Source organism: Hylobates moloch, unplaced genomic scaffold, assembly GCF_009828535.3.
Source record: "Hylobates moloch isolate HMO894 unplaced genomic scaffold, HMol_V3 SCAFFOLD_5, whole genome shotgun sequence".
Classification (NCBI taxonomy): Eukaryota; Metazoa; Chordata; class Mammalia; order Primates; family Hylobatidae; genus Hylobates; species Hylobates moloch.
In genome coordinates this window covers 100,180,683-100,303,197 of record NW_026652280.1, presented here as the reverse complement: position 1 = coordinate 100,303,197, position 122,515 = coordinate 100,180,683, and the positions used below count along the sequence as shown (strand labels likewise).

The 122,515-nt window shown below is 54.8% G+C and overlaps 6 protein-coding genes and 1 long non-coding RNA gene across 35 annotated transcripts; 5 read left to right on the top strand and 2 right to left on the bottom strand.

The window, feature by feature from the left end:
• The first annotated feature begins 2,967 nt into the window (after nucleotides 1–2,967).
• On the top strand, nucleotides 2,968–18,837 carry ZBTB7B (zinc finger and BTB domain containing 7B). Of its 9 annotated transcripts, none has more exons than XM_058439225.1 (5): nucleotides 2,968–2,999; nucleotides 3,171–3,271; nucleotides 10,579–10,718; nucleotides 14,969–16,128; nucleotides 16,533–18,837. In XM_058439225.1, the coding sequence occupies exons 4-5, from the start codon at nucleotides 14,975–14,977 to the stop codon at nucleotides 16,996–16,998; spliced, it is 1,620 nt and encodes a 539-aa protein (XP_058295208.1). In that variant the 5' UTR covers nucleotides 2,968–2,999; nucleotides 3,171–3,271; nucleotides 10,579–10,718; nucleotides 14,969–14,974; the 3' UTR covers nucleotides 16,999–18,837. The 9 variants fall into 9 exon arrangements, with proteins under 9 accessions (XP_058295208.1, XP_032010281.1, XP_032010277.1 ...); XM_058439224.1 differs by having other exon boundaries at nucleotides 2,979–3,016; XM_058439221.1 differs by lacking the exons at nucleotides 2,968–2,999; nucleotides 3,171–3,271 and adding exons at nucleotides 11,235–11,334; nucleotides 14,328–14,406 and having other exon boundaries at nucleotides 10,694–10,718.
• A 3-nt stretch (nucleotides 18,838–18,840) lies between these two features.
• DCST2 (DC-STAMP domain containing 2) lies at nucleotides 18,841–34,868 on the bottom strand. Of its 3 annotated transcripts, none has more exons than XM_032154384.2 (15): nucleotides 34,521–34,868; nucleotides 34,184–34,354; nucleotides 33,758–33,859; nucleotides 32,340–32,537; nucleotides 31,934–31,999; nucleotides 31,197–31,410; nucleotides 30,854–31,011; nucleotides 30,004–30,168; nucleotides 27,433–27,600; nucleotides 27,187–27,287; nucleotides 25,249–25,379; nucleotides 24,480–24,607; nucleotides 24,013–24,106; nucleotides 23,766–23,906; nucleotides 18,841–19,074 (listed from the first exon to the last, which is right to left on the bottom strand). In XM_032154384.2, the coding sequence occupies exons 1-15, from the start codon at nucleotides 34,786–34,788 to the stop codon at nucleotides 18,858–18,860; spliced, it is 2,322 nt and encodes a 773-aa protein (XP_032010275.1). In that variant the 5' UTR covers nucleotides 34,789–34,868; the 3' UTR covers nucleotides 18,841–18,857. The 3 variants fall into 3 exon arrangements, 2 of the variants coding, with proteins under 2 accessions (XP_032010275.1, XP_058295202.1); XR_009213615.1 differs by having other exon boundaries at nucleotides 18,927–19,074; nucleotides 24,013–24,032; nucleotides 34,521–34,788; XM_058439219.1 differs by lacking the exon at nucleotides 31,934–31,999 and having other exon boundaries at nucleotides 18,851–19,074; nucleotides 34,521–34,781.
• A 106-nt stretch (nucleotides 34,869–34,974) lies between these two features.
• DCST1 (DC-STAMP domain containing 1) lies at nucleotides 34,975–52,325 on the top strand. Its single transcript, XM_032154374.2, has 16 exons — nucleotides 34,975–35,184; nucleotides 35,522–35,647; nucleotides 35,740–35,814; nucleotides 40,471–40,599; nucleotides 41,545–41,684; nucleotides 42,451–42,667; nucleotides 42,768–42,911; nucleotides 44,136–44,257; nucleotides 44,752–44,909; nucleotides 47,291–47,390; nucleotides 47,523–47,618; nucleotides 47,758–47,884; nucleotides 48,598–48,714; nucleotides 49,189–49,331; nucleotides 49,461–49,574; nucleotides 52,012–52,325. Exons 1-16 carry the CDS (start codon nucleotides 35,124–35,126, stop codon nucleotides 52,261–52,263), a joined length of 2,121 nt encoding a protein of 706 aa, XP_032010265.1. The 5' UTR covers nucleotides 34,975–35,123; the 3' UTR covers nucleotides 52,264–52,325.
• Nucleotides 46,590–65,392, bottom strand: LOC116469339 (uncharacterized). The gene is made up of 4 exons (XR_004248249.1): nucleotides 65,158–65,392; nucleotides 50,680–50,773; nucleotides 47,358–47,553; nucleotides 46,590–47,251 (listed from the first exon to the last, which is right to left on the bottom strand). It is a non-coding gene; the product is annotated as an uncharacterized LOC116469339 (long non-coding RNA).
• ADAM15 (ADAM metallopeptidase domain 15) lies at nucleotides 52,674–64,174 on the top strand. 15 transcript variants are annotated; one of them, XR_004248245.2, is made up of 23 exons: nucleotides 52,674–52,863; nucleotides 54,070–54,176; nucleotides 54,813–54,889; nucleotides 55,306–55,384; nucleotides 55,545–55,621; nucleotides 55,713–55,905; nucleotides 57,183–57,248; nucleotides 57,328–57,396; nucleotides 57,476–57,645; nucleotides 57,782–57,866; nucleotides 58,349–58,497; nucleotides 58,584–58,758; nucleotides 59,036–59,128; nucleotides 59,250–59,554; nucleotides 59,645–59,840; nucleotides 60,109–60,186; nucleotides 61,298–61,370; nucleotides 61,602–61,740; nucleotides 62,160–62,229; nucleotides 62,804–62,878; nucleotides 62,965–63,035; nucleotides 63,293–63,758; nucleotides 63,849–63,881. XR_004248245.2 is itself a non-coding variant. In XM_032154359.2 (23 exons), the coding sequence occupies exons 1-23, from the start codon at nucleotides 52,785–52,787 to the stop codon at nucleotides 63,889–63,891; spliced, it is 2,592 nt and encodes an 863-aa protein (XP_032010250.1). In that variant the 5' UTR covers nucleotides 52,674–52,784; the 3' UTR covers nucleotides 63,892–64,174. The 15 variants fall into 15 exon arrangements, 12 of the variants coding, with proteins under 12 accessions (XP_032010250.1, XP_032010249.1, XP_032010252.1 ...); XR_009213614.1 differs by lacking the exon at nucleotides 63,849–63,881 and having other exon boundaries at nucleotides 63,293–63,506; nucleotides 63,634–63,758; XM_032154359.2 differs by lacking the exon at nucleotides 62,965–63,035 and having other exon boundaries at nucleotides 62,807–62,878; nucleotides 63,293–63,364; nucleotides 63,634–63,758; nucleotides 63,849–64,174.
• EFNA4 (ephrin A4) lies at nucleotides 65,141–71,304 on the top strand. Of its 4 annotated transcripts, XM_032154380.2 has the most exons (5): nucleotides 65,225–65,337; nucleotides 68,423–68,709; nucleotides 69,064–69,132; nucleotides 70,517–70,558; nucleotides 70,683–71,208. In XM_032154380.2, the coding sequence occupies exons 1-5, from the start codon at nucleotides 65,225–65,227 to the stop codon at nucleotides 70,835–70,837; spliced, it is 666 nt and encodes a 221-aa protein (XP_032010271.1). In that variant the 3' UTR covers nucleotides 70,838–71,208. The 4 variants fall into 4 exon arrangements, with proteins under 4 accessions (XP_032010272.1, XP_032010273.1, XP_032010271.1 ...); XM_032154381.2 differs by lacking the exon at nucleotides 70,517–70,558 and having other exon boundaries at nucleotides 65,141–65,337; nucleotides 70,683–71,304; XM_032154382.2 differs by having other exon boundaries at nucleotides 65,141–65,337; nucleotides 70,517–71,304.
• A 9,316-nt stretch (nucleotides 71,305–80,620) lies between these two features.
• On the top strand, nucleotides 80,621–89,645 carry EFNA3 (ephrin A3). Of its 2 annotated transcripts, XM_032154377.2 has the most exons (5): nucleotides 80,621–80,853; nucleotides 87,193–87,506; nucleotides 87,982–88,047; nucleotides 88,233–88,310; nucleotides 88,524–89,645. In XM_032154377.2, exons 1-5 carry the CDS (start codon nucleotides 80,726–80,728, stop codon nucleotides 88,652–88,654), a joined length of 717 nt encoding a protein of 238 aa, XP_032010268.1. In that variant the 5' UTR covers nucleotides 80,621–80,725; the 3' UTR covers nucleotides 88,655–89,645. The 2 variants fall into 2 exon arrangements, with proteins under 2 accessions (XP_032010268.1, XP_032010269.1); XM_032154378.2 differs by lacking the exon at nucleotides 88,233–88,310 and having other exon boundaries at nucleotides 80,629–80,853; nucleotides 88,524–89,630.
• Nucleotides 89,646–122,515: the final 32,870 nt, after the last annotated feature.

The following is a 122,515-nucleotide window of genomic DNA, read 5'->3' as shown; positions in this document are numbered from 1 at the left end:
GGGGGGGGGAGCAGCGGCGAAGAGGTGGGCGCCTGGCGCAGGCTGACGCTCCGCTTGCAGCTCAGCCCCGCACCTTCCGAAACTGGCCCCCAGACCCACTCACGCAGGACCCCGCCCAGGCAAAGCCTCGCCTTTCTTAACATCTGAAGGCCTCTTTCCCCCAGGTTCTGCAAGCATCTAACTTCTATGCTTGCACCCTTTGGCGCACGTGGCCCAGCCAGTCTGGGCACCTGGCCGTCATTCCGAGTCGCTGTCCCCAGCCCCAGGTATTCAGTCCTCCCACTCGGGGCTTTCATCCCTCTCTTAGGGTAAACACTTCCTTCTCTGGCTATTTGTCCAACTCGTGCTACTCTCCCCAAATTTAAGGTCTAGCTGGTCACTTAAAAATTTAAGTCTTAACATGCGGATCTGGGACGCTCACCTGTCCCCAGGCGGCCCCTGCAGGCCCCTCACTTGCCCTCCAGCTCCCAGTTCTAGTCTGGGCCTGGTGGCGGGGCGGGGGCGGCCGGCCCCTGGGGCCCAGCAGGGGTTTCATGGGAGGGGGCGGGGTCCCCAGTCAGCGTTTCTCTGCCGCCGCTGTTCCAGTCGTTTGGCGTGGTTAGGGGTTGGGGTAAGAGGGAATTTCAAGTAGGGGTTCCCCCCTACGATTTCTGAGTAAGGAGGAGAGCTATTTGCACCAGGAGAAAGAGAGACATGGGAGGGTGGGTGTCACTGAGGAACTAACTGCGGGTTCCAGGACCACTGGGAATGAGGTGGGGAATGGCAATCTAGCCGCAGAAAGATCAGTCATGTTCAGCCAGACGCAGAACGCGACCCTCAGACATGCGGGAAGTTGGGTGAGGCGAGCCTGAGGCACTGGGCACCTTTCGAGTTTCTGTACCCAAAGGCTGGTGCCAGAGAGCCCGCCCTTCTATTGCCTCTGGAAGCCCTGGCTCTGCCCTCCCCAGGCCACGTTCCCACCCCCCGCCCCGTGCCCCTTGCCCCCTGTCCCCTGCCCCCTTTCCTTGGCTATCCCCCTTCCTCCCCAAAGCAGCCCCCTCTCCATTTCACTTGTGGCACTGCCGCCTAGCCCCTAGCACAGCCCTTCGCCAGGCCTGCACGACCCGGACGGCTGGAGTAGGGAGGGGAAAACCCCGGCCTGGACCCCACCGGCTCCGGGCCCCTCCGGACCAGAATCTGTCCGGCGGGGCTGAGAAGAAAACCCGGAGCAGTGATCAGCCTCGGGACCCAAGGGGGCCAGGGACGATGGGAAAACCCGGAGCGGATTACTCGAGCCAGAGCGCCCCATGCCTGCCGCTACCTCCTCCTTCCTGTAGCCCCCCTAATTCTCCAGTGAGATAATGTCTGGGGTGGGGGGCTGTTTGGTTTGGCCTGAGCCTTCAGGGGCGCCTCACACTTTCCGCCCCTGGCTGGGGCGCAGGGCAGCAGCCCCGAGGCTGAGTCACGGCCCGGCGCGGAGAGGGAGAGAGGGAGAAAGAGGGAGGGAGGGACATGGACTCCGCCCCTCGTGCGCGGGGATCCCGGGTCAGCCCGGGTGAGGGCCAGGGCCCCCCTGGCGCCGCCCATTGTGGTCCAACAGGTTGAGCTGGTGTCCCGAGAAGCCACCTGCTGGAAAGGGAGGGAGGCCCCCTGCGGAGGGGGGTTGGGAGAGGAAAGCGAGTCCGACCCGGTTCGGCCTGGCTTGTCGCAGGGGAGCCAAACCTGGCCCTAGGTAGCCGGATTTGATTCCATTTGACACTAGTGGGAGGGGCCCTTTGGGGTACGCAGCTCCGCAGGCTCAGTCGGAAACATCCTTCACCCGCTACCTTTCTCAGTTGGGGGGCTCCTAAGTATTTATCCCGGTCCTCCCCATAACCTACACATACCACACATCCCAAAACATCCAGGCACCCCTCGCCACCTGGATCTCTCAGCGAATCCATGTCAAGATATCCCTCCTCGGTGGAGACTCAGTTTCTCCACTTGGGGAACCCGCGGGATGGAGGTGGGGAGCAAAAGCGTCAGCGCGCCCCCTCCCCCTTCGCAGACTGGGCCCCTCCCCTCCGACAATGCCAAGGCCGCAGCGGGCACTGGCGACAGCACAGAGGCTGCTTGCCTGGGGCGCCCTTCCCTCCCCGCGGGGCACCGTCACGCGTGGGGAGGGACGCAGGGCGCCCGCAGGCTCAACTCCTCGGCTCCCTCCGAGAGGGGGTGGGGCGTAGGGGCCGGAGCTGAAGGCCTGGTGGCTCCCCCTCCCGCTCCCTTCTAGGTCCCTGACCTGATTATAGACCCTCACGGGACCCCCTCCCTCAAGACCCTAAGTCCCCAGTTCGCCCCCACCCAGCCTATCCCTAACCTCTCATACCCTTCCCTCCTGACGTCCTGACCCTACAGAAGCCCCTCTTGAAGAAGAGGGAGCCCCTGTAGGGGGTGCTCGGTTCCCTGGCTGCTGCGGACACTGCCCCCTCCCCCCTCCTCTCCAGGTTCCAGGCCAGCCCCCTCGGCTCCGCCCCCTCCCTGGACGAACGCAAGGCGAGACCTACTGGAGATGAGCGGGTATTCAGGCCAATGAGCGGACAGGGCGGTGGCGTGCAGGGGGCGGGCAGAGCAGCAGCAAAGGGATGGATGGGGGCCGGGGGCGGAGTTTGAGTTAAGGTGGACTGGGAGAGATAGGGGCAGGAGAAGGGGGGGGAGAGAGGGACCGCGGCAGGTGAAGGGAGACAGAGAGAAGGAAAGAAGGAGAGAAAGGAGGAGGGTGGGAAAGGCTAGGAGAGCTAAGTAAGAGTTTGGAGAAGGGGGCAAGAAAGGAGGGAGGGACCCATCTGCGTTCCGCAGGCACTGGCTGGACGAAGGGGTTGAAGTTTATGTCCTTATTGGGCGGAGGGAGGGGGCCTGGGGGGGCGGGTGAAAAACCAGGAAGTGACAGAGGGTGTTGCTAAGTGTTGGGGGGGGGAGTTTGGGGGGTGGTAGGGGCGGGGGGAGGGAGGGGAGGGATGGGGGGAAAGCAAGCTGGAGGACAGGTGAGACAGCAGGACAGGTGAGGCGGGCCCTGGGGGGGGCGGGTGGGAGCCAGGTGAATGTACGGCTCTTGGCGGCCGAGGGGGGGCGGGCGGCAGGAGGAGGCCGAGGGCGGCGGAGGAGGAGCCCCCCAGCAGCGAGCGGCGAACAACTGACCGCGGCCTTCTGACCAGGACCGCAGCAGGGCCCCAAGCCCCCGGGCCTGGTGGGGGACGCGCTTCTTCCCACACCCTGAGCCTCAGCAGCTCCAGCCAGCGGACCCGACGGCTGAGAGGTGAGTGTACCCCACTTTTGTCTCCTGGCTCGGGGTTCACTAGGCTCGAGACTACTGCAGTGTCCTTCGTCCGTCCTGTAAGTGGGACCCCCACATACACACGCATGCAGATCACATTCCCACCACTCCCCTTCCCTGTGCTTTCCCAACACCCCCGGTCTCTGGAATCGGTTTTAACTGGGAGGAAAGACAGAGAAGGAACTGCAGATGCCCCCCAACCCTAGGCGGAGGGTCCCCAGAAAGTTTCTCTGCACTTCTCCTGGGATCAGACAGATAGGCGGCTTCGGGATGGAGAGGGGGTGAGGCGACGCTGAGCGTTCCCCCAGTCTCCTTCGTGACTTTAGGGGGAGACCCCAGACCGGACCGAGTTGAGGGAATGGAAACGCTGACGGACTCTAACTAGGACAACGCGCACCCCACCCCGCGCCCCCTGGCGCGGTGGGTTGGCCCCAGGCCAGTTGCATGGGGGTTGGGGGGGCGCAGGAGGAGCCGCGGCTTGGGGGAAAGTTACCGGCTGGACTATTCGGTTTCTTGCGCTTCCAGAGCCGCGCTCTCTCCAGCGGTAGTGGGGCTCAGCAACAACCTCTGAACCGACATAGAACGACCGCTCTCTTCCCTGCCCCTCAATCCCACTCCCTTCCTTCAGGCTCCAGTCCCGCCGCTACCTTTTCCATGCCAGCTCATGCCCCCAGAACCCGAGAGCGAGGGCGGGTGACTAGGAAGAATTCTCCTACCTACTACCCGTCCCCCCACCGGCGCTGGCGCACCTGCCCCAGCCCAGAGTGGGGGTCGCTACTGTGTTGTTGTAGAACCTACAGAGTGAGCCTGGCAGAAGGCTGCCATTCGAAGGGGTGGGGGTCGCTGCTTTCAATTTCCAGCTTTCTCTCCCTCCTCCCACCCCATCCCAAGTAAGAGAGCGACGTGTCCCGGCCAGAGCGAGGTGGGGGCGGGAGTGGGGGGGCGGCGTGGGCAGCGGGTTGTGCCCGGACACGTGCCTGCCCAAGCGCCCCGGCCCTGCTGGTGTTTAGAGAGAGGGCGGGTCCCCTGCCCCCCGCCCCGCACAACCCCCACGTATCAAAGGGCGGCTGAGACGTGGTGAGACCTCGGGGCGCCCTGGGGGGCAGGGGGGCGGGGAGCCTGGGTCCGGAGCAGGGGAGGGGCAGAGGCGCCGGTGCTAGCTGACCCACAGGAAACGAGCGCTGCTGACCTAGTTTGGGACACCGGAAGTGGGTGCTGGGGAGAGGGGGAGACCGGCAGGCTGTCCTGGCTTCCGGGCCAGGTGGAGGGTGTTCTTGAATTGACCCCCGCCCGAATGCCTTGGAGACCCCTAGCTGCAGCCGAGAATGGGTATGAGTCAGCGCAGCTATTCCCCCTTCCCCCAACTTATTCCTGGAGGAGGGAGACCGCTTATCAGGGGCGGGGGAACCAGATTGGGCTGTGAGGGGTTAAACCAGGATGGGAACTGTCTGTTCCCTAAGGGAGTATGTGTGAGTGTGGGGATGAGGCCTGGAGGATTATGGGGTTGCCTCCTGCTGCCCTACACACACCAACTGGTTTGGTCACCCCTGTACCCGCCTGGCACTGCTGGGAGAGCTGGCATGGAGTAGACATCAGGTTGGGGAGGAGAGAGTGGACATAAGGAGTGTTGTGCTGCGCTAAAGAGGGACATATTTGTGACTATGTCTGGGTGATAGTTAGTGTTCCTCCTTAGTGGTAACTGGGGAGAAGGGCAGGGGTCTCCCCCTGGAGCAGCTGATGAAACAAGGAGAAATCTCTGTCAGTGCCTCTGTCCCTGGCCCCCGGGACCCCAGCTCCCCCAGCGTGCCTCTGTTACATGGTTGCTGTGGGCACAACACAACCTGCTGGCACCCCCAGACACTGTCCCCTCCCTTGGGTACCACACACCCCCAGCCTTGGCACGGGGTCAAAAAGGGGTTAATACCACCAGAATGGGGCTCTGGGGAAGAAAGAAGGCAGTGCCCACTAGGCTCAGGTGTCAAGGAGACAGGCTTGCTCTAATGGGACTCTCATCACTACTCAGCTCTGGCTGATGTAGACCCCAGTGTCTGGAAGACAGGTGCTGTCCTCTTCCTCTTCCCCATGGTGCCCCCTGGCACCCAGGGCCCCCAGCTCCTCCTTGGCCTAGTGCCTGCCCAGGGAGGGTGCGGCGGGCAGCGGGGGCTGGGCTAACAATGCACCATCAGGCCCTTTGTGTGCCTGCACTTGGCACCCTGGGGAAGGGTGGGGGAGGGGGCCCAGCAGGCATGGGGGGGCGGAGCGCTCTGGGGTGGGGACAGTGAAGGCTGGGGGAGAGAAGCAAATGAAAGCAGGTGGGGAGGAAAGGGAAGTAGGTCAGATAGGGTACCAGCCCCCCATTCCAAGCCAAGACTGAGAGAACCAGCCCCTCATCCTATGGCTGCCTGGATGGCATCAGACTGAGGGACAGCCTAGGACTGGGCATTTGGGGTCAGAAGTCACTGCCCAGGGGACTGCTCAGATGGAGGAGGTTTGGCCTGGTACTGCCCCCTTCTTAATGGCTGAGAGACCCAATTCTTCTGGCCCAAGACCAAGGCCCCAAGATGAGTAGAGAATGGGCTCCAGGCAGGTCACTGCCCTCTGACAGAAGCCTCTGGGCCTGCTGTGGGGCTTCCTGCCTCTGCCCCGCTTGGCTCCCTGACCTTCCTGAGAGTTAAGACTGCCCTGACACCAAGCCTTAGGGCCTATGCCTGTTTTGGCCTAGGGCGGGAGAGAACAGTGGGGGAGGAAGGTGGGGACAGGCAGATGGATAGGACCCTGGCATGGGGTGTGCCTGCCCTGGCCTCTTCCCCCTCCTTGTGCTGAGTAAACTCGTGAGTAAACTTGACGTTTTGCCCGGACAGTTTGAAGTTGCCTCGCTGCCCCCTCCCCCCCACTCTTGCCAACACAGAAGCGGCCAGGCGCCAAGGCAGGCCCAGGGGACTGGGAGGAAGGGGATAGAGCTGCTGTTATCCACCATCAAGTGTTTGGTGGGGTGGGGACAAGAAAGACCCCCACACCCAGCCAGGCCTAGGTCTTGGCAAGAGTCTTGGCTGGGGCCTGCCAGCATCTGTCCCAGAGCCTTGGGGAGCCCAGGAAAAGTGGCTTCAAAGCAGGTCCTCTGCCCACTTCTGACCTCTACCTCTACTAGGGAAAGGCACCCAGCTACCACCTGGCCCCCTGAGTTGCCATCTTTAATATTCACTGGCACAGGGACAAAGCTACCTTTAACAAATTCCCCAGGGAGACCAGAGAGGGCTGCCCTCTTCATCCTGCCCCACAGTTTGGGATGGACATCTTAGCCCTCTCTTCCCTGAGGCCTCCAGATGCCATGGTTCTGCTCTGGAGGATAGCATTCTCATTTGCCAGCACTTGCCCTGACCACACCTGGGCCTAACCCCACATATACCTCTACCATATTCACCATCAGGCCTAGCCCTGATCTCCCCAAACCCCTTCCTTTGCCTGCTATCCTCCCCAGAACCAGGTCAGCCTTCAGAGCTTCCCAGTCAGCAAATACCTGTGCCAGATTCAGGGGTCGAAGGTGCCCCAGGCAAAAGAGGGCTGATGGCAGGCAAATGAAACAGTGATCCCCCATAAATATATCAATTTGCTATCTTTTGACATCACTGATTCCTCTTCTTCCTCCCAGGCTAACAGAATGACATGGGGAAATGCCATCCCAGTCCCTGACAGGCCTCAGAGTGGGGCTCCCCCAGGCCCTTACTTTCGACCTCATGTCTCTGGCTTCAGTTTCCTTCCTGTTTCCACCGTCCCCCCAACTCCTCCCCACCCATATGCCCCTTTCAACAGACATCCTCTCCTCCTTCCTTCCTCCTTTCCTCCCCCTTTGCCCGGGAGCAGGGGTCCTCTTTCCTCCACCACGGACATCCTAGCCTTTTACGTCTTGTTAAACCTAGCCCCCTTGGAGATTCACGACCAAGTCATCTGCCCTTCCCACCCATCAGCAAGGCTCTGGGGAAGAGGAGAACCCAGAGCTTCTCAAGGGGGACTACAACTCCCAAGGTACATACAAAGAAATTGTGGTGCACCCTGGGAGTTGTAGTCCTTGAGCTCTCAATTCAGCTGAGTCTGGAAGTGTTTCTGGATGAGGGTGAAAGCCAGAACTGGGATGGGTTGGAATGTGGGTACCCTTTGTATCCCCCCACTTTATTCTTGCTATCGCATTGCCATGGGATGCTGTGTACCTATGATTGACATCCATCTGCCTTGCTGAGACATGCTACCCGTCCTCACCTTAGGGCCCCACCCAAAAGATGCCCACACCCTGCCCTGCTGCCCCTGGCAGGGGTGAAACAGAGGGGCCCCATGAACTCCCTCCCTGCCCCCTGCCCTCTAGGCTGGTTCCCTCCCTTTATGGGGATCAAAGGGCAGAGAGCAGCCCCACCCCACTCCCTCGCAGGCTGCAGGCACTAGGGCTCTCAGGAATTGCAGGGACTTTGGTGCCCAAGCAAATGCTTGGGCAGGGGGAATGCCGGGAGGTTGGCACCTGGTGGTAGGGAGAGACACTGGCCCCCACCCTGGGGTGTGGAGCCTTCATTAACTGCTCACAGGGCTGCCCATTGCCTCCTAGGCTCTCTCTGTGTAGGCCCTGACCAGTGTGCTACCTCTTGAGGAGGTGGCTTGAGAACAGGGTCTTAGGCCTTATCTGTAGGGCCTAGGGGCCTGGGCCCGTCTGGCTGGCACCAAGGCACAGGGTGACCCTCCCCCACCTCAGGCCCACAGTTGGCATGGGGCGCTGGGAGCAGGGGGGTAGGAGGGAGAGGAGGGCAGGACTGCCAGCATCCTGGTGGGTAGGTGCCAACCGGGCCGGGAGCTGGTGAGGGGCAGCAGGCCAGCGGCATTGAGCCAGCAGCTGTTGGGGGAAAGGGGAGGGGATACTTTAGGGGGCATTTCTATGGTACCCCCAAGCCTAGCAGGACTTGGGATGACCTAGTGTCTGGGGGACACTAGGGTACCCCTCATTCCAGGAATACGGGACCCCAGGAGTTGTTTAAGTGAAACTTGGTGGCCCATCCATGTCTGGGCTCAGAGCTCTCCTGAGTTGCCCCTCAGGCCCAGGCGGGTCCCACCCAACCGGCCAGGGTGGCAGCAGCTTGCGCAAGGGGTGGGGCTAGGCGCTTCCCAGCAGATGCCCCCTCCCAGCTCCTTCCTCTTTCGGTGCTCACAGCTCCCCCAATCTGTCTATCCCCCTCAGGCCAGCTCTGTTCCCCCGATCCCCCTGGCTATTGGGGGCTGGCATGAGTGCTGCCCCCTGGCCTGGTTGGCAGGGGTTGGCACCCGGGCAAGGAACTGTGGTATGTGAGTGGGTTTGGGGTGAGGCTATGGGGAGGGCGGGGTGCCGCCTTGCCCAGCCCCTGAGGGCCCCAGCCCAGTACAGGGTAGGGAGAATTCGGCCAGCTCCCAGGGGGACTGAGGAGCCTGCTGGGGTCTGGAGGGCTTCCTTGTGGTCCCCATCCCACATACTCTGAGGGGCTAGGACCCAGGCACCTGTCACCCCTGGCACTGACTGTCCAGGGTTCCCCTCCTCCCTCTTCTGGCCACTGCCGCCTCCGTCCCCTCCCCTCCCTTCTTCCTTCTCCTGGTCCCACCTCCAGTAGCCTCTCCCATTGCTCCTCCTCATCTCTGTCCTCCTGGACTGTCCCAGCTCCTACCTTTCCTACCCCTCACCTTTTTCCTCTTTTAGGACTGAGTAAGGACAGGAGTAGGTGGGTTCTGCTGGGGCTTCAGGCACCACAGGCAGAGACTCTGGGCCCTCTCCCACGCCGCCAGCCCTCTGGTAACCCCTCCCTCCAAGCTGGGGGGAGGGGGGACAGCACCCAGAGGGTTAAGGCTGTAGGGGGGAGGGGCTGGGCCAGGTCGTGGGCGGCCCCTTTGAAGGAGGGAGCTGGAGCGGGGAACAGCCACCCTACCTCCCCCCAAGCCTGGCCCTCCCCCACCTGTCCCAACCTGCTGCCCCCAGGGGCCAGGAGGAGTTGCCGCCAGGCCCCTCAGCGTTCAGGTGAGTAGGCCCTGCTCTGGCTTGGGAGATCAGGCCCCAGGGGGGCTTGGAGGCCTAGAATTAGCCAAGGGTCAGAGGACTGAAAAACAGGCCAGGAAGAGGGTGCCCAGACTTCACAAGAGAGTTTAGGGAACTGAGGGCTTGAGAAGCAGGAATGTGGGGAGGCTTCAGTGTTTAAGGGGACCCGAGCAGATCGGGAGAGGCAGAAGAGGGGCCTATAGGAACTGAGTGATTGCTGGGCCAGGCCAGGAGGCTGGACAGGCTGGCAGAGAGCCGGGCTCCAGAGATCGGGCTGGGGTGTCCTCTGGGGCTGGGGGGCTCAGGTTTCTGCCGGCAGCTTGGCGGGTGTGGGGTTACCAGCCAGCTCGGTTACCCAGCGGGAGACACTAGGCTGGGGGGGAGGGGGTGGGCACAGGGCAGACCCTGGCACCTTGTGCAGTCTCCTCAGGCCCTAAGGGGAGCTGGCACTGTCCAGGCAGACCCTGCTGAGAACCCTGATGGCCAGAGTCTGTCCAAGTGGACAATTGCCTGGTCCAGGGTGGGCATCCTCCGGGGAAAGTCCAGCAGCTCCAGGGCTGGAAACTCTGACGGGCGGAGAGGCACCGGTTGTCCCCCCACCCCCACCCCACATCCGCTCTCGATGCAAACCCCCCTCCACCACTCATTCTCCCCAACTGGCTCCCAAATTGTGGTCCCCTGCTTCATCCAAAAATGGGGTGTGGGTGCCCTAAACTCAACCATCTTTTGGCAAGACCAGGCATTAGAAGGCAGGCCTGGTCCCTGATTTAATTCCTCTGCCGCTCTCCACCCTCACATGCCTGGGGAGAAGGGAAGGGATGCTTGGAGTAGGGGGCCAATGGAGAAAGTGGAGAAGTTTGAGCAAGAGAGAACCAAGGGGAAGAGAAAGGAGAGGCAGGGACAGTTCCTGGGAGGAGGCCTAGGGACACTGATGTGGTGGAGAGGGTTCGGAGTTCGGGGAGGGCTGAAGGAAGGAAAGCAAAGGGTGGACTTACGGAGGGAAGACAAGGGTGGGAGGAGGCAATGAGGGGACAGAACGAGGAGGCCAAGAGAGGGGCAAGAGTGAGGGCTGGATGATGGCAGGGAATACCCAAAGGTGGCAGCGCGAAGGCTGAGAGAGTTGCCCCCATTCCTTCCTCCGCCATATTTTATCTCCCTCATATTTCCCTTGATGGGGACTAAGGGGCTATGGGCAAGGGCTGGTGTCGTGGAAAGAAAATGTAGGGAAGCATTAAGGTCTCCCTCATTTCAGGAGCCCCAGAACCAGGACTGGGGGATTTGGAGCTGGGCAGAGACTTAACCCCCACAGCACCGGGAAGCAGCCAACTCCCCTCGCCTCCTTCCCCCTTCGTGGCTTGCGGTCTCTCTTCCCCGCCTCGGCCCCCAGGAAGTGTGAGTGCTGGGGGTGGTGAGGTTAGGAGGGGGAAGCGTCATATGGGGGATGGGGAAGGCATGCACAAGCTTGGAGGGGCTGGGGTGGGGAGAGAAGGGCTCCATAAATGTCAGAGCATCCCTGGGCAGAGAACCTCTTCTTTGAAGCCCTTCTAGTCCTCATGTGAGAAGAGGCTCAGCCCCTTTACCTTCCCTCCCCAACTGGGCAATCCAGATGGCTGCAGCTTCTGGGCCCCAGAGGCCCTGGGAAGTGGTGGGGGAAGCTGGGGAACAAGGATTCCTGGGTCCCTTAGGACTTTGGACTGGCTGTCCAATTTCCCCACCCCCCTGGTCCAGATGCAGGCCAAAGCCATGGCTTCGTGCAAACTTAGCTCCAAAAAACAGGAAGAGAACCTGAGGCTGGAGTTGGGGTGGGGGGTGGAGGGAGAAAGGAGACAGAAGTAAGGGGGAGGGGTGGCCAACCAAGGCACCAGGAGCGTTGGGAAGAGCCTCAGGTCTCTCCATCATCCCTGGCAGGAAGATGTTACAGCCTGGTCCTCATCCTCCCTCACCCCAAGCTGCTGCTCCTGGAGAAGCCTGGCCAGGCCCCTCTCAGGCTCCCTGGCAGAGCCTAGAGGTAGGGGCCTTGGAACCTGGGGAGGGGGGGCTCTGTGTGCCTGTGTCTCAGGCCCATATCTATTTTCTCCGCTGCTAATCCTGGTTCCGCCTGCTGCCCCCCACACTAAGCCTCACTCCCCTAATCCCCAGGGTGGGGGAAAGGGGGGCCAGCTTTACTCAGCTGGCCTGTTCAGGGCCTGCTATCCCTGCCCTTCGGCTGGCTCAAGCCAGCAGTGTTGGCCCTAGTGGCCCCCAGCCCTGCACTGGACCCTGCCTGAGGTCAGAACCTGGAAGGAGTTCCCATCTCCCTTTTCTTTCCAAGACCAGGCCAGTGGCCTCCACCTTTTGGTTTCTTGGTGCTGGACATACCCTGCCAGGTGCCCTTGAGCACTGAAGGGTAGGTGATAGGCACCCCCACCTTTACCCCCTCCCAACTTTCTCACCCTGAAGTCTTCCCCCAACCAAAGATAGGGCAGGCTTGACTCAGGGCCCAGTTTCAAGAGAGCTGCCCACCGGCTTGGCCGGTCTAGCAGGCCTGACAGTGAGGGGAGCCTGGGGGGGTGGCGGGAAAGAGGGGAGTGATGGGGTGGGGCCCCCAGTTCTTCCCCCTACCAGGCAAACAGACCAAACAGACCTTGCCCGGTTCCCTGGCACAGCTGCACCCCCAACCACCACACACGCCCATGCCCACAAGGTCTTAGCAAGAGGGGGCATGCCAGACTGGGTGGGGATGGGCCGCCTTCATGGGGCGTCAGGGGACTGGGCCCTCTGGGATGCAGAGGTGGGAAGGGTGCCCAAGGTGGGGTGGGCACCCTGGCACCAGTGCCCTACCCTGGCAGAAAGAAGGGGGAGGCCTTTGCCCCACCCATCCCTCCCAGATGATGGGTCTAGGAGGGCCCCTTGGCCTGGTTGGCACCACCATAGCTCCAGGTGGCATCTATATTGGCATGGGTGCTAGAGCCCTGGGTAAGGGTTAAGGGAGTTTCCCAGAAGCTAGAGAATCTTATGAACACCCTCTCCTTCCCACACATGTCCTCTGCCTCTCCCCCTCTTTCATTGCTACCTCTTGGCCATGGGCATTGGATTTGGGCCTAAGGAGTTAAACACCCACCCTTGCCCAATCCCTGTGTGAGTTGCGTGGTGAACGAGCCTGAGCCTGTGACCTGACAGTGAGGTCAGCCAATCAGCGCCCCCACCACACCAAGTTGCCACGGAGACTGGCCCTGGGGTGGGAGAAAGGAGGCGGGCTTAGCAGCGGGAATGGGTGGGGTGGGCAGGGAAGGAGGGAGAGGGATGGGTGAGCCACGTGCCTGCCAGTGCCCAGCTCCTAGCCAATGGACAGCGAGGACAGCCCCACCCATCCCCCTTAGGAGGGACAGGATCCACTTGGGCCCAGGAGGGTGCCTACTGCTGCTTAAGTGGCTGCAGCCACTGTTGCTGCTGCTCCTCCTGCTGCTGCTGCCCACCTGGTTTTTGTTTGTTCCCAAGTCTGGGGGCCATTTGCCACTTGTACCATTTGTTAAGTACAAGCAGGAGGATTAAAGGGAGCAGGGAGAGCTCCCAGATGGCTTGTTTCCTAGGGAGAGAAGTGGTTTGCGGACTTAAGGTGGGAACAGGTGAGCTATCTAAGGGTGCCTAGATGTGGCTTACAAGCAAAGAAGGACATGCGGGTGCTGCTCACCCAAGGTTTCTGTGCAGGAGCCCTGGCCTTGCAATGAAGAGGGCAGGCAGGGAGGCAGACACAGAGAATGCCGTTCTTGTGTCCTGAAGAGGAAATTTGTGGCTTGACTCCCCCATTCACCCCCCACCCAAAAAAAAAAAAAAACCTTTCCCCATCAATGGCCACGTCTGAACAACTGCTGGAGTGGCAGAGGGGACACTGACAAAATGTCAGTGGGACTTGCCCTAGGGATCATCTGGGCTAGTCTTTAATATTACATATGAGGAACAGGCCTCCTCAGGAAAGGAAGTGACTTGTCCAAAGTCATGTAGCTAGTAGTAGCCTGGTTCCCTCACGGTGATTTGAGGGAGGAAGGCAGACCTGTCCCCAAGTAGTTTTCTTAACAGGCCATCTGTATAGTGGAATCTGACCCCAGGCTAGGCCAAGGCCAGAACATTTATCGAATCCCCACTGCATATCAGGCATTGTGCCATATTTGGTCTCATTTAACCCTCATCACAACCCTAGGAGTCAGGTGGAATTATCCTATGTTACAGATGAGGAAGGCGACTCAGAGATTAAGTCACTTGTTTAAGGTCATGGAGCTAACTGGTGGCAGAGACAGGATTCAAACTCAAGCCTGGCTGACTCCAGAGCCCAGCTCTTTCCAGGCCCCAGCACTGTCTCCAGTTGCTCCAGACCCACAAAATGTCAGGGCTGAAGGGCTGAGCCACTGGGGCCACTACTTCCACCCCCTCCTTGCACAGCTGAGGAAATGGAAGCACAGAGAGAAATGACTTTCCCAAGGTCATTCAGCAAGACAGTAGCAGAGCCAGGATTTAAAGCAGGTCTCACCCACTTCCAGGCCCCAACCCCTGCCCACACCTCTGCCAGCCTTGGTGCTCTGCACCCACCTCCTGGCTGCTCTGCATCCACCTCCTGCGGCTGGGCCTTGGAGGGTAAAGGATAGAGAGCAGGACCAAGGCCCTCTGGAGACAGGGCTCTCCTGGAATAGGGAGGGAGGGGTGGCAGTAACTGAGGAGGAGGTGGGGGGTGGGACTGGAACTTGGCCCATTGGCAGTAGGGGAGGGGGCGGGGGCGATGCTTATCTGTGCGGGGCAGGAAGCACCCGCGCCAGCCAGTGACACCCCAGCAAAGGGTGGCTGCTCCTTGGCCCCATGGGGGAGGGGAGGATGTGGGGGGAGGGATGCTGGGAGCTGTGTTTCCCGTTTGGCCTGGAGAAGCGGGGGATCTAGAAGGGGAGATGAACTTTTGGTAGCCAGGGGAGGGGCACGAGGAAGAAGAGGATGATGCTTGGAAGCTGCCTTCTCTTGTTTGCATATGTTTTACAGTGTCCTAACCGCTTTGGAGAGCGATAACTTGAGTTAAAGCACCTGTCTGTGCCTGGCCTCCAGCAGATCTTGGTCCAGTGTGAGTCTGAACTCTCTCATTGGCCTCTCCCCAGGTTATGAGGGGGTTCCATTACAAAGAGTGTTACCTCACTTTTCAAATGACTGAGGCCAGCTGCCAGTACCACCCCCGGTCCTTCGGCCAATTCTTTATGAAGCCTGAACCAGGACCCAGGCAACCTATCTCCCAGTCCACTGCTCCTTCCAAAGAGATGGGGAATGGGGCAGGTGACATAGATGGACCTCTATGAAAGGGCCAAAAAGGCAGGGCTCCTGCTGCCACAGAGGCAGAGTAGGATAGAATAGTGGTTAGGAACAAGGACCGGGCCCACTGCCTGAGTTTGAACACTGTTCTGCACGTAACTTGGAAAATCACTTCACCTGTCTGAACCTCAGTTTCCTTGTCTGTGAAACAAATGATGATCGTACTTCAGAGCGTTCTGGAAGATGAAATGAGTGTAAAGTACTCAGAAGGGTGACTGGCATGCAGTCATCCCTCAATAAGTATTGGCTAAAGTTGGTCCTCTTTCCCCAGACCCTTATGGGCTGAGCGCTCTTAATCTCCCCTCTACTTGACTCTGCAGGAGAAGATGGGGAGCCCCGAGGATGACCTGATTGGGATTCCATTCCCGGACCACAGCAGTGAGCTCCTGAGCTGCCTCAATGAGCAGCGCCAGCTGGGCCACCTATGTGACCTCACCATCCGGACGCAGGGCCTTGAATACCGCACCCACAGGGCTGTGCTAGCTGCCTGTAGCCACTACTTCAAAAAGCTTTTCACTGAGGGCGGTGGCGGAGCTGTCATGGGGGCTGGGGGCAGCGGGACGGCCGCTGGGGGAGCAGGGGCTGGCGTGTGTGAGCTGGACTTTGTAGGGCCAGAGGCACTAGGCGCCCTCCTTGAATTTGCCTATACAGCCACACTGACCACCAGCAGCGCCAACATGCCAGCTGTGCTCCAGGCTGCCCGCCTGCTGGAGATCCCGTGTGTCATCGCTGCTTGCATGGAGATTCTGCAGGGCAGTGGGCTAGAAGCTCCCAGCCCAGACGAGGATGACTGTGAGCGAGCCCGCCAGTATCTGGAGGCCTTTGCCACAGCCACGGCCTCTGGAGTTCCCAATGGTGAAGACAGTCCTCCACAGGTGCCCCTCCCACCACCTCCGCCACCGCCACCTCGGCCTGTTGCCCGCCGCAGCCGCAAGCCCCGGAAAGCTTTCCTGCAAACCAAGGGGGCCAGAGCAAACCACCTAGTCCCTGAGGTGCCCACAGTGCCCACCCATCCCTTGACCTATGATGAGGAGGAGGTGGTGGGCAGAGTGGGCAGCAGTGGGGGCAGTGGGCTGGGGGACAGCTACAGCCCTCCCACAGGAACTGCCTCCCCTCCTGAGGGGCCCCAGAGCTACGAACCCTATGAGGGTGAGGAAGAAGAAGAGGAGCTGGTATATCCCCCAGCCTATGGGCTGGCACAGGGTGGCGGGCCCCCGCTGTCCCCAGAGGAGCTGGGCTCAGATGAGGATGCCATCGATCCTGACCTGATGGCCTACCTAAGCTCCCTGCACCAGGACAACCTGGCACCAGGCCTGGACAGCCAAGACAAGCTGGTGCGCAAACGCCGCTCTCAGATGCCTCAGGAGTGCCCTGTCTGCCACAAGATCATCCATGGGGCAGGCAAACTGCCTCGCCACATGAGGACCCACACAGGCGAGAAGCCCTTTGCCTGCGAGGTCTGCGGTGTTCGATTCACCCGGTGAGCAGCAAGTGGGGAAGGGCCCGGCAGGGGCCATGGGTAGGGGACAGGGTGGGAGGAGATGGGGAAGAAGTTAGGAGACCCGAGGTGGAGGTAGGTGGTCCTGGAGGGACTGGGGCATGGGTGGGTTACTGGAGTGAGGAAAGCAGAAGAAAACAAGCCAGCAGGGGGTGGGTCTGGAGCATGAAAGATTCGGTGCCCGGGAGGGCAGTGCTGGAAGCAGAGGAGTGGATAATGACAAGGCCTAGTTAAGCTAGAGGCGAGCCAGCAGGGTATCTCCTGGGGCAATAGAGGGGTAACAAATGGTGAGGGACAAGGATGGGACAAGGCCAGGGTGGTATGGCCAGGAGAGCCAGGGATCCCATCCTGAACACCTCCCTGCCCCTCACCCCTGCCTGTGCCAGGAACGACAAGCTGAAGATCCACATGCGGAAGCACACGGGAGAGCGCCCCTACTCGTGCCCACATTGCCCAGCCCGCTTCCTGCACAGCTACGACCTCAAGAACCACATGCACCTGCACACGGGGGACCGGCCCTATGAGTGCCACCTGTGCCACAAGGCTTTCGCCAAGGAGGACCACCTACAGCGCCACCTCAAAGGCCAGAACTGCCTGGAGGTGCGCACCCGACGGCGCCGCAAGGACGATGCACCACCCCACTACCCGCCACCCTCTACCGCTGCTGCATCCCCCGCTGGCCTCGACCTCTCCAATGGCCACCTGGACACCTTCCGCCTCTCTCTAGCTCGATTCTGGGAGCAGTCAGCCCCCACTGGGCCCCCAGTCTCTACCCCAGGGCCCCCTGATGACGATGAGGAGGAAGGGGCACCCACCACACCCCAGGCTGAAGGTGCCATGGAGTCCTCTTAAAGAGGGACGAGGGCCAGACTGAAGCAGCACAAGGCCGGGGACACCCATGCCAAGCAGTGGGAGCATGCAGGACAGACACAGCAGAGGTCTAGGGCACGGAGCCTTGCTGGCATCAGCATCAGCCCTTCCTCCCAGAGCCCTCATTCCAATTCCAAGCTAAGAAGGTATTGGGGCAGAGACTCCCCAAATTGGGGTGATGCCCCATGGAGTGATACATATATTGTGTATATATTTACAGCGTATTGTAAAAGTGGGGTCCCTGTCCCCAGCTGCTCCTGGGGAGTAGAAGCAATAATGTATTTCTGATTTGTGGGTCCCACTTCGGCTATGCGGGTTTCTAGGGGGTGGGGGCTTGGGACCAAAGCCTTGCCCCGCCCCTATGCCCCTTGGGGGTTTTGGCTGTGTAAGGGGGTGAAGGACTGCCCCTCCCTTCCGAGACCCCTCCTTCCTGGTTTCTGTTCCTTTTTCCTGGCAGTGAATTATGCAAAGGGGGCCGGCAAAGGAAGGGTAGGTGGGGGAAAGCCAGGTGGAAGCTTGAAAGACTGGGGGACTGGGCCTGTAAGGAAGGAGCCATCCCAGTCCCCCTCCGCCCTGCTCCCGGCGCTGAGTCATGGGGTCGTGGAGAAGGGGGCGGGGTGGCCTGATTGGCTCGCCCGCCCCTGGGGGCAGTGGAGGCTGCCCCGCCCAGCTAGGGGAGCCGCTCCGTTCCACTCCCCTCCCTGTCCCTCCCTCCCCGCGGCCCTGGGCAGGGAATGTCTTGTTCCCGCCGCTCCCTCCCCGGGGCCAGAGGGCAGGGCGGGCCGGGCGGCGTCCTACCCTCTTCTCCTCCTCCCCATCTCCTCCCCGCCCAGGTGCGAGCCGGAGCCGCCGCCACCGCTGCCGCCCCTGACTCACGCCGCCCCCGGGCTGGCGCAGCGAAGGGTGTGGGACAGGGTAAGGGGTTGGAAGAGCCTTGTGGAGAGCGGGCGAGCCGGCGCCATCTGGCGGCCATGCTCTGAGTGGGCGAGCGCCCCCCACGGCCACTGGAGCGAGCTGTCTTCACGCTCCTCATCCACCCCAGCTGGTGAGCGGCGCCCCCTTGCCAAGGCAGTGGACACAGAACTTCTCACTTGGCCGCAGGAAAAGGGGCTGCGGACCTGTGGGAAAGTGATCCCCTTCCCAGATCCTTGCCAGCCGGGCTTCCTGTCAGGCAGGGGAGAATAATCCCCTCACTCTTCTCTTAGGATTGAATCCACCCCCATTCTGTACATAGCCTCTTCTGTTGGTCTTGTTGAAATCTAGTTTCAGATTTTTAATTACCCAATTCTGCTGGGGGTGGGGGACACCCCCCCTTCCTCGCTGGGTGCTGGACCCCTTTTGCAGCCTGGGCTCTGCCTTGCACTATTTCCCCTTCCTGGCCTGACGGCTCCTCCCCCTCCTTAAAAGGGGCAGGTTCAGGGGCCCGGTGCTCTTCCTCCCTTCCATGCACCCCTATGCCCATTTGCACAGCTGCCCAGGTACCCCTAACAGTGGGGAGGGGTCACAGGGAGGGGGTAGCGGGACCAGTCCCTGTATCTATTTAAAAAGTGATGATGTAATATATTGGGGTGGCGGGGAGATCAGGTTGTCCTGGGCCTCATCTTAGCATTTCAGGTGATGGGGGGAGCCCAGGGCTGGGGAGACCTGGGGCCCAGCCCCAGAGAGTGGGGACAATGTGGCCTCCCTTCTCCCTACTTTCGGCTTTCCCAGTCAGTGCCTTAGGGGGAGAGGCACTCCCCCCCTCCTATTCCGTTCCCCCCATCCCAACTCCCCCACCTTGGGTGTAAGCGACAGGAAGAAATAATAATAATTTAAGATTCACACTTGTGTCCACTTTTGGTTTATTTGGGGGGTGGGTGGGAAGGATCATGAAGAGAGGGAGGTGAGAGAGGGACTGAGGGTTCTGAAGCTGGAGTGGGGGCTGCTTTGGGGGCGGGGGATGTCTCAGGTGGTCTGTGGGGCTCAGGGCTGGTGAGAATGCTGGCAGGCTGATGGGCTTCAGGTAAGGGATGCTGCCCGTGCTTCCTCTGCTGAGGCCCCTTCTCCTCATCCAGGTCACTAGTGAGGAGAGGAAGGGGGTGGCCAGATCACCCACCTTCTGTCTTCACAGGTGCATCCCTGCCCCCTGCCCTGCCCCATCTGTTCAGATCCGGCTCCTGTTCCTTCTGAGCAACTCCTGCTCTCTCAGGCCCATGAGGCGTACCAGCCCATGGCTGTAGATATTTTCTGATTTTAGGCTGATGCTGAGTGGGGGCAGTGACTTGCCTGAGGCCACATGGCTAGGAAGGGCAGAATCACTAGTGACCTCAGTGGTCACACCTGCTCAAGGCTCAAGCTGTCCCCTCTGCTGACCCAGCTTATCCTTTCATTGGGCCCTCTAGAACGTCTGAAAAGAAAGCTTTGCTTCCCCTTCAACCTCTTGACTCACCATGACCTCCACTGCCCCATTCATACTGGAATGTGCCCACTGGACAGTTTTCTTTGCAGTCCTCCCAAGAGGAGGCAGCTTAACCTTCTCAAACCCAGCTGGCCTGTAGTGTTTTTTTGCAAAGCCCCTGGCTGCCATGACAGCTGTACCACCAGCGCTGTGGCTGTCTCCTCAGGCCTGCCAGACACCTGCCACATCTGTTTAAGATGCCGGCTCTGGACTCCTGCTGTTTGTATGGTCCTGCAACCTCCTCGTTAGAGGACCCATCCAATTCTCTGGCCTCTCAATCCCTAACCTCCTTGGTCCTATTGACCGTCATCTCTGTTCCCACTCAGACGTCTTCCTCAGCCTTGGCCTTTCACTGGATTCACTCCAGAGTTCTTCCCTGGCCATGGCCCCCTCTCTGAGCCCCTCCTGTTCAGCCACCTCTCCCTCCTGGCCACTGCCCCTGCTCTAACACGTCATCAAGACAGAGACCCTGGGCTGCCCCCAGGGGCCTTAGCCCTTCCTCTTCCCCAGTCATCTTAGACACTCTTACCAAAGACACCTCAATTCTCACTCCATCTTGTCCTCCTGACCTGCCCAGAAAAAGCCCTCCACCCATGAATCCTATTCATGGCTACCACATTTGCCAGAGAAAATCACATAACCAAGCGCACTGGAGCAATCATTACAAGTGACGGCTTCCAGCATCATCTGGGCCTTTGACGCTACCTGGAAATCCCTTAACCTCCCTAGTCGGCTTCTTTGCACACTTGCCACAGCAGGTCTTTCAACCTCTACCACCCACTCCTTGAAACCTTTATTCCACTCCCAGCCGCCTGCTCTGCTCTCTCAGCAGGTGCTATTGCCTCCTACTCCCCAAAGACAAGCGAGGCCACCAGGCTGGAGTGGGCTCAGCTGCTCAGGGGAACCTATATGCTCCCCCTCTGCCTTTGCCAGCCTGCTGCTTTCTCAGGCAGGCCACCTGGTCCACCTGGCCCTGGAGCCCAAACCTCTCTCCCCAACACTCTTTTACACTGCCTAAATGCTCAAATCTTCCTGTCCTTAGATCTAGAAAACGCTTTTAGTGCTGAATCCCCTTCAAGCTACTTTCTTGTTCTATGAAGCTAACTCTCTTTCTCTTCACCATCAAGCTTACATTTTTTTTCAAACTACAGCACTCATTAGATTAAAAGCATTATCAAACTCCTGGCAACAGTGATGTGGGAGCCACATACCATATTTCTGAGTCAGTTATTTATTTATTTATTTATTTATTTGTTTATTTTGAGACGGAGTCTCGCTCTGTTGCACAGGCTGGAGTGCAATGGCACGATCTCGGCTCACTGCAACTTCCGCCCCCTGGGTTCAAGTGATTCTCCTGCCTCAGCCTCCCAAGTAGCTGGGATTACAGGCACCTGCCACCATGCCTAATTTTTTGTACTTTTAGTAGAGACAAGGTTTTACCATGTTGGCCAGGCCGGTCTCAAACTCCTGACCTCAAGTGATCCGCCTGCCTCAGCCTCCCAAAGTGCTAGGATTACAGGCGTGAGCCACCAGGCCCGGCCTTTCTGAGTCTTCTTTACCTGACACCCCTCAACCCATCATGACAGATCCAGTTTTGGTCTTCCCGATGCCATGAAAAATATTCTCACAAGCCACTCCAGTGATTTCTTAACTGCCTGTCACCTGTCTTCACATGATCCTACTTGATTTCTTTTTTTTTTTTTAATCTTCTAATTTTTTGAGACTGGGTCTCGTACTATTGCCCAGGCTGGAGTGCAGTGCTGCAATCTTGGCTCACTGCAGTCTCAGCCTCCCTGGGTCAAGTGATCCCTCCCACCTTAGCCTCCTGAGTAGCTGGGACTAAAGATGCATGCCACCATGCCCAACTAATTTTTGTACTATTATCTTTTTATTTATTGAGACCAATCCTCCCTCTGTCGCCCAGGCTAAAATTCAATGGCACAATCTTAGCTCCCTGCAACCTCTGCCTCCCAGGTTCAATCAATTCTCCTGCCTCAGCCTCCTGAGTAGCTGGGACTAACAGAGGCATGCCACCACTCCTGGCTAATTTTTGTATTTTTAGTAGAGACGGGGTTTCACTATGTTAGCCAGGCTGGTTTCGAACTCCTGACCTTAAGTGATCCTCCCACCTCAGCCTCCCAAAGTGCTGGAATTACAGGCGTGAGCCACCATGCCCTGGCAAGTTTTTGTATTTTTAGTAGAGACGGGGTTTTGCCATGTTGCCCAGGCTAGTCTCGAACTCCTGGACTCAAGTGATCAGCCCACCTCGGCCTCCCAAATTGCTGAAATTACAAGTGTTAGCCACTGTGCCCACCCCCCTACTTGATTTCATATGTTTGGCTCTCCTGCTGTCTTCAGCCTCTCCCCTCCCTGTCCCCTCCCACTCTCCTGCCATGCCCTCTGCCAGGATGATCTAGCTCATCCTCTCTCTTACAGTCTCTAACTTAACAACCCCCCAAAAATATACCTCCAGCCCGGAGCCCTGCCCTTTTCTAACTGCCCCCCGGGCATCTCCAGCTGGATGCCCTACAGACACCTCAAAGATCTCAAACTGGGCCAGTCGTCTTTCCCCAGAACCTGTCTATCTTCCTGCCCTAACACCTGCCCAGGCCCAAGCATAGAAATCCCAGTCACGCTCAGCACCTCAGTCCTGAGGCCATCACGAACTTCTCCCAGACTAAGACAAGCTCCTCTCTGACCTCCCTGCTCCTGCCCAACCTCCACTCTGCCTTCTTTGCTTATGGTCTTTTTTTTTTTTTTTTTTTCTTGGAGACCGAGTCTCGCTCTATCATCCAGGCTGGGCTGGAGTGCAGTGGTGTGATCTTGGCTCACTGCAATCTCTGCCTCCTGGGTTCAAGCAATTCTCCTGCCTCAGCCTCCCGAGTAGCTGGGACTACAGGCATGCACCACCAAACCCGGCTAATTTTTGTATTTTTAGTAGAGATGGGGTTTTGCCATGTTGGCCAGGCTGGTCTTGAACTCCTGACCTCAGGTGATCCACCTACCTCGGCCTCCCAAAGTTCTAGGATTACAGGCATGAGCCACCGTGCCCGGCCCGCTTATGGTCTTAAAAGACAAATATGAGCAGCCGGGCGCGGTGGCTCAAGCCTGTAATCCCAGCACTTTGGGAGGCTGAGGCGGGTGGATCACGAGGTCAGGAGATCGAGACCATCCTGGCTAACACGGTGAAACCCCGTCTCTACTAAAAACACAAAAAATTAGCCGGGCGTGTTGGCGGGCGCCTGTATTCCCAGCTACTCGGGAGGCTGAGGCAGGAGAATGGCGTGAACCCAGGAGGTGGAGGTTGCGGTGAGCCGAGATCGCGCCACTGCACTCCAGCCTGGGGGACAGAGAAAGACTCCGTCTCAAAAAAAAAAAAAAAAAAAAAAAAAGACAAATATGAGCATATTACTTTCCAACCTAAGCTTTTCAAATGACAAGGTTCTTGCCCATTTCTTCCCACCTTGACTTCCAACCTCATCATTCTCTGAGGTCTCGACCCAGCCACACCCATCCCTTGGGCTCTACCCTTCTGAATGCCTCACATTCTCCAAACCCACACAGGCCTCCCCTTGGAATACTTTCCTCTACTTCTCAGCCTAACAAACCACTAAGTTGCCCCCAAAATCCAGCCCATGGCCAGGCACCATGGCTTACACCTATAATCCCATAATCCCAGCACTTTGGAAGGCCAAGGCGAGAGGAAGGTTTGAGCTCAGGAGTTTGAGACCAGCCTGGGCAACATAGTGAGACCCCCGTCTCTACAAAATAATAATAATAATAAAATAATAATAATAAACAGGCATGGTGGTGTTCCTGACATCCCAGCTACCCAGGAGACTGAGGTGGGAGGATCACTCGAGCCCAGGAGGTCGAGGTTGCAGTGAACTGGGATTGCGCCACTGCATTCCAGCCTGGGTGACAGAGTGAGACCCTGTCTCAAACAAAACAAAACAGAACAAAACTCCAGCTCATTTATCACCTCTTGTATGAAGCCTTCATTAATATGCCCCTTTTCCCAAATTGGCTGTTGTGTCCTCTGTGCTGTCCAGAGTGTACTTCACTCCTTTGTCAGGGTACTGTCCACCCTGTTATCTATTTGATGTCACTCTCCCCAAGGGCATGGTGAGCTCCTCCAGGGCCACGGTGCTGACACAGAGCAGCTGCTTGGCAAACCTCAGTTACTTCCCCTCCCCTCGTGTCTGTCTCAAGCCCTGGCAAAGGTCCAGACACCCAGGAAGGCCTTTGTAAATGGAACAGAACATGCTTAGGCCTCACAAATTCCAGGTGCCAACTCCTGCTTCCTGCTCACCTGGACTCGGAAGTGGACTCCATCGAGAGGCTCCTGCCGAGCACTTCTTGGAGCTGTTGCTGCAGTAACCATGCCTGCTCAGGGTCCTTCCTTTGAGCTGCAGCCAGCCATAGCTGAGGGCCCTCCTCATCGCTGGAGTCCCTGGAGAAGACTCTCATCTCAGTGGCCTGCAGACATCCTGGGAGAAGGGTGGCTACTTCCACTGCCCCTACAGACTCCAGCCACCCCATGTCACTGAAAGACTCACAGCTCCAGGTCCAGATCCCCCTGGTAGGAGAGGGGAGATGCACACACGGAGCAGGTATTGTCCAGGAGGCGGAAGCAAGTGAGGCAATAGAGACCTGGTGGAGGCATGGGGAATGGAGGTGAACCCAAGCTCACCCACCCACCCTCTGTGCTTCCTGGTTGCCAGGCCCTGCCTCCCCTATCACAGCCCTGGAGGAACCATCCTTGTCAAGGGGTGCACACTAGGGAACTGCTGCAATGCCACTTGCATATAAATCCTATTCATAAATACCCGGGAGAATAAAGGCAAGCATGGAGAAAAGGAGCTACCTGAGGGCTCTGTGTAAATGAGAACGTGCATAGTAACGAAGGGAGGGGCACAAAAGATGAGGTACAAGAGAAGTCCATCAAGGAAGGACCACAGTGGATTGTCATATGCAAGTGGGGTAAGTCCGAGCAGGGAGAGGCACACGCCCCAGGGGGTCTCACCTTGGCAGCCCGGGGTACTGCAGGACACAATGTTCTCCATGTCTCCCTCATCCTGGGGCTGCCCACAGCCCAGGCAGTAGGCCTGATGCAGCCAAAAGTGGCTGACAAATGGACCCAGGCAGGGGCACCTGAGAAAACGGTCACTAAGCAGGCCAGCCTAGCCAGCTTAAGCCTCCTCACTCCAGCACCAACCTCCAAATGGCAGGGAGGACTTCCTGACTTCCTGCAGTACATCCTCCATCCCTCTGATTTCAGCAGCAACCTCTCCATGGCCCTGCCTTCCTTCCTCCCTTCACTCCTCACTCCTAAGAATTCCCACCTCTCACAGCGTTAAGGGCATGCAATGGGCATTCTTTTTTTTTTTCTTTGAGACAGAGTCTCGCTGTCACCCAGGCTGGAGTGCAGTGGCACGATCTCCGCTCACTGCAGGCTCCGCCCCCCGGGGTTCACGCCATTCTCCTGCCTCAGCCTCCCGAGTAGCTGGGACTACAGGCGCCCGCCACCTCGCCCGGCTAATTTTTTGTATTTTTAGTAGAGACGGGGTTTCACTGTGTTAGCCAGGATGGTCTCGATCTGACCTCGTGATCCGCCCGCCTCGGCCTCCCAAAGTGCTGGGATTACAGGCGTGAGCCACCGCGCCGGGCCTGCAATGGGCATTCTATTCAACCAAATCTCTTGACACTTAGAGAGGACAGAAATCCATTCTGACTCCTGGCTCTTTTTTCTATCCCCTCTTGCCCCACCCCTATAGAAAAGACAGTGGCCTCACCGACTGGCCAGCACTAGGAAGGCACTTCTGTGGCCCTGGTCAGCCGCCCGCCGCCTCACTGATCGGTGCAGGGCAGCCAACAGATTGGTTCGGCGGCTTAGAAGTATGTTGTACAGGTAGGAGATCCTCTCCTGGTGCAGGGAGATCAGGGATGGTGTCCCACTTGACCCTGTTTTGTCTGCCTGGAATGCCCTCTGCACCCATCTCCACTCCCTACCTTTTCCTTCTATCCAACTCCTATGAATCCCTCTAGGTTTGGCTCAAATGCCCCTTCCTCTGGGAAGTCTTCTGGACTTGCCCAGGTGGCGTTACCACTCTCTCCTCTGGGTTTCCATAACACTTTTATTCATTCCTAAATAAAAGTGCTTTTTGGCCGGGCGCGGTGGCTCACGCTTGTAATCCTAGCACTTTGGGAGGCCGAGGCGGGCGGATCACGAGGTCAGGAGATCGAGACCACGGTGAAACCCCGTCTCTACTAAAAATACAAAAAATTAGCCGGGCGTGGTGGCGGGTGCCTGTTGTCCCAGCTACTCGGAGAGGCTGAGGCAGGAGAATGGCGTGAACCCGGGAGGCGGAGCTTGCAGTGAGCCGAGATCGCGCCACTGCACTCCAGCCTGGGCGACAGGAAATCCCAGCTACTCAGGAGGCTGAGGCAGGAGAATCGTTTGAACCCGGGAGGCGGAGGTTGCGGTGAGCTGAGATCGCGCCATTGCACTCTAGCCTGGGCAACAAGAGCAAAACTCTGTCTCAAAAAAAAAAAAAAAAAAAAACAGAAAAGAAAAAGAAAAGAAAAGAAAAGAAAGCTTGTCTGGCCTGTCTCGAGTCTGTGAGCTCCAGACTGTGTCCGGTTCATCTTGGCATCCTTGGAGACCAGCAAAGAGATAGGGGAATACAGTATATGCTCAGTAAATGATTAGTAAATGAGTAAACCGATGGTGAGGGTTTTTTGTTTGTTTTGTTTTGTTTTGTTTTTTTGAGATGGAGTCTGGCTCTATCGCCAGGCTGGAGTGCAGTTGTGCAATCTCGGCTCACTGCAACCTCCACCTTCCGGTTCAAGAGATTCTCCTGCCTCAGCCTCCCAAGTAGCTGGGACTACAGGCACGCACCACCACGCTCAGCTAATTTTTGTATTTTTAGTAGAGATGGAGTTTTACCATGTTGGCCAGGATGGGCTCAATCTCTTGACCTCGTGATCTGCCTGCCTCGGCCTCCTAAAGTGCTGGGATTACAGGCGTGAGCCACCACACCCAGCCCCAATGGTGAGTTTTTAATTACACCTCAACATGCCAACACTGCCCCCACCCCACCACCATGTTTTTTTGTCTTGTTTTGTTTTGTTTTGTTTTGTTTTTTTGAGACAGGGTCTCACTCCTTTGCCAGGCTGGAGTGCAGTGGTGCAATCATAGCTCACTACAGCCTTGAATTCCTCGGCTCAAGCGATCCCCCCTAGTAGCTGGGACTACAGGCACACACCACCATGCCTAGCATTTTGTTTTGTTTTCCTTTTTTTTTCTTTCTTTCTTTCTTTTATTTTTAATAGAGACAGAGGCTCACTTTGTTGCCGAAACGGTCTATAACTCCTTGCCTCAAGCAGTCCACCTGCCTCAGCCTTCCAAAGTGCTGGGATTACAGGTGTGAGCCATGCTGCCTGCTCCACTCTCCCCCATTCCTCATCCCCCACTCCCAAACCTCTGTGATTTTAACAAAACTTTGGATGTAAATACTGTCTCAGGAAGCCCCACCCCAGAGGCAGCATTTCTCCCAGCCCCCGCTTGGGTCCAGAGGCTTGCAGTCCGGGTCATTTGCTTTGGAGTTCAACCAGAGGAGAGAAGGCTGGGGCTGCTGAAGGATGTCAGCTCCCAAAGCCAAAACAGCCAGCCACTAGCTAAGCCCCCTGGCGAGGGGGCAGGGACTAGCTCCCAGCCCTGGACCCCTCACCTGCTCCCGGGATGGGTAGTAGGAGGCACAGATGACTCGCCGCAGCCGGCTGACATAGCTGCCAAACAGGGTGATGAAGAAGCATAGGCCATACATGACACCTGGGAGCACAGCAGCCACAGTCAGCCTCACCAGCAGGCACAAGTGCCAGCCCACCCCTGGTGCCCCCCCCACCCTCAGCAGTCTGCACCCCTCATTTCCCACATGGTATCCACGCCCCCAGGGACCTCAGGGTATGGTTGATACCAATGACTATGTAGCCAGTGTTGTCAGGCTCCGAGGGACGAAGGAGACAACGCCGGGACAAAACACTGATGTTGCCTTGCTGCAGGACATCAAATGCTGACACCAGGTCACGATAAATATTCCCAGCATAGCCAGTCCCTTCCACAGTTATAGACACCAACACAGGACCTGGCACAAAGACACTGTGTGAGTGACACTCATGGAAGTTGCTATGCAGAAAAGCCCACACCTTCTGGAATGAGGAAAGTGGAGCAGCCAGGTCATAGGATGACTCAGGCCCTCAGCTGGGGGCCTCTGATGCCTCAGGCACCCTCATGGTGCCCTGGGGCCTGACCTCAGTTCTGGCTCCTAGGACTGGCCCCATGGTCCAGCTGGGTGGTACTGGTGTCTGGTCTTCCTATCCAAGCCACCACATCTAAGATGACCTTAATGGTCAGTGAGTCCACCCCCCTGGCCTCCATGACCACCCAGAAGCATTTTTTTTTTTTTTTTTTTTGAGACAGAGTTTCACTTTGTCACCCAGGCTGGAGTGCAGTAGTGCGATCTTGGCTCACTGCAGCCTCAACCTCCCAGGTTCGAGCGATTCTCCTGCCTCAGCCTCCCAAGTAGCTGGGACTATAGGCACATGCCACCACACCCGGCTATTTTTTTTTTTTTTTTTTCGTAAAGAGATAGGGTTTCACCATGCTGGCCAGGCTGGTCTCGAACTCCTGAGCTCAAGCAATCCACCTGCCTTAGCCTCCCAAAGTGCTAGGATTACAGGTGTGAGCCACCGAGTAAGGCCCCCAGAAACATTTATTGGCTGAGCACTGACTGTGTAGCAGACACTTAACCAAGTGCTTTATTGTTTGTTTTGGGGTTTTGGTTTTGGTTTTTTAGGAGTTTTTTACTTACTCTTTTTTTTTTTTTTTTTTTGAGACAGGGTATCACTCTGTCACCCAGGCTGGATGGAGTGCAGTGGTGTGATCTCGGCTCACTGCAGCCCTGCCTCCTGGGTTCAAGTGATTCTTGAGCCTCAGCCTTCCTAGTAGCTGGGATTATAGGTGCCCACCACCACGCCTGGCTCATTTTTTTGTATTTTTAGTAGAGACAAGGTTTCACCTTGTTGGCCATGCTGGTCTTGAACTCCTGACCTTAGGCAATCCGTCTGCCTCAGCCTCCCAAAGTGCTAGGATTATAGGCGTGAGCCACCGCACCTGGCTCACATTCTCAATTAATGGCTTACCAGGCACTCGACACACATAATTTTATTTTATTTTATTATTATTATTTTAGACAGAGTTTCACTCTTGTTGCCCAGGCTGGAGTGCAGTGGCAGGATCTCGGCTCACTGCAACCTCTGCCTCCCAGGTTCAAGCGATTCTCCTGCCTCAGCCTCCCGAGTAGCTGGGATTATATGCACCTGCCACCACGCCTGGCTAATTTTTTGTATCTTTAGTTGAGATGGTGTTTCACTATGTTGGTCAGGCTGGTCTCAAACTCCTGACTTCAGGTGATGTACCCACCTCGTCCTCCTAAAGTGCTAGCATTACAGGCATGAGCTACCCGCCTGGCCCCAACACACGTAATCTAATTTACACCTTACAGTGACCCAGAGAGGTTGCTACCGTTATTATTCCACTATTCAGATGAGGAAACTGGGCCAGGACAGTGGCTCACACCTGTAATCCCAACACTTTGGGAGGCTGAGGTGGGTGGATCACCTGAGGTCAGGAGTTCGAGATCAGCCTGAGCAATATGGTTAAACCCCGTCTCAACTAAAAATACAACTGGACATGGTGGCATGTGCCTGTAGTCCAGGCTACTTGGGAGGCTGAGACAGGAGAATTGCTTGAACCCGGGAGGCAGAGGTTGTAGTGAGCCAAGATTGCATCTCTGCACTCCAGCCTGGGTGACAGAGTAAGACTCCATCTCAAAAAAAAAAAAAAAAGGCCAAGCATGGTGGCTCACACCTGTAATCCCAGCACCTTGGGAGGCCAAGGCGGGCAGATCATGAGGTCAAGAGATCAACACTATCCTGGCCAACATGATGAAACCCCGTCTCTACTAAAAATACAAAAATAAGCTGGGCATGGTGGCATGTGCCTGTAGTCCCAGCTACTCAGGAGGCTGAGGCAGGAGAATCACTTAAACCTGGGAGGCGGAGGCAGTGAGCCGAGATGGCGCCACTGCACTCCAGCCTGGTGACAGAACGAGACTCTGTCTCAAAAAAAAAAAAAAAAAAAAGAGGAAACTGAAGCTGAAGGGGTTAAGCAACTTGCTGAAGGTCACCGCCTAATAAAGGACAGAGCTGGGATTTGAACTCCGGCCAGTCTGACTCTAGAGCTTGCATTTTTAACTACTCTGTATGTTATAATCTTGACCTAGACACAGGTGTTACTAGGCAGAGCATAGAGTTGAAAGAGTGGCACACTTGGGGGCTGCTGAGTAACAGTGACATGGGGACATTCAGGCAGTCACCAGGACTGAGGATGGGAAGAGGAGAAGGCTTGGGAGCAGGCGGGGAGATCAGGAGCAGGCCGAAGGGCCTGCAGTGGGTGAGTGGGAGGAGGCTGTCATGTAGGCACTCACTGCGGGCCACAATCTCCCCCTGCAGCTGGTGCCGGGCCAGGTCAAGCACCCAGAAGACAGCATAGTCTAGGAAGACTAGGAACAGCACGAGGAGGAGGTGTCGAATAAGGTTGAAGGTCTCCAGGATGTAAAAAAACTTCTCCCATTGGGACAAGAAGATGGAGCCTGAGCAGGAGTGGGATGGTCAGGAGGATGCTCCCCAGTTCTCCCGTCCACCAGACCCTAGTTCTTGGAGAGGCCTCCTGCCCCTGATCAGGCGTGGGCCTGTCTGCTCATCGGGAATACGGAAAAGAAAGGAAGCTGTGAGGACTCTGGCAAGCATGGAAAACACTCTTCAGCGGAAGGGGCTCCGTGGCTAGAAGGGAGGGGCCTGCCTAGCATCTCCACCTGGCCCTGTGGCCTATTCCAGTCTCAGGAGCCCTCCCTCCTAGGGCATCCCTCATCCCCTTACCTGCCTCCCCACCTCCCAGGCAGTCCTCCCCCTCCATATTAGCACTTCCTGCCCACCCCGGGGAAGCCCTCCCAACTTGACTTCCCTCGCTCTGTATCCATCCCCTGCTGTCCTGATGTGCAGGGTGCTCCCAGAAGCACCATCTGCCCCTCCTGTCTCTGGCTACTTTCTCCAAGGGTGTCTATGTTCCCCTTTCAGACTGCAGGCTCCCCAAGGACCAGGCAGTGTCTTCCCTCAGCCTGAAAGTTCCTTAAGCTCTGGGTTGTGTCTCCTCCCTCTAGCCTCTGCCCCAAGCCCATCCTGAGCCCTGCCTGTGCAGGGGCTTAGGGGCAGGGCAGCGGGGTGGGGGGAAGCCCTGGCCTCCCTGACTTGGGCTTTCCCTGTCCTCAGGGCCCTCACCCGGTAGGATGTAGCGCCTGGCCTCGTGAGCACTGAGCGGTAGCACTGTGGGCAGCCCTGCCGTGGAGCGCACAGCCTCCATGCACAGGAATCGGCTGGTGATGTAGATATTGTCATAATGGTCCCAGTTCAGGTAGCAATACCGGTAAAATAGGGCTCTGGGAAGGGGAGGTGGAGCACATGTGAGGCCCCTTAGGACCCCGGGCCAGACCCCACAGGGCATCCGCGCTTCAACCCCACAACTTCAACCTCCCTGGATGCTGGGGCGGGGAGAAATGAGCTGCTCCCTGCAGCCCTGGCCCTGCACCCCCCCGCGCTGCCCGGCAGCCCCTCACTGGCTCACTGGAGGTAGAGAAGCACAAGCAGCAGAGGCGTGGTGAAGCCCATCAGAGCCAGGGCCTCTCGGACACGGTGCAGCTTCATGCTGACAGCCTCGTGGAGGTCCATGGCTACCTGGGACAGGCTCCGAGAGGCATTGAGATCCACAGAGAAGTGGTGGGTGGCTGTCATGTTGAACTCAAACTCCTGACGCACCCGGTTGAGCAACTGAATCACGGCTGGGGCCAGCAGGTTCAGGGGAGACGTGGGCAAGGAGAGTTAGGAGAGGGTGGAGCTGCCCCTGGGGAGGGGCCTGGAACAGCCCAGGGGGCGCAGCTCACAGACCAGCTGGGAACCCCCCAGTGCTTGGGTCAAGGTGGACTGAGGAGGGAACAAAGCCTCCACATATCTGTGCCATCGCCACCACATGCTCAGCACCCAGCATGACACAGGGCATGCAACAGATGCCCCTAAGAAATGATCTTGATGACCTGTGTGGACCTGAATGTGGACAGGAGGCCCTGGTTCTGTTCCCAGCTCCTGCTCTCAGAGCAGGCTGTGGTGAGGCACTGGCCCTTTGCTGGACCCCAGTTTCCTGATCTGTACAGCATGGATATGCGCCTGGGTGACCACTTGAGTCCCTTTCTTTCTCTTACATTCTCCTTTATGGGCTGGGAGCACTGGGGGCTGGACATGGCCACACCGGGATGAGGGAGGGAGACCACTAGGGAGCACCATGTGTGGCAGGAGGGGGTCACTCACGGGTGCTGATGGTCTGGCGCAAGAAGGGTTGAATGTATTTAGGGATGACGCAGAACACCTGGACCACTGACGGGCGGAGTCGGCTGAGTGTCGGAAGGAGGGGCACAGCCAGGCCTGCCCCCCCACCTCTGGAGACCTCTTCTCACAGGGCCTCTTTTCGATTTTCCTATTGGCCTCCACATTTGCTCAAAACCTTGTAGCACCTCCCTGTCGCCCCTCTCTCCCAGCACCAGTCCCTCCCTACTGCCCACCCCCATCCCCAATACTGGTCCCACCAAGCTTATTGGTTCCTCTCTGTTGCCCCCTAATGGTCCTCCTGGGCCTGCCCTCCCAACTGACCCCCACATTCCCACCCTGCCCCACCCCACATCGGCTCCTCCCCGCTGGCGGGCCCTGGTTTTCTCACGGCTAGCAAGTCCACAGAGCGCCAGTTTGAAGGGCATGAGCACGTAACACAGGTGGTAGGCTCGTGGTATGACCATCATGCAGCTGTCCTTGGCATCATCAAAAACTCTTGCACACTTCAGGTAAGGGTTGCCCAGTTCCGAGTTGCACACATCGCCAATGTGCAGGAGCCACTGCCATACATTCCGGAGAGCCCTGGCTGGGGACAGCTGCAGGGTTGGCACCCAGGGCTGGAATCCTACAGCCTCTTCTCAGGGGTTTGGGGAACAATACCACAGTACCCAGGGCTGGAGAGGCCTATGGTCAGGGACCTGGCTGTGCTGTGTCCAGTGAACACTAGCCAGCACCCAGAAGGGGCCCGAAAAGCCCTGGACAGGGATACAGGTGAGGAGACTGAATTTTTTTGGTTTTTTTGTTTGTTTTGTTTTGTTTTGTTTTGTTTTGAGATGGAGTTTCGCTCTTGTTGCCCAGGATAGAGTGCAGTGGAATGATCTCAGCTCATTGCAATCTCCGCCTCCTGGGATCAAGCGATTCTCCTGCCTCAGCCTCCTGAGTAGCTGGGACTACAGGTGCGTGCCACCATGTCCAGCTAACCTTTTGTATTTTTAGTAGAGACGGGGTTTCACCATGTTAGCCAGGATGGTCTTGATCTCCTGACCTCCTGATCCACCACCTCGGCCTCCCAAAGTGCTGGGATTACAGGTGTGAGCCACCGCACCTGGCCCCCCCTCCCCCTTTTTTTTTTTTTTTTTTTTTTTTTTTTTGAGACGGAGTCTTTCTCTGTCCCCCAGGCTGGAGTGCAGTGGTGCGATCTCGGCTCACCGCAACCTCCACCTCCTGGGTTCACGCCATTCTCCTGCCTCAGCCTCCCGAGTAGCTGGGAATACAGGCGCCCGCCAACACGCCCGGCTAATTTTTTGTGTTTTTAGTAGAGACGGGGTTTCACCGTGTTAGCCAGGATGGTCTCGATCTCCTGACCTCGTGATCCGCCCGCCTCAGCCTCCCAAAGTGCTGGGATTACAGGCTTGAGCCACCGCGCCCGGCTCCCTTTTTTTTCTTTAGAGATGGAGTCTCACTTTGTCACCCAGGCTGGATTGGAGTACAGTGGCACGATCATAGCTCACTGCAGCCTCAAACTCCTGGGTTCAAGAGATCCTTCCACCATAGCCTCCCCAGTAGCTGGGACTACAGACATGCGCCATTACATCTGGCTCGTTTTATTTATTTTTTGTTTTTTTATTTTTTATAGAGACCAGGTCTCGCCATGTTGCCAAGGCTGGTCTCAAACTCCTGGGCTCAAGCAAGCGATCCTCCCACCTCGGCCTCGCAAAGTGCTGGGATTACAGGCATGAGCCACCACACCTGGCCAAGACTGGGTGCATTTTGAGTCCCCAGGGGTAGACATGCTAATGTGCTTACCTATGTGTTTCACACCATCCATGATTGACCGAAAGAACTTGCGGACCCGGTCAGCCACCTCTTTGGTCTTCTGGGCAATAGCTTTAATCTTGTTTAGGGCACCTGATGGGTGAGGGACAGAGGCACTTTGGAGTCTTCTCCTCTAGGGGCTGGTTCTCACCATTGCCCCTTAAGCAGGGAGTGGAGAGGAGGCCACCATTCCAGAGGCAGGGAGCCTGGATTCTGGGGCCTGGGAGATAGTTAATCTGGGAGTGGAGGAGGCCAGAGAGCAAGGAGAGAGGGTTTAGCTGTGCCCAGAGTCCCTTCCAGGCCCAGATGCTCTGCGATTAGCACCAGCAGAGAAGGAGGCCAAAGTACTGTAGAACATGCAGGATGAGGGGGGCGAGGGGGGCCCGTGGGAGACAGTGGTAGAGGTGGGGGACTTACTGACAAGAGGTTGCTTGGCCCTCTGTAGCACTTCAGCGGTCTGGTTCAGGGCCAGCTCTGCCCCACAGGCTACAGCCTCGCTGGCCCGGGTGAAGTTGCGTAGAGTGTTGGCACAAGGCCCTTGAAGCACCAATCCAAAAGTAGCCACCAACAGTAGTGTCCGGCCCTGCCCTGGGGGCGACAGCTCTGTTAGAACCAAGACCCCAGCCCCAAACATGGCAGCAAGTCCCTTACATAAGCCTTCAGCTTTCCCTTAACCTCTGCCTCTCCTCCAGCATCTCTCCTGCCCCAGCACCAGCCCCAGGACCTGCCCCCTAGCCCTGGGTGCCAAGCTCACTGGAGAAGGCCTGGGGCAGCAGCAGGAGGACAGTGGCTCGGACCTGGCGAGAGAATCCCATGCCCAGGCTAAGGAAGGTGGCCAAAGTGAGGGTGCCCACCAGGCAGCCCCAGGGGCTGTGGCCTTCCACCAGTAGCTCCAGAAGCCCGTAGGCTGTGGCTAAAGACAAGCCCAGGGTAAAGCCTCCCACGCTGCGAACCACAGCTCTCGCCATGCTAGGCTCCTCTCCCCCCAAGGGGTGCACAACATCCTTCATGACTTTGGGCATGGCTGCTGAGACCAAATGTCTGCCTGTCTCCAGGAGATGCCCGCTGACTTCTGTGCTCCTGGAATTTCTCACTGTATTCTAAGGTTCCAAAGGGCTTTCACTGCGTGTGTCTTGGAATCCTTGACCCAGTTCCGAGGACTGGAGAGGGGATAGGTAGGTCTCTAATCTCCTTCCCCACTTCTCAGAGCAGAAGGATTAAAAGGCCCAGAGCTCAGGCCTAGGCTTCCTCTGAGGCGGAAGAGACAGGCAGCACCTCTCTTCTCTCACCAGAACCTTGTGTCCAAGGAGGTCCTTCAGGAGACCTGGGATGAGTGGTGCTTCCCCAAAACAGACTCATGGACATTAGACATCATCAGAATGGGGCAAGAGGGCAAAGAAGAAAACAGCCTCATACCAGTGAGTCACTCAGCAGAGACCCAGCATCCCTTGACCTCCACTCTCGTCCCATCTCTCCTCCTGGAACTCCCGCACATTATCCCCCAACTCGGGGTCCCAGCCTCCACCACCTCTCTGGTATAGCGCCTCCTGCCCCCCAGCCCAGCCCTTGCCTTTTCTATCCCTTACACCCGTACCACTTCTTCAGGCTCCCTCATCCTCCTCCAGGGTCCCCTAATTTCCCACTGTTTCACATGCCAGGTTCCCCCAGCCTCTATCCACCTGCAAGCCCTGAATCCTAATGAGCCCCATCCCAGGCAGAAGAGTGGGCTATTGAGCTACCCTGTCCCCCTCTTAGCGGTGCAGAGGCTCCTGAGCTGGGGGCTGCCAGTCTGCTGTAGCCAGTTCCTGTGGCGCCAGCCGGGCGAGTTTCCTGTCACTGCTTTCCTGCTGGGGGCAGGCGCTGGGGGGCTCCTGGCCATAGGTGAGTGTGGAAGCAGAAAGTCTGGGGTGGGCAGAGGCTGGACCAGGGCTAGGACCCATCTTTTGGCCTTTGGCTTGACCTTGTGCCCTTAGGTCTCTTTCAGCTCCTGGTGAACCCCATGAACATCTATGAAGAACAGAAGATGATGTTTTTGTACAGCTTGGTGGGTTAGTGCTGGGCAAAAGCCAGGAACACTCAAGCGGCCTGTGGAACACAGCGCCATCCTGCATGCCCAGGAAGGAGTCGGGACTTGTTTCTTCTGTACCCAAACATCCCCTGTGGCTTCAGCCTCCTCCTGGGCTTTAGGGGGAGGTCCAGAGGGAAGAGGCCGCCAATTTAAGAAGGAAGACACCGTCCTTGCCCTGAGGGAGTCTCTCCATTCCGAGGGACTCCCCATCACCCACATGATATAGTCCAACCCCATAACCCTTCATAACTCTCATCTCTCCTGACCTGTCTGACCTTGTTTTCTGATCCTCCTAAGAAATTCAATTCATTCATTCATTCATTCATTCAGCACTTACTGAGAATCTGCTGAGGATTTAGCAGTAAACAAGGATGACAAGCATCCAGCCATTTTGCTGTGGTTTTGTTTGTATGTTTTTGTTTTCGTTCTGAGACGCAGTCTTGCTCTGTCGCCCAGGCTGGAGTGCAGTGGCTCAATCTCAGCTCACTGCAACCTCCACCTCCCAGGTTCAAGCCCTTCTCCTGCTCAGCCTCCCGAGTAGCTGGGATTACAGGCGCCCGTCACCATGCCTGGCTAATTTTTGTATTTTTAGTAGAGACGGGGTTTCTGTATTTTGGCCAGGCAGGTCTCAAACTTCTGACCTCAAAAGATCTACCTGCCTCAGCCTCCCAAAGTGCTGGGATTACAGGTGTGAGCCACCGTGCCCAGCCCAGTTTAGATAATTTAACAGCTCAGTAGCTTCGAGAAGGACTCAGGTTCCTTCTGTCTTTTCTCTGCCATCTTCAGTCTATTGACCACTCTCTTTAGGTCACAAGATAGCTGCAGCAACTCTGGCATCACATCTTCATACAACAATGTCAAAGATCAGAAAAAAAAAAAGAGGAAGAAACAGGCCAGGCACGATGGCTCATGCCTGTAATCCCAGCACTTCGGGAGGCTGAGGCAGGTGGATCACTTGAGGTCAGGAGTTTGAGACCAGCCTGGCCAACATGGTGAAACCCTGTCTCCACTAAAAATACAAAAATTAGCCGGATGTGGTGGTGCACACCTGTAGTCCCAGCTTCACGGGAGGCTGAGGCAGGAGGATTGCTTGAACCCAGGAGGCAGAGATTGCAGTGAGTGGAGATCGTGCCACTGCACTCCAGCCTGGGAGACAAGAGCGAAAGGCCGTCCTGAAAAAAAAAAAGAAAAGAATAGAAGTTCAATCCCAGGCCCAACTTCACTGTCTTGGGCTGTGTGATTTGAGGCCAGGGAAAAAGGAAAATGACCTAGGTGACAGAGTGAGACTCTGTCTCAAAAAAAAAAAAAAAGGAAGAAACATCCTTTCCTCATATCCCTTTTTAGGAACAAGGGAAACTTGCCTATAATCCCTGCAGTAGACTTCCTCACATCTCTGGTCAGAACTGCGTGCAACACATGCCCTTTCCTGAACCTGTCCCAGGCAAGGGAAACAGAATTAGCATTTCATCACCTGTTTATTGAATTAATCCTGCTGGATACCAACAGGAGACTACTTTTTCTCTGACCCACTGTATTCAAACGTTTTTTTTCCATTGATAATCTTTCACACAGCCCGTTAGATTTCTGGTTATATTTCTTTAGAAGACCTAGTCCTACTTCAACAATTAAGACTTATTTTTAGGGGTTAAAGAGGTCCAGTCCACTCTACATCAAACTTTTAACCTCATTCATTCTCAAGCATCTTCCCTCCTTATCTTGCCCTCCCCATACCTTGGGCCCCCAGCTCAGGCCTGCTCCCTAGCATGGGGTCCTGCAATGGAGAAGGGGCATGGCCTGCTCTTTCCCTTTTTTCCTCTACTTCCTTCCCTTTCTGGTTCTTCTGATGTCAGAAGGGAGATTAGAAGAATTAGAGGAAAAGGAACAAAAGTCCTAAGTCACTAATGCTGTTATAATTCCACTGTGGATGCCTGCGTGTAGCAGGCACTCACACCCTGGCTGTCCCAGTAGGCCTGATTATTGTCTCCTAGGAGGCTGTGTGTTGACCTCGGCAATGCCCAGTTTCCTGCAGAGGCCAGTTCTTTTTGGCTGACCTCGAGGGAAGCCCCCCTTCAGGGGCACCCACAGCCTCTTGCTTTTTGGATCCCTCCCTCCAGCAGGCTGGGAGTGCACACATCCGTGCCCTGCCAGGCAGAGAAAGCAGGGCACTTTCCTTTTTGTGGAGAATGGGGTCTCGCTATATTGCCTAGGCAGGTCTCAAACCCCTGGGCTCAAGCTATCCTCCCACCTCTGCCTCCCTAAGAGCTGGGATTACAGGTGTGAGCCACCACGCCCCGTCAAAAGCAGGGCACCTTATGGCTGCCTCTCTCCTGCCCTGATGAGAAGCAGATACCAGTCTCCATGCTTGTGTGCCCCCATTGTCCAGGGGAGGTCTACAGAGGCATTACAGAGGCTGAGCTCTCCCAGGAGCTCTCCCTCCACTCTGTGCTCCGGTGGCAGCCCTGGAGTGACCTCATGAGGCTCTGCACTCAGCAGGAGTCTAGTCTACAGAGACCAGGCAGGTTCCCCTTCCTGCAACGCCAGTCCCTGAAGCCTCTTGGACTCCTGGAGTCTCTCACTTGACATGTGACACCCATCCTCTCCACAGACTCTCCCTCTCTGCCTGCCCATTCCAACCACTTTTCTCCCCTTCCAGGAAATCCACATTGTCGGTCTTTTTTTTTTTTTTTTTTTAAGACAGAGTCTTGCTCTGTCCCCCAGGCTGGAGTGCAGTGGCACAATCTCAGCTCACTGCAACCTCCGCCTCCCGGGTTCAAGCAATTCTCCTGCCTCAACCTCCTGAGTAGCTGGGACTATAGGCACCTGCCACCATGCCTGGCTAAATTTTATATTTTTAGTTGAGACAGCCATGTTGGCCAGGCTGGTCTCGAACTCCTGACCTCAAGTGATCCACCCACCTTGGCCTCCCAAAGTGCTGGTATTATAGGCATGGGCCACCATGCCTGGCCCATATTGCTGTTCTTTTTATATAGATGGGGTGGGATAGAGGAGTGATTTTTGCTCAAGTTTTGCTGTTTTGGTGAGCCCAAAGAAGATACCCGTAGCTCCATGGGGCTCTCATTAGAACATAGGGCCACTATTTGTCAACTATTGGCCTCAGCTCGAGTCTTTGGCCAGAAGGCCAAGACCACAGAACTAGTCCCTTTCAATGTCCTGTTCTACCATGATTGGTTTAGGCAGATCCAGATTTATCCCTCAGGGGCTGGGGCAGGGCCAGGCTATTACCCTTGCAAAAAACCCAAGTTGTGTTAGCAAGGAAGAAGGCAGAAAAAAAACCGTGGGGTGGCACCCGACAGGGTTTGCCACAAACCTGTATGACTAGGTGGAGCCAGCCATGTGAAGAACAGGGAGAGGAGTGTTCCTGGCAGGGGGAACAGCTAGGGCAAAGACCAGAGAGGAGGAATGAGCTTGGCTTGTCCAAGGAGCAGCAATGAGGTCTGTGTGGGTAGACATGGTGAGTGAAGGGCTGCATAGCATGAGATCAGGAGGCAGGCAGGAGCCAGATCACAAGCTAGGTAGACCATGTTAGGGAGTTCAGATTTTATACCAAATGTGGTAGAAAGCCGCCGAATGGTTTGAAGCAGGGAAGGGACATGATCCGATTTATGCTTTTGCAAGATCACTCTGGCTGCCTTGTAAAAACTGAAGTGTAAGGTAGTAAGAGAGGACATAGGGAGACTCATCAGGTTATAGTCCCAGTAAGAGATGATGGGGACTCTACCACGACAGTGGAGATGGAGGAAGTGTAAGGATTTGGGATTTGCTTTGGCGATCATTCGGTGAACATTCCATCAACACACGAATCTTCTAGCTCCCCCGACCAGCTTATACTGTTCCTTTGGCCTGGAATGCCATCTGCACCTCCTAACAACACTTACTCACCTTCCAGGCCCAGCTGACACATCCTCTCTTTGTCCAGCCTTCTCAGCCCCACCCCTCCCTAAAGAAATACGTACTCCCTCCTCGGCTCCCACAGCGCTCTATAAGCACCTCCCTTGTGCACTTAGCACATCGTGTTGTAGTCATTTGTTTACTCATCTGTCTCTTTCTCTGGATTATGAGCTTCCAGAAGTTCACTGTCTCCTTGCAGAGACCACAGGGAGACACATGTGAAACTGCTAAAACATACCAGGTGGTACGTGACTAAGGGCTAAAATTAGAGGCAGGGACTGCGAGTGCTGTAGGTGTCTGAGTACTGGGAGTACTGAGGTGGGCTCTGATCTCTATTCTGACCACTCTGAGCATGAGCGCCTGTTTCCAGAGTTTTTCTCTTGCTCTCTCTGCTCCCTCAGCACCTAGGGTCAGTGTCACTGTAGCCCGGAAAACCTTGGCTTCCTTCCCTAACACAAACACACACAAGTCAATCATTTGTGGCTTTTTAAGTTCTAGCCATCCCTCTATGCCCTTCCAGAGACTGGCACATAGCTCAACTCTGTGAGTGGCTGCTGAATGAATGAATGAGTGGCCTGGCAGGTCTATCAGAGTCAGTGTAAATGGGGATAAGGGCAGGATGGTGGTGGTTCCAGAATGGGGTGATGCAGGTGGGTGCGCTGGTAAACATGAGGAAGGGAGGCAGCTTCCTCACTTTGCCTCACCACCTCTTGGGCTCTCCTGACAGGCTTGGGGGCCATGGGCTGGGGGACCTCCCCTCACATCCGCTGTGCCAGCCTCCTACTAGTACCCAAGATGCTGGGCAAGGAAGGCAGACTCTTTGTCCTGGGATACGCCTTGGCTGCCATCTATGTGGGTGAGTATGTGGGGGCCAGTGAGTTACACTGAAGCAGTGACCCTGGGTGGGCCATCCAATGGGAGCCAGGCCAGGTGAAGGAGAAAAGACAGGGGTGTCATCCCAGCTGCTCTAACTCGCTGTGTGTCCCTGAGGGAGCTCCTCCCCATATCTGGGCCTCCTCAGTTTATAAGAGTGAAAACATTGGCCAGGCACGGTGGTTCATGCCCGTAATCCCAGCACTTTGGTAGGCTGAGGTGGGTGGATCACCTGAGGTCAGGAGTTCAAGATCAGCCATGGTGAAACCCCATCTCTACTAAAAATGCAAAAATTAGCCAGGAGTGGTGGTGCACACCTATAGTCCCAGCTATTCCGGAGGCTGAGACAGGATAATCGCTTGAACCTGGGAGGCGGAGCCTGCAGTGAGCCGAGATTGTGCCATTGCGCTCCAGCCTGGGTGACAGAGCAAGACTCCGTCTCAAAAAAAAAAAAAAAAAAAGGCCAGGCACAGTGGCTCACCTGTAATCCCAGCACTGTGGGAGGCCGAGGCGGGCAGATCACGAGGTCAGGAGTTCAAGACCAGCCTGACCAACATGCTGAAACCCCGTCTCTACTAAAAATACCAAAAAAATTAGCTAGACATGGTGGCACGTGCCTGTAATCCCAGCTGCTCAAGAGGCTGAGGCAGGAGAATCGCTTGAGCCCAGGAGGCGGAAGTTGCAATGAGCAGAGATCGAGCCACTGCACTCCAGCCTGGGCAACAGAGGGAGGCTCTCAAAAAAAAAACAAACAAAAAAAAACACAGTGAAAAAAATCAAGGGTTGAACAAGATGACCTTTCATAGGCTTCTCGGCCCCACCACTGTATAGTTGTAGGCGATGGGCACTATGTGCAGAGGGGAGCTGAGCGGGTTTGAGAAAGTGCTGGTTATACAGGGAGGTGACCCACCAGGGCCTCTTTCTCCAGGGCCAGTAGCCAATCTGCGGCACAATCTCAACGACGTGATTGCATCGCTGGGCTGCACCGTGGAGCTGCAGATCAACAACACCCGTGCAGCTTGGCGCATCTCCACAGCCCCCTTACGGGCCGTGTTCAAGGACCTGCTGGTTAGGAATCTGCACAGGCAGGGCCTGGGGGGTCCCTCTCCCTGGGGCCGAGTTAACTTGAGCTGGGAGTTGTCACCCTGGATTTACAGTTTCCCAGTGGGGATACTACTGGCATTTTTTGCAGAACTATTCCCAGACATTGCAGAATGTGCCCTGGTCCTGGGACATTAAATGCCAGGAGAGCCCTTGAGTCACTGGGACATGCTCTGTACACATTTCCTAATACCTGAGTGGTCAGTACTCTGGACAGCTGAACTAGAATATCTAGGAAATTTGGGAGCTTTTGCCTTGAGTAGCTCAGAAGTTTCGAAGACAAGAAGATTCAAGAATTGGGTATTGGAGGGCTGGAGACTGGGGGGTTGGGAGAATTGGAGAGTTGGGGAGATGGGGGCTGAGGGGTTTGGAAGTTGGGGGCATTCAGATGGCATAATGATCTCAGAGACTAGTGGTGAAGGGTAAGGTCTAAGGACCTGGGGGACCACTGACCAGGAAGGGTCTGGGATGGGAGGACTGAGGAAGAGCTGAGAGTCTGGGAGGTACGCAGAGCCAGGACATGTGGTATCAGACAAGGCAGCTGGTGCGGGGGTTCCCAAGGGCAATGGACAGCCGGGAATTTGAAGTGAGAGGCTGTGTCTCAGGGCCTAGGCTCCCTGCCGGCCAGGGGTGAGAGCCCAAAGCTTGGCTACTGGGGGAAGACAGGCCCTCAGGCAGCAGAAGCTCTAAAGCCCCAGCCCTCACCCTTTCCTCCCTCCACCTCCAATCCCAGAGTAGCAAAGAATTGCTGAGAGCAGAGACTCGGAACATCTCCGCCACTTTTGAGGACCTGGATGCCCAGGTGAATAGTGAGATGGGCTACACCCCTGAGGATGCCGTGGACTCAGGGGAGACAGCCCAGGGCAGGGAGGCCCGCCAAGCCCCAGCCTCCAGACTCCACCTGTCGACACAGAAGATGTATGAGCTGAAGACCAAGCTGCGTTGTTCCTGTGAGGGGTATCCCTGGGGAGTGGAGGGTGGGGTAGGATGTGGGGCCAGCGTTGTGGATTAAGATGTGGGAACCTCAGACACCCTTGCTCCTTCCTACAGATGTGGTGAACCAGGCCATACTCAGCTGCCGTCGTTGGTTTGACCACAAGCATGAACAGTGCATGAAGCACATCTGGGTCCCACTCCTCACCCACCTGCTCTGCCTGCCTATGAAGTTCAAGTTCTTCTGTGGCATTGCCAAGGGTCTGCACAGTTGCAAAGGGGTGGGGAGCATCAGGAGTAGGAAGCTGAGTCCTTGGGACCCACTGGTAGGCAACAGGCAGGAAAGCAACAGATGAGGAGGGTTTTGGCCCTGAGGCCACAGCATCCTTAGAGCCCAGTCCATCTGCTGAATAGCCCTGTGACCCAGGGTGAGTTACAGCAAAGCTCTGAGCTGTGGCTCTTCATCTGAAAGATGGGCATGGGCAGAATAACAGTAGTTCTTGCATTAATTTTTTTTTTTTTTGAGAGGGGTGTTTCACTCTTGTCACCCAGACTGGAGTGCAGTGGCGTGATCTCGGCTCACTGCAACCTCTGCCTCCCAAGTTCAAGCGATTCTCCTGCCTCAGCCTCCCGAGTAGCTGGGATTACAGGTGGCCGCCACCATGCTCAGCTAATTTTTGTATATTTAGTAGAGATGGGGTTTCACCACATTGACCAAGCTGGTCTTGAACTCTTGTTTTGTTTTGTTTTGTTTTGTTTTGTTTTGTTTTGTTTGAGACGGAGTCTTGCTCTGTCCCCCAGGCTGGAGGCTGGAGTGCAGTGGCGTGATCTCGGCTCACTGCAAGCTCCGCCTCCCGGGTTCACGCCATTCTCCTGCCTCAGCCTCCCGAGTAGCTGGGACTACAGGCGCCTGCCAACACGCCCGGCTAATTTTTTGTATTTTTAGTAGAGACGGGGTTTCACCGTGTTAGCCAGGATGGTCTCGATCTCCTGACCTCGTGATCCGCCCGCCTCAGCCTCCCAAAGTGCTGGGATTACAGGCTTGAGCCACCGTGCCCGGCCTGGTCTTGAACTCTTAACCTCAGGTGATCCACCCACCTCAGCCTCCCAAAGTGCTGGGATTACAGGTGTGAGCCATTGCACCCAGCCACATTAAGGGCTTTTAAGGATTTATGGGGCTAACGTATGTGAAGGCAGTGGCAGAGCTGGCACACAGAGGAGCTGCTCTGTAAACGCTGGCTCTCCTTACTGATGTTTGTTATAGTTGAGGATAGATGGACAAAAATGGGGGAACTCGGGTCTGGTTCCTGGAGGGCAGGATCCAAAGAGAGCGGAGAGGGGAAGACTCAGTGTTGGTGTGGTAGCAAGCCATGGGCAGAGAGACAAAAAAGCAGGATGAGGAGGAACACAGGAGGACAGGCAGGCCAGGCCTGCACCTGGAGGACAGGCCCGGGGAGGCCCCTGACCCCGCCCACTGTCCACCAGTGATGGAGGTTTGGTGCCGCAATCGCATCCCAGTGGAAGGCAACTTTGGGCAGACCTACGACTCCCTCAACCAGTCTATTCATGGCCTGGATGGGGAATTTTCAGCCAATATTGACTTCAAGGTAGAAGGCAAGGGCGAGGGTTGGTGGGGGGTAGATAGGGAGTGGGAGGAGGGCATGAGGGAATAGGGCTAGAGGAAGGACAAGTGAGAGGGCACAGGAAAGAGGTGACCAGGGGTGAGGGAGGGGGACAAGGAGGGGAATGTCGCTGGTGTTGAGGGGGCCCTTTGTTTCCCATCTCCACCCCTGAACACCTGAGATGGGCAGGGGAAGGGAAAGGTGGTGAGGAGGGGACAGTGCCAAGCCTGTGGTTTGTGCAGACTTGGCCTGGGGCAGGAGCTATCAGCCAGATATGAGATGATGTCAGCTGATGTAGGTGCAGGGGAGCAAGACTGTGTCCAGGAGGGTGGTGAGCAGAAGGAAGTGACAACTCCTGGAGGTCCTGGGAGGGCCCCGGGGACACAAGTGGGGTACTGGGGGACAGACGTCATGAAGAGGCGGGACCTGGGTCTGGCGAGGTGGCCGCAGGCTGAGTTTGCTCATGTGCCCTCCACCAGGAAGAGAAGCAGGCTGGGGTGCTGGGGCTCAACACGAGCTGGGAGCGCGTGAGCACCGAGGTGCGGGACTACGTGCACCACCAGGAGGCCCGGCTGGAGTGGGCCCTAGGGCTGCTGCACGTGCTGCTCTCCTGCACTTTCCTGCTGGTCCTACACGCGTGAGCCATGGCCCCCACCCCAGCAGCCCCTCCTCTGCCCCAGACTGGAGCCCTGGCCCTGAAGGAGGCTGTAAGGATGGAACCCTAGCGCCTATCCCCACCTCTGAATCTGAATATTATTTACCTTTGTCTTTGTTTACACAAAGTTAAAGGAAATGTGGACATTTTGTCAGAAGAACATTACCCATGTTCCCACTGCCTTAAAAGGCCAACCATCTTCATTCATCCACCTCCTTCCAGGCTTTATCCCAATACTGATTTTTTTTTTTTTTACATTTAGCTTTGACTTTTGATTTTTTCTTGCCCTTCATATTCCCCTTGGCTCTGACTTTGTGCCATTTTTATCTTTCCATTTTGCTTTCATTTTCTCCTGCCTGCTGCGTTGGCAGTGACTTTCCCTCCATTTAGAACAAAGTCCTTAACCCCACCCAGCCCAGTGTCCAGCTGGGCTGCCCCGGGCCTTGCTCTGCTCCAGCTCCCCTGCTGGTCTCTGGACCCTCTATTTCCCATCCTGACTCCCAAACACCTGAGATGGGCAGGGCTTGGGTGAGGGCTGCCACAGGGCTGTTGCTCTGTCTGCCCCTATGTGGCGGGCCTAGAGTGACTGCAAGTGAGTGGGTATGCGTGTATCTAGGGCCCGATGGGAAGACAAAGATGAAGCAGCTCTATTCCTGCCCTCAATAAGCTCATGATTGCTAGGCATGGCAGCTCACTCCTGTAATCCCAACATTTTGGGAAGCCGAGGTGGGAGGATGGCTTGAGTTGAGGTGTTTGAGACCAGCCTGGGTAACACAGTGAGACCTCATCTCTACAAAAAATGAACAAAATTAGCCAGGTGTGGGGTACATGCCTGTAGTCCCAGCTACTTGGGAGGCTGAGGCAGGAGAATCACTGGGAGGTCGAGGCTGCAGTGAGCTGTGATTGTGCCACTGCATTCTGCATTCCAGCCTGGTGTCAGAGTGAGAGCTGGTGTCAAAAAAAAAATAAATAAATAAAAGCTAATGATCTAGTTGGGATCATGAGACACCCACAAGACAGAGATGGTTCAAGGGCCATTCTGTGGATTGGCTTTTGAGACGTATATGGGAGCTGAGAAGGTGCCCCTTGGAAGGGTCATAACTGGGCTCCAAATGGCTGCAGATGGGGAGCGGTGGTCAAGGAAAGAAGGGTGTCCCTTGGGTAAGGCTTCTGGCATCTGTGGGGTGCAGAGGGCAGAGGCTGGCCTGGAGGACTGAAGTGGGCATGACCAGAATAGTCTGGAAAGCCCTGCAGGAAGACCTGGAACTGGCGGTGGTGGCAAGATGGCCTCAGGAAGTCTGGAGGGAGGGAGGCCAGGTTGGGTCGGAGGTTAGGGAGCCTGGCCCGGGTAGAGCATGGCAGGAAGATGGCTTGAGATGGAGGGGGAAGGGGAAAGGTGCAGCGAGGCTCAGAGCCAGCTTGTGGAGGGAAGGAAGGAGGCACAGAGTCAAAAGCTACTTCCAGGCTTTCAAGCTGGGTGAGGTCATGCACTGAAAGGACAGCTGGCGGGAGGGCAGGCCCTGGCTCAGGAAGCCCAGGCACCACCTCTATGAGCCTCTCCACAAGAGGGCACTCACAGTATGTCTTTGCACTTACAGTAGTTTTAAAGGCAAAGATGTGGATTTTTACAGGGCCCCAGAAGCAATAGTACTGAAACTAATGTTTCACACTTTACAGAGTTTGTTTAATGTACTTTTACAGTTTTAAACACATTTGCAATAATTAACATTTTTTCCTTAGCAAACTGAAGCATTATGTAGGGCTTTGAGAAATACATGGGGGATAGCTATATATGTAGGCATACACCCATGCACACGTGCACTGTGCTTAAGGGTAGCCAGAGAGGGCCAGGGTGTACTGGGGAGGATGGAGATGGTGGTCTGGGATGAGTTTTGCCCCAGCACACCTCCAGGAGATATGCTGCAGGCAAAGTCAAGAGGCAGGAACTTGTGAGTCACAGTGGATTAGGTGATTCCTGAAACCTCAAGGAGTTTCCCCCTCTCTGTGACTCTGCTCGATATTCATCCTGCAAGATGCATGCCTGTCCCTACCTCAGATGCACACATGCAACTCCCTCCCAGACAGGCCAGCCATGCCCTCCTCTGAGCCCCCACCTCATCCCCTACTCACTTCTGCTATGTCTCACCCGTCGTGTAGGGAGATGTCTCCCTCTACACAATTGGAAGGCAGGGACAGAGTCTTCTCCTTGTTATCACCATCACCTAGCAGTGCCCAGGACATAGATGGTGCTCAATGAATGCTGGCTGGTTGGTTGAATGACTGTGCCTCAAGGAAGCCTGTGTTTGGGGATAGCTGAGGAGAACCTGGAGGAGATGGAGACATCCCTGCCCATCCACCCACAGGTCTTTCTCCTACATGGACAGCTATAACCATGACATTCGTTTTGACAACATCTACATCAGCACCTACTTCTGCCAGATTGACGACCGCAGGAAGAAGCTGGTGAGTGGGCGCAGCACTGCCTGGGGATGCCTTGCTGCTGTGTGACCTGTGTGGGTTCATGCTCCAGGAAGGCAGAGGGGAAAGGGCAGAGGGCCCTTGGGCTTCCTAACTGTGTGGACATTTGTTTTCCAGGGCAAACGGACTCTGCTGCCACTCCGCAAAGCTGAGGAGAAAACCGTCATCTTCCCTTGCAAGCCCACCATCCAGGCCTCAGAAATGAGCAATGTGGTGAGGACGGCATGGGGAGCGGACTCCTGGGTACAAAGACAGGCCTGAAGGTGAGGGTAGAGGGTAAAAGGCACCAGAGAGTGCTCCGTGCCCAGGCAGGTGGCACTGCCCAGCTCTGCCCCTCCTGCTCCTTGGCCAGGTGAGGGAGCTCCTGGAGACACTGCCCATTCTGCTGCTGCTGGTGGTGCTGTGCGGCTTGGACTGGGCTCTCTACTCCATCTTCGACACCATCCGCCACCACTCCTTCCTACAGTACTCCTTCCGCAGTGAGCCTATCCCCCCAGACACATTCCAGGCCCAAGCGACACCCTCTGGAGAACTCCAATGCCTGCACAGGCGCCCCACCCTAGTTCTTCCAACTGTGCCTCATCCTTCTGCCTTTTTTTTTTTTTTTTTTTTTTTTGAGACAAAGAGTCTCGCTCTGTCACCCAGGCTGGAGGAGTGCATTGGCGCAATCTCAGCTCACTGCAACCTCCACCTCCCAGGTTCAAGCAATTCTCCTGCCTCAGCCTCTTGAGTAGCTGAGATTACAGGTATGAGCCACCATGGCCAGCTAATTTTTCTATTTTTAGTAGAGACGGAGTTTCACCATGTTGGTAAGGCTGGTCTCGAACTCCTGACCTCAAGTGATCCACCTGCCTCGGCCACCCAAAGTGCTGGGATTACAGGTGTAGGCCACCGTGCCAGCCATCTTCTGCCTCTTCTTTTCCCCTTTCTGTGATTCAGCCCCTCCCTGTCCTCCTCAAGGTCAAATGTCAGCCCTGCAACCTGACAGCTCTCACAGCAGGTGACGGGGGCTCTTTACCCCTTTACACTTACAACTGGGAGCAGCGAGGGGTTAGGATTCAGGAAGGGACAGAAAGACCTAGGCAGCTGAGAAGCATTTCTGTGTCTTGACCCCTCCCTGACATCCACCCCCTTAACACATTCCTGATTTCCCCACCTGCCCTGACTTCCCTACCTGCCCTCCTGGCCGCAGGCAGTCATAAACTGGAGGTGAAGGTCGGGGGAGACTCCATGCTAGCCCGGCTTCTTCGAAAAACCATTGGGGCCCTGAACACCTCCTCAGAGACAGTGATGGAATCAAACAACATGCGTGAGTGATGCTGAAAGTTTGGATCAGAGGAATCGAGAGCGGTGGGGCAAGGGTCAAAAGACTCCAAGGTAAAGAGTTGGGGGCCTGGGCCTTGGGTGTGGAGAGATGGGGGTTGGAGCACTTGAGCTGGGGAAATCAGAGCAGGGAACACATCTGGGCAGGTTTGAAGAAGGGGAGCATGACAAGCTTGGGTCAGAGGAGTCTGGAGGCCAGGGTCTTGGGGCTAGAGGGCCCCAGCCCTCCAGAGCAGCACTGTCCAACAGGACATTCGGCGAAGATAGAAATCTGCAAGATCTGTGCCACATTGGGCCCAGCGGCTACAGTACTGACAGGGCAGTTCTGCAGTGAGGGGCAGGCAGGAGGAGAGCAGGGGAATCAGAGGACTGCACCTTCCACTGGGATGGGAAGTCCAACCCAGGGCTGCCCTGCCCCTTGGCTGGTCCTGACCAGACCCCTGGCCTGCCCCTCCCCTAGCCTGCCTGCCCCAGCCTGTGGGCCTGGATGCCAGGGCCTACTGGAGAGCTGCGCTACCAATTGGCCTGTTAGTGTGTCTCTGCCTGTTACAGGCTTTTGGCTACCGACTCCGGAGGGTCATCGCAGCCTTCTACTTCCCCAAGGTTTGCCCCTCCCCAGACCTCTCCACCCCTACACACCAGCACACACACACACACACCACACCCAGCTCCCTACCAACTCCATCTTTGGGGGATGCCTTTCTCTGTCACTGACCCCCTCCCTGCCCCCAGCGAGAGAAGAAGCGGATCCTGTTCCTCTACAATGACCTATTGAAGAAAAGAGCGGCCTTCACCAAACTCAGGAGGGCCGCTATCCTGAGGCGGGCGCGACAGCAGAAGGCTCCGGTAAGTCCAGGCGTGAGTGCTACTGCCAGCTCCTGGCTGGGTCTAAGTACAGCGGGGCAAGGGGCAGCTCCCTTCAGTCCACCCAGCACCCAGCACCCACCAGTGGTCGCAGGCCTACTCGAGCCTGGTGAGTTCTTTTTATTTTTTGAGATGGAATCTCACTGTGTTGCCCAGGCTGGAGTGCAGTGGCACGATCTCGGCTCACTGCAACCTCTGCCTCCCAGGTTCAAGCGATTCTCCTGTCTCAGCCCCCCACTCCACAAGTAGCCAGGATTACAGGCACGCGCCATCACGCCCAGCTATTTTTTTGTATTTTTAGTAGAGACAGGGTTTCACCATGTTGGCTAGGCTGGTCTCAAACTCCTGACCTCAGGTGATCCGCCCACCTCAGCCTTCCAAAGTGCTAGGATTACAGGCATGAGCCACCCAGCCCGGCCAAGCCCGGTGAGATCTGATGCAACAGATGCTGAGGGCCCCAGCCATCTAGCTCCTAAGGTCAGGGCTGTGCCCGTTTCTGAATCCCAGGATTCAGCCCAGCCTAAGATACTCAGTGGACCATTAGGAAGCAGGCAGAAAAGGAGAATGAGATTTAATACAGTCTGCTCACAGAAAAGCAAGAGGGCCGCACAGAAACAGGAGGCCCAAGGCAAAACCAAAGGTTCTACCAGAGGGCTGCAGACCAGAAGCTCGGTGCAGTTCAGGGGACAGGAGGAGGCAGGTGGGCTGGGAGTCAGGAAGGCCTCATGCAGGGGCACACGGTAAGACACATGGAATCTGAGGAAGCAGACTCCAGTCCATACTCCCTCATTAAGTTGTGTCACCTTGGCCAAGGTCTTCACTGAGCCTTGGTTTCTCCCTCTGAAGAATGCCAAGACTGGAGAGATCTGTAAGTCCTGCTCACTGGAGATCAGCCTAGAGTGGTGGTCAGGTGTGGGACTCCGGTGCCAGAGGGCCTAAGTATGAATCCTGGCTCCTTCCCTCATTACTATGACAACGGTGTGACCTTGAGCACATGACTTAACTGCTGTGCCTGGCTTTTGCCTTCCATAAAATGGGGTTAACTACTCCATCTGGTTGTTGTAAGGATTAAATGAGTAGTACTCACATGGTGCTGGCATGCAGCAAGTTCCATATGCATGCATGTTATCATTGTTGTGACCCTGGGCAGTGATCACATCTCTAAGCATCAGTTTTCTCACCTGAAAAAAAAGAGATGATAATAACACTATCTGCCTTATATGATAATTGAATTGAATTTTTTTTTTTTTTTTGAGACTAAGTCTCACACTGTCACCCAGGCAGACGTGATCTTGGCTCACTGCAACCTCCACCTCCCCAGTTCAAGCGATTCTTGTGCCTCAGCTTCCCAAGTAGCTGGGATTACAGGCATGTACTACCACGCCCAGCTAATTTAGAATTGAAATAATTTACGTACAGTATCTTAGTACAGGACCTGACATTATAAACAATGAGTGGCAGCCATTCTTATTTAATCAGTCCTAACAAAGTTCATAAAAGTGAGACTGTGTTTGCTTAGCTTTTTCCCTAGTGCCTGGATACCCCCAGCCCCCATGACACACAATAGGGGCCAAATGAATGTGTTGTGAAAAAATGAAAAACAAAAAAGAACACGCTGGGATTCCTTGACAGGGTCGTGAAGCAAACTGAATGTGAACGCACAGATGGAAATGTGCCGGACAGTCATTCCAAGCAGAATGTGCAAAGACTCAGAGTCCACAGGAAATGCCAAGTGCCAGGGCTAGTCTCAGGAGAAACGGGCTCAGAAGAGACAGCTCTCAGGGAGGGCTAAAGTGAGAAAGAGGCTAGAAAGGGACCAGGTGATGGAAGGCTCTGAAGGCCAAGCCCAGGAGTTCTGCCCGTCTGGCAGGCAGCAGAGCCTCTGGAGTTTCTTGGGCAAAGAGTGGCTGCTTCCTGGGTAAGGTGGCCTGTGAAAAATCCCTGACAACTGTGTAGAGACATGTCGTGAGGGATGGCAGGGATCATAGTGAACTAGGTTTGTGGTTTGGAATCAGGGCCCCTGGGGTCCAGCCAAGTTGGATTGTTTACTATCTGTGTGACTTTGAGAGTCACTTCACCTTTCTCATCTGTAAAGTGGGGATAGCAACAGTGATAGTCGATCTGGCCTGCTCACTTCTCAGCCTCACTGTGAAAACCAAATATGATTTACATGAAAGTGCAAATCAGAGTTGTGGCTGATACCCGCTTAGAGAGAGCCTGGAGGGTGCATCCTCCCATTCTCCATCTCAGAGTTGGGGAGGGAGGCACCCTCGCCCTCCAGGGGTTTCCTTTGTCTAACCCAGCCTCCTCCAACCCGCGGGCATTGTTAGGCCTGGCGACTTCAGACACGAAACGCTGTCCAGTTCCCCTTCTTTCCCGCCTCGCTCCCCGGCTGGCGCTAACGCCCATCTCCCAACAGCGCCACCCGCTGGCGGATATCCTGCACCGCGGCTGCCCGCTCCTGCGCCGCTGGCTGCGCCGGCGCTGCGTGGTGTGTCAGGCACCCGAGACGCCCGAGTCCTACGTGTGCCGGACGCTGGACTGCGAGGCCGTGTACTGCTGGTCGTGCTGGGACGACATGCGGCAGCGGTGCCCGGTCTGCACGCCCCGCGAGGAGCTCTCTTCCTCCGCCTTTAGTGACAGCAACGACGACACTGCCTACGCGGGGTGAAGAGGCGTCCTGCTCGCTATTCTGCCTCGTCCTTCTCAGTTAATAAAATGCCCTGTACGCTTCACGTGGGTCGGGGACTGGGGTGAGCCGCGTGCTGCCTCGCCTGCAGTCGGGAAAGCCTGCCCTCCCGACCTCTCCGAGCCAGGCTCGGAGGCACAGGAGGCAGGGAGGCCGCGAAGCTACTAGGGAGGGGTCCGGACCTGGGGCCGGGTGAAGGCGCGCCGCCCAAGTCGGTCGGACCGGGACCCGGCTCCCACCCTGCACAGTTGCGGGAAAGCGGTAGCGCTGAGCAGCGCGGGCGTAGTGGGCGGGGTCCCCGCTCCCGAGGCACCCGGCGCTCTGCGGGGCGGGCCTTGCCGGGGGCGGAGCTTGGCTTGGGGCCGGGTGGGAGGGGGCGGGCCGGGGCGGGGCCTGGTGGCTGCGAGGTGCTGCTGGGTTCTCCGAGGCGACCTGGCCGCCGGCCGCTCCTCCGCGCGCTGTTCCGCACTTGCTGCCCTCGCCCGGCCCGGGGTGCCGCTGCCATGCGGCTGGCGCTGCTCTGGGCCCTGGGGCTCCTGGGCGCGGGCAGCCCTCTGCCTTCCTGGCCGCTCCCAAATATAGGTGAGTCCTCGGCCTGGAGTGGGTCGGGGGGCGCACTGGGAGGGAGGTGCAGGAAAGTCGGAAGGCATTAGGGTAATGGGGCCGGACGGAGACCCTGAGAGAGCCCAGCCAGAGCGCGGCCCGCCCTGGTCCGCTGTCCTGGGCCTAGGGCCCGGTGACTTGGCGATAGGGTGAAGAGAGAAGGAGGGGGGATGCCGGCGCCCCCTGCCTCCTGCCTGGTCATCCTCTGCGCGGTCCCTGCGGACACTTTCAGGCTCCGGTACCACGTACCGAGGGGCCTGTCCAGCGCCACTTCAAGATCGTGATGAGAGGGTCGCTGCTCCCCAGGACTGGCATCTTCGCTGCTCTGGGGCCTAGCTAACCGTTCCACCCGGTGCCAGGGCGCTGAGCGGGCATGGCTTGTAGGGTTTAGTGAAGAGGATTCTCTCTAGCCTCTATTCCAGGCCTGGGGCCGCCAGGCACTCCTCACCCTGGTGCTGTTGCCACCAGTGCCTGGCCGAGCGGGAGGGGCCCGAGATGAGCCAGGAGAAGGGAGAATTGGCCAGGAAAGAGGCTGGGACACCAACTCCTCCTTGGAACTTTCACTTCCCGCTGCTGTCTTGGGCCGGGACCGAGAGGGCAGGCGCGGGTGGAGTGTCCGGAGGAGAGAGGGCCATTGTGTGTGGGGGGGGTGGGGGGTGCTCGAGGAGGAAGCAGAGGCTGTAGGCAGCGGGTGTGCCTGACTGGGCATGAGGGTGTTTAGGGAGGTGGGGGTGTTTGCACTGCTCACCCAGAAATGGGCGTTCCTGGCATCTCCAATGTGAGCGAAGGGGAGGGTGAGCAGGCACCCGGCCACAAGGCTTAGCTCAGTCTCGAGAGGGGGCGTTCCTGAAGGGGGGGGGGGGTGATTGGAGGGGAGTGGGAACAGGGGAGGGTCCCTGTGAGAACCTGGGATTGGCCGGAAGGGGACAAGGAGGGCCACAGGCTGAGCAAGCCGAAAGTCTTTCTTGGGGACTTGTGAATGGGTTGGTGGGTGGAAAGCCATAAATTAGAGAGACACCCCCTCCTTCCAGTATTCTCCTTTAAGTCTCAGCATGCAATGTGGAAGCCCCTCAGGTACCTAAGGGCCTTGATGGGCTGGGAGCTGGTGGATCTGGGGGCACCTGCCACCCCCAGCCCTGCTGTCGATTCCCTCAGTACTGTCTTGGGGTGTCCTGGGACCTACAGGTGGCACCGAGGAGCAGCAGGCAGAGTCAGAGAAGTCCCTGAGGGAGCCCTTGGAGCCCCAGGTCCTTCAGGACGATCTCCCAATTAGCCTCAAAAAGGTGCTTCAGGTGAGCTCCTACTCCCCTCTAATAAATAAACGAATCCACACACGCCCCGGCATAGTCAAGTGTCTCAAGGCCAAAGCTTGGCTGAGGAACTGGTGGGTAGAGCTCGCTGTAGTGGGTCTATCCCAGGCCCAGCTGCCTCTCCCACCACACCCCAGCACCTGGCTTCACTTATCTCCCTCTCCCTCTGCACACACATCTGTCTGCCTCAGCCCCACCCAACCCATCCATCTCCATTGGGGAAATTGTGAAGCCAAACTTGCTTTCTTCATCTCATGTTGTCGGTTTTCTCAGTGGGGGGATTTGGAAAGAGTCAGGACCTTACCAAACCACCACCACCCCCACCCCATTCTAAAGCTGAGTCAGAGGAAGGGCTGGGGCTTGTGCTGGGTCCTACACGGTGCTTCCTCTCTGGGCAGGAAGCCGAGAAGGGGTGGCTCAGATACCTTCCTTGACCTCCACATACAACCCCCCAGAACAATGCTCCAGGCCAGGCAGGGTTTCCTGGCCCCTCCCCTGGGATCCCCCCACCAGTGATCTAATTGCTGGTGCTCTTCTGTGGGCCTAAGGTTTTCTGGTTAGAGAGGCTGGGAGTTGTGGGCAGGTCTAGGGAGGTGACCTGCCCTCTGGTGCCCACAGACCAGTCTGCCTGAGCCCCTGAGGATCAAGTTGGAGCTGGACGGTGACAGTCATATCCTGGAGCTGCTACAGAATAGGTAATAGTGATGGTGGCAATAACAGTGACCACATGGCCAACAACTTGTATAGCATTTATTATGTGCCAGGTGCTAAGTGCTTGTGCTCATTTAATCCTCATAACAACCCTATAAGGGATATACTATCATGTATTATTGTCCTCATTTTATACACGAGGAAGTCAAGGCACAGAGAGATTAAATAACTTGCCCCAGGTCACACAGCTAGTATGTGGTGAAAACCAGATTGGAATTCAAATAAACTAACAGAGTCAGTGGCCCAACCAGTATACTTTGCTGCCCCACGGTCAGGAGTGGAAAAGTTGGCTGCAGGAGTTTCCTGGTCCCCAGCCCCACCACCACCTTCAAGCCTCTGCTTGTCAATGCACGACCTGGGAAGTGGCTTTAGCACTGCCTTCTTTTTCTTCACTCCACAGGGAGTTGGTCTCAGGCCGCCCAACCCTGGTGTGGTACCAGCCCGATGGCACTCGGGTGGTCAGTGAGGGACACACTCTGGTGAGTCAGGCCCTCTTGTGCCGTTTTTGGCTTAGGGGATAGAGGGACCGGGTGACTGGAAGGTGAGAGGACACTGCATATTTTTACCGTCAAGCTAACTCCTCGATTCCAGTCCTGGTCTGCTCTCTGAGACAGCACTAATGTTGTTCCTGTGCTGCAGGAGAACTGCTGCTACCAGGGAAGAGTGCAGGGATATGCAGGCTCCTGGGTGTCCGTCTGCACCTGCTCTGGGCTCAGGTATACTGGGCGGATTTGATGACAGTAGAGAAAGTAAGGAGACCCAGGCATGGAGCTGAAATGTTCTCTGACTTCCTTTCTTTTTTCTTAGAGGCTTGGTGGTCCTAACTGCAGAGAGAAGCTATACCCTGGAGCAGGGGCCTGGGGACCTTCAGGGTCCTCCCATTATTTCACGAATCCAAGATCTCCACCTGCCAGGCCACACCTGTGCCCTGAGCTGGCGGGAATTTGTACACACTCAGACTCCACCAGAGCACCCCCTGGGACAGCGCCACATTCGCCGGGTGAGGATGAATGGCAGGGGGGTGGGCTTTGGTTGTCTTGAGGGCCGATCCCCAGACACTCAGAGCTATGTGTTCACAGTAACAACAGCTCCTGCGAATGGAGCACTTGCCACATGCTGGGCACTTTGTGAACATTAGCTCGTGTACTCCTCCCATACCTAGGAGGTAGGTGCTATCAATAGTTCTATTTTAAAATGACGAAACCTTACAAAAAGTATCCGGGCATGGTGACGTGCACCTGTAGTTCCAGCCACTCAGGAGGCCGAAGTGGAAGAATCGCTTGAGCCCAGGAGGCAGAGATTTCAGTGGGCCGAGATCGAGCCACTACACACCAGCCTGGGTGACAGAGTGAGACTTCGTCTCAAAGAATAAAATAAAAATAAAATAAAATAAAATAAAATCTAGCTGAGACAGATTAGGTGGTTTGCCCGAGGCCCTACAACTGATAAATGGCCTATCCATTTATTAGTTGTATTTGGCTCAAACTCTTCATCTGTCTTATGATCCCATTTGCAGAGAGCTCTCACTTGGTTATAGATAATACATAGTTACCAATGATAAAGCAATATAAATCCAATTTCCTAATTTGTAAATGAAGATAATAAAACTACTTGCTGCAAAGAGTTGCTGGGAAGATTAAATGAGTCGATATAGATGTAAAGTACTTAAAACTATGCCAGACCTATGATAAGTGACAAGAGTTGTTATTGGGATTTTTAAAAATTATTGTTATTATTATTATTTGAGACAGAGTCTCGCTCTGTCTCCCAGGCTGGAGTGCAGTGGCACAATCTCGGCTCACTGCAAGCTCTGACTCCTGGGTTCACGCCATTCTCTTGCTTCAGCCTACCAAGTAGCTGGGACTACAGGCGCCCGCCACTACACCCAGCTAATTTTTTGTATTTTTTAGTACAGACAGGGTTTCACCGTGTTATCCAGGATGGTCTGAATCTCCTGACCTCGTGATCCGCCTGCCTCGGCCTCCCAAAGTGCTGGGATTACAGGCATGAGCCACCGCGCCCAGCTAAATTACTGTTTTTAAAAAATTTTTTAAAAACCACTGAGTTTGCAGCCAGAAAAGCAGGGGTCTACTCCAACCTTCATTATCTACTTCCTGGTCCTCCTTGGCAAGTTCCTGGGCCCTCTGGCCCTCAGTGGCTCATCTGTAAAATGGGCTCTGTTTGACCCACAGAGTAGGAGTGGCTGCCTCTTGGTCAGCCCTGCACAGCTGCTGGCTGCGAGCGGCAGGTTTGCCTGATAATTCTTCTTGTCCATAGTGGAGGCGGGATGTGGTAACAGAGACCAAGACTGTGGAGTTGGTGATTGTGGCTGATCACTCGGAGGTGAGCCTGCTGGCCCCTGCACATCCTCCTCCCCCTGCACTGCCCTGCCACCTTTCATGTCACCTCTCTTGGCCTACAGGTCCAGAAATACCGGGACTTCCAGCACCTGCTGAACCGCACACTGGAAGTGGCCCTTTTGCTGGACACAGTGAGTGCTGGACAGGGCAGCCCCCACCCCAGGCCCCTGACCATGACAACCCCTCTTCTGAGCCCCAGCTGTCTTTCAGTTCTTCCGGCCCCTGAATGTACGAGTGGCACTAGTGGGCCTGGAGGCCTGGACCCAGCGTGACCTGGTGGAGATCAGCCCAAACCCAGCTGTCACCCTCGAAAACTTCCTCCACTGGCGCAGGGCACATTTGCTGCCTCGATTGCCCCACGACAGTGCCCAGCTGGTGACGTAAGGGCCCCAGACTCAGCCAGAGAGGCCAGTCCTGTCCTGGCCAAATTCACACCCCTTCAGCACCCTACCTCAGCCCCTGAAGCTCTGACCACCGTGGCTTCTGGCCCTGAACTTTGGCCTCTCTGTCCCACAGTGGTACTTCATTCTCTGGGCCTACGGTGGGCATGGCCATTCAGAACTCCATCTGTTCTCCTGACTTCTCAGGAGGTGTGAACATGGTGAGTTATTTCCAGGTCTCCTCCTCATTCCCAATTCAGTTCCTCCCAAGTGTGGTGGCATTTATTCACTGAAACCCCCCTATAAAGTTGCCCAACTCCAAAGCTACAGGTATAGAGGGTGGAGGTGTGTGATGTGGCCTTTGCTATCAGGGAGCCCTCGCTTGTGGCCAGCTAGTCACAGTGTACACAGTCACCCCCTGTGCAGTCTTCCTATTTCTTAGAGGAGGGTAGGAGGCAGCTGAGGCCCAAAGAACAGAGGTGATCTCCCTCCAGTGAGGGAGGGGGACAGAGCTGAGCTAGAACCCAGGTTTCTGCCATCCAGGCCTGGGTTCTTCTACTTTAGAAGCAATTCAGGAGGGAAGCAGTGCCTGCTGAGTGCCCGTGAGGTCAGACGTGGAGGGAACAGGAGCAGAGAGGGTGGTCTGGGCATTGTGGTGGAGGCAGGCTGGGACTGGACCTGCGGTACCCCTCCCCAATGACAGGACCACTCCACCAGCATCCTGGGAGTCGCCTCCTCCATAGCCCATGAGTTGGGCCACAGCCTGGGCCTGGACCATGATTTGCCTGGGAATAGCTGCCCCTGTCCAGGTCCAGCCCCAGCCAAGACCTGCATCATGGAGGCCTCCACAGAGTAAGTAGCTGCAGGATGGAGAGAGGGTGTGGGGCAGGGGGCAGGGAGAGGCCCCCAGCCCCAACCTTCCTTGCCACCCTCCGCAGCTTCCTACCAGGCCTGAACTTCAGCAACTGCAGCCGACGGGCCCTGGAGAAAGCCCTCCTGGATGGAATGGGCAGCTGCCTCTTTGAACGGCTGCCTAGCGGACCCCCTATGGCTGCTTTCTGCGGAAATATGTTTGTGGAGCCGGGCGAGCAGTGTGACTGTGGCTTCCCGGATGTGAGCCCCTTTCCCAAAGCCTTGCCCCACTCACTTCTGTGCCCTTGCCCTGGCTCATTAGCCCTCTCCCAGCCTCCTGAGCTCCTCTTGGGTTCTGAAGGGACTTCTCACCCCTCTCCTATTTGCCCTGTCTATGGGGACAGCACATGGGTTGTTGGGCTATAGCCCTCACTTGCTGTGTAGCTTCTGGTCTTGGCCTGTGGGAGGAGGAGGGATTGGAGGGAGGCTCACAGGCCCCACCTGCTCTGATGCCCAGCCCCCGTGCTCCTGCCCACAGGACTGTGTCGATCCCTGCTGTGATTCCTCGACCTGCCAGCTGAGGCCAGGTGCACAGTGTGCATCTGACGGACCCTGTTGTCAAAATTGCCAGGTGGGTAGAGACTAGACTGGCCACCCAGAGCTCACCTGCTGGAGCCAAGGTGGAAAGGGTCATTCTGACCCCCGGCTGGATTTGCTCAGTGCCCACACTGATGCTCATCCACCCTCCACAGCTGCGCCCGTCTGGCTGGCAGTGTCGTCCTACCAGAGGGGATTGTGACTTGCCTGAATTCTGCCCAGGAGACAGCTCCCAGTGTCCCCCTGATGTCAGCCTAGGGGATGGCGAGCCCTGCGCTGGCGGGCAAGCTGTGTGCATGCATGGGCGTTGTGCCTCCTATGCCCAGCAGTGCCAGTCACTTTGGGGACCTGGAGCCCAGCCCGCTGCGCCACTTTGCCTCCAGACAGCTAATACTCGGGGAAATGCTTTTGGGAGCTGTGGGCGCAACCCCAGTGGCAGCTATGTGTCCTGCACCCCTAGGTAAGTGAGGAAACCTGGCTCCTCCTTTGGGTTTCTGAGAGCCTTGGCCCTGCTCCTACTAACTCTGTGTGCCCTTCCCCTTCCCCCCAGAGATGCCATTTGCGGGCAGCTCCAGTGCCAGACAGGTAGGACCCAGCCTCTGCTGGGCTCCATCCAGGATCTACTCTGGGAGACTATAGATGTGAATGGGACTGAGCTGAACTGCAGCTGGGTGCACCTGGACCTGGGCAGTGATGTGGCCCAGCCCCTCCTGACTCTGCCTGGCACAGCCTGTGGCCCTGGCCTGGTAAGCAGCCTGGGTGGGCAAGACCAGGCGCGAGAAGGCACATTTGGACCACAGTGAACAAAGCCCAGACTTCACCATTCACCAATGTCAAAGGCAGGGACTCCAAGGGAAGTCAGTTTCTTACTTCAGATGGAGCAAAGTCCTATCAACTCACTATGCTTTGGTTTCCCCATCTGTAAACGCAGGGTGTGGCCTCAACCTTATTGGCCTCCCAGTCCCATTAAAGCTTTGTGGGAATCTGATCCAGGCTCTTCTCTCCCTGGGTCAGGTGTGCATAGACCATCGATGCCAGCGTGTGGATCTCCTGGGGGCACAGGAATGTCGAAGCAAATGCCATGGACATGGGGTGAGCTGGGATGGGGGAAGTGGAAGGGGAGCAGAGAGCCTCTAGAGAGGAAAAGGATGCTGGGCTTTGGAAATAGACATATCTGGGTTCTAATCCTTGCTCTACTACCTCCTAGTTGTGTGACCTCGGGCAGGTTACTAACTGTGCTGAGCTCAGTTTCCCCACCTATCAAATGGCTATAATAATAGTATCCCCATCCAGGGTACATGAGATGAGTATGAAAGCATCTACCACAGGCTGGGCACGGTGGCTTATGCCTATAATCACAGTTTTTTTGTTTGTTTGTTTGTTTTGTTTTGAGACAGAGTCTCGCTCTGTTGCCTAGGCTGGAGTGTACTGGCGTGATCTTGGCTCACTGCAACCTCTGCCTCCCAGGCTCAAACGGTTCTCATGTCTCAGCCTCCCTACTAGCTGGGATTACAGGCACCCACCACCACGCCCAGCTAATTTTTGTATTTTCAGTAGAGATGGGTTTCGCCATGTTGGCCAGGCTAGTCTCGAACTTCTGACCTCAAGTGATCCGCCCGCCTCGGCCTCCCAAAGTGCTGGGATTATAGGGGTGAACCACTGCACCCAGCCAAATCACAGTACTTTGGGAGGCCAAGGCAGGAGGATCACTTGAGGCCAGGAGTTCAAAACCAGCCTGGTCAACATAGTGAGACCCCATCTCTATCAAGGAAAAATTTAAAAATTATTCAGGCCTGCTGGTGCACACCTATGCTCCCAGCTACTTGGGAGGCTGAGGCAGGAGGATTGCTTGAGCCCAGGAGTTCGGGGCTGCAGTGAGCCATAATTGCACCACTGCACTCCAGCCTGGGCAACAGAGTGACTCCATCTTACTTGCTGTCTAAAATAAAATAAAAAAAAACCAAACAAAACAAACACAAAGAAAGAAAGCATGTACCACAGTGCCCAGCACATAGAAGGTGCTCAGTAAGTGTTAATTTGATCTAATTTGCTCTGGTATGGATAAAGACCCTCCCTCCAGGCTCTCTCTACACACATACCCAGCACAACCCCCAGTTGTAGAAATCTGAGATCTTGAAAAGCTAGAGACAAGGAAATAGTTCCAGAGTGCAGAGCTCCTCATTGCTCACCTTGTACCTCCTAGGTCTGTGACAGCAACAGGCACTGCTACTGTGAGGAGGGCTGGGCACCCCCTGACTGCACCACTCAGCTCAAAGGTAGCATGGGGGTGGGGGACAGGGGCAGCTGGGAGGGCAAAGCGTCTCATGCTTTATCTTTCCCCCTCGGCCCTCTCTTTCTGACCCCCCCTTTGCTGCTGGTTCCCTGAGTCTGTGCCCCTTGACCCCTTCACTCTCCCTGATCACTTGACTTCACTCCCTGCCCCCTGCGCCTTCATGGATCTAGAGTTCTTAGCCCTGTCCTCCCTTAAACCTGACATCCACCCACAGCAATCAGCTCCCTGACCACAGGGCTGCTCCTCAGCCTCCTGGTGTTATTGGTCCTGGTGATGCTTGGTGCCAGTTACTGGTACCGTGCCCGCCTGCACCAGCGACTCTGCCAACTCAAGGGACCCACTTGCCAGTACAGGTATGAGCATCACCTCCCTGCTACCACTTCCTTTAACTGGGGACAGTGCTGAAGGCTGCCTCACCTCTGCAGCCCCTGCCACCTGGTTCTGAGCCCCAGGCCCCTTGGACCTTAAAGTTGCTGACTGCCATACCCCACACCTCCCTTCCCTATATGCGCCCACAGCTTTTTACCTCACAGCTGTGCCCCTGTGGGGTGGCTGGAGTGCTAGGGCCATTTCTCCCCAGGAGCCCCTGTGCTGGATAAGTGGGGTCTTCCCTCAAGCTAATAAATACTGCCCCCGACCCTGACCCTACCACAATTTTACCTAAACCACACATAAGTGCCTGCAAAGGGTTAACCCCACTCAAGGATGGCATAAGGTAGAAAACAGGGTCTGAGACTGGGCCCTCTCCCTTCTTGCCTTCCCTCATGCATAGGGCAGCCCAATCTGGTCTCCCTGAACGGCCAGGACCTCCGCAGAGGGCCCTGCTGGCGCGAGGCACTAAGGTGAGTCCCGGATGCCAGAGGAAGGGGACTCCACCTTGGCCGGGCATCCAGCTTGGGCCCTGGGGGGTGCACATTAAAGGCTCCAGACTCAGAGAAAGGCTAGCACTGCCCAAGAGTCAGTCAGAGTCAGGGCCAGCCCTGCCCTCCCCTCCCCTGGCTACAGGCAGAGAAGGTGAGTCCAGAAGAGTGGGGAGGGCAGCCAGCTGGAGCAGGAGCTGCTGGGCTCCGTCCGCTGGCCAAGAGGTGGCTTTGAGAGGTGGGTCTATCCGTGCCCCCAGCAGTGACCCCAGGAGGGCACAAGGGCAGTGGTGCTCAGAATGGCCTTCGTGGGCCCAGGTCACCATGTTAGAAGGGCTGGTGAGCATCCCCGCCCTAAGCCCTCTGCTTGGATGACGGGAGTGTGTGCACACCTCCTCCCCACTCCCCACCTGCATGCACCTGCATAACTGCATGCACAGCACCCACTGCCCTGGGCCCCTGCCGGCCCTCCCTGGGCACTGACCCTTCTCTGCCCACTCTGTCTCTCTGCTTCCTCTTACCCCTCTGTGCCTATCTGCCCTTCCTGCCCTCTCAGCAGCCTAGTGCTCTCAGCTTCCCGGCTCCCCCTTCCAGGCCGCTGCCGCCTGACCCTGTGTCCAAGAGACTCCAGGTAAATCTGGGCCAGGGCCCACCCTGAGCCAAGGCAGGTGGGAGGCTTGGTACCCAACTGCAGTTCTCATCCCTGCTCCCTGTCAGTGGTGCTCTTCATTAGGTGATCGGGGTGCCCCTCAGCCTTCAGACACTCTGAGCCCCAGAAGCAGCAAAGGGTGAGCCTCCTGCCTTGGTTTCTGCCACCATCTGGTGGTCAATGGCGGGACTGCAGTCGGCCAGGGACTCCGCGGTTGACCTACACCTTCCTCCCCTGAGACATCAGCTGGCATGCCTCCAAGCCCTCTGCGCATGCCCTCATTCTCTCCTGCCCCCTGGCTGACTTTGCATGTTGACTTGAACCCCTCTGGGGAATCTATGCATGTCCACAGCCTCTGGTTATGCTCTCACAGCCACTGCCCATCTCTCTGTTCAGGCTGAGCTGGCTGACCGACCCAATCCCCCTACCCGCCCTCTGCCTGCTGACCCGGTGGTGAGAAGCCCGAAGGTAACGGTGGGGGGAGAGAAGGGCACGGCCTCTCCCCCCACCTAGGGCTGTGGTGCTGGTAGCCATGACGGTGGTGGCCGTGGCGAGATGCCCCCTCAGTGCATGAGGGCACATATCCCGGTGGTGCCTTTAATGGTGACAGGTTTGTTTGCAGACAAGGGTGACCGCTGGTGCTGCCCCCAAGCTGGTGTTCCCCAGCACCAGTGCGTTGGGGGTGGGCAACATGACACCCCCCCACCTAAGCCGGCCTCCTGCCTTCTCTCCCTCAGTCTCAGGGGCCAGCCAAGCCCCCACCCCCAAGGAAGCCACTGCCTGCCGACCCCCAGGGCCAGTGCCCATCGGGTGACCTGCCCGGCCCAGGAGCCGGAATCCCGCCCCTAGTGGTACCCTCCAGGTAGGAGGAGCCCTGGGGATGGGTGGGCGGGGCGAGTGACGTGGGGGAAGGGGGCCTCTGACCCTTTTTTCTTGGCTTCCTGCAATCCAGACCAGCGCCACCGCCTCCGACAGTGTCCTCGCTCTACCTCTGACCTCTCTGGAGGTTCCGCTGCCTCCAAGCCGGACTTAGGGCTTCAAGAGGCGGGTGTGCCCTCTGGAGTCCCCTACCATGACGGAGGCGCCAGAGACTGGACGCGGTGTCTTAAGGTTCCGGGCACCGCCACGCGCTGTCAAGCAGCACTCTGCGGACCTGCCGGCGTAGTTGCAGCCGGGGCTTGGGGAGAGGCTGGAGTTGGACGGGGTTAAGGAAGGTCTGCACAGCCTGTCTCTGCCACAGCCTGTCTCTGCTCAGCTGCAATAAATGTGACATCTTGGGAGCGTTCCGCAGAGTTTGCTTCTAGAAGCCGGGTCGCTCCTGCTGCGGTTCCAGGTCTGGCCGCCAGGAGACGCTGCCGCCTCAGACGAGGGCGGGCTCTGTGGGGCGGGAGTACCAGAAAGGGTCGGCGTGTGTCCCCGGGATGCTCGCGGCTTCCCTCTGCCCAGACTGGGGTGGCTTTCGGCGCAATCTTTCAAGCTGTTGGACCTGCCGTCCCCACTCTGACCACTGGCTGGGAAAAGTGGATCTGGCTGGTGTTCTCAGAGTCCAGAAGCCAGGGCGGAGCGGGGCGGCGGCTGCTCCCACGATCCCAAGGCCGCGCACCTGCCTCCTCCCCCTCTGCCGCCGCCACCTGAGGGATCGGGAACAAAGGTGCTTTGTACAGGCCGCAACCACCTCATTACTTCGTCTTAGGGACTGGGGCCGCGTGGGCCCCCAGCCCAGAACGAAGGTGTGGAGCGGCAAGGGACAGACGCCAATCCTAAAGTGAGCATCTAGCGCGCCACCTAAGGCTCTTTAGGGAAGGTGGTCCCAGAAGCTGCGTTGTCCCTTCCGCTTGCACTGTCCCTAGATGTGCAAAGAAAACGGGGCAGTGCATGAAGGTGGTTGAACAGGCTTCATGGATCCTCGCCCGCGCCTCACTTTCCCCTATCTGGGCAAAGGTTATGTACCCTTATTTAAAATCTTCCAAACTTCTAATAAGGCAATCTACCCTGCACTAAAGCAGACACGAAAGGGATGACCTCCCTAAAAATACTGCTGTTGGAATACGTCCTTCCTCCGCCCCCTCGCAGTGCGGTGTAGCCTCAGTGGAAGCTTTGGCGAACCTGGCGCGCGCTGCGGTGCGCAGAGGGTTAACTGGAGTTGGCGCTGGGTGGAGAGGAGGAGACGCGCTCCCATTGGTGGAAAGTTATCCAGGGGCGGGGTCAGCGAGTATCCGCACCCCACCCCCCTTTCCGCAACCTCCCTCTTCACTTTGTACCTTTCTCGCCTCGACTGTGAAGCGGGCCGGGACCTGCCAGGCCAGACCAAACCGGACCTCGGGGGCGATGCGGCTGCTGCCCCTGCTGCGGACTGTCCTCTGGGCCGCGTTCCTGGGCTCCCCTCTGCGCGGGGGCTCCAGCCTCCGCCACGTAGTCTACTGGAACTCCAGTAACCCCAGGTAGCCGGGCCGAACCGGGCGAGCGCCTAGCTAAGTCTGCGCGCTCCCGGGCTTTGCGCGCGCCCGCCACCCGCTTTTTGCGCGGCGCCGCCTTAGCCTGGCCGCGCGCCGGGGCTCCTTTGTTTGAGCCGGCGGGGGAGGGGGGAGGGGCGAGGGGCGAGGCGCGCCCTGGGTCTCCCCACAGCCCGCATGTGTTGGGGGGCAGGCAGAAGACCTCAGCCCCAAGGGTTGTCTAGGGGGTCTTGGAGCATGGAGCCGGGGGGGGCCTTTGCCCGCACTCCGGGCTCCGCCCCCCTCGCTGCTCTCCTGGCGATCCCCAGCCTCCCGCAGGCTGGAGCTGTGGCTGACGAACTTGAGAGCGAGGGAGGGGGCTTTACTCTTGTGAAAGAGCGTGGGTTACTCTGCTGCCCGCTGGGTCTCAGCCCTGGCTCCCACTCTGTCTCCTGATCTTATTTGCTATCTCTGCTTTCATCTCTGTCTTTATTGGTCCTTCTGTTTCTTTCCAGTGTCAGCCCTGCCCTTCTAGCCGAATCACCTCTGGGCAAGTCCCGTGACCTTCCTAACCTCATTTATCTCACCTGTATAATGGGCTAATAATACCTAGTACCCTGGGAAGTCTGGCGGAGTAAGTGAGGTCATGTATGTGAAAGAGGCTCAGGCTGTACAGATATAAACTATTATTTCTTTCTCTCTCCTGAGCTGTCTGCCTTTGAACCTCAGTATATTTTACTGTTTCCATCCCCCTCCCCAAGTCTTCCTGCCTCTCCTATTTCCCATCTGCTTTTCTTTCTGATTTTCTACTTGAGACAATCTGTGACTCTATTCATTTCTTCACTCACTGACATTTATTTATTAAACACATACTGTGTGTGCCCGGCCCTGTGCTAGGTTGCAGGGGATTAACTATATAGATGAAAAGATCAAGACCCTGCCCCCTGGGATTCCACAGACTCTCTGGAGAACAGGCGCAATTACAATACCAATAACAAGTGATAAGAGCTTTTGTTGTCCTTGGACTCTGAATTCTCTATCTCTGTCACAGACCAAAGCTTCTGAATCACTTGGAGGACCTGTTAAAAATTCAGGTTTCTCACCCCCCAATCTTAAGGTTTCTGGCTCATTCATTCAATCCACAAATATTTATTGAACACTGTCTTGTGCTGGGCACTTTTCCAGGCACGGGGGATGCAGTAGAACAAATCTTACCAAGGCCCTGTCCTTGCTCAGCTTGCGTTCTAGTAAGTCTGGGCTGGCTGAGCCCAGGAATCTTCATTTCTAATCAGAACTGATACAAGTGGTCCTTGGACCACCCATTGGAGGCTTTTCCTAAGTCACACTTGGCTGTGTTTGTGGTATGGGGGGTGGTTCATGCAGCATTCAGTACTGTGGGGAGCAGCCCCTTCCAGCCCTTCCCACCTGTGCTGGCTTCACCAGGCAGCTCCCAAGAGATGGGGAAGGGAGTCCTGAGAAGACTGGGTAGTATGTGGACTCCCCCCATGCCTGGCACTTGCTCCTCCTGGTCAAAAAAGGGAGGCACCTAGCACCCACTCCCTCATTCTTTTTTTTTTTTTTTTTTTTTTTTAATTTTTAGAATTTAGAGACAGGGTCTTGCTCTGTCACCCAGGCTGTAGTGCGGTGGCATAATAGCTCACTACAGGAACTCATGGACTCTAAGGATCCTCCTGCCTCAGCCTCTCAAGTAGCTGGGACTACAGGAGTGCACCACCATTCATGGCCTTTATTTATTTTATTTTATTTTATTTTTTTTGAGATGGAGTGTCGCTCTGTCTCCCAGGCTGGAGTGCAGTGGCGCAATCTCGGCTCACTGCAAGCTCCGCCTCCCGGGTTCACGCCATTCTCCTGCCTCAACCTCCCGAGTAGCTGGGACTACAGGTGCCCGCCACCATGCCCGGCTAATTTTCTTTTTATATTTTTAGTAGAGACAGGGTTTCTTTTTTTTTTTTTGAGACAGAGTCTCGCTGTCGCCCAGGCTGGAGTGCAGTGGCACGATCTCGGCTCACGGCAGGCTCCGCCCCCCGGGGTTCAAGCCATTCTCCTGTCTCAGCCTCCCGAGTAGCTGGGACTACAGGCGCCCGCCATCTCGCCCGGCTAAGTTTTTTTGTATTTTTAGTAGAGACGGGGTTTCACTGTGTTAGCCAGGATGGTCTCGATCTCCTGACCTTGTGATCCGCCCGCCTCGGCCTCCCAAAGTGCTGGGATTACAGGCGTGAGCCACCGCGCCCGGCTAGAGACAGGGTTTCACTGTGTTAGCCAGGGTGGTCTTGATCTCCTGACCTCATGATCCGCCCACCTCAGCCTCCCAAAGTGCTGGGATTACAAGCGTGAGCCGCCGCGCCCGGCCTATTTATTTATTTATTTATTTATTTATTTATTTATTTATTTATGGTAGAGACAGTCTCACCATGTTGCCCAGGCTGGTCTTGAACTCTTGGCCTCAAGCGATCCTCCCACCTCGGCCTCCCAAAGTGCTGGGATTCAGATGTGAGCCACCACACCTGGCCTCCCTCATTCTTTTTTTACCATGACATTCTTTTCACCCTTGGGTTGAAGTCAGTCTAAAGGACAGTGTTCCTCACTTTATATCTGTGTTTGAGGAGACTTTTCCCAACCCGTGTCTCCACCTCTGTGTCTGCAACTGCACTGTGTGCAACTGTACCTTCTGCCTCTCTGCCCAGCTTCTTCACAGCATCCATCCACCTGACATTGATCAAGCCTGGTGCTGTACCATGTTGAGTGTTGGGCACTGGGGCTAGAGAGGTGTGTGGCAGCTCCAGCCTGTAAGACAGGGTGTGGTGACCCTCCTTCTCACATGTAAGCTGTGTGGTTATGGGCACTGCAGGTCTTAGCCTCTCGGAACCTGTGAATCGATCATCTCATCCATTTCTTGCACTCTCTTTGTCTCTCAAGAGTTGTCAGTCTGGGAACCTTGGGCCTTCCTGAGCTGCTCCTTCGCACATGGGTGGAGGAGAGGCTGGCAGGGGCCTCTGAGAAGGAGTGTCTCTGGCCTCCATGGCCACGGTGTGGTGCCCTCCGCTCCTCAGCCCACCCTGCGTTATGCCTGCAGGTTGCTTCGAGGAGACGCCGTGGTGAAGCTGGGCCTCAACGATTACCTAGACATTGTCTGCCCCCACTACGAAGGCCCAGGGCCCCCTGAGGGCCCCGAGACGTTTGCTTTATACATGGTGGACTGGCCAGGCTATGAGTCCTGCCAGGCAGAGGGCCCCCGGGCCTACAAGCGCTGGGTGTGCTCCCTGCCCTTTGGCCATGTCCAATTCTCAGAGAAGATTCAGCGCTTCACACCCTTCTCCCTCGGCTTTGAGTTCTTACCTGGAGAGATTTACTACTACATCTGTGAGTGGCCAAGGGCACACTGGACACCTCTTGTGTACCAGAAGGGTAGAGAAGGGGAAGGAGAGGCCTGGGAGGAGAGGGGGCTGGGTCTCTAATGTACATCGGGTTGGGGTATGGGCTGAACTCAGGACTGAGGAGGGAAATGTCTAGAAAGGAGAAAGGAGGAGGAGCTAGGAAAGGGGGCCAGGGAGATGAGAGGACTGGATGGGGCCTGATACATGGTTGTGGCCCCAAAGTAAGGAAATGCTTTCCAGGGACCTGGAGAGAAGAAAAGCTGGGAGGGTCTGAAACAGTCTGAGGCATACAAAGGGGTGACTCCGTGTGCTAACTTCTTCCCACTTTCCCACTACCCAGCGGTGCCCACTCCAGAGAGTTCTGGCCAGTGCTTGAGGCTCCAGGTGTCTGTCTGCTGCAAGGAGAGGAGTAAGTGGGTTGGGGGCATGGACCCTACTGGCTAATGTGGGGCCTTGGGAAGGAGGGAAGGAGTGAGAAGAATCTAGGAGCATCAGACTCCAGGGGTCCTGGTGAAGCTTCAAGCTGTGGTCTCTTCTCCCCATTTAGCCTTGAGGGAGCTTCTACTGCACCATCCTCTCCCCACTTCTGTTTTGTTTTGTTTTGTTTTGTTTTTAGATGGAGTCTCGCTCTGTTGCCCAGGCTGGAGTACAGTGGTGTGATCTCGGCTCACTGCAAGCTCCGCCTCTTTGGTTCACGCCATTCTCCTGCATCAGCCTCCCGAGTAGCTGGGACTACAGGCACCCGCCGCCATGCCCGGCTAATTTTTTGTGTTTTTAGTAGAGACAGGGTTTCACCGTGTTAGCCAGGACGGTCTCAATCTCCTGACCTCGTGATCCACTCACCTCGGCCTCCCAAAGTGCTGAGATTACAGGCGTGAGCCACCACCCCCGGCTCCCCCACTTCTTTTTTAAGAGACAGGGTCTTGCTGTGTTGCCCAGGCTGGAATGCAGTGGCACGATCATACCTCACTGCAGCCTGAAACTCCTGGGTTCAAGTGATTCTCTTGCCTCAGCTTCCCGAGTAGCTGGGATTACAGGCGTGTGCCACCACAACTCACAACTGGCTAAATTATTTTTTATTTTTTGTAGAGATGGGATCTCACTGTGTTGCCCAGGCTGGTCTTGAACTCCTGACCTCAAGAGATCCTCCTGCCTCCCAAAGCACTGGGATTACAGGCGTGAGCCACCATGTCTTGTGTAGCCTCACTGCACACTTTTTTTTTTTTTTGAGACAGAGTCTCGCTCTCGCTCTGTCGCCTAGGGCTGGAGTACAGTGGTGCGACCTCAGCTTACTTAAACCTCACCCTCCCGGGTGCAAGCAATTCTCCTGCCTCAGTCTTCCGAGTAGCTAGGACCACAGGCACGTGCCACCCAGCTGATTTTTTTTTTTTTTTTTTTTTTTAGTAGAGACAGGGTTTCACCATGTTGGCCAGGCTGGTCTCAAACTCCTGGCCTCAAGTGATCCACTCGCCTCAGCCTTCCAAAGTGCTGGGATTACAGGCGTGAGCCATGACACCCGACATACTGTACACTTTTTTAAGCTGGGCCAAGAGAATGGGGTGTCCAGGGGCAAGGCCCTTCAAGGTCTTAGCTGAGTTGGTTGTCTCTATTGGCAATTTTGGGGAGGCTTGGAAGTTAGGGCTTAGAAAGGATGAGGTCGTAGATCATGGGAAGGGAGTGGCTGGTTTGGGAGACCCTGGAGGATGGGAAAGGAGGGAACTGCTAATGAGAAGGGGAGGAAGGAGGCTGGTAAAGTGGGTGGACTGATCAGTGCTACCCCCTCCCCCTCACAGAGTCTGAGTCAGCCCATCCTGTTGGGAGCCCTGGAGAGAGTGGTACATCAGGGTGGCGAGGGGGGGACACTCCCAGCCCCCTCTGTCTCTTGCTATTACTGCTGCTCCTGATTCTTCGTCTTCTGCGAATTCTGTGAGCCAAGCAGACCTTCCCTCTCATCCCAAGGAGCCAGAGTCCTCCCAAGATCCCCTGGAGGAGGACGGATCCCTGCTGCCTGCACTGGGGGTACCAATTCAGACCGACAAGATGCAGCATTGATGGGGGAGATCAGAGGGTCTGAGGTGCCTCTTGCAGGAGCCTGTCCCCTCATCACAGGCTAAAGAAGAGCAGTAGACAACCCTGGACACTCTGAAGCAGAGGCAAGACAAACACAGGCGCTTTGCAGGCTGCTCTGAGGGTCTCAGCCCATCCCCCAGGAGGACTGGGATTTGGTATGATCAAATCTGCAAGCCAGCTGGGGGCCCAGGCTGAAGACCTGGGGACAGGTGGATTGCTGGACCAGGGCAAAGAAGAAGCCCTGCCATCTGCCCTGTGGGCCTTTTCCCTGGGGCAGCACCTTGCCCTCCCCAGGGGGTCACTCACTTGTCTTCTATGAAGACGGACTCTTCATGAGGTTGAATTTCATGCAAGTTTGTATTTTTATAAGTATCTAGACCAAACCTTCAATAAACCACTCATCTTTTTGTTGCCCTCCCCAATCTACTGCCCTCAGGCCCCTTCCCTGATAGCAGGACTCCCTGTGGCCTGTGCTCTCAGCTTAGCTTGGCCTGACCTCCATGCCAGCTGTGCTCAGGCCATCCATGCCAGGCCTCAGTGGGCACCCCTCTGGGCAATGTGCAGTGGGTGCCAGCAGCAGCTGCGGAGCTTGGCCCCCTCTCTCACCTCCCCAGCCGGCTTCCTGTGCTGAGGAGGGGCAGATGCTCCTGACAGCCCATCCGCTTGGGGCCCTGCCCAAGTCCTGGTAGCACCAAGCAGGGCGCCCAGCAAAAGCAAAGGGTAGTATAAATAGCATCTGGGTTTCAGAATGCCTGGGTCCCTGAGAGCTGGTCATCCCTCCCCCTCCCCAAGGGCACTCTGGGCGGTGCCTGGCCTAGAACTGGGAAGGTGGGGTCAGATCAAAGCCTCCTTCCCCAGCGGCCTCTTTGTTCTTAGCTTTTATAAGGAGGAGGAGGTGGGGCTGAGGAGGGAGGGCCCCCTCTGCTCTCAGCCCACACTGTCTCTTCCACCTCTGGTAGACGAGGCTATGATCCCCACAAGGCCAAGTGGGGCCCTCTTTCTGAATGGTATCCTGGATGGTGCCTGGGTAAGGGGCGCCCCTTCCCCTGCAGCTGTACTTTACCCGCCCCGGTGCCCCGCAGCCTCCACTGGCACGGGGCCGGCCCGCCTGGCACGGAGCCAGCGATCGATAGGTGGATGTTGTGCTGATTAGCTCGGCCCGGCTGCGGCAGCGAGAGGCAGCGTGTGAACATGGTTGGGGGGTGTGGGGCAAACGGGGGGGTGGCGTGGGGGGAGGGCAGGAGGGAGGGCGCTTGGGGTCCAGAGGCCAACACAGAGGTGCTACGGTTTGCGAACCCCTCCCCCACCCCTTTGCACACCTAGGTCAGATCCCGGTCTCTCTCAGAGGGGGCGGGGGCCCTCTCCCCCACCACCATGCACCCATTTCGGCTGCCATCGTTCATGTTAATTCCATTGCTCTGGCTGAGGCCTTGGGTGGAGGGCAGCACCGCGGGCAGAGCAGACACTCCAGTCAGTCCCTTCCCCCATTCGAGGCCACCTTTCAGAAAATGCCTCTTGTAGGTAGGTGCGTGTATCAGGGCCTTCACCCCAAACCTTGATCTTTAGCGGGGGCGAAGGTCTGGGGCGCGAAGGAGAGGGTGTAGTCGGCTGAAGGAGAAGCTATGGGCTAGGTCTTCAGGTCCTGGGTTCAAGTGTTCAAGTTCCATCTTCACCGTCATCCAGGAGGGTGTCTATACGTTGCCATGGAAACCGGCTTACTGCTACCTCCGCCCCTCCCAAGTGAAGCCATAGGCGGAGTACACTGGGAGCGACTGGTTAGCAGCCCTTTCCCTGGATTGAGAACTGTGGGGGTCTCACCCGGCTCCCAGCGGCCCCAGGCCACCCCCCTTTTCGCGGAACCAGGCGGGCGCGCTCGCTCCCGCGGCTGGGTCTGGCGCGCGGATGCGCCGCTGATAAGAACGCATGTGCGAAAGAGACGCGCGGCCCAGTCAGCTTTCCCCGCACTCAGACGCACGCCCTAACTGTCGGGCGCTCCCACTTGACACAGACACACGCCCCTGCCGGCCGCCCAGCCCCTTGCAGGTGCAAGGGCGGATGCCTCAGCGACCACGGGAGCCGGGCTGGGGAGGTCGGGGTGGGGGGCGGGGGGAGTCGTAAACTTAGGCCCGCCCAGCCACAGGCGCTCAGGCCAAGCCGGCCTACCCTACATACCCTACACACACTTTCCTCATAGCATGCGCGGGCGGCTGATTCAGTCCCGGGGCGCGTCCCCATGGAAAGCTAGGGCCGAGTCCACTCATGGGGCCAAGACGGGCTGCAGGCGCTGGGAGGTCTTCCGGGCACCGGGCCTGACCCACGAGAAGTCGAGGCGTGTTCCAGGGCGCGGTTCCAGGAGGCTGGGCAGGCCTGCAAGTTTTGGGGCGTCACCGATCTCCCCTAAACTCAGTAGCGCTAGGCAGCTCAGGGTGGGGCCCTCAATTTGCTGGGCCTGCCCTAGTCTCTCCCGAATAGATGCGAAAACTCCACTCATCTTTACCTCGCCCTGTCTCCCTGTTTGAGAGCCTGAGAGTCTCTGCGACCGGCAATCCTGCTCCACACTTTCTGGGGTTTCAAATCTCCCTTTTCTTCTCCAGATTCAACCCTGACGTTTTGTTCTTTTTCTGTCACCTCCCCCCTTTTTCTTCTTCCCTTTTATTAGTTCCTTCTTTCCTTTATTTTTCATTCATTCAGCATATTATGAGCTTCCAGCGCGCCTTTCTTTCAGTAGGCCAGACGCTAGCTGGGGTCGTCGGGGGATCCCCAGCGGTGACGCAGTTGAAAAGGGTGCACTCTGGCTTCCAAATAGCCAATAGAATCCCGGGGCCTGGGGCATGAGGTCATCAGCGGTGACGCCCATTGGTTCAGGTCTGGAAGTGAGGAAGGGGTCCCCATAGCAACCGACGGTGCGTCCGAGTGCAACCTGGAGAGTAATGTTTGCCTGAGCTGCTGTGGCAGCTTGAGTGGGTGCTTGGGATGGGGTGAGGAAGCTTGGGTGGAGCTCAGCTTCCCAGGTCCTGCAGCCCTAGCCCAAGCAAGCTCTTATCTCTCTTGAGATCCTTTTTCGTTCTCAAAGTAATGGTCAGCACCACTTAACGCAGAAAGATTAGGAGGAGGTTGGTTATTGGCGACAGCATTGGGGTGCAGAGCTGCTGCCACCAGGAATGTCAGTTTTGAGATCCTGTGTTCATCTGCATATCGTCTGCATCTCATTTACATTCTCTTCATTTAAGGTCAAATTGGGCAGACATCTCCACATCCCCAGCCCTGTCACCTGTTTCTGGAATCTATCCCTGAGCGGCTCTATAATCTGTCCCTCAGTTCTCCACCTTCATACCCCACCTCTCCTCCCATTCTCCAGTGTCTTTTGGGGACGGATGGGGCAAAGCCAGCTACAGAAGAAATGATAAGGAGTTTGTTCTCCCTCTGGATGTTTGGTGACAGATGGGGAGTACTGGTCTATACTGCTTGGAGACTAAATTGGCAAAACCAGTGGTAGGGGGAGGTGCCCCGGCTGGGTGGAGGGTCTCCAGGGCCAAATCACCCACATGACTGGCGGGGTGCTGGAACTAGGGATGCCTGGTTCCAGCAAGGGGCAGGCTCGCCCACCTGTCTGGTGCCAAGGCAGCTTCCTTCCTCCAATTAAACACTAATGAGGTGTCATTAACCCTTACCTTGCCTGCCAACCCTCAGGTTGAACTCAAATTCGTGGTCTCATACTGAGGGAAGGGAAGGAAAGGAGGGCTTCTGGAGAGCTGAGTGGTGGTGAGGGGACCAAGAGAAAAGAAGGCAGGGTCAGAAGCCTGAGTAGCATGCACGGTTTTCCGCTGTGGGCTTCTGAAGGATTCTAGAAATGGGTGTCCCACTGTCAGAAGGCATTTATTCTTTTGTTCCTTGATTCAACAATTATTAAGCACCTCACCTACTCCTACTAAGTAAATACTAGTAGTACTAAATACTAAATAAACAAAATTTATTTATTTTTTTTTGCATACTAGATGCTGGGGATACACACTTGCATAAGACAAGATTGCTTCCCTTAAGGGATCTTCAGATTACCCAAGGAGACAGACTGGCCAATGAGTAATTATAATGCAAAGTGAAAATGCTAATATAGAGCTGTATACGAAGTGTTATGGGAACACAGGGAAAACGGGTCATCAGAGAAGGCTTTGATTTTGAAGGACAAAGTATATGGCAGAGAGGGGATGTGTAGAACTAATAATGTCTGTGGGTTTGACACAGTGTGGGTCTATGTTTGGATGTGTTTTCAGGACTGCTGGTGTCTGCCCTCCCAGAGCGGCATGTTTTGCATCCGTATGTATGTGTGTGAGTGTGTATGTGTGTTGTGTCTGGAATCCCTTCTCCTGAAACACATTGTGGTTTTATTACAGATCAATGTTTGCTGTGAAGCTCTTGAGCAGATTGGCCTGAACCTGCCCAGCCCAGGGGAGGGGAAGTGGAGACTGATGTTGGCTCCTTGGGAAAGGGTGGGCAGGTACCATCTTCACACTTGGGGGCCCAGACCCCTGGCTCCCCAAGTGGCAGCAGGCTGACCAAGGAAGGCAAAGGGTTGGGCCCCGGGCTTTGTAGGGTGTGCCTAGGCTGTAGTCCCCTCTGTCCCTAACTCCTCAGAGGAGACATGGGGGTTACCGCTACCACTCCCCACCAAGATCTCAGGCCCCCTCCCCCAACCTGTTCTTCTTCTGTCTGTGGAGGAGCAGGCCAGCTCAGACCTGTTTGCTGGCTCTCCCACAGGGAGCGGATCCTTTCCAGGGGACACAGAGGGCTGGGGAATGCTGGGGCCTACTGGGCGGCCGCCAGATACTCCACCCTAGCCCTCCGAGGCTCTCTCCATCCTGGATTCTCCCCACCCACTCTGGGGTGCCACTCTTCTGGTTTTTGCCCAGACACAACCATTTTTGTCAAGGAAGCCTTCAACCACTAGGCAGAGGGTGGGGGCCAGAGCTCTGGCAGGGAAGACTTGTTGGGGGTGGTGGTTGTGATGCTACTCAGAGACCTCTGCTCCAATCTCTCTGCCTCCTTGCAGCCACTTTCTTCCTTCCTTTCTTTCTTTTTTAAGAAACAGGGTTTCACTCTGTTGCTCAGGCTGAAAGGCAATGGTGGGATCATTGCTCATGGCAGCCTCAAACTTTTGGACTCAAGTCATCCTCCTGCCTCAGCCTCCCAAAGTGTTAGGATTGATTACAAGTGTGAGCCACTGCATGGGCATTGCAGCCACTTTCTTTTATTTATTTATTTATTTATTTTTTGAGACAGAGTCTCGCTGTGTTGCTCAGGCTGGAGTGCAGTGGCACGATCTCGGCTCACTGCAAGCTCCGCCTCCCGGGTTCACACCATTCTCCTGCCTCAGCCTCCTGAGTAGCTGGAACTACAGGCGCCCGCCACCATGCCCAGCTAATTTTTTGTATTTTTAGTAGAGATGGGGTTTCACTGTGTTAGCCAGGATGGTCTCAATCTCCTGACCTCGTGATCCGCCCGCCTCAGCCTCCCAAAGTGCTGGGATTACAGGCATGAGCCACCCGGCCATTGCAGTCACTTTCTAGAGAGCTAAACTTTGGTGAAAGTCTGGATTTAGGAAGACTTTTAAGGTTTAAGGAGAGTCTCTGGGGTCTGAGGAGAAGGTCAAGGACCCCTTCTTCCACACTGTCAAGAATAGAGACTTCCTTTTTTGACTGTAACCTCCTCTTCTCATTCCATCTAATCTTTTCCTACCCCTTGCATACTTTCTGAGCCCTAGGTCACATCTCTCACTATGATAGCTAATAGGAAAGCTTGGAAATGAGGGAGAACAAATGGAAAAGAGTCTGGGCTGGTCTAGGTGGGCAGACCTCAGTAGATAACCTCTTAATTATAAGAAACCCTCCATTAATCCAGTGCCTCTGGGATCCTAAACACTGTGTTAAGTGCTTCCCAGGCATTACGGATCTTAATCCTCATAACGACCAGCTCCCTGAGGTGGGGCATTATTATCCCCATTTTACAGATAAGGAAGCAGTCTCAGAGAAGTTAAGTGACTAGCATAGTTAGCAAGTGGCAGAACTGGAATTCAAATCCAAGTCCAGGCTGGTCACTGCTAAGCCAATACTGCTCCCTCTCAGCTTTTCTTGAAATACATTCAGAGGACTCACACACCTCTAGTGTAACACCCCAGAGGCCTCCCCGTTCCAGGCTTCTTGGCTTGCTGGACTCATTAGAGGGATCAGGACATGACCAGAATCAGAGGTGATTACACCCCAATGCCACCCACCAAGCCCTGCATCCTAATTTCCTGTGAACTGGACCACATACCAGTGCCTATGTTCCCTCCTGTCAGGCTTGTATGTGGTTCCATGTCAACTCACGGATGTTAGAGCATCCTCAGAGCCATGCCGACATACACACTTGCTGGGACCCAGGTTTCCTGGTTAGGACTGCACCAACAGCCTTCCTGGGCTGGGGCCACACACACGGGCCCTGTGCAAGGTGCAGAACCTGTGAATATTTCATGCCTGGAGCTGGCAGCTGCCTCTCTTGCTCACACATGTGCCTGATCTTCCCTCTCACAGGCTCCTTGTTTATTTGTTTAATGAATTATTTATCCATGGCCCCGCTTCCCTCCTGACCTCCCCCTTCCCCAGGCCCTAGCCTCCGTGATTTATTGAACACAGCTCAGCTCTGTGGTTGCCACCTACTGTCCCAGAAGCTGCCTTGGGCCACACAGCCTGAGAGCTCCCTCTGTCCCACACCCGCTCAGCTCCCTGCTTCCTTGGCCCCTGAGGGATGGAGGAGAGTGAGGCACCATGTCAGAGTCCTCCCAGGAGCTGAGCTCAGTGTCCTGGGAGAGATCGTGGCAGCCAGCAGTGTGCTAGCAAGCCCAAGTGTCAGAGCCTGCAGGTAAGGAGGAGGAGGCCTGAAGCCCTGAAGACAGGACCAGCCCCATGGAGGGAGCTCCAACCTCCACAGAGGCCCTCATCCAACAGAGAAGTAGTTCAGGGCCCAGGCCTTAGACACCAGTTTTTCACACTATAGGTTGTGATCTATAGTGGGGATGGTAAAGTCAAGAAGTCAATTTTATGGGCTTCAACCAGCTTTTTATTTTATTGTTTTTAATTTTAAAACTAGAACAGAGGAAAATATCATTGTGCATCCTCTGTAGTAAGGGTAAGTATTGTTTCATGAAACTTATTTCAGTTAAATGTGTGTGTGTGTATGAGTGTGTGTGTATGAGAGAGTATGTGTGTGTGTGTGTGTGTGTTATTGAACTGCAGTGCAAAATATAATCCTACTGTGGTGGATCACAGTCAGGAACAATATGAGTTACAGTTACACGCAAACGTCTAGACCCCATCAATAAGGCTTGGGTCCTTCCATGACTCACATGCCACAGAGAGAAGCCCAGGCCTTTAGATTAGGCCCTGGGCATGTGGACAGTGGCTCAGATCTTATACACAGGGACTCAGTCCCTAGAGAAGCCCAGACCTTATAAATAGAGGCCTATAGACAGACATAGGCATTATAGCTAGAAGCACATATCCTGTAGACAGAATTGCCATATATGGTCATATAGTTTGTGCATGGCACAAAGGAGCCACCCAAGGGGAAGGGGACATCAGCCCAAGCTCCCTCACTGAGACAGGGAGCCACTAGAGCCACCTCTCACTGAAGGAGGCAGCACCTTTGTTTTTGTACAAAGGCACCACTTGCCAAGAGATGCACCCTAGGGACTGAGCCTGCAAAGAAGGGTCCTTTTTCTAATTCACACAAAGGCCCAAATCAGCTAGCAGCCCTATGGATTGAGGCCCAGGTAGACAAAGCACTAGATCCCACAGACACAGGCCTAGCTAGGCCCTATAGAGAGTATCTCAACTTCAAAACCAGAGGCTTCGACTCCGTAGAGAGAGCTGCTTAAATCCTGTAGAGAGGGCTCCAGATTCTAAGAGAAGGACTCAGTTATTATTGGAGGGTGGGTGTGGGGGTGCCAGATTCTAAAGAGTACCCCGGACCTATAGAAAAAGGCCCAAATTCTTAAGCAGAACCTAGATTCGATAAACAGGGATATATCTTTTCTAAAATGGAATTTAAAGTCCTAGACCAAACCAGCAAGTTCCTGTTCACTATCAATATGGGCAGCGTCTCTGCCAACTGTGGGCCCCTACAAAGAGAAGCTGACCTTGTGGAGCAGGGAATATGGTTTGAGTGGAGGGGGCTGGGATTTGTGGCACCTGGAGTAAGCAGGTTAGCATCATTTGGGTGAAACAAATCTCTCTGGGGATGAGGAGCCTGCGGGGAGGGAGAGCTGTTTGCAAAGTCCCCCACTCCCATCCCAAGGGGCCTAATTTATTTGCTGGCTCCTGAGAAGGAAGAATAGATCTCCTGGGGTGGAGAGGAGCCCAGAGAAGACAGAGCCTACTCTCACCTAGCAGCAGTCAGACACTGAGCCTATTCTGGATAGCACCGCTCCTGCCCCCAGCCTAGCACCTGAGGCTGACTTGTGGTCAAGACCCTGTCCTGCCACAGATAAGCAGATAGGGAGGTGCCTGCATGTTCCCTCTCCTGAAGCACAGAAGCAAAGTAGCGGCATGCCTGTCTCCCTGGACACAAGTGGTTGGCTTGCGTTCTGAGAACCCAGTCAGGCCTGGTTCCGCCTGGTCTGGGCCTCTCCAAAAGAGAAGAGACAAGGGACAGATAGCCCTAGGTCTGGTTTCTGAACGCTTTTCCTGAACTTCTACTTCCTAGAAAGAGAGAAGAGGAGAGCAAGGAACTGTGTGTGTCAGGATGCATGTGGGTTTGTGTGTGTGTTGTGTGTGGATGGATATAGGTGTGTGCTTGGGTGTCTCTGTGCCTGATCTCTAGCAGTCTGATAGTGCCCTTTCCTGTGTGTGTCTGGAAGGTGTACCTGTGTGTCCGTACGTCTGTGTCAGGCGCCTGTGTCTCTATGTTCTCTGCCTTTGGGTGACTGTGCCTTTTTTCCTGAATGTGTGTGTGTGATGTGTGTGCTTGGGTGTCACTGTGAGGACAATGACTGTGGTGAGAGCTGGAACACAAGGTGCTCTGCCCTCTGACTCAGGATCAGCGTCTCTGAGAGTAGGAGTGGGAATGCCTGGGGACACCCCTGGCTGCCCCAGGAGGGGCCCTGCCTAAGTGCCAGTGAGGAATCCTTTGTAGGTGTCCAGGGAACCCTTCTTTACCCCCAGCTGACTCTCTCCTTGACCCCCTCCTGCGCCTTGGGTTCTGGACCACTGAAGGCTCTTACAGCACCCAGTATTGACACTCTGGGGGGTTCAGCTCTTTTACTCTGCATCCAAGAAAAACAAGCCTCATGCTCAGCTGGGGGCTTCAGGTCACCAGCTGTCAGAGCCTTGGTGCCAGCTGAGGACTTCTCCACCACCCTTCTGTGCCCACCTGAGTCCTCACGCACACGGGAAAAGGGGGCATGGACGCAGCAGAGGGCCACAGTGTTCAGAAGGGAAGGGGTCCAGCCCTACTTACTAAGAGGTCCTGGATCCCCAGCTTCTTCTCAAGTCTGCTCCTTCCCCTCATTCCCAGAGATGAATGGGCTTCCCTGAGATCAAGATCCTTATCTTGGGTTCCCAAATCCTTCTGGGAAATTCAGCCTGGGGAGCAAAAGGTCCAGGACCAGTTGTAGCAAACTGAACCCAAGAGGGAGAGGCGAGGCACGCGCTGGTCTTTCCCGAGGGGGCAGCACGGTCCCCACCTCCCACGCGTCGCGCGCTCCCGGCCGGAGCGGGACGGGGCCTGTCGGGGGCGCGCCAGGGGCGGGGCTTCGGGGGCGCGCCCAGGAGGGCGGAGGGAAGGGCTGGGGGCGTGGCCTAAGGCTGGGGGCCGGCGGCGGCGGCAGCAGGGAGCTGGGAAGCGGAGAAGCCGGGAGCGCGGGGCTCAGTCGGGGGGCGGCGGCGGCGGCGGCTCCGGGGATGGCGGCGGCTCCGCTGCTGCTGCTGCTGCTGCTCGTGCCCGTGCCGCTGCTGCCGCTGCTGGCCCAAGGGCCCGGAGGGGCGCTGGGAAACAGGCATGCGGTGTACTGGAACAGCTCCAACCAGCAGTGAGTCGGGGACCCTGGGAGTCCGCGTGTCCCGTGTCAGTGAGAGGGGAAGCCGGTGGGCCCGAGAAGTCCTGGGGGATCCCGGGGTGGGAGTCCTGGGAGACCAGAGCTGGGGGCTGGGAGGGGACGGAGAGGGGGACGCACTCTGTGGGCGTCTAGGAAACTCGGGGGTGTCTGAAGAGGCTGTTGGGGGCTGTAGTAAGGAGCGCTCGGGCCGTGCGGAGGAGGCTGCTGGAGGGGCCTCCCAACCCATCTTGGCTTCTCTCCGCACCCGCCGCTGGAATAGCATGCCCCTGTCCCGTAGTCCCACCAGCTGGGCTGGGGTTTGGGGGTAGCGGTGTGCTGGGGATAGGCCGCTGCATTTTGGGGCCCAGGGATGACCTGTTTTTGGCCATGAGGGCTTCCAGGGGTTCTGTCTAGGACTCCTGCTTTTAAAAGTGGGGTCCGGAGCTGAGGCAGGGAGTCCGACCGAGCCCCTCCCTAGAAGGAAGGCGAATGGGTTGTCTTGGTTGTGTGGATAAGCCCGGCTGGGGTGAGGTGGGGCTGGGTCGCCGAGTTGGGGGGCCCTAGGAATGCTGCTTGGTTAGGATGGGAACGTGGGGTACCGGCGAGAGGGAAGGAGGCAGAGAGATGTCGGTGTGTCACACACGCACACACACGCCCGGGCTGGGGACGGCGAATGGCTCCAAGTGTGAGCGGGCGTGAGCGGCTGTCAGTGTGCGTGTGTGTCTGAGTGTGTGATTTGTGTGTCTGCGTCGGCGATCGTCTGGGGGTGGGAGCGGGCGGCGGGTCGGGGAAGGGGCTGCGGTCGCTGTCCGCGTGGCCGGCTGCGTCTGGGCTGGGGTGGCTGTTGGCGCCGCCGCGGTCTAGGCGGGTGTCAGGGCGGCCGTGTGGTTTCCCGGGGTGTGTGGCGCGGTGGCCGGGTGCTGGCTGCGGGGCCGGGTCCTCATTCTGCTCAGTCCTTGCTGCCCTTGTCTTCTCCTCCCCGCCAAGCCGCCGTGTGTATCACCCTGGCCACCTTAGTGTGTGTCTGTGTGTTGGTAGGGGGAGATCCCTGGGGACGCGGGGGTCACTGTCACACCTGCCCGGGCGGTGGCGGCAGCACTGCCTCTGGCTCCCCACCCCAGGGACCGACTGACCAGGGAGCAAATGGCCAGACCCCAGGGGAGGGGACCGGGAGGGCCGGGCGGCCGCGACCCCCAACCTCTCGGAGGAGGGGCTGCCGCTCGCCGCTCCGCTCTTTGTTGTTTGGGGCTCCGCGCCGCCCCCTCTCTCCCTCCTCGCGCCCGGAGTGTCAGACTGGGGGTGGGGATGAGCCAACGACGCCCCCCTCTCGCTTCCCATGGAAACCTTGGGGGTGGGGACGTGGCCCCTCCCCCCCGGAGCGGGACTCCAAGAACTCCGGGGGGCGCTGGGGGCTGACTTTCCAGCTCTATCTAGCTCAGCCCCCTCCCCCAGACTCACACGTCCGCCCCCCACCCCGCTAGAGTCTGGCGGGGAACGGAGAGCTCGCAGGTGAGGGGCCCCGGCTTCCCCGCCACCCTTGGAGCACCTCAGCGTTCTTAGCGGAAGCCAGAGCCGGGGAGGATGCAGGAATAGGTTTGGTGGGGGGAGGTGTTGATCAGGTTCCCCTCCCCCGCATACACCTGGGCGCAGGTGAAAGCTCAGGGAGCGGGTGGGGGAGCCCGGGTTCCGGGAGCCTCCTTTCTGTCCTGTCTACTCCGTGCGGGCCTGGGCCGGCAGAGGTAGGAGAGGGCGCACACTGGGCCAGGAGGCTGCCGCCGCCCCCGCCTCGCTTCCCGGGCCTTTGTTGCCGCTGCGCCCGGGCTCCCCGGCTCCCTCACTGCGGCAGCCGCGGCCCCATAAATCGTGAGAGCGACGTGCTCCGGAGCCGAGAGTGGAGAGGGCCGGGGAGCTGGGGGCGGGGCCGACCGAGCCACAGGCTCCCGTGCCCCCTCCCCCTAGTCACGTGAGGTGGGCTCCAGGCTCCCACCTCCCGTCACGTGCGAAGGGTCTCTGCCCCTTGGGGTCACGTGGGGAGGGTCTTGCGACCCCGCCTCCTGGGGGTCACGTGGGAGGGTGCTGGTGGGACACGTGCGTCGGCCTCCTTTGACAGACCTGGGGACTGTGCCCTGCACACCGGCCGCGACCTAGCCCTCTGCCCCCCACTCAGTACTTCCATTTAGTCCCGTGGAATAGGAGAGACCTGTTCCCAATCTGGCCCAGAAACTAGGGGTGGGGGGATTGTATTGGAGGGATGCATTAGAGTATGAGGTCGAGGAGTCCCCTAAGCCGGGAATCGAACTTGGTGAGGGGGGTTGGGACGGCCGATGGCCAAATATATGCCCCCTGGCCTGTGTTTCATTTCTTTGCAGAACTGAGCAAGGATGTTGGTATTTGCCCCTGTCTCAAGGAGCTTCGAGAACATCTTTCTATATAGCTGTCTCTCGACCTATCTCTGAAATGCTTCTGTTGCTGATCTCTCTTTCATTCATGCATTCATTCAACAAATATTTATTGAGGCTCTACTACGTCCCTGATGGTCTTTCTCTGTGTTTTCTCCCAGTCTCTGAGTCTCAGCGTTGCACCCTTCCCTGTCCCTGCTTCTCTCCTTTGCGTCTCTGTCTCCGCCGTCTGTGGGCCTCTCTGGCCTGCCTGTCTCTCCTGTTCTCCAAGACTCTCGGTTCTCGTTCTCTTCCCTGCCTCTCTGGGTTTCTGGCTTCTCTCTCGCACGGTGTCTCCCTTACTTTCCCCTCTCAGTGAATCCGGCCTCTGCTAACCTCCCCTTCTCGGTGTGTGTCTCCCCCTCACTCCGTCTCTGTGTCGCGCTTTCGGCCGGTCTCTCGCTCCTCTCCGCCGCTGCAGATCAATAAACCTTCGCCGCCGCCGCCGCCGCTGTCGCAGGGAGGAGGGGCGGAGGTGTCGGGCGCGCTGATTCTCCCCCACCCGACGCGGCCCAGGGAAGCCTTTACACCCGGGCTGGCCAGACTGGGACGGGCGGGGCGCCGAGGCCCAGGGCGCCTGAGGGGCGCAGGGTTGTCAGCGTGCAACCGCCGCCCCCCGAGCCTTCCCGCCACCACCGCCACCACCCTCAAAGCCCGGGCGCGCGGACCCCACGCTGCGCACACGTGGTGCGGCCTCGCCTGCTGGAGCGGGCGGCGCGCAGCCTCGGGGGCGCGCGCTAGAGGGAAGAGGAACCCGGGTCTACGTTCTTCCTCCACCCCTTTAACTCTGCAGCCCGGCGTCTAAGACCGGGGCTGGGGGTGGAGGATGGCGAGGATTTGACAAGTTCAGGGCCCCGTGGGATCCTTTCCCTACTCCCTGGTCTTGTTGGACACCCTGTTTACCTGCCCTAATTGCCCCGGGCTGGGGGAGAAGTTTGCTCCTTACCCGCTCCGCCCGCCTGCCCCCTCCGCGGACACTCCGGGTTAAGTGGAGCCAGGCGCGGGCCGGCAGGGCACTGAAAGCGAGAGAGAGGTGTCGGGATGCGCCTCAGAGGCGGTGAGAGTCGGGAGAGACCGAAATAACGGGGCGAAGGGACACCCCCTCCAAATGGGGTGTGTTGGCATTCGCCTTTCTGCAAGACAGGCGAGAGGCTATAGGGGATGAAGTGGAGCAAGAAGAGAGAACAGTAAGAAGGGGCAGGGCACAACCCGGTCCCCAGATCCCAGCCCACCCCCACCCTTCCGCAGGAGGTGCGGCCCTGGAGGCGGGGTTAGCTGCGGAGCTTCGCAGGGGCCCAGCGGCACCTCTCTCTCCGCACTGCTAGGGAGAGGGAGGGAGGATGACAGATTCAATTAAAGTGCCCAAGCCAAGCAGACATGTTGGGTCTCCAAAGAGTTGTGGCTGGGAATTCCTAGCTCTCACCCCGTTTGTCCCCGTGCCCTCTGTGTACCAACTGGGCCCAGCCACCCCACCGGTAGGTCTTTCTCTCACCTGCCCAGCCTTGGGGGTGGGGGCATTTCAGGGACTGTTCCTGCCACCCAGCGCAGGAGTACATAACAGATGGCTTCTCTTCACCTGTGGTCGCCCTGCAACCTTTTTTATAAGGCTAGTCCTGCCCTGTTGAGGAAATGGAATTACCTGTAGGAATACCTTGGGTGTTGGCTTCCTCTGTGCTGGAATGGGGTGTGTTGTAGGGGGAACTGGGCGGCACAGCAGGGAGGGGCTGCTTCAGAGTGGGACTGGAAACATGGGTGAGGCTCAAAGACAGAGATCCCAGTGTGGCTGTGCAGCTGCTCCAGACCTGGCACCCTCATCACTGGCGGCCCCCTCCCCAAGGCCTGAGGGGAGGAACAGACTATGGGGTTGGTGACGGACAGGCAAGCCTAGAATGGCAGTTTGGAGCCAGGCCTGGTCTAACCCGTTTTCCTGCTCCCAGTGCCCCAGGCCGAGACTCCTGCCCACCTGACTGCCAGGGCAAGGGAGGGGCCTGAGTGACCCATTACTCCCATGGGAACAGAGTGGGGCTGGTGGCATTCCTGATGACCAAAGGAGGCTGTGCCAATTCTTACTGGGGTACCCAAACATCAGCTCTCTGCCTGCCTCACTGCCAGGCTTGGAATGGGTTGCTGGTGGAGGGGACAGCACAGGCAAAGCCAAGGAAGTGGGGTCAGGGGGGAGGGACCCCCAAGGCCCCACCGTGTGCAGAAGCCTCCATGCTCACTTCTTTAATGGATCTAATTACTGTTTGGGGAACTGGGTGGTGCCTGGTGACATAGGGAGCCAGTCTCTCCCCTCAGGGAGCTCCCAGGGACTAGGGACCCCGTGGTTTGACGTTTTGCCAAGGACCCCATGCCTTTCCGTGTCCACCACTCTCCTTGCACTGCCAAGATATGTGCATTCTTACCGTAAAGAAATTAGGGAATAGGCCGGGCGTGGTGGCTCACGCTTGTAATCCCAGCACTTTGGGAGGCCGAGGAGGGCGGATCACGAGGTCAAGAGATCGAGACCACGGTGAAACCCCGTCTCTACTAAAAATACAAAAAATTAGCCGGGCGTGGTGGCGGGCGCCTGTAGTCCCAGCTACTCGGAGAGGCTGAGGCAGGAGAATGGCGTGAACCCAGGAGGCGGAGGTTGCAGTGAGCCGAGATTGTGCCACTGCACTCCAGCCTGGGGGACAGAGCGAGACTCCGTCTCAAAAAAAAAAAAAAAAAAGAAATTAGGGAAAACCCCTGCCCCCTCTCCGAGTTTCTTTCTCCATTCAGAGGTTTCTCCATCCCCACACCGCTCAGTACTGCCATCGAGGGTGTTAAGACCAACACTTTGATGGTGACTAGCAAGGCAGGTGGGGATTACAAGGGACCCAGCATCTGCTTCTCTGTCCCAAACAGGGATCAGGGAAATAAGAGGCGCAGCCATCTTGTCTAGGCCCTGTGCCCACTGCTCTGCCCAGCATCGTTAAGGGGGGCCATTGTGCCAGGTTGAGGAAGGAGGTGCACAATGAAACAGAAGTTTGGGCTGGTTGGCATGATGCCACGTGGAGTCTTGGTACTGAGTCCCTTAGCGCCCTCATGTGTTTTAAGTTCCTGGGAGCCTAACTGTCCTTGGCCTCAGGGTGGGGTCTCTGTCACGGGACTCAAGGTACAGAAGCCAGTGATATTGTAGTATGGGGAGGGCAGGGAGAGACCCCAGATTGGTGGGGTCAACCAATACTGGCATGCGGGCCAGCACACATACAGCCCAGCTTTTCTGTGTGTCTGCTGCCTATGAGTGGGCGGTGGACATATTTGTGTGTGTGCCATAGAACTTATGCATGTATATGCATGAAACCGCCATACATGCGTCTGTAAGGGCAGGTCCTGCTGGACAGGCCCCCGGGGTGGACTGGCAGCCGCAGGGAAGCATGGTGGGAGAAGCGATGGAGGGTGTGTGTCCCTCGGAGGGGATCCCTCCCACGTTCACCCTTGGCTTCCATCCCTCCCATCCCTCCTCCCGGCTGCTGAATTATGCGGGATGGACGGAGGAAATCCGGGCCTGGGTCTGGGAGTCGCTGGGGCCTGTGCCGTTTCTGTGGCAACCACAGCGTACGTTCCCTTCTTCCCTCCGCCCCTCTCCCTCGCCTCCTTTTCTTTGGAGGCAGGCCGGGCTTCCCTGCGCCTTTGCTACCCTCTGGTGGCCAACAGGAGAAGGACAGACCAAGAAGGAGGGCACGGAAGGAGACTTAGTGGAGCGGCGGCACTAGGGCCCCGGGGGCAGAGACAGGGCTGAGCAGCGAGGAAGCTCGGAGGAAAAGTCGGGAGGCTACGCGGACCCTGGGGAGGGGCTGCGGAGCGGTCAGATGGAAAGCGGCTTTGCTCTGGGGTTTCTTCGCTCTGAGCGGCTTCCTCTTCCCCACAGCCTGCGGCGAGAGGGCTACACCGTGCAGGTGAACGTGAACGACTATCTGGATATTTACTGCCCGCACTACAACAGCTCGGGGGTGGGCCCCGGGGCGGGGCCGGGGCCCGGAGGCGGGGCAGAGCAGTACGTGCTGTACATGGTGAGCCGCAACGGCTACCGCACCTGCAACGCCAGCCAGGGCTTCAAGCGCTGGGAGTGCAACCGGCCGCACGCCCCGCACAGCCCCATCAAGTTCTCGGAGAAGTTCCAGCGCTACAGCGCCTTCTCGCTGGGCTACGAGTTCCACGCCGGCCACGAGTACTACTACATCTGTGAGTGACGGCGGCCGGGCGGGCGGGTCTAAACGCGAGAGTCTGAGTGACAGCCGGTGGGTGGAGCCCCGAGGCTCCGGGGCGGGGCCGGCGCGGCGGGCGCCAGGTCTCGCGGCTGAGAGACCAGGGAGGAGGCGTGGGCACGGGGCGCCTCAGGGGTTCAGCTCAGACGAGGTCGTGGGGCCAAGAGAGGAGTTTGGTGACAGTCCCAAGTTTGGGCTGCGGAGAATCGCTGTTTCTGTGTGGGACATTCCGGGGTTGGAACATAAGGGATCCCAGTTTCTTGAGGGGTGGGACCAAAGGGGCGTTTAGGGCCGACGGCAAAGCTACAGTGACCCTTGTCCCAAGGGTAGGGGAGCTCCTGAAGGAGACCGCCCGACGGGGACAGTTTGGAGGGGATGAGAGATAGAGCCGTCGAGGGAGGGCACAGGGCACACATTGGGCCAAAGTGACTCAGGCCCGGTCTCCTTCCCAGCCACGCCCACTCACAACCTGCACTGGAAGTGTCTGAGGATGAAGGTGTTCGTCTGCTGCGCCTCCAGTGAGTAGAATCGGCTCTGAGCCGCGCCCCCATCCTCAGCTCCCTGCTTTGGGGCTCCCCTGGCTTCCTGGGGGTGGGGGCGGAGGGCACAGGTGAGGGGGGCTTGCTCCCCAGCCGTAGCAAGGGGAGGGAATCCTGGCCCTGACTCTCCCCTCCTCTCTCCCCACCCGCACCCCACCCCGCAGCATCGCACTCCGGGGAGAAGCCGGTCCCCACTCTCCCCCAGTTCACCATGGGCCCCAATGTGAAGATCAACGTGCTGGGTGAGTCTGCGCAGCGCCCTCTGGTGGCCACTGCTGGAACCGCAGCCCCCCGCCCCGGTGCCCGCTCACCTCGCATGCCGTCCCCCGGGGCCCTGATACTTCCTACCCCGTGGGTGGTCACGTCCCTGGCTCCACTGCTGCTGCCGCTGCCGCGTGCCCCTGCCCTGGCGCGCAACCCAGCCCTCACCAGTCTGTCTGTTCCTCTGTCCACAGAAGACTTTGAGGGAGAGAACCCTCAGGTGCCCAAGCTTGAGAAGAGCATCAGCGGGACCAGCCCCAAACGGGAACACCTGCCCCTGGCCGTGGGCATCGCCTTCTTCCTCATGACGTTCTTGGCCTCCTAGCTCTGCCCCCTCCCCTGGCGGGGAGAGATGGGGCGGGGCTTGGAAGGAGCAGGGAGCCTTTGACCTCTCCAAGGGAAGCCTAGTGGGCCTAGACCCCTCCTCCCATGGCTAGAAGTGGGGCCTGCACCATACATCTATGTCCGCCCCCTCTACCCCTTCCCCCCAGGTAGGGCACTGTAGTGGACCAAGGACGGGGACAGCCATGGGTCCCGAGTGGCCTTTGGCTCTGGTAATGTTTGGTACCAAACTTGGAGGCCAAAAAGGGCAGTGCTCAGGACTCCCTGGCCCCTGGTACCTTTCCCTGACTCCTGGTGCCCTCACCCTTTGTCCCCCCAGAGAGACATATGCCCCCAGAGAGAGCAGATCGAAGCGTGGGAGGCACCCCCATTGCTCTCCTCCAGGGGCAGAACATGGGGAGGGGACTAGATGGGCAAGGGGCAGCACTGCCTGCTGCCTCCTTCCCCTGTTTACAGCAATAAGCATGTCCTCCTCCCCCACTCGCACTTCCAGGATTGTGGTTTGGATTGAAACCAAGTTTACAAGTAGACACCCCTGGGGGGGGCGGGCAGTGGACAAGGATGGCAAGGGGTGGGCATTGGGGTGCCAGGCAGGCATGTACAGACTCTATATCTCTATATATAATGTACAGACAGAGTCCCTTCCCCCTTTAACCCCCTGACCTTTCTTGACTTCCCCTTCCAGCTTCAGACCCCTTCTCCACCAGGCTAGGCCACCCACACCTGGGGGACCCCCTGGCCCCTCTTTTGTCTTCTGTGAAGACAAGACCTATGCAACGCACAGACACTTTTGGAGACCGTAAAACAACAGCGCCCCCTCCCTTCCAGCCCTGAGCCGGGAACCATCTCCCAGGACCTTGCCCTGCTCACCCTATGTGGTCCCACCCATCCTCCTGGGCCTTTTTCAAGTGCTTTGGCTGTGACTTTCATACTCTGCTCTTAGTCTAAAAAAAATAAACTGGAGATAAAAATAACTGAGTGTGTGTGATTTCAAGGGGCCATCACCCTTCTGTTACACTGGTTAAACCTCACAGGGCACAGGGCCTGAGTAGGGGAGGGAATTCTGGGGCCAAAGAGTCAACAGGGTGTTCAAACCTTGTTCTGGGGCTCATCTTCATTACAAAGGCAGCGCTGCTTGGAAAGAGCAAGAGGGGCCTCCAGGCAGGGCCTGGTTGACTTTGGTCAAATCACTCAACCTCTCTGATTCTCAGGTATCCCACCAGAAAAACTGGTTGTGGTATCTCTCTCTCAGGGTTGGTGTAGGGATTAAATGACGCAGGGAGTTAAAGGCTCCGTCAATTATGGTTTCCACCTTTTCTTCCCCTTCCATTCTGTAACTGAGGTTCTTGACTGGAGTCTATGGATTTCAGGGGATTTGAGAACCTAGACAGAAAAAAAACTGTCTTTATTTTCACTTGCCTATAACTAAAATTTAACATTCTCTTGTGTGCTTGGGCAGCAAGCTATAATAGTATTAATAGTACCTGTGACTTTGTAACCAGAAATCACAGATGTTTTCAGGCTGCATTATAGTTGTTGAAGATATCTCAAAATACCATTTACACTCATCAGTACTTTGAAATGATCATAGTTGTTAGACCTTCCTCATTTTTAATGTGTTAATAAGAAAGCATATATATTACTATATCAAGAACTGTAAATGTTTTGATAACTCTTTCAATATAATTAGCTTCCTTTATAACCCTTTGTAATTTTACTCATTTCAAACATTATGCCCAAGGTGCTGGGAGTTTGCTGGGGCTGGGGCTGCTCATAACTACACCACCCTGCATCGCTCGGGAGGGCAGAGGGGACAGAAGGGCAAAAGACGGGAGAATGGCCACTTCCCAGGGGCCCCAGGGAAGGTCAGGGTTTACAGGCCGGCACAGCATAAGGGAGTGCGGATAGGGGCTGAAATGTACCTGCAACTTCACTTGCTGAGCCAAGTGCCTGGCCCAGGGAGGGGACACCTTATTGCCAAGCTGTGCACCCATGGGACTCCATCCCACCCAGGCTCTCTAATTGGCACTGTGTGGGCAGGCCAGATCCTGTGTGCCCCTGCGGGTCTTGCCAGCTGCTTTGTGAGAGTGAGCCCTTGGTGGTAGGGACTGTGTTTTCTCCTCCTCTCTACCCATAAAACATGGAAAATGGAATCTCAGCTAGACTCTGGAGAGTGGGTGGGTTTCCCAATAGCGGAACAGGGAAGAGTGTGGGGTGGGAGAGCAGGTGGGGAAAGAACTGGGGGCAGCCACTAGACCAGTCTGAGACTCTCTACGGACTGATAAGACAGAAAAGGTGGGCCTATCCATCCAATTGTCCATGCATTCAATCCACATTTATCGAGCACCTGCCGAGTGCCAGGCTCTATCCTGGGTATTGGAGACACAAGATATAGCCTCTACCCCAAAATAAGCTCATACTTTAGTATGTGTTGATGTATGAGCAGAAATTGGTAACACATACATACATAACTGACAACATAACCAGCTCTTTCGTGGGTAAATGCCTGGGAGCTGTGGGAATGCCAAGAAAAAGCACACACTTGCCTAGGGACAGAGGGAAGAGGCTTCAGGGAGGAGGAGATACACAGAGCTGGGGTCGGGTCCTGTTGGGGAGAATCTCGAGGACCCATAGCAGTGGGCCTGGGCTGCAGGCTTGCTTCAATCCCTGAGCCAGGCAGGATAGGGGCTGGCCAGATGGGATGGGGGAGGGCCTTGCAGATTCAAAAATTCAGGAATGATAAGACCGAAAGGGCCAGGCGCTTTGGGCAGTAACTAGAATAAGCCAACTTCCGTTCACTGAGCACCTCCTATGTGCCGAGTGCTGCGCCTTTGTAAGCCTCACTATTCCAATAACACAGATGAGGATCTAAGACTAGGGCCACACAGCCTGGCTAATGATAGGGCTGGCATTCAAAGTGGGTCTAACAGGAGGCTGAGGTGGGAGGACCGCTTGACCTCAGGAGTTTAATGCCAGCCCAGGTAATATAGCAAGATCCCATCTTTTATTTTTATTTTTATTTTTTTTGAGACAGAGTCTCACTAGGTCGCCCAGGCTGGGGTGCAGTGGCGCCATCTCGGCTCACTGGAACCTCCGCCTCCTAGGTTCAAGTAATTCTCCTGCCTCAGCCTCCTGAGTAGCTGGGATTACAGGTGCATGCCACCACGCCTGGCTAATTTTTGTATTTTCAGTAGAGATGGGGTTTCGCCATGTTGGCCAGGCTGTTCTTGAACTTCCAACCTCAGGTGATCTGCCCACCTCAGCCTCCCAAAGTGCTGCCATTACAGGCGTGAGCCACTGTGCTCAGCCAACCCCATCTTTTAAAAAACAAAACAAAACAAATGGCCAGGTACATTGGCTCAAGCCTCTAATCTCAGCACTTTGGGAGGCTGAAGTAGGAGGATCACTTGAGCCCAGGAGCTCGAGACCAGCCTGGGCAACATAGGAAGACTCCATCTCTACAAAAAATAAAAAAATATCCAGGTGTGGTGACAACCCTTTAGTCCCAGCTGCTGGGAAGACTGAGGTGAGAGGATCGCTTGAGCCCAGGAGTTCAAGACCAGCCAGGGCAACATAGTGAGACCCTGTTTCTACAAAAAAAAAAAAAAAAAAAAAACTTAGGCGTGGTGGCATGCACCTGTAGTTCTAGCTACTCAGGAGGCTGAGACGGGAGAATTTCTTGAGCCCAGGAGGTCAAGGCTGCAATGTGCTATGATCACACCATTGCACTCCAGCCTGGGCAACAGAGCAAGAGCAAGACCCTGACTTTTTTTTTTTGAGGTGGAGTTTTGCTTTTGTTGCCCAGACTGGAGTGCAATGGTGTGATCGCATCTCACCGCAACCTTCACCTCCTGGGTTCAAGTGATTCTCCTGCCTCAGCCTCCCGAGTAGCTGGGATTACAGGCATGTGCCACCACACCTGGCTAATTTTGTATTTTTAGTAGAGATGGGGTTTCTCCATATTGGTCAAACTGGTCTGGAACTCCCAACCTCAGGTGATCTGCCCACCTCAGCCTCCTAAAGTGCTGGGATTACAGGCATAAGCCACCGTGCCCGGCTGACCCTGTCTTTAAAATAAATAAATAAGCAAATTGGCCAGGCACTATGGCTCACACTTGCAATCCCAGCACTTGGGAGGCCAAGGCAGGCAGATCATTTGAGGTCAGGAGTTCCAGACCATCCTGGACAACACGGCGAAACCCAGTCTCTACTAAAAATGCGAAAATTAGCCAGGCATGTGGTGCATGTCTGTAATCCCAACTACTCAGGAGGCTGAGGCAGGAGAATCGCTTGAACCTGGGAGGTGGAGGTTCCAGTGGGTCGAGATCGAGCCACTGCACTCCAGCCTGGGCGACAGAACGAGACTCTGTCTCTCAAAAATAAATAACTAGGCCGGAAGCGGTGGCTCACGCCTGTAATCCCAGCACTTTGGGAGGCCGAGGCAGGTGGATCACAAGGTCAGGAGATCGAGACAATCCTGGCTAACATGGTGAAACCCCGTCTCTACTAAAAGTACAAAAAAAATTAGCCGGGTGTGGTGGCGGGCACCTGTAGTCCCAGCTACTTGGGAGGCTGAGGCAGGAGAATGGCGTGAACCCGGGAGGCAGAGCTTGTAGTGAGCTGAGATCCTGCCACTGCACTCCAGCCTGGGTGACAGAGCAAGACTCCGTCTCAAAAAAAAAAAAGAAAAAGAAAAAAAGAAATAACTAAATAAATAATAAATAAATGAAATCAGTTTTAAAAGCTGCGGAGCCCTGCTGAGGATTTTCCCCTCCAGCGAGGCTTTCAATCCCAGAGCATGTAAGGGAGACTGGGGAGAGAGGTCTGCACTTAGATGGCCAGACACCAGTGACCCTGAGCCTGTCTGGTACAGGGCCCTACTTTGTGACACCAAGGTCTGCAGAGCCCAGGGCGTCCTGGCCAAGGCAGGGTAAGATGTCACCAGGCACAGTGGTATGGCCTGAGGGCAGAGCAGCCTCATCCTGGGCAGGGTCTTCTTCACCCTTGTTTTGTCTCATGTTAGCCCCCTCCAGCACGGTCACAAAGAGGGCTCCCACCTGACACGCTGGCATTCCCAGAGGCTGTCACAGGTTAATGCCCCCAACACAGGTAGAGATCGCACACATCCCTCCTCTTCCCGTCCTCCCCAGGGTGAAAAACAACAGCAACATCAAAGAACTGAACAGAGATTTTGGCTTGGAGAGTAAAGTTCAGAGCTGCCCCGCCCCTCCCTTCTGGGTGAGAGGTCACTCCAGCAGCGCTGTGTGTAGGAGGGAAGGAGCTGTTTACAGTCCCGGCTGGGGTCTAAGCCTCGCTGCCACGTGGGTTTGCCACTCGGGGCCTGCAAGTCTGCCGATATCCACCAGGTGGCGCAGCACCTGGGCTGGGACTCGCCGGAGCTGTGAGGGGAGCTGGGGAAGAGTTTGTAGTCGGTGGAGCGGGTGTTGGTCCTTGAGGGGACTCAAACAACTGCGCCATAGGACCCTCTGTTCTCAGGCCTGGGGCAGGGTTGGCTAAGACCCAGCCCACTCTCCGTCCATTTCTCTTATCCCCATTCGGTTCTTTTCCTCCTCTAGTTGTAGATGCCACGGGGTTGGGAGTGGACTTGGGCTGGGTCCACAGCCGTCCAGCCCAGACCTACTCGGCACGCAAATCTCGCCATTCTCTCTCAACCTCCATGTTCCGTCCAGCTGGCAAACCAGGGATACAGACTGGGCTGGAGGTACGTGGCGGGGGACAGAGGCATGGACTGGAGGTGGTGGTGATGGGGCTAGGGGGCCATGGATTGGACACAAGCTGGGACCAGGAGACAAGGACTAGGATGAGGGGGGTGGGAGGATATGGAGGGGGGAACGAGGGGCATGAGCTGGGTTGGGGGCATGGACTGGCAAGAGGGGCCCAGGTGGGAGGTGATGGGAACACAGGCTCGGTGTCTGCAGCCTGTGGACCACAGTCTGGGGAAGTGTGACGCGGATGGGATAGCCCAGATGTGCTGGGGCTGGGTCAGCCAGAGACACATTGGGCCCAGAGCAGCAGAGAAGCTTCAGGCTGAACCCAGTGATCTGGCCTGTGATCTGACTCCAAAGAGGTCTGGCCTCCTCCAGTCTCCTCTGGTGTGGCCTGGGGGAGGGGCAGATATGACCCCTCCCCAGAGTGTCAGCACCAAACTCTTGGCCTTCACCACAGCATCTGGCCCCAGGTAATTACAGGGCTGTCGCCAAGCCTGGCTATAAAAGGATGGATGGGCCAGCCTAGGAACCTGGGAGAGCTAGGTTCAACTGACTGGGGGGTCTAACAGCCTGTCCCTGAGAGGCTGGCATTGGCCAGGGGATACTAGAGTTTCACATTCAATGGCATACACTTCAATGCACACCAATCATATAATCTCATAACCTTGCAACTGCACACAGTCAATCAAACTCAGTGCTGAGGGAGAGGGGGCTGGGGGGCAAAGCAGGGAGGAAAGCAGGGGCTTTGTTCACACAGCTGAAGTGGGAGAGGCACCCCACGGGGCTGAGGGACCAGCCCAGGCACCCACAGGAGGGAACACGCACACACACTCATCCATCACTTGCACACACATCCATGTGTGCACATTCGACCCGTTTTGCGGCCATCGCACTCAAGCCATTCATGGGTATTAGGCACACACTAACGCCCCACTGTCTGTAACACACTCAGGCAGGCACCTGACCCCACACAGGGCAAGGGGCTCCCAGGTACCCTGAGCCGCGCTTGCATCCAGGGTCACATAGGGGACACACTTGAGGGCTGGCATTCAACAGATTATACAATTCTCTAACACGGACCCAATGACAATCCCAGCCAAGCCAACTGGGCAAACCCTAGAGTCGAGAAAATCAGAAGAGGAAGGAGGTGGGAGGGGGTAGATCAGAGCCACATTCACACCCTCTGGAAACCTACAGGTCATTTCAACAGCCACAGGAGACACAAAAACAACCTCTAGGACCTCAAGGATATACCCGGACACATACACAAACACAAGGAGAGGCAGGGGCTTCTCAATCACACCCATATGTGCACCCACAGATACGTGCCCACACCCAACATCACACGCAGTGCCCACCACGTTCTTCCCAGGGACCTTGGGAACCTCCTACCCACTCCTGCCTTGTGCTGGTGAAGGAGAAGACAATGGTGGCGGGGAGCAGAGGGGGCTGCGAAGAGTAAGAGCTAAGCTTGAGACAGGAGAAAGCCCTCTTCCCACACCACAGACATGCCTGCACACACACGTACATGTGCACACGCACACACACACAGATGCCAGACCTTGAGCCTCCAGGGAGAGCCCTGAGGAGAAATCAACAGAGGCTGCCCAACTCCACGTGGGGCCATGCCCATATCTGACTACCTGGACACCAGCACTGCCCACTCTGGGCACAGACCCCAGGCCTGGCCTCTCTGCACCATTAAGCACACTGGGCATGGAGGGTGACCCTCGCATCCCTCTGTGACCCCAGGCTTGTCACTTGGGTGCCCTTCAGGGCGTGGCAGGACCTGGTCTGACAGTGGAAAAAGCGAATATTCTCAGTGCCCTCCTAAAATGGCCCCCAAAAGAGGCCTTAAGAGACTTCCTCCCTCCCTGCAGGCTAAGCACACAGCAGGCATCATGCTAACCCCTGCGTATACAACCCAGAGTCTGGCGGCCATTTGGCTGGGCTTCTGGCCAGGGTTGTCAGGGAAGACTTTGGGAGAGATGAGAGGCTTGAGGGATGATTGGCAGTTTGCCAGCTAGGGTGTGGGTGTTGGCTGGGAGGGACTACGAGGGGAGACAGGCCAGCAGAGGGGGCAGCATGATCAAAAGGACGGAGGCTGCTGTGTTTATGTTTCACAGCATAAGCAGTCACAAAAACATTCACACTCACAACAGAGCACGCCCTTTTCACACAGGGCGCCTTTGTGCACATGTGCACCCTCCTGGAGCAAGACTCTGCGGTCTGTTCGCTCCAGGCTGCCCTTGCACCACTCCATGGCACCATCCCCGCAGTATCCATGAGATGACATCCCCTAGAGATCCTCTCACACCTGCACCCTGCTGAAGGGCTGCCTGTCTGTGGGTGCCCACAGTGAGCACCCAGAGTTGAGGGAGACTCCTCTCCTGGGACAAGTGGTTGGGAAGTCGGGACATCTGAGCAGTCCCTGAGCCTTCTAGGGCTGGAGCGAGCAGAGAAGCCAGGGAGACTGTGGCTGCCTGAGATTCTTAGAAGCAGCAATTCTCTTTTAGCCAAAAGCACTTAAGCAGAGGCCCGAGTTAAAAATGGGCTGGATTTACTGCCAGAAGGTGGCAGGAGAGGAAGTTTCTTTCTTACAGTACTCATTCTATCCCAAACACCTACAGAGGCTCTATGGGACCCTACCGGGCTGGGGAACCCCACCCAATTGTTCTGTGTGCCAAGGGAGTGGCCAGCACGTCCCCTGTGACCTTCATTTTATCTCCTTTATTGGTTCATGATGCTACACTTACTTTTTGTGTGTGTGTGTGGTTCTTTTAGAATTACACAATGCTTCTTTAACTTACAGTCTATCTCCATCAAGTAATATCACACCACTCAGCGCAAACACCTTCCTCCCATTCCCCACCTCTCCGCCTTTGTGCTATTGTCACCATGGATTTATTTCTACACATGCTCTAAGCCCCACAATACATTATTAGATTTGCTCTAAACCCTCAAGTATCTTTTAAAGAGAATTTTAAAATCAGAAAAATATCTTTCCTATCTACCCACATATTTACCATTTCCAGCTCTCTTCATTCCTTTGTGTAGACAGAGATTTCCATCTGGTATCATTTTTCTTCTGCTTGAAGGACTTTTTAAAGCCGTTCTTCTAGTGCAGGTCTACTGGTGATGAATTCTTTCAGCTTTTCAATGTCTGAATGCATCTTTATTCCATCTTCCTATTTGAAAGATATCTCCACTGAATTCTAGGTTGACAGTTTTTATCTTTTCATACTTTAAAGACATTACTCAACTGTCTTCAGGGTTGCATTGTTTCTGACGAGAAATCACTTCTATTTTTCCTTTTTACACAATGTGTTTTTTTTCTTTTTTTTTTTTTTTTTTTTTAGACAGAGTCTCGCTCTGTCGCCCAGGCTGGAGTGCAGTGGCACTATCTCGGCTCACTGCAAGCTCCGCCTCCCGGGTTCACGCCATTCTCCTGCCTCAGCCTCTCCGAGTAGCTGGGACTACAGGCGCCCGCCACCACGCCCGGCTAATTTTTTGTATTTTTAGTAGAGACGGGGTTTCACCGTGGTCTCGATCTCCTGACCTCGTGATCCGCCCGCCTCGGCCTCCCAAAGTGCTGGGATTACAAGCGTGAGCCACCGCGCCCGGCCTGTGTTTTTTTTTCTCTGGCAGCTCTTAAGATTTGTGTCTTTATCACTAGTGTTCAGCAGTGATTATGGCAGATTATGATGTACCCTTTGTGTAGTTGTCTTCATATTTCTTCTGCCTAGGGTTTATTGAGCTTCTTCGACATGGGGATTTATAGTTTCCATCAAATTTGAAAATTATTGTTCCTTCAGATATTTTGTCTGTCATCTCTCCTGTGAATCTGTTAGACCTACTTTTCTGGTCTCCAAACAGGTATACAGGCTACTTGTTATTCCACAGCTCACTAATTTTCTGGATTTTGGTTTTGGAGGTTTTTGTTTTGTTTTGTTTTTTGTTTTTAAGTCTTTTTTTCCTCTCTGTGTTTCATCTTGGATAGTTTCTATTGCTAAGTCTTCAAAAACCTTTTTTCTACAGGGTCTAATCTGCTTTTATTTCCATCCAGTATACTTTTCATCTCAGATATTATACATTTCATCTTTAGAAGTTCAATTGAGGTCTTATTTTATATCTTTCACACCTCTCTACATCGTGTTTATGTTTTTCCATATCTGCTTGAATACATAGATGGCATTTACTAATAGCTATTGGAGCTAAAGTCCTTGCCTACTAATTCTGTGACGTTTCTGGGTCAGCTTTGTGACATTATGTGCCTGTGTCTTTGTTGCATGCCTGGTAATTATTGACTGGATGCCAGACATTTTATATTTTATGTTGTTTGGTGCTGGATTATTTTTTTGTATTCCTTTGAATATATTTGAGCCTCGTTCAGGGACTTAGTTAAGTTACTTGGAAACAGATTGATCCTTTTAAGGTTTGCTTTTAGGTACCATTTGGCAAGAGGAGAATAGCCTTTGGTCTAAGGCTAATTTGCTCTCACCACTGAGGTAGTATCATCTGATGACTCTACTTGATGTCCCATGTATCAATCAGTATCTAGTCAAGAGGCAGAAACCACGTAGCAATTTGAACAGGGAAAGTTTAATGTAAAAAAAAAAAAATTTTTTTTTTTTTGAGACAAGGTCTCGCTTTGTTACCCATGCTGGTATGCAGTGGTGCAATCATGGCTCACCATAGCTTCCACCTCCTGGGCTGAAGTGGTTCTCCAGCCTTAGCTGCTTGAGTAGCTGGGATCACAGGCATGTACTACCACACCTGGCTAATTTTTACATTTCTTTTGCAGAGACAGAGGGTCGCCCTATGTTGCCCAGGCTGGTCTGGAACTCCTGGACTTCAGCAATCCTCCCAGCTCAGCTTCCCAAAGTGCTGGAATCACAGGTGTGACCCACCATACGCAGCCTAATGTGAAAAGGTATTAACTTAACAAGGAATTGAGGTTAGAAGGGATTGGCTAGTAAGAAATAAACAGAACTCTGAATGAATACAGGAATAGGGGGCCAGGTGCAGTGGCTCATACCTGTAATCTCAGCACTTTAGGAGGCTGCGGCGGGTGGATCACCTGAGTTCAGGAGTTCAAGACCAGCCTGGGCAACATAGTGAAACCCTGTATCTATAAAAATACAAAAATTAGCTGGGCATGATGGCGGGTGCCTGTAATCCCAGCTACTCAGGAGGCTGAGGCAGGAGAATTGCTTGAACCGGGGAGGGCAGAGGTTGCATTGAGCCGAGATCTTGCCATTGCACTCCAGCGTGGGTGACAGAGCAAGACTCTGTCTCAAAAAACAACGTTCTTCAAAAAAAAAAAAAAAAAAATCCAGGAATAGCAGATACAAGAAGCGACCACTATTCCTGGGGCTAAGGTGGAACACCCAAGAACAGCCCTCCCCATTCTGCCTGTTGTCCTATGTCTCGAATCACTATTTCATATAGTCTGTCAGGTGTTTTAGTTGTTTAAAGCAGGTGGGGCCGGGCGCGGTGGCTCATGCCTGTAATCCCAGAACTTTGGGAGGCTGAGGTGGGTGGATCACTTGAGGTCAGGAGTTTGAGACCAGCCTGGCCAACATGGTGAAACCCCATCTCTACTAAAATACAAAAATTGGCCGGGCGCGGTAGCTCACGCCTGTAATTCCAGCACTTTGGGAAAATGAGGCGGGCGGATCACGAGGTCAGGAGATCGAGACCATACTGGCTAACATGGTGAAACCCTGTCTCTACTAAAAATACAAAAAATTAGCCAGGCACGGTGGCGGGCGCCTGTAGTCCCAGCTACTCGGGAGGCTGAGGCAGGAGAATGGCGTGAACCCGGGAGGTGGAGTTTGCAGTGAGCCAAGATCGCACCACTGCACTCCAGCCTGGGTGATAGAGTGAGACTCCGTCTCAAAAAATAAACAAACAGTTAAAAAAAATTTAAAAAAATACAAAAATTAGCCGGGCACGGTGGCACATGCCTGGAATCACAGCTGCCTGGGAGGAAGAGGTTGCAGTGAGCTGAGATTTTGCCACTGCACTCCAGCCTGGGCAACAGAGCAAGACTCAGTCTCAAAAAAAAAAAAAAAAAAAAAAGCAAATGAGAAGATGGTCCTTGTTTCCCAGCTCCCCTCTCTGCATCTGAGAAGCTGCATGTGCTATGGACCCATGGAGCACACCAGAGTCAGGAAGAAAAGCTCCTTCCTCCCACGGTGTCTCTCCAGCACTTTGCATTGACAAAGCTTAACATCATGCTGGGCTGGCAAAAGAAAAGTAATTAAAGGGCCCAGCTACATTTTCACAGAGCGGGCAATGAAAAATCAATTTAGAGCTGAGAGGCAATACATCAATAACTGGCACAAAGTGATAACTGTGAGGAGGTCTTTCCACTCTGGGTTGTGGGAACACAAAGTATTCCTGGCACTGCGTGAGCACTTCAGATTTTTTGCTTTTTTTTTTTTGAGATGGAGTTTTGCTCTTCCTGCCCGGGCTAGAGTGCAGTGACACGATCTCCGCTCACTGCAACCTCCGCCTCCTGGGTTCAAGCAATTCTCCTGCCTCCTGAGTAGCTGGGATTACAGGCTCGCACTACCTCGCCTGGCTAATTTTTGTATTTTTAGTAGAGACAGGGTTTCACCATGTTGGCCAGGCTGGTCTTGAACTCCTAACCTCAGGTGATCCGCCCACCTCAGCCTCTCAAAGTGCTGGGATTACAGGCGTGAGCCACCACACCCGGCCTTCCTGTGTCTTTCCTGTGGTTCTTTCCCTAATCCCGTCCTTTCCTCGTATGCATATACTACGCAACACGCAGCTGAAGACTTGAGGGAGACCCTGCAGATCGCTGTGCAGCTCTTTCCTTTCCAGTACTCTGCCCTGTAAAATGCAGCCATCTACTCCCAGCTACTCGAGAGGCTGAGGCAGGAGAATTGCTTGAACCCAGGAGGCAGAGGATGCAGTGAACCAAGATTGTGCCACTGCACTCCAGCCTGGCGACAGAGCAAAACTCCGTCTCCCAAAATAAATAAATAAATAAATAAATAAGACCTTGTTGTGGCTGGGCACAGTGGCTCACGCCTGTAATCTCAGCATTTTGGGAGGCCAAGGCGGGTGGATCACCTGAGGCCAGGAGTTTGAGACCAGCCTGGCCAACATGGCGAAACCCGGTGTCTACTAAAAATGCAAAAACTAGCCAGGTGTGGTGGTGCATGCCTGTAATCCCAGCTACTTGGGAGACTGAGGCAGGAGAATCACTTGAACCCAGGAGGTGGAGGTTGCAGTAAGCAGAGATTGTGCCACTGTACTCCAGACTGGATGATAGAGAAAGACTTTGTCTCAAAACGACAAAAACAAAAACCCCAAAACTAGCATTAACACTCCTGTATATCACAGGGCAGGGGAGGGGCTTTATATTGTAATGTATACACCACCTTTTTTTTTTTTTTTAAGACAGGGTCTTGCTCTGTTCCCCAGACTGGAGGGCCATGGCATGATCATGGCTCACTGTAGCCTCGACCTCCCAGGCTCAAGCAATCCACCCACCTCAGCCTCCCGAGTAGCTGTGACCACAGGCATATGCACCCATGTCCAGCTAACTCATATTTTTTATAGAGACCAGGTTTCTCCATGTTGCCCAGGCTATTCTCAAACTCCTGAGCTCAAGCCATCCTCTGGCCTCAGCCTCCCAAAGTCCTGGGATTAGAGGCATGAACCACCACACCCAGACTACATCATCCCTTTTAATTGTATATGATTAATTTTATTTTATCAGAGTAACACATTACATCATGACATAGTTTAAAAAGTCAAATAGGGTCAAGTGCAGTGCCTCACACCTGTAACCCCAGCACTTTGGAAGGCTGAGGCAGGAGGGTTGCTTGAGGCCAAGAGTTTCAGACCAGTCTAGGCAACATAGCAAGACCCTGTCTCTACAAAAACAACTTTTTAATTAGCTGGGTGTGGTGGCACACGCCTGTAGTCCCAGCTACTCAGGAGGCTGAGTGGGAGGATTGCTCGAGCCCAGGAGGTTGAGGTTTCAGTGAGCTGTGATCGTGTCACTGCACTCCAGCCTGAGTGACAGATCCCAACTCTGTCTCTAAAAAAAAAAAGTCAAATGGGGCCAGGTGCAGTGGCTCATGCCTGTAATCTCAGCACTTTGGGAGGCTGAGGGAGGCAGATCACCTGAGGTTGGGAGTTCAAGACCACCCTAACCAACATGGAAAAACCCTGTCTCTACTAAAAATACAAAATTAGGCCAGGCGCGGTGGCTCACGCCTATAATCTCAGCACTTTGGGAGGCTGAGGCGGGCGGATCACGAGGTCAGGAGATCGAGACCATCCTGGCTAACACGGTAAAACCCCACCTCTACTAAAAAATACAAAAAATTATCCGGGCATGGTGGTAGGCGCCTGTAGTCCCAGCTACTCGGGAGGCTGAGGCAGGAGAATGGCGTGAACTTGGGAGGCGGAGTTCGCAGTGAGCCGAGATCGCACCTCTGCACTCCAGCCTGGGCAACAAAGCGAAACTCCGTTTCAAAAAAAAAAAAAAATCAGCTGGGCATGGTGGTGCATAGCTGTAATCCCAGCTACTCGGGAGTCTGAGGCAGGAGAATCGCTTGAACCCAGGAGGCAGAGGTTGCAGTGAGCCGAGATCATGCCATTGCACTTCAGCCTGGGCAACAAGAGCGAAACTCTATCTCCAAAAAAAAAAAAAAAAAGTCAAATGGACCAAACAGCTTTGATGAAAAATGACAGAGGCCAGGCATGGCAGCTCACACCTGTAATCCCAGCACTTTGGGAAGCTGAGGCTTGTGGATCACTTGAAGTCAGGAGTTTGAGATCAGCCTGGCTAACATGGTGAAACCCTGCCTCTGCTAAAAATACAAAAATTAGCTGGGCATGGTGGCACGTGCTTGTAATCCCAGCTACTCAGGAGGCTGAGGCAGGAGAATCGCTTGAACCCAGGAGGCGGAGGTTGCAGCAGTGAGCAGAGATGGTGCCACTGCACTCCAGCCTGGGCAACAGAGCAAGACACCATCTAAAAAAAGAAAGAAAGAAAGAAAGAAAAATGGCACATCTTGCCACACCCTTCTCCAGCTCCCAATCTCACATCACATAGGCAACCACTCTCCAATCTTCTAGTTTCTTCTGATATTTACCTTCATTTTTTGTAGTCCCAGTGAGTAGCTGGGACGACAGTTGTGTGCCACTATGCCTGGCTAATTTTGTATTTTTAGTAGAGATATGGTTTCTCCATGTTGGCCAGGCTCATCTCAAACTCTTGACCTCAGGTGATTTGCCCGCTTTGGCCTCCCAAAGTGCTGGGATTACAGGCGTGAGCCACCACTCCGGCCCATATTTATTTTTATTTTGTTTTATTTTTAGAGACAGGGCCTCACTCTATTGCCCAGGCTGGAATGCAGTGGCACAATCATAGCTCACTGTACCCTTAAATTCCTGGGCTCAAACAATTCTCCCCCAGCCTCCCAAGTAGTTGAGACTGCAGGTGTGCACCGCCACACCCAGTTTACCTTGATATTTCTCTTTTTTTTTTTTTTGAGACGGAGTCTCACTCTCACCCAGGCTGGAATGCAGTGGTGCGATCTCGGCTCACTGCAAGCTCTGCCTCCCAGGTTCACGCCATTCTCCTGCCTCAGCCTCCCGAGTAGCTGGGACTACAGGCGCCCGCCACCACGCCCGGCTAATTTTTTGTATTTTTAGTAGAGACGGGGTTTCACCGTGGTCTCGATCTCCTGATCTCGTGATCCGCCCACCTCGGCCTCCCAAAGTGCTGGGATTACAGGCGTGAGCCACCGCGCCTGGCCACGCCCGGCTAATTTTTTTGTATTTTTTAGTAGAGATGGGGTTTCACCGTGTTAGCCAGGGTGGTCTCGATCTCCTGACCTCGTGATCTGCCCCCCTCAGCCTCCCAAAGTGCTGAGATTACAGGCATGAGCCACTGCGCCCGGCCTTACCTTTATATTTCTAAATAAGATGCTTGCACTGCTGTTTTTCTCTTTTTTTCTTTTTCTTTATTCAATGTTAGACCTGCTCTATCGACTTTCTCTCATGAAACGTGAGGATTCAGTTCTCTGTGTCCTGCCTCTCAATGCACAGACACACACACTTCACCTCTGCCCTCCCAATAGAGTCAAATTCAAAATTTTTGGTTAAATCAATATTTAGCATTTAGATCATTATTAAACTGTAACAATTATTCACAACTGACTCACATAATATACTATGATTCATTCTAGTTCTTTAAAAACTTTTTCTTTTCCTTGGAATTAATAACTAACTGGAAAGACCAATAACCCAATACAGAAATGGCCAAAGAGGCCAGGAGCGGTGGCTCACGCCTGTAATCCTACCAATTTGGGAGGCCGAGACTGGCGGATCACAAGGTCAGGAGTTTGAAACCAGCCTAGCCTGGCCAATATGATGAAACCCCGTCTCTACTAAAAATACAAAAAAGTTAGCCAGGCATGGTGGGGCACGCCTGTAGTCCCAGCTGTTCGGGAGGCCGAGGCAGGAGAATTGCTTGAACCTGGGAGGCAGAGGTTGCAGTGAGCCGAGATTGTGCCACTGCACACTCCAGCCTGGGTAACAGAGTGAGACTCTGTTTCAAAAAAAAAAAAAAAAAAAAGGTTCAGCATTCAGCGATACACTAATACTTTCTCAACAGAGTCATAAGAGTTATAATAATTGCATGTACAAGGTGTGCAAGATAAGAGTCCTCAAGCTCAACTGTGGGTGTGATCAGGGAAGGCTTCCAAGAAGAGAGACATTGAAAGTTAAAGAGGAGCTTGCCAATTAAAGAAGGAAAGGAAATGTGGCATGAGAGAGCACAGTCCATCTGGAAATGTGGATGCTTGCTGAGGTGTGTCTGTAAGGAGATCCCTAGGAGCTGAGCCTGAGGAGTAGCTGGGTCCCAATGGACTCTTCTGATGAGGGTGCCTGGGCCCATTCAGCTGGCATGAGAGGCAACACACCCAGACACATTCTCATTATCAGTTGGAAAAATCAAAAGTTTACAACATAGTTTTTTTTTTTTTTTTTTTTTCACCCAGGCTGGAGTGCAGTGGCGCGATCTCGGCTCACTGCAGGCTCCGCCCCCCGGGGTTCACGCCATTCTCCTGCCTCAGCCTCTCGAGCAGCTGGGACTACAGACGCCCGCCACCTCGCCCGGCTAATTTTTTGTATTTTTAGTAGAGACGGGGTTTCACCGTGTTAGCCAGAATGGTCTCGATCTACTGACCTCGTGATCCGCCCGCCTCGGCCTCCCAAAGTGCTGAGATTACAGGCTTGAGCCACCGCGCCCGGCCTCAACACAGTCTGTTGACATGGCTTTAGGGAACAGGCATTTTCATACATTGCCAGTGGGAGGGCAAAGCTGTATCACTCACATCGAAGGGGATTTGGAGATACCAAGCAAAATGACAAATGCATTTACCCTTTAACCTAGCAATCCTCCTTCTGGGAATTTGTCCGGCAGCTATGTCTATGCACATTTGAAACGAAGTATGGATATAGTTACTTATTGTGGCATTCACTGACAATAGTAAAGTATTGGAAAAAACCCAAGTGTCGTATGGAGGACTGGCTAAATAAAATGTACTGTACATCCACGCAATGGAACTAAGCCACTAGACAAAGGAGTAAGGAAGTTCTCCAAGAAAGATCTCCGGGGTGTATGTATTTTTTGTTTTTGTTTTGTTTTGTTTTGTTTTGTTTCGTTTTGTTTCGTTTTTGAGATGGAGTCTTGCTCTGTCGCCCAGGCTGGAGTGCAGTGGCACGATCTCGGCTCACTGCAAGCTTTGCCTCCCAGGTTCACGCCATTCTCCTTCCTCAGCCTCCCAAGTAGCTGGGACTACAGGCGCCTGCCACCACGCCTGGCTAATTTTTTGTATTTTTAGTAGAGACGGGGTTTCACCATGTTAGCCAGGATGGTCTCGATCTCCTGACCTTGTGATCCACCTGCCTCGGCCTCCCAAAATGTTGGGATTACAGGCGTGAGCCACCGCGCCCGGCTTTTTGTTTTTTTTCTTGAGATGGAGTCTCGCTCTGTGGCCCAGGCTGGAATGCAGTGGTGCGATCTTGGTTCACTGCAACCTCCACCTCCCATATTCAAGCGATTCTCCTTCCTCAGCCTCTTGAGTAGCTGGGACTACAGGCGTGCACCACCACGCTCGGCTAATTTTTGTATTTTTAGTAGAGGTGGGTTTTCGCCATGTTGGCCAGGCTGTTCTCGGAACTCCTGTCTTAAGGCGATCCACTCACCTCGGCCTCCCAAAGTGCTAGGATTACAGGCGTAAGCCACTGCGCCCGGCACTAATCCCATTCTTGATTGTTAGATTAGCTGGAGGTAGAATTCTAAGTTGGAAAACATTTTCCCTCAGAAGTTCAAGGTCACTGATTCAGCTATCCCAATTTCTAGTGCTGCTATTGAGAAATCCAAGTCAAAATAGATTCCTGATCCTGTGTATGAATACAAATCTTTATCACTCATTCTAAATTTTCAGTTCTTAGAAAGTTTCTTGGCCGGGCGCAGTGGCTCACGCCTGTCATCCCTCCACTTTGGGAGGCCGAGGCAGGTGGATCACCTGAGGTCAGGAGTTCGAGACCAGCCTGGCCAATATGGCAAAACCTCATCTCTACTAAAAATACAAAAATTAGCCAGGCGTGGTGGCAGGCGCCTGTAGTCCCAACTACTTGGGAGGCTGAGGCAGGAGAATTGCTTGAACGCAGGAGGCAGAGGTTGCAGTGAGCTGAGATCATGCCACTGCACTCCCGCCTGGGCGACAGAGCAAAACTCCTTATCAAGAAAAGAAAGAGAGAGAGAGAGAGGGGAGAGACAGAGAGAGAAAGGGGGGGGAGGGAGGAAAGGAGGAAAGGAAAGGAGGAAATGGAGGAGGAAAGTGTTTTGTATTATTTCTTAGATAACTTCCTCCCGTCTCCTCTCTTTTATAGTTGAATGTTCAGTCTCCTGGGCTGATTCTCTAATTTTTCTATTTTTCTCCTTTGTTCCCCAACTCTTTGTCTAATTATTCTGCTTTCTCAGAGATTTCCTCAGACTTGCCATTACTTTGGTTAATTGTTTTTACTTACCTATATTTAATTTCTGAGTAGTTTAGTTTTTTTGAGACAGGGTCTCACTCTGTGGCCCAGGCTGGAGTGCGGTGGCACGATCTTGGCTCACTGCAACCTCTGCCTCCCAGGCTCAAGTTAATTCTCCTCCCTCAGCCTCCTGAGCAGCTGGGATTACAGGAGTGCGCCACCATGCCCAGCTAATTTTTGTATTTTTAGTAGAGAAGGCAGTACACTGTGTTGGCCAGGCTGGTCTTGAACTCCTGGCCTCAAGTAATCCACCCATCTCTGCCTCTCAAAGTGCTGGGATTATAGGCATGAGCCACTGAGCCTGGCCTTATTTTATTTTTTAATATAACCTGGTTCTCATTTTATGAATAATCTCTTACCTCTCTAAAAATACTAATTGCCATTTTAAAGGTTTTCTTCTACTCCCTGAATGATTCCTATTTCCCTTTGATTTCTTTTTCTCTGTGCGTTGGTCTCTTTTTCCCCTTGTTGGCTCTCCATTCACATTTCTGCACGAAGTAGGACAAAGTGCTGTTGGGTGACTGTGTACACCTGGCTTTCGAAGGCACACTCTTCGGAACGTAAGCTCCTCAAGGCGAGGATCTACAGCAGTTTTGTTTACAGATAGAGCCCCAGCACCTAGAATGTTTTCTAGCGCGTGGCAGGTGTTCAGTAGTAGGTGCAGAAGGGAGTAAGTGTGGAAGGCAAGAATAAAAGGACATCTAGTGGCTTCTCATTTGTTCTAAATGTCGATCTTTGGCCTGGGACCATTCTCTGGAATTTTTCCAGAGGAGTACTCTAATCTTATTCCTGGAAGTGTAAACCTGGCTCTCAGGAAACAGGGGAAAGGGAGCAGCATACAGGCTGCCATTTTTATGTATCTGCTCCTCAAAGCCACTCTGTTTGGTGTTCCCGAGAATCAGCAATGCCCTTCCTGTTTTTTAAGATCCTACTTTGTGCTCAGAACCTTTTTCTGGATATGTCCTCTACAGTATGGAACAAAGTCCCTGCCTTATGAAGCTTATAGTCAGCTGGGGAGAAACAAAATAGAAAAGATTAGATAGATAGATAGATAGATAGATAGATAGATAGATAGATAGGCAGACAGATAGATAGACAGGATAGGATAGGGCCGGGCACCGCCGGCGGCTCACACCTGTAATCCCAGCATTTTGGGAGACCAAGGCAGGCGGATCACTTGAGGTCAGGAGTTCAAGACCAGCCTGGTCAACATGGTGAAACCCCCGTCTCTACTAAAAATACAAACATTAGCCAGGCGTGGTGGCACATGCCTGCAGTCCCAGCTACTCAGGAGGCTGAGGCAGGAGAATCGCTTGAATCCGGGAGGCGGAGGTTGCAGTGAGCCAAGAAAAAAAAAAAGAGGATAGAGTAAGAGGCGTGTGTGTCTGTGTGTCTGCGTGTGTGTGTGTGTGCGTGCTCCATTGTGCATGCTGTAGCCATCAGGAAAGACTCTCACTGGAGGGAACATTTGATTGAGCCAAATTATATGTTGGAGGAGAGTTTTAGTTCGTCTGTTTCAAAGTACAAATTCCCTGAGGCTGGAGCATGGCCGGGGAGGTCGAGGAGCATGAAGAAGCCCAGTGTGGCTGGAGAATGGCGTGTAAGGAGGGAAATGGATTGAGAAATGGTGGAGGCGGGCGCCAGGGGATTGGGGGACCACAGTGTGCATCTGAATTTCACTGTAAACGTGACTGGGAGCCACTGGAGGGTTTGGCCAGGGGAGCACAGGATGAGTCACACTTTAAAGCATCTCTTGAGGCCAGGTGTGATGGCTCAACGCTTTGTAATTCCACTAGGAGGACTGCTTGAGGCCAGGTGTTTGAGACCAGTCTGGTAACAAAGTGAGAGCCTTTCTCTACAAAAAAAAAAAAAAAAAATTAGCCTGGTGTGGTGGTACGTGCCTGTAGTCATAGCTACTTGGGAGGCTGAGGTGGGAGGCTCACTGGAGCCCAAGAGTTCAAGGTCACAGTGAGCTGTGATTATGCCACTGTACTGTACCATGAACACAGCAAGACCCTGTCTCTTTAAATTAAATTAAATTAAATTAAAGGATCTCTCAACTGTGTGTGAAGAATAGAACTAGGCCGGGCATGCCTGTAATCCCAGTACTTTGGGAGGCCGAGGCAGGGGGATCACTTGAGGTCAGGAGTTTGTGACCAGCCTGGCCAATGTGGTGAAACCCCGTCTCTACTAAAAATACAAAAATTAGGCCGGGTGTGGTGGCTCACACCTGTAATCCCAGCACTTTAGGAGGCCAAGGTGGGCGGATCACCTGAGGTCAGGAGTTCAAGACCACCCTGGCCAACATGGTGAAACCCTGTCTCTACTAAAAATACAAAAAAGTTAGCTGGGCGTGGTGGCATGCACCTGTCATCCCAGCTACTTGGGAGGCTGAGGAAGGAGAATTGTATGAACCTGGAAAGCAGAGGTTGCAGTGAGCTGAGATTGCACCATTGCACTCCAGCCTGAGCAACAAGAGCGAAACTTTGTGTCAAAAAGCGAAACAAAACAAAACAAAACAAAAATTAGCCGGGCATGGTGGCGTGTGCCGGTAATCCTAGCTACTCAGGAGGGTGAAGAAGGAGAATTGCTTGAACCTGGGAGGCAGAGGTTGCAGTGAGCTGAGATCACACCATTGCACTCCAGCCTGGGCAACAGAATGAGACCTTGCCTCTAAAAGCAATTTTTTAAAGTAAAAATAAAAAGAAATTAGAATGGGAATAAAAAGAGACAAAAGAAGGCTGAGAGGAAGAGACAGCCAGCCTAATGGGGAGGAAGGCCACTCCCACCCCAGGTGCATCCCTAGCTGCACCCAGGCCTGCTTGTCACAGCCACTTCTTTCTCTCCCGGGAACTGAATGGGCTTGACCATCCTGCATTTGTCTAACTTTGAAGCCAAGCAAGGAAGTAACATTAATATGACAAGTGAGGTCTGAACAACAGAAGGAGCTGTATTTCCATTTGGTGGCCATAAACCTATCCTGCCCCCGACCCCAGGAGTGAGAGATCTTCATGCCCAGGTCCTCTGTGTCTGGGTGAAGCACATCCATGGGGATCAGGTATCAGAAAGGGCTGCTTAATTATGCTGAACATCCCCTCCAAAGAGGACTACAGCTGCACGCAGCTGATTCCCAAACTTGAACCGAAAAATCTTATAGGAATATGGATGTCTTCAGTCCTGACCAGCCCCTGCCCTGTGTCAAACATCACGTGCATGCCACATCACACATCACACCATGTCATAAGCCATATCAAGGAGGACTTTGCTCAGGGGCTGGTGTCACAATACTTCAGGCAGCAATACTGGAGTTATCCACACACGAAAGCAAACAGCCAGCCCTCTAGAAATTTCTGGAAGTTTAGAAACATTCCTGTTCTTGTCTGAAAACCCATGTCTTTGCCATAATGTGGTTTAGGACAAATCACAATCCTGAGATTCCCCAAATAAATTATGATGCTGGTGTTGCTGCTGTGGAACATCACTCTCTACAGCCATAAACCCAAGCAGATGCCACTGTGTGCCGGGCAGTGGCAGAGGCCTTTGGGGGCGTCTCACTCACTGCCCATCAGGAGCTGCAGTGTGGGCTTTGGAGTCCAGTCCTGAAGACTTGAGCCTGAAGCACAATGCCACTGTGTGCCAGCTGGGCGGCAATGACCCTCCAGTGCTCCCAAGGTGACACTCCTTCCAGCCTTGGAGGGTTAATGTGACAGGTTGTATAAAGCTCCCACGTGTCTGGTATATTGTAGATGCTGGACAAGTAGTTGTAGTTGTTATTACTAATAAGTAAAAATGTGTTGCTTCCTGGGTGTCAGCAAAGTGTAAAGTCACGAAAGGCTACAGGAGTTCAGAGGGTGGAGCCATCACCAAGCTGTCCTTCCTGGAGGACGTGGAACTTAGCATAGTGTTGCCAGGTAAACTACAGAACTCCCAGGTGAATTTGAATTTCAGGTAAACAATGAATTTTTTCTTAGCACATCTCCCAAATATTGTATTGGACATACTTAATACTAAAAAACTATTCTTTGTTTATCCGCAATTCAAATTTAACTGGGTATCCCATATTTTCATTTGCGAAGCCAGCCTAAATCTAAAGAAAGGGTGGCGTAGATGGGCTGCGGGGAGAGGTTGGAGGGGAGTCTGCCAGGCTGAGTGAGAGAGCTAACATGCCTGTGCACTTACATCTGCCAGGTGCTGTGCTGGGCAGTTTACAAGTGTCACAAATCCCTGTGAGGTATTTATTATTATTCTCACTTTACAGACGAGGGAACTGAGACTCAAGACCATTGCTAGTTAGTATTTAAACCCTAGGTCTGCCTGGTCCCTAAGCACCTGTTTCTTCCCATGTACCACATCCTGGGGGCAACAGGGAAGCAAAGCAAAAGGGCATGAATGCCCACCTTCATGTTAGAGCCCAGCAGGCACCTGCCTCAGTGTTGTTCCAATACAGCCTCACTATTTAACACTAAGGTTCTACGAGGTCTCTTTCTTTCTCTCCCCTTCCTTTCCTTCCTTCCTTCCTTCCTTCCTTCCTTCCTTCCTTCCTTCCTTCCTCCCTCCCTCCCTCCCTTCCTCCCTTCTCTCTCTTTCTTTTTTTTTTTCTGATGGAGTCTTGCTCTGTCACCCAGGCTGGAATGCAATGGTGCAACCTCGGCTCACTGCAACCTCTACCTCCCAGGTTCAAGCAATTCTCTTGATTCAGCCTCCCAAGTAGCTGGGACTACAGGCACCCACCACCACACCCAACTAATTTTGTATTTTTAGTAGAGACAGGGTTTCACCATGTTGATCAGGCTGGTCTCGAACTCCTGACCTTAGGTGATCAACCTGCCTCGGCCTCCCAAAGTGCTGGGATTACAGGCATGAGCCACCACACCCGGCCTCTCTCTTTTCTTTTCTTTTCTTTTTTTTTCTTTCTTTCTCATTTTCAAAAGCTGAACACAACAGCTAGATTTACAGATTGCCACCCCCTTTAACATTCCCACTTAACGAAGCAGCATTTTGGGTGCCTTTGAATTACTCATACGAATTGTGTTCTTTCCATGCTCAGTCTTGTGTTCCATGATGCCCAGTCCAGAAGCCACTGCAGAGAATAGTGCCCAGTGGCTGGAGTGGCACCATCCTTCATCAATCAAGTGCCGGCAAATTTCATAATAAAGACAAATTTGCCACAGGTTTTCTTACCCCTCATAAATACTATCGCCAAACAAAAGATTTCCTTGCAAGGTAGACATTATGTATCATAACAGCAAAATAAACCCATATTTTCTTCAAATTCTATTTTGAATTCCATCAGCTCTAAATTCAACACAATTAATTCTGTACTCTATTTTGGTGTTTGTTTGTCTGTCTGTTTTTAGACAGGGTCTCACTCTGTAACTGAGGCTGGAGTGCCGTGACATGACCTTGGCTCACTGCAGCCTCAACCTCCTGGGCTCAAGTGATCCCCCTACCTCAGCCTCCCAAGCAGCTGGGACTACAGGCCCGCACCACCACACCCGGCTATTTTTTAAATTTTCCGTAGAGATGGTGGTATCACTATGTTGCCCAGGCTGGTTTTAAACCTCTGGGCTCAAACGATTCTCCCAAAGTGCTGATATTACAGGCTGGAGCTACTGCACCAGCCTACATCTATACTCCAAATGATGCAAAGTTCAGAGCATGAAATATTTTAAAATGTTTAAGTGTAGGCCAGGCACGGTGGCTCACATCTGTAATCCCAGCACTTTGGGAGCCCGAGGCGGGTGGATCACCTGAGGTCAGGAGTTCGAGACCAGCCTGGCCAACATTGTGAAACCCCGTCTCTACTAAAAATAAAAAATTAGCTGGGTGTGGTGGTGCGCGCCTGTTGTCCCAGCCACTCAGGAGGCTGAGGCAGGAGACTTGCTTGAACCCAGGAGGCAGAGGTTGCAGTGAGCCGAGATCGTGCCACTGCACTCCAGCCTGGGTGACAGAGCAAGACTCTGTCTCAAAAAAAAAAAAAAAAAAAGCCTTGAGTGTAATGGCTTTTACCAAGTTGGGTCCATGTCAATATGGGTTTTTTAATTTTCTGCAAAGTAATTCCCTTAAAAAAAGAAGAAGAAGTTTAATTCAATAAACATTAACCAAGATCCCACACTGGGCACAGAACTGCAGGGAAGACAACAGCCAAGACACAGTTCTGGTCCTCAAAGGACTTGTGATGGGGAAGGGACACATATTCGGCTAAATTTCAGAAGAGAAAGAACAAAGTAAACATTGTAAAAGACAAAATGTCACAGGGGCCCAGAAGAGAGAGTGATTAATTCGCTCTGTGGGGAGATGGTACGGAGCCAGGCTGGGAAGGATGAGTAGGATTTGACAGCTGGTAAAGGCGTCCCAGGCAGAGGAAAAAGCTTAGGCAAAGGTAGAGGCCACGATGTGCGGGGGTCTAATCATCACCATCTAATTTATCAAACTGCATGTCGCTCTATTCTAATTATGATGTGTTGTCAAATATTATCACACCTGCTTGCTTCAGAAGTAAAAACCATATACCTGTATTATTAGCCCTGAAGGCCTTTAACTAATGATTTATAATAGAGTGACTTTAAAAAAGATGCTAATTTCCCAGACTAAACCACCCTCACAGGACCAGAGGCCCCTTCCACACATTCCAACACTGGGAACACACACCATGACAACAACAGACCCCTTTTCTTGCTCCTGGTTCTTGCCTGCTCTTCTGCATCTTTGCCTCTAAACCTGGTCGTTAACACGTCCTCCAGGCCACACATGCACATGTATTACCAACGCCCCATCCACCGTGCCAGACAGGAAACACATTTGGAGGATTTTAAACAATTTTAAAATGTGCCCTCAAATTTTACAACTTGCTTGACTTGCCTGAGGGAGGAACCAAGCCCCTTATATAAATGTAACCGCAAACTGGCTTACTCCACATCCCACCCAGCTTGGGGACCTGGGGTTTCTGGGGGGTTGTTTATTTTTATTTTATTTTTCTTATTTTTTTATATTTCATCTGTGTCTTCTGTGGGCACTGGCTTTTTTAATCATGTTTATTTTATATGCTCTCCCAGTAGCCAGTGGAGACGAGACACGGTCCTCATTCCACAGACCACCAGCCAAACAGCCAGCCTAGGACAAAAGCATTTAGCAGGCTCTGGGATGACCTATGAAGAAACATCTCAAGGAGAGGGTTTCCTGGCAGTGAATCAGACAGTTCCTAGACCCAGGCACTGTGGGGCAGAGGAAAGGCCCCTCTCCTGGCAGCAGGGTTAGGATGGACCCCTCTAGACCTGGGAGGAGTGAAACCTCAGGGCCCCAGCCCCTGGCCTGGTGCCTTATCGACAGGATGCCCTCAGGACACCACACCAGCCTCCTCATCCATTGTCCCTCTCACTGGTTCACAAACGGGGTCTCCAGTTAACTTCCACTGTTGATGTTTGTTTGCTGTATTTTTCTCTTCTTTTTTTTTTTCTCTCTGTCACCCAGGCTGGAGTTCGGTGGCACAATCGCAGCTCACTGCAACCTCTGCCTCTGGGGTTCAAGCGATTCTCATCCTCAGCTTCCCAGTAACTGGGATTACAGGCGCATGCCACCACACCCAGCTAATTTTTTGTATTTTTAGTAGAGACGGGGTTTCACCATGTTGGCCAGGCTAGTCTCAAACTCCTGAGTTCAAGTGACCCGCCCACCTCAACCTTCCAAAGTGTTGGGATTACAGGCGTGAGCCACTGCGCCTGGCCTTTTTTTTTTTCTTTTTTTAAAGGTTTGTCAGGAGAAAAATGGGGATGAGGCGGAGGGAAGGAAGATCTTGGGTGTGTTCTTCACCTGTGGAAGGGTGTGGGGAGGAGCCGGATGAATGGATTTGATGATGGCCGTGGGGCCTGGGGGGCCTGGGGGGCCTGGCTCTGCACATTTAGTGACTAAGTACAGCCTAGAATTGGAGACAGGACTCGCCTCTAACCTGTGCAAGGGGCCCAGCCCCACCTGGTGTGGTAAATTGACGGCTGTGTCCTCAGCTCCCGCCCCCTTATCCTTGACTGCCCTCACCCTGGGCAGGTGGTCCCTTGCTTGGCCCAAGCTTTCTGCAGAAGGACTCGCCTGGGCTGCTGTCCCAGGAGGGGCCATGGCAGGCCATCTATGGGGAGTGTGATGGCTGTGTGCACACTGGAGTCGGAAATCGCCACAGCCAGGAGGAACACCTCACAGGAGCGTGGTTGCCTGCGGGAGGAGCTGAGGAAGCTCCCAAATGGCTCTGTGGCAAAGCCCTCATCCTCAGAGAGGACTAGAAATCCCGCTGCAGGCCGGGTGCGGTGGCTCACGCCTGTAATCCCAGCACTTTGGGAGGCCAAGGCAGGTGGATCACGAGGTCAGGGGATCGAGACCATCCTGGCTAACACGGTGAAACCCCGTCTCTACTAAAAATACAAAAAAATAGCCGGGCGTGGTGGCGGGCGCCTGTAATCCCAGCTACTCAGGAGGCTGAGGCAGGAGAATGGCCTAAATCTGGGAGGCAGAGCTGGCAGTGAGCCGAGATGGCACCACTGCACTCAAGCCTGGGCAACAGAGGGAGACACTGTCTCAAAAAAAAAAAAAAGAAAAAAGAAAAAAAAAGAAATCCCGCTGCAGCAAAGCATGGCGGCAAGTGTGCAGATCCATCCTCAGTCCAGCCCCAGGGAAGCCTGTCGGGGCCACATGGATAGAGGTGACTGTGAATGAAAATTAAAGACAAATCTAAAAATTAGATGATTAAAAAAAAATTGGGCCAGGTGAAGTGGCTCATGCCTGTAATTCCAGCACTTTGGGAGGCCGAGGTGGGTGGATCACCTGAGGTCAGGAGTTCGAGACCAGCCTGGCCAAGATGGTGAAACCCTGTCGCTACTAAAATACAAAAAATTGGCCGGGTACAGTGGCTCACACCTGTAATCCCAACACTTTGGGAGGCCGAGGCAGGCGGATCACGAGGTCAGGAGATCGAGACCATCCTGGCTAACATGGCGAAACCCCGTCTCTACTAAAAATACAAAAAATTTGCCGGGTGTGGTGGTGTGCGCCTGTTGTCCCAGCTACTCAGGAGGCTGAGGCAGGAGAACTGCTTGAACCCAGGAGGCGGAGCTTGCAGTGAGCCGAGGTCCAACCACTGCACTCTAGCCTGGGCGACAGAGCGAGACTCCGTCTCAAAAATAAATAAATAAATAAATAAAATAATAAAATACAAAAAATTAGCCGGGCGTGGTGGCACATGGCTATAGTCCCAGCTAATCCGGAGGCTGAGGCAGGAGAATCGCTTGACCCTGAGAGGTGGAGGTTGCAGTGAGCCGAGATCACGCCACTGCACTCCATCCTGGCAACACAGCAAGACTCCATCTCAAAAAACAAACAACAACAACAAAAAAAAACAAGCAAACAAAACCAACAACAACAAAAAACACAAAAATTAGCCAGGCATGGTGGCGTGCGCCTGTAATCCCGTATACTCAGGAGGCTGAGGCAAGAGAATCACTCGAACCCGGGAGGCTGATGTTGCAGCAAGCCAAGATTTCACCACTGCACTCCAGCCTGGGTGACAGTGAGAGTCCGTCTTAAAAAGAAAAAAAAAAATCGAAGAGCAGACATGCCAATCTGTAACACATGAAAGCACAAGAGGCCTTTCTTGGGAACCCCCAACAGAGGTGACACGGGAGAGGAGAGATTTCCAGTGCTCCAACCCCCACCAGCAGGAAAACACTGAGCCCTCCAGAACAGCTGCAGCACTCAGCCAGCCCAAACACGTTTCTGAGCCCATGTGAAATGCCCTAGGGGGATCATCAGTGATATTTCAGAGGGACTTTGCAAGGCGCTAGAGGTCCTGTGTCAGCAAGCAGAAGCAGGAGCCAGTTGGCTTAGAACTTGTTAACTGTCACTGTGAGCCTTCTACAATAAAAATCCTAATAATTGCTATCGTAATACTAACCCTGGCCGGGCGTGGTGGCTCACACCTGTAATTTCAGCACTTTGGGAGGCCGAGGTGGGCGGATTACAAGGTCAGGAGTTCAAGACCGACCTGACCAACATGGTGAAACCCCGTCTCTACTAAAAATACAAAAATTAGCCGAGCTTGGTGGCGCAAGCCTGTAATCCCAGCTACTCATGAGACTGAGGCAGGAGAAACACTTGAACCCAGGAGGTGGAGGTTGCAGTGAGCCTAGATTGCAGTATTGCACTCCAGCCTGGGCAACAGAGCAAGACTCCGTTTCAAAAAAGAAAACAAAAATAACAATATTAATATTAATCCTGAGGTCTTTCTATATGCCAAACAGGCCAGCTGTTCTAAGTGCTTTACATACATTATCTCATTTCATCCTCATCATGATCCGAAGGGTGGGCACTATTATTATCATCCTCATTTCATAAATGAGGAAACAGGCACAGATGTGATTGGCCCAGGGTCATATCCAAATAAGTGATGGAGCTGGGATTCAAATCTTTGCAATCTCTCTCCAAAACCCAAACTTTTTTTTTTTTCTTTTTAAAGACAGGCTCTTGGGGCCAGGTGCGGTGGCTCACATCTGTAATCCTAGCATTTTGGGTGGCTGAGGCAGGTGGATCACTTGAAATCAGGTGTTCGAGACCAGCATGGCCAACATGGTGAAACCCTGTCTCTACTAAAAATACAAAAATTATATGGGTGTGGTGGCAGACGCCTGTAAACCCACCTACTTGGGAGGCTGAGGTAGGAGAATCACTTGAACCCGGGAAGTAGAGGTTGCAGTGAGCCGAGATCCCGCCACAGCACTCCAGCCTGAGCAACAAAAGTGAAACTCTGTCTCAAAAATAAATAAATAAATAAATAAATAAAGACAGGTCCCTCACTCTGTTGCCCAGGCTGGAGTGCACTGCAGCCTCAGACCCCTGGGCTCTAGTGGATCCTCCCACCTCAGCCTCCTGAGTACTAAGCTTTTCACCTAGGTGAGGCTTGGGGAAGCGGCAGGTAATCTGGGCATAGGCTCTCATGACTTCTTTCCTCTTTATCAACAACTGGGCCCGGGTTTCCCCATCCCTCAAAAACATCCTTCCCTCCTTTCTGCAAACTCAAGCTACCAAGCTCTTCTAGTTAAATCTGCTTGTTTGCTTGCCCAGCTTCCATTCCCCTCAATTTTTCTGGAGATTCCCCTTTATCCTGTCTTAGACTACATTCCCTTCCCCAAACCAATCCCTGTAGCCTGGGGCTGCTATGCTGGGACTGGCCAGTCTCAGGATACTGCCCGCTACTGCACCTGGGAGATGGGGTAATCCCACTCAAACCATAAACAAGCCAAGGAAATCAGGAGCAGACCTGTGTTTTGAAGAAATGACAAGGATCTCTATTTCAGCAAGTTAAATTTAAAGTGCTCACACCTGTAATCCCAGCACTTTGGGAGGCTGAGGTGGGCAGATCACTTAAGGTCAGGGGTTTGAGGCCAGCCTGGCCAACATGGTGAAAAATGGATAGAGAAGTTGTAAATTAGAGCCTGGGAATAGTGCTTTGAGATAGAGAAGTGGAGAGAGAACATAGGATTGGGATTTAAGGCCCTGGAATTGCCATGCGTGAGGATGAAGAACTGGCTTGCAAATGCAATGCCTGCAGGGAGGCCAAGTATATTTGTCAGGGAGGCAAAATATAGTCTTCAGCTGCCATCTCATCACCTCAGTCATCCCAGAAGAAAGAGAACAGCTCTATAGGCCAGGCATGGTGGCTTACACTTGTAATCCTAGCACGCTGGGAGGCCGAGACAGGTGGATCACTTAAGGTCAGGAGTTCGAGACCGGCCTGGCCAACATGAAGAAAACCCGTCTCTACTAAAAATACAAAAATTAGCTGGGCAGTGGTGGCGTGCACCTGCAGTCAAAGCTACTCAAGAGGCTGAAGGAAAGGCTCACTTGAACCAGGAGGACGAGGCTGTAGTGAGCTATGATGGTGCCACTGCACTCCAGCCTGTGCGACAAAGTGAGATCCTAACTCAATAAAATAAAATAAAATAAGATAAAATAAAATAAATAAAATAAAATAAAATAAAGATAATAATTCTACCTACCTCTTATGGTGACTGTGACGATTAAGTGCATTAATGTACACACAGTGCTTCAAATGAGTCTGGAATAAAGAACATATTCTAGAAACATGAGCTGATGCTGTGACTATTCCCAGGGCAACTTCCCAATTAAATACAACCCCCTCAGCTTGCTTCTGAAGCCAACCTGGGTTTGCCCAAGGGCCCTTCTCCAGCCCAATCTGGTATGCCCTCAGCCCATTTAAAACCAATTTCCTGATAAGCCCAGTCTCCAAAGGACCTCCCCTAGGACGTCCAACACCTCCCCAAACATGGGGACTTGTGCCAGGAGAGGAGCTCTTTTTTGAGGCCCACAGTGCAGTGTGCCTCCCCCAAGGAATTTACTGCGTTCCACCTGGCATTCCAGCTATCTATTTTCTCCTGCCCCACCTCTCTGGGTGGTTCCTGGCCTCCTCCCTATTCCCCCTGCCCAAACTCTGTCTCTTCAGTGCTTTTTGTACCCTCCCCCCACCATTACTTAATCAAGTCCTACTCCTGTTTAAGACGAAGCTCAGGGTCCCCCAGACCAAACAGTGCCCGGCCAAGGTTGGTGGACTTGATGATGCCACAGCCAAGAGGAAGAAGGAGAGCAGGGGAGGGTGGGGGAGACTCCAGTGGAGCCAGGAGAGGAAAAAAGGACCAGGAAGGAGGGAAGAAGGAGCTCTGGGGGACAGATCTTCCCTGTCACCTTCCCCTCGCCCATGCAGGGGCAGGGCAGTGTTGGCCCATAGGATTCCTTTGGGCATGGAATGCCCTTGCCCACCAACCCCACCCGAGAACCCTCAAAAGTCACTTCCCCCACTCATCACTCTGCCCTCACGGAACCTCAGCACTCTTAGCCACCTCATCCTAGGGCATTTACCACATACCCATCCCATTGGTGATCCTGAGACTCCTCCCCACTTCCCTATATCCTTACCCTCACTATCAGCACATTTGCCCCCATCTGCCTGTAGGGGAACCATGCGAGGGGAAATGCACTCCGTGCTTATGCACAACCCACTACCCAGGCTTAGCGCCAGGCCCGCACATCTATTATTTCATTCGATCCCTGCAATAATTGCATGGAGGCCGGGCGCGGTGGCTCACGCCTGTAATCCCAGCACTTTGGGAGGCTGAGGCGGGCGGATCACGAGGTCAGGAGATCGAGACCATCCTGGCTAACACAGTGAAAACCCATCTCTACTAAAAATACAAAAGAAAAAATTAGCTGGGCATTGTAGTGGGCGCCTGTAGTCCCAGCTGCTTGGGAGGCTGAGGCAGGAGAATGGCATGAACCCAGGAGGCGGAGCTTGCAGTGAGCCGAGATCACACCACTGCACTCCAGCCTGGGTGACAGAGCGAGACTCCGTCTCAAAAAAAAAAAAAAAAAAAATAGTGGGGCGTGGTGGCGGGCGCCTGTAATCCCAGCTACTTGGGAAGCTGAGGCAGGAGAATCACTTGAACCCAGGAGGCGGAGGTTGCGGTGAGCTGAGATCGCACCATTGCACTCCAGCCTGGGCACCAAGAGTGAAACTCCATCTCAAAATAAATAAATTAATAATAATTGCATAGAGAAAGTAGTCTTGACCCCATTTTATGGTGAAGAAAAGGTGAGGCTCAGAGAGGTTAAGTAACTTTCCCAAGTTTCCACAGCTGGGCCCCGGACCCCACCCCTCTCTGCACTGTGTTCCTGTTCACCAGCTGCCTTTATCGGACGTGGCTTGCAGCACTTAGGCAGAGCACCTGTTTTACAAACAAACAAATGAGCTGTCCATTATCTGGACATCTCCCACCTGCCTGCAGGGACAGGCCAGGGTGATCTTAAGCCCTGGGGGCTGCATCTCAGAGCCTGTCCCACAAACTGCCTCCGGTTCCCTCTGAGACTGTCCCACACCCAGCCCCCTCTCTAGCTCTTTCCTTTACCTTCTCTACTGACTCCCCCCATTTGCTCCCAGCAGATATAGATATGGCACTTGGTGCCAAGGCTTTCCTTTATCCCCAGGAGAGCCAGGCAAGTGGGGCGTAGAAGGAATAACATGGTGTAGACCGAAGCCCCATCAAATGTACCCACCTGAGTTCTTTTTTTTTTTTTTTTTGAGACTGAGTCTTGCTCTGTCGCCCAGGCTGGAGTGCAGTGGCGCAATCTTGGCTCACTGCAACCTCCACCTCCCAGGTTCAAGCCATATTCTCCTGCCTCAGCCTCCCAAGTAGCTGGGACCACAGACACGTGCCACCACGCCCAACTAATTTTTGTATTTTTAGTAGAGCTGGGGTTTCACTATGTTAGCCAGGTTGGTCTCAAACTCCTGACCTCAGGTGATCCGCCCACCCGGCCTCCTAAAGTGCTAGGATTACAGGAGTGAGCCACCTCACCCGGCCTTTTTTTTTTTTTTTTTTAGTTTTGAGAGAGGGTCTCCCTCTGTTGCCCAGGCTGGAGCGCAGTGATGCCATCTCGGTTCACTGTAGCCTCTACTTCCTGGGCTTGCCCCCGTCGGCCTGTGCAGGAACCATGCGAGGGGAAATGCACACTGAGAGTGAGAGCGAGACTCAGTCTCCAAGAAAAAAAAAAGAGAGAGAGAGAGATGGGGTTTCACCACATTACCCAGGCTGGTCTCGAATTCCTGAACTCAAGTTTGCCCACGTCAGCCTCCCAACGTGCTGGGATTGCAGGCGTGAGCCACTGCGCCTGGCCCCCCATCTGAGTCCTGAATACCATCACCTTTTGGAGCCTTAGTTTTTTCACCTGGTCAGTGGGGACATAATTCCTGCATTTGCCCACCTCGCAATGTGTAGGAGTCTATAAAGAGGAAATAATATGTGATAAAACGTACAACTGAAAACACGGGACTGTAGTAAAATGTTACACAAATGTAAGGGATTCCAAGTTGGTTGTAACATGGGCATTAAACTATAACTTCTCAAAGATATTGACCATAAAACTTACAGAGCCATGGGAAAAGAATAAAGAAATGTGCATGTTCC

What these genes read in the sequence shown, in the direction of transcription:
- ZBTB7B (XM_032154392.2), top strand. Translation starts at nt 11,239, where the DNA reads ATGTTACAGCCTGGTCCTCATCCTCCCTCACCCCAAGCTGCTGCTCCT. An exon ending in CTCCCTGGCAGAGCCTAGAG is followed by an intron (nt 11,335 to 14,968) that starts GTAGGGGCCTTG and finishes TTGACTCTGCAG; the next exon opens with GAGAAGATGGGGAGCCCCGA. An exon ending in TGCGGTGTTCGATTCACCCG is followed by an intron (nt 16,129 to 16,532) that starts GTGAGCAGCAAG and finishes TGCCTGTGCCAG; the next exon opens with GAACGACAAGCTGAAGATCC.
- DCST2 (XM_032154384.2), bottom strand. Translation starts at nt 34,788, where the DNA reads ATGCCCAAAGTCATGAAGGATGTTGTGCACCCCTTGGGGGGAGAGGAG. An exon ending in GCGCCAGACCATCAGCACCC is followed by an intron (nt 31,411 to 31,933) that starts GTGAGTGACCCC and finishes TGCTGGCCCCAG; the next exon opens with CCGTGATTCAGTTGCTCAAC. An exon ending in TTCCTAGTGCTGGCCAGTCG is followed by an intron (nt 24,608 to 25,248) that starts GTGAGGCCACTG and finishes CCGTTTTCTCAG; the next exon opens with GTGCCCCTGCCTGGGTCCAT.
- DCST1 (XM_032154374.2), top strand. Translation starts at nt 35,124, where the DNA reads ATGGACATTAGACATCATCAGAATGGGGCAAGAGGGCAAAGAAGAAAA. An exon ending in CCGTGTTCAAGGACCTGCTG is followed by an intron (nt 41,685 to 42,450) that starts GTTAGGAATCTG and finishes CTCCAATCCCAG; the next exon opens with AGTAGCAAAGAATTGCTGAG. An exon ending in CAGCCTTCTACTTCCCCAAG is followed by an intron (nt 49,332 to 49,460) that starts GTTTGCCCCTCC and finishes CCCTGCCCCCAG; the next exon opens with CGAGAGAAGAAGCGGATCCT.
- ADAM15 (XM_032154358.2), top strand. Translation starts at nt 52,785, where the DNA reads ATGCGGCTGGCGCTGCTCTGGGCCCTGGGGCTCCTGGGCGCGGGCAGC. An exon ending in CAGCCTGTGGCCCTGGCCTG is followed by an intron (nt 59,841 to 60,108) that starts GTAAGCAGCCTG and finishes TCCCTGGGTCAG; the next exon opens with GTGTGCATAGACCATCGATG. An exon ending in CTGCACCACTCAGCTCAAAG is followed by an intron (nt 61,371 to 61,601) that starts GTAGCATGGGGG and finishes ATCCACCCACAG; the next exon opens with CAATCAGCTCCCTGACCACA.
- EFNA4 (XM_032154380.2), top strand. Translation starts at nt 65,225, where the DNA reads ATGCGGCTGCTGCCCCTGCTGCGGACTGTCCTCTGGGCCGCGTTCCTG. An exon ending in TGTCTGCTGCAAGGAGAGGA is followed by an intron (nt 69,133 to 70,516) that starts GTAAGTGGGTTG and finishes TCCCCCTCACAG; the next exon opens with AGTCTGAGTCAGCCCATCCT. An exon ending in TGGGAGCCCTGGAGAGAGTG is followed by an intron (nt 70,559 to 70,682) that starts GTACATCAGGGT and finishes TCTCATCCCAAG; the next exon opens with GAGCCAGAGTCCTCCCAAGA.
- EFNA3 (XM_032154377.2), top strand. Translation starts at nt 80,726, where the DNA reads ATGGCGGCGGCTCCGCTGCTGCTGCTGCTGCTGCTCGTGCCCGTGCCG. An exon ending in TGGAACAGCTCCAACCAGCA is followed by an intron (nt 80,854 to 87,192) that starts GTGAGTCGGGGA and finishes TCTTCCCCACAG; the next exon opens with CCTGCGGCGAGAGGGCTACA. An exon ending in TGTGAAGATCAACGTGCTGG is followed by an intron (nt 88,311 to 88,523) that starts GTGAGTCTGCGC and finishes CTCTGTCCACAG; the next exon opens with AAGACTTTGAGGGAGAGAAC.